This window comes from Suncus etruscus, chromosome 3 (assembly GCF_024139225.1).
Source record: "Suncus etruscus isolate mSunEtr1 chromosome 3, mSunEtr1.pri.cur, whole genome shotgun sequence".
NCBI lineage: Eukaryota > Metazoa > Chordata > Mammalia > Eulipotyphla > Soricidae > Suncus > Suncus etruscus.
Window position 1 is genome coordinate 22,386,439 of NC_064850.1, and position 144,179 is coordinate 22,530,617.

Below are 144,179 nucleotides of genomic sequence, written 5' to 3' on the forward strand. Positions count from 1 at the left end.
ATTGACCTTTACTATGACCATCAAAGGAAATACATTGAGGATGTGATTATCATTCCCATTTTTTAGATAATTACACTGAAACTTGAGATCTCTGTAAACTAGCTGTCCCAAAATTCATGACCAGCAAATAGTGTAACTGAAATTCGATCAGATATTCTCTTTGCCCAGTCTTGGTATGTTAATCACGATGCTTCCTAATAATGGACCTGCAGGATAACTTATAACATTACTGTAATGGTCATCATGATTTTAATTTGCTTTCCCCCAAAAGAACATCATTTGACAATACATCTTTTTGAAAGGCAAAACTATTGTTCCTGTTCCAAACACAAGCACCTGGAAAGTCTGAGAAAAACTGAAGTAGTTATTGATTGATATTCTCCTACTGAACTGAATGAAGATAGCAAGCTCACAACTGAGAGAGGAAAATGGGTTCATAAGAAAACTTCCTACCCTCGAATAGCTAAAGCACTCCTAGGGAAAAGGAAAATGGGAGGCATTACTTTCCCCAACTTTAAACTGTACTACAAAGCAATAGTTATCAAAACAGCATGGTATTGGAATAAAGACAGACCCTCAGATCAGTGGAATATGCTTGAGTTCTCAGACAATGTTCCCCAGACATACAATCACCTAATTTTTGACAAAGGAGCAAGAAATTCTAAGTGGAGCAGAGAAAACCTCTTCAACAAGTGGTGCTGGCAGAACTGGTTAGCCACTTGCAAAAAAGCGAACATAGATGCCCCAGTTTACGAAGGTAAAATCCAAATGGATTAAAGACCTTGATATCAGACCTGATACCATAAGGTATATAGAACAACACGTAGGTAAAACACTCCATGACATTGAGACTAAAGGCATTTTCAAGGAGGAAACTGCACTTTCCAAACAAGTGAAAGCTGAGATCAACAGATGGGACTATATTAAGCTGAGAAGCTTCTGCACCTCAAAAGAAATAGTGCCCAGGATACAAGAGCCACCCACCATGTGGGAGAAACTATTCACCCAATACCCATCAGATAAAGGGCTAATATCCAAAATATACAGGGCACTGACAGAACTTTACAAGAAAAAGTATCTAATCCTATCAAAAAATGGGGAGAAGAAATGAACAGACACTTTGATTAAAAAAAGAAATACAAATGGCCAAAAGGCACATAAAAAATGCTCCTCATCACTGATCATCAGGGAGATGCAAATCAAAACAACGATGAGATACCATCTCACACCACAGAGATTGGCACACATCACAAAGAATGAGAACAATCAGTGCTGGCAAGGATGTGGAGAGAAAGAAACTCTTGTCCACTGCTGGTGGGAATGCCGTCTAGTCCAACCTCTATGGAAAATGATATGGAGATTCCTCCAAAATCTGGAAATTGAGCTCCCATTCGACCGAGCTATTCCACTCCTAGGGATATACCCTAGGAACACAAGAATACAATACAAAAACCCCTTCCTTACACCTATATTTATTGCAGCACTATTCACAATAGCCAGGCTCTGGAAACAGCCAACATGCCCTTCAACAGACGAATGGCTAAAGAAACTGGTACATATACACAATGGAATATTATGCAGCCATCAGGAGAGATGAAGTCATAAAATTTTCCTATACATGGATGTACATGGAATCTATCATGCTGAGTGAAATAAGTCAGAGGGAGAGAGAGACACAGAATAGTCTCACTCATCTATGGGTTTTAATAAAAATAAAAATCAGTTTTGCAAAAATCCTGAAACAATGAGAGGAGGGCTGGAACTTCCAGCTCACTTCATGAAGCTCACCACAAAGAGTGGTGAGTGCAGTTATAGAAATAACTACACTGAAAACTACCATAATCATGCGAATGAATGAGAGAACTGGAAAGCCTGTCTAGAGTACACGTAGGGGTGGGGTTGGATAGAGGGAGATTTGGGACATTGGTGGTGGGACTGTTGCACTGGTGAAGGAGGGGTGTTCTTTACATGACTGAAACCTAATCACAATCATATTTGTAACCAAGATGTTTAAATAAAGAAAAAATATTAAAAATAAATAAATAAATAAATAATGTGAAATTTCCCCCCCCCCCAAAAAAAAAAAACTTCCTAGCTCAATGGCCTTTGATTGTGGCTCTCTAGACCCTAGAAGAGCTGTGAGTAGCCAATAGCCAGCTTCCAAGGTTTTGGGATGTTCCTTTGATTCCTTCCACTGCTGACATGGCACTATCATTCACAAATGCCTGGTTTTTCATGTGTTTGCATTACACATTTGTAGCCAGACCTGTCTTTGATGTTGTCTTTTTTTTTTTTTTTTTGCTATTTTGTACGATTCACTCATAAATCTGGCATTATGGCAGGATCACTAATCATGAACTGAGTGAGTGGTAGTTAGCTAGAGTGATGTGGAAGAATGGAATAAAATGAGCCCAGAGATTTCTGATAAAAGGCAGACTAAAAGGGTACAATGAAGTAATTGAGAGATAAATAACACTTAAGAAGCCCAAGAAACTTCTCATGGAAATAAAATAATAATAGCAAGTATATTCAAAATATTCAAGGTAAAATAGGCTCCAAATCAAAAGGATGAAAAACAAGTAAATGATAGTCATTACCATGGTCCTGGAATAAGCTAAAATATTTCACTTTTAAGAAAGTGAAATGATGAAATAAAAAAAAATGTTAACCATAGGGGGCAGTCCAAAGTTAATAATACCACAAAGGGGCAAAGTCAGACCTTTTGTAAGGTACTAAGCGCTTTGGTAACTACTTCTGTGGGGTGGTGTTCTGCATACATTCCATCCCTTAATTCTTCAAGAATCCAATCAAGTTAATACAGGGATTATTTCACTATGAAATGAAGCTCTTGAGACTAAGAAAGAGCATGGAAATTATTTAGACCACATGAACTTAAGGTGACTAAATTGGAATTGGGGCTCGAAGTATATTCTAATCTCTAATTTGTCCTGCAAACTTCTAGTGAAAATTGGAGGGGGGGCTCCAATGTCCTTTCAAGGTAGATGCTTGCAAGAGAAGTCTAACAGTAGTGGACAAGTTCAGGGTAGTGAGTTATTCAGACTCTTCTTTCTTTGCATCTACTGGGCCCTTATGTGCCTTTTAGCTGCACCCAATAGTGTTCTGGATTCTCCCCACATACTATTAAATCATGGTAGTTCCCTTGTAGGAATCTAGGAGCTCCAGTGAGTCCAGTCACAGGACGCTGTAGTCACTGACCTTTTCTTTCACATTCTGAGAACAAATAAGTTGCACTGGTTTTAAAGAAGTCTTTAAACATAGGTCAAATAGAAGACATTTTATGCCTAAGGCAGTCCAGTAAAGATAGGTGAAAGGTGTCAGGTATGAATCTAACTCATTCTGGCTTGGTTTCTTGTGTGCATATTATGTGCTGAATGCCAAGGAAGTGTCGAAGATGGGGAACTCCAAAATCATGAAATTATGAACTGAAAAGTCAAAGATCAAAACAGAGGAGTGATCTTAGTCCAGGCCCAAATGACATGTTGGTCCTCTACCAATCGGTCTTCTACCAATGCAGAGATGTTTAGTACAGTAGGTAGGGTGTTTGTCTTGCGTAGATCCAACCTGAGTTCAATCTGTGATGCAGGTCCAAATATGTTCTCCCAAGCACCATCAAGAGTAATCCCTGAGTGCAGAGCCAGGAGTAAGATCCAACTACTTCAGGGTATGACCCAAATCCAAAACAAAACAAGGAAGGGTAGATTCTTTCTGTCAAGGAACCTTGACTTATTCAATGGTTTACTCTGGAAACACAGTGCCCAGTACACTCAGTACACAAGTCAAAGACTTGGATGCGGGAGCCAGAGTGGTAGCACAGCAGTAGGGCATTTATTTGCCTTGCACACAGCTGACCCAGGACAGAAACGGGTTCAATCCCTGGCATCCCATTTGGTTTCTCAAGCTAAGAGCAATTTCTGAGCACAGAGCCAGGAGTAACACCTGAGCACTGCCAGATGTGGCCCCAAACAAACAAACAAACAAACAAGAATTGGATGCATACTAGGATGACTAGAAGAATAGTCTAAATAAATAGTAAAGAGCATAAATGAGATAAGAGCATTCCAAAAAGGCGAGCAGTGTATGCTTGGGGATTAGATAGCTTGAGTTTAAATTATTTCTTGATTATTTCTAATTGTTTCACCATCAGGGTCTCTAAAACTTTGAGTTCCTTAATTATACAATGGATTTCAACTGTCAAGTGACTCTAACCTGGCCAACTAAAGGAGAATGACTATTGTGCTGGCATTGGGAAGTGCTCTTAGCTCTCAATGACTCTCCCTGCCAGTGGTGTTGGTGGAAACTGGGGAATGCCAGGCAGCTCCTTCAAAGTGGAACATGGGACCCTTTCCCTACTGTGAGCTCCCAGGGCGTGATGCTGAGCAAAACCTTGTATTTGGTGCCACCGACTGTCATTTCTTGTTGACGTTCAATGGAGGAGTTTCTTCAACAGACATAGTCTAATGTGACATAGTCTAATGTGTATTGGGCTTTGAAAGTTTTGTGGGGTACAAAGAAAATGTCTAATTCCTATGTGGAGGGGTTGAGTCACAAAAGGAAGCCACCCACCTCCGAATTCACCTTAGCTCTTGATGCCTGCCTGTCTCTCTTAGCTAGTGATTCCAGGGGACAAGCTTGACTGTGCCCCTTCTGGTTTGTGCTCCTTGGAGTAGCAAAACTTCATTTCCATGTGCCTTGCTCCTTGCTCTGTGCCTTGGCCCCTCTGCAGTTTGCAAGGCGCTTGTTGGAGGCATGACTTAGTGTCCCAGTTACAGCCCTAATCTCTACAGATGCACCCCTTTGCCCTGATTCGCAAGGAGGAGCAATGACCTGAGGGGAAACCAAGGCACGCTTCTAGGTCAGAGTTTTATCTGTTTCCACAGTGTGCAATGAAGCAGGCAGACAGGCGTGTACAAACAACACTGGGGCAGGGGCAGGGTGGACTGGAGCTGGAAATAAGCAGTCTGAATTAATTTTAGTCTCTGCTCCAGTTCCAGGAGAGAATCAAAGCACAGTTGGGGTGAGGGGAGAACTGAGCCCCCTGACCCTACCTCCTAGTTGCAGGGGTCTGCCAATGACACGTCAGGCTAATTTCTTGTCAGCTGTTTGCAAAACAGCCTGGGAAGATTTGAAGCCTGGAGACAGGCAGCCTGGCTGTCTCTTTAAATGCTGGGGTCTGTGTGGGAGAAGGAGGGGCCGGCTGTGGAGTGCGTGAAATTCCTGGGCTCCTCCGGCAGTCTCAGGCTCCGAGCTCAGCGCTACACGTCGCCTCTTGCATGCAACTCATGAGAGGGAGAGGCCAGCGTGTCCTCCCCTCTCGCAGCCACCAGCATCTCCAGCCACCCAGGACCTGCTTTTCGCACCTCCACCCCCTGCCCTTCTTCCCTGCCACTCCCTCCCAGAGAGAGGGGGGGAAAAAAAAAAAAGCAAAGGAGCGAGAAAGATTCTGGAATTTGAAACCTTCCCAAAGAGGAGAAACCTAGACCCAGCAAACTCAGTTGATTAAACCTCAAACAGACAGACAGACAGATCCCCAATCTTCTGTTCAACTGGAAAGGTAAGATGCGAGGGGGAAAGGCAGGCAGGCAGGCTGGGAAACAACTCCAGGTTCTCCTTCGCTCCGGGAAAAGGTTGCTCCTGAGAGGGTAGAAGTTTTCAGCTGGGAACCACCAACCTTAAGCTGTTTCTTCTTTTCTTTTTTCTTTTTTTTTTTTGGATGCTGGATCTCTGAGTCTCCGCTGACCACACAGGAACTGCTTTGCAAGTGCCTTTCTGTTCCTTCAATTTTCGACTGGAAGTTGGGTCTTTTTTTTGGCTGCAGATGTTGGAAAAGTCAGAATCAAATATTTTTTTTGTCTTTTTATTTTTTTTAAAGTCTTTTTTTTTTCTTCCCGATTTGCTTGGATTCTTCTTCAGCTGAAATGAATGTATGTCCATCACTTCATGGCAGGCAGAGACTTTGGGGGCTATTTTGGTAGCCACTTTCCCCTCCTCTCATTCTTTTCTTCTGGGAAACAGGCTGGTTCCAATGAGCAAGACAAGAGAGGTGCTGTGGATCACCAGAAGACAAAATTGAATCAAGACAGGGATTTCCCCAGCTGTTGAGGAAGTGTGTGTGTGTGTGTGTGTGTGTGTGTGTGTGTGTGTGTGTGTGTGTGTGTGTGTGATTTCTTTTGGAGGGGGTGTGAGGACGGAACTCTGGAGTCTGAGGTCCAGTCCTACTATCTTGTGAAGGTGGTCACACTTGAGAAGGTGACAAAAAGAGCATGTGTGCTTGAGGTTGTGTGCGAGTGTGCACTTCTGTTTGGAACGGTTACAAGGGAATCTTCTTCCTCGGCCTTCCATTTGTTTATATTAATGATTTAGTAGCAGGCTTGCCTGAAAACTTCCACTCTGTGTAAGCACTGTGGCTTTGCAAGCTCTCAGTGACCTTAAAGGCTGGCTTGATGCTTCTCCCCCCCCAAGGCATTGTGTTGTACCCAGAGTTTGGGCTCTTTCCCCCACCCCCCTCTTTTTTAACCACAAAACTTAACTGCTTAAGAAACATCATCCTGATGACAAGGGAAAAATATATGCCCCCCACCCCCATCCCTTCCTAGGCCAGTGATGTAATAGCAACCTATGGGCTTGGCCGCCTTGCAGGTGACTTGCCCTGTGATTACTTGTGAAAAATAAATAAATTCCTCCCTTCTTCCATTAAAAGCCTTTTCTTTTTTGATTTGGAGGTAAAAAAAAAAAATCTCGCCACGCAGGGAGAAAATGGCTATTTTCGTGGGGTACAGGTAAAGTAGGATTTCTTCTCCCCTGATCATTATTTGTCATTTTATCCCCCCATGCAAAGGTCAGAGATCGCCCCGTGCTAGGCTATGGTGGAGCAAGATATCAGCCACTCGACTGGAGAGAGGATAATATCTTCTTCCCGCTTCCTCTGGTCATTCCCGCTTGATGTGATAGTTTTCTCTTATCAACACAATGAACCCCAACATTCTTAATGATTTTTCTTGCCCGGGGTCCTGTGGAGGGCTCTGGGAGGGCCAGGGGCAGCCCACCTAGAGGATGGTATAGTTTCAGGGTCAGATGACCGTTTGCCTTTGTGATGAAGGTTCCAGTGGAAATTTGAACTCCCAGCGCACTGGTTGACTTGGTACCTGGGATAATCTATCTGGGGGCACCTGGAGGGTAGTTCAAAGAACTAGCCCTGTTTATGCATTTGCCATTCTGGTAGAGCCTCCCTTCACTGTTCCTGGCTTCTGCATCGCCTTTCAAGTTAAAATGGTCCCGTTGGTTATGATGGGCAAGTTTACCTAAGGGCTACTGGGTATGTGGCGGATGGATGGAGGGGAGAGAGACATAGACATAGCCAGGCTGGTATTTATTTTTATTATTACTTAATCTTCCGACTTAATCTTCGTAAGTCGTATTGGGGCAAACGATATTTCTGATGGGTGCTGGTTGTGCAGAGATATTCCTATTGTTTGATTTCTTAAACATTTTTTATTGGTTGGGGAGTGGAGAGTAAAGGCTCTTGGCCCGTTTTCTGCAGCCTGGGGTTTATCCTGCGAGCCAGTTTTCCTTCTAGAAGAGGGGGAAAAAGGGCTGGACGCTGGAAGTTCCCTATTAAAGTGAGCAACAGGGCTGGGTTAATTTTTTAAAAACAATTGGACTGTGCGAATGTCCCTTTTCTGGAGCTTTCTGGTCCTTTCTACTGGAAAAAAATAATTTAAAAAAATTGCTTCCTAGATGAGGGGTCAGAAATAAAAGAAATTCTAGATTTTTTTTTGAGGGGAAACTACACCTTTGCTTCTCTGGTAGATCCCAATTATTAATTATTGGGGACGTGATGGGGTGGGGGGTCTGGCCTCCTTTCTTGTTGATTTCTTTTGACTGCTGCGTTTCTACTGAATATGTTGATGATTCGCTGCTTATATAAGGGAAAGGATGTGTTGAGGTAGATTGATGCTTGGGGTTTTGAGATCGGCTACTGAGATTGGGTGGCGGTTGGTGTGTTTGTCGATGTGCATGGTAGGAAGGTCTTTTCTTTGGGGTGGTGGGGAACAAGGGGATGGTTGGAAAATGGTAGATGAGATGCTTCAGCGAATTGGGGACATGAGGGGAGACGGAGGTGAGGTCGGAAGTCATCGGTTTGCAGAATTTCTGTCCTGCATCCCCTTTTCTCTCGCTCCTTGGGAAAAAAATCCATTATCTCTAAAAACACATTATTCCTAAATTGGCCTTTTAGAGAGAAAAAGAGAGGGAGGGGAGGGGTTAATTTGGTGAGAGGGCTTGGTTGTAATTAGCCCACTGCTGCAAAACTGAGATACAGAAATCCATCGGCACCAGCTTGGGGGGCACAGAGGCAGCGGAGAGATGGGGGACGGGATGTTAGTCTTGGGTGAACAGTGGAGCGGTGGGGTTGGTGTGTGGGTATTGTGTGTGTTCGTGTCTCTGTTCGTGCAATTTTTCCACCCCACCACCTATGTCCCCCACTGTCCTCCTCCAGGACCGCCCTGCTCTTGCCTTCTATTTCACACAGCACCCCTTCCCTTCCATCCCCCTTTTTCCTCGCCACGAGAAAATTCTAATTCTGATGGCTCTGCGGTGCTTTTTCCCCTCTCCTCCTTTTGCTTTTTCGTTCTTTCTTCCTTTTCTTTTTTTCTTTTCTTTCTTTCTTTCTTTCTTTTTTTTTTTTGCAACACCACAGTGGTGCGATGGCCTTTCCTACATGCCACACGGATGCAGCCTTCTGATAGGAGGGCCAAGTCGGCACATCCACACACGCACTTGCACACGCTCACACACATTTTCTCCCATGGACACGAGCCACCATGGGCTGGATTTTGCTTGGTTTCCTTCCTTGTCCCACTCCACCCACCCTCCCTCCACCATGGCTCCTTCCACTCATCCTCATACGGGGAATGCAGCAACCTTAGCCACGGCTGCTCCCCATATCGCTCCCCCGCTTTCTGCTCGCCATTATCCCTTCCCAAAAGCTGTAGCGTGTCGCAGTTCATGCGCTTAGCATGGGAGAGACTCTTTGTAGGGAAAGGGACCTCCGGATAAGGGGGTGGTCTTGGGGGTAGATGGTAGATGACAGTGATGTTCTTTTTTTTCTCTCCAAATAAGCACAGATTGATAATGATCCAATTTAACCATCCGTGTAATCTATGTTTGCAGCACATGAGGGGAAGGTGACCGGGGAGGGCAGCCTGCACTGGGTTACCTTGGGGAGATCTGATGCCTGGGGAGATGACACAGACCCCCTCATTCCCCACATGTGTGCTCTCACACATGCCAACACACACACAGAGCCCTGCTCAATGGGCTGTGTCAAGCCAGAGGGCACTGCAGAATCTCCTAGACTTGTCGTGGTGCGTTGGGAGGATGGAGCGGTGTTGATGTCTTTGTCCCGCTGAGCTCTCATGCTGTGGATGCTGTCTGGACATGGAATTCTTGGTGGCCTTTGTGTGGTCTTTGGGCTGAGGGCTAGAAGGGTGTCTGTATTTTGTCAAATGCTGGGGGATCCTTACAATAAGATATGATGGGATTGTCGATACTGAGCATGAGGTGCGAGCAGGGGCTGTCTGTCTGCTGTGCAGTGCTATGGGAATATGTTTTCTGGGCACAGTGTGGTTTAAGAGTGGGATGGTGGCCCTGGGGTAGGAAGCTGAGCTTCCCTCCCTTGGGAAGAAAGGCCAATAGCAGAGGAGTGGGAGATAGAGGGCAGTGGAGTGTTCAAGGCAGTAGAGAAGTGGGTGGCGGGGGAGAAGCCGATGGTCCCCAGCAGGGAAAGCTCATCAGAGATCCCTGTCCCCCAAGCCTGCCTGTGGGCGGGTGTGCTCAGGGATGACGGGTGGGCGGATGCAGACAGAAGGGGGAGAAATGATGGGGTGGGTGAAATTGAGGGTTTTCCCTGGCATCGCAGAAACCCTGGGCAAAGCATCGGGGGGGATGGCTCTGCTGCCCCTGACATCTATTTCTGGCATCAGCCTTGCAGGAGCTGCAGCCCCCAGGCGCTGCCCTGGCCTTGGTCTGGAGAGAAACTGGCGATGTCCTCAATGTCCTGCGTCCTTAACACCCGACGCCATTTTCCCTGTCTGTGGGCTAAAGGTGTATCTGTCTTGATTAGCAATTATCAGTGAAAGGGGGGAATTTTTGGCCTAAAAAGAAATCCTCAGAGCAAAATGTGGATCATCCTATGGTTCTATGGTCCCTCTCTCTGGCTAGGCTGACCTTGAGGACTAAGGGAGAAAAGGTTACGTCATTCATTGCCAGGGAAAGGGAAGGAGAGGAGAATCAGAGACTGGTGTAGGGGTGGGGTGGTGCATTACTGTGCCAAGCACAGAGACGAGAGTATCCCCGGGTCCCTCCCAATAGGACCCTGGTGTATGCATGAGAGACACAGAAGGAAATCATGCCTCTGAAAGTTCACTGTCTTCTAGTGGGTCTGTCTGGAGACTCCTCCCTGCTGCAGTGGTCAGAGATGCCTCTTACCCCACCCCCAGCACACATCTGCTGGGGATCAGCTCCCAGCTTCAGTGCAGCTGAAGACCCTGGAGACCTCACACTCTGGCTGTTCTGCAGATGACAGAGTGTAGCGGGGCTAGCCACAGGTGGCAGTCCTGGGCCAGGCAAGACAGGTCTGCACCGGTGCTCCTTAGAGGGGCCCATTCCTGCTTTGATTATTAAAATCTCCCCAGTGACCTCAATCTATGGTCATTCTCCAGCCAAATTTCTGTCTTGAGCTTAAATCAGCTGATTGCTACCTCATAGGAATAAGTGCGGAATGATGAGGTGAGCTTGTCTGTCTCCTCTTCTGACATACAAACTCCTATGATCACAATGTTATTCTTGTTTTCTGCAGTATTGCTCTGCCCAGGACATTATCTGACACATAGTAGGTGAGCTCCAACTAATTATTAATTAGAGGAGAAAGCCATATGGATTTAATGTTTTCTTTATTTTCTTGTGCTTTGGGGTTCATCTGAAAGCTAACCCTTTTCTCTACAGAGTCTCTCATGTCTGTTGGAGGAATTGCCAATTGGTAACTTTCTGAGTTAAGCACAAGGGTCTTCTGTATTCTAGCTCTGAGGGACCATGTCTGTAGGATCCCTCTTCTATTCTTTGTTGCCATTGTCACCATCATGACCCTCAGCACAGTAGTAGAAGTAATATGACGAGATAGCTCCCCTTTTCTCAGGTCTTTAATCTGTATCAAGTTCTTTTTTCATTTACATTCAATATTAACTGAATTCCCCAAACAACTCAATGTAATATACTATTATTACCTACTTTTTACAGAGGAGAATGAGGATCAGATAAAGTTACCCAATAGAATATATGATCAAGGGTCTGAACACAGATATGACTTATTCTAGAGTCTAGAATGTGATATTATTAAGGGTTGGGGACCACACCCAGAAGTACTGAGAACTAACTTTTGACTCTGTGTTTAGGGGCCACTCTTAGCAGTGCTTGGAGAATTTTTTGTGTTGCTGAGTTTAAATTAGAGTCAAACACATGTAAGGCAAGTGCCTTACACATATACTATCTCTCTGATAGTATATATCTTTCTCAGATATGACTTTACATTTTTAAAGTAAAAGGGAGCCATCACTTTGTTCAGGGCTCTGAAATGCAGGGGAGGAAATGGATTGCAGAGACTCATCCAAAGTCATAGGCCAAGTTGGACCTGGAGATAGAGATGGAATGTTGTTTCCTCACCACCAGAGAGTGAGTGTTCTTTCTATAACAACACACTGACTTTGGGGTGTGTGGACTATCTCAAAGGAGATTATGCTGCTGGCTGACTCGGATACTTTCTTGGTTTCCCTTTACCACTGTAGAACGGACTGAGTATAATAAAATGGATTCTGCCTCTGTACAAGCACTGTGACTCCTAAAGAACTTTAGGGAGACTGGAGGAGAAGGGTGAGCTCTTCCAAGGTCACTGGAGCCACTGAGTGCTGGCCAAGGTCATCCTCTTAATGTGAAGAGACCCAAGGTGGCTGCCTCAGGTTCTCCATCTCCTATAGCCCAATGCATCATCTGCAGAAGGGACTCCATCTGAGGAACCAAACCACTGGTATCTGGATCCTGAGATTTGGGAACTTGCATACTTCTTTTGGTCTGGATGAGTCCTTGTTTCTCCAGAAAGAGAATCATGAGATTCTAGCCTAAGTACATTTGAGTTCTAGTTCTAGAGGTTGTTTGAGAAATATAGTGTCATAAAATATGGATGAAGGGTAATTTCAGACCCTCTTTTCCATCTTTAAGATAGTCTATGACTTTAACTTGAGGGGAATAGAGAGGGAGAAAAAGAGAGGGAGGGAGAGAGAGGAAGAGAAAAGGAGGGAAAAAGAAGAGAGATCAGGTGTGAGAGAGAACTTCAAAGTAAAGTGATTTCTGGGAGCCAGGAAGCCTTACATTTTTTCCATGACTATTTTGAGTTTGGGTATGAAGCCATTTCTGTGTGATCCTAAGATGAGTGGCAAAATATTCTGGTCTGTAGATGGTTATGGTATAGCTACTTTTTATTATATAAATATTAAACCCCAAAGTATTCTGATTTTGTTATTTTTGGGGTGTACCTGATGGTGCTCAGCCTTAATCCTGGCTAGGGTTCACTCCTGCCTGTGCTAATGGTGCCAGGTGACACAGATGCCAGCTGTGTTTAGAGGCAAGTGCCTTAATCCCTGTACTATCACTCTAGCCCAAAATGTCCTGATTATAATAAAATATATGGCCATCCTTTATTTGACATGCTGTTTCCCACTTAAAGAGGCAGGCCAGAGTCTTTTTCCAGAGATATTTATACTGTCCCTCATTTAAATTAAATTTATTTTGGAGGCTTTCTAAGTGCCCAGGAGGTTCATGGGCACCTCTGGGCAATAGTCTGCCAACTGGACCAGCAGTTCAAAATGAAGACCTAGTCACCCTACAATATGAGGATGTGATGCTGCTCAGGTCTTGTGGTTCCAGGGATTATCTGAGCCATCCTAGTGGTGTGTAGAGATATCTTGGCTATATCCTGCTATGCTCTGGGCCCTCAGTGCCTTGGGTGCCTTTAGGACTTTACCTGATGACACTCACAGGACCATGTGGTGCCAGAATCCAGCTAATGTCAGTCATATGCTGGGACTGTGCCTTAAATTGTTCTATATCTCCAGTCCCCAGATACCCTTTCTAGAGGATTAAGACCCCAACCTGTTGACCAGTCCTCCTGAAATGTGACTGCACCCACTAATCTAGCAAATTTACTAGTGAGTCCTTGCCAAACTCTGAGACCCTCTGTGTTCCTGTGTGAGGAATTCTATGCTAAGTTCTTTACATGTTCTTTCATGAACAATGTGGTGCCATTGTCTTCCATATAGGACAAAGAGGGTTTAGGGGGTGGTGTTTAAAGAGGTTAAGTAGATTTTGGATTACAGTGGGACCTGTGGAGAGGTAATGATTTAAATCCCTGAGCCTGACTTTGGCATCTCTGTCATACCATGACCATGTCATGATTCCCAAGTCTGGGCATGTGATTTTGAATGATAACCAAATGGGCACACTGGGTCATAGATACTGCTGTAACCAAAGGCACATTAGGCTCCAAGGGAGAGGAAACTGTTCTTCTCTCATAGGGCACACATGCCTGAATGGCATTTGAAAAGTGTGTCTCAGGCCATCTTAGTCACCTCCTTTCCTGCTTTAGATACCCTGTTTGAAGGGGAGTATAGGTTGGGATGGTGGTGGGTGGACAGAGACCCAGAGCTAGAAACCTCTTCCAGCTTAGTTCCATAGCCCTGCTCATGCTGACCCCACAGCCCTTTAGTATCAGCCAGGCCTAATACTGCATGAAGCCAGCAGTGCCCCCCAGAGTAAACTGCTATCTGAGTAACCTCATACACTCTATTTCCCTACTGTGAGCTATTTCCATTTGTGGTCTGAGTTATTAGTTTGCTTGTTTGTTTGGTTTTGACCATGCCTGTTGTTACTCAGGGATTACTTCCCTGGCTCTACACTCAGGCATTACTCCTGGCAGGGTATGGGGATCATATGGGGTGCAGAAATCACACCTGGGTTTGCTTCATGTAAGGTTCTGCAGCTACAGAGTTTGTGAGCACACACAGTGAGAGAGGGCAGCAGTCTAATGCCAGCTGTTGATGAGGCCTTGCACTACTTTGTACTTTTAACCCTAACGTAGAGAGATGGGAGTTGGAGGCTCAAAAAAATAAAAAATAAAAAAGGACCTGGTGAAGGCCAGGACTCCCCACCCCAGGGTCTCCTTCCCTCCTCTAGCCTGCCCAAAACAGTGGCTGATTCCTCTTAGCTGATATGGGCCCTGCATTGGGGCAAAAGAAGGGGTGTGCCCATCCACAGACTAGTAGAGACTGATAGAGACTGGGGTGTCCTGAAGAGGCAGCCTCTCTCCATGTAAGAATAGAGGGTGACCTCTTCCTGGAGACAGGGAGGGAGGAGGCCCTGATCTCCAATCTGTATGAGTCCAGTGGGAAAAGGCAAACTTTTCCATGGCCAAGTGGCAGGAGGAAGACATTTTTCCCTTGTTGAGGGGATGGGCTGCAGCCCTCAAGCTGAGCTGCATTAGCTTCATTGCAGTCCCATTGAAGACTGTGTTTATTTTTCCAATAATGTGTTAATTAAACATCGATTTCTGGGTAGAGGAGAGGGAATTGGATTGCCAGAGCTAAATGGAGTGAGGAGGATGGGGAGCTGGTAAAAGGGGCCCCCAGCTGGAGTCAGCATTCTCTAGTGTGGCCACACGAGGGGCAGCGAGGAGCTGTGGGGTTGCATCTTCCCCTGGCTCCCCATTTGGAACTGCCAGCCCCCAAGTAAACCTTTAGGGGGTATCTTTTCTGCTGCTGGGCTGCCAAGGTGGAAGAAAAGGGCTCTGCTGAATGCCAGTTCCCGGGAGACAACAAGCTCCCCATCCCTTTCCCACATCTTGGGTTTATGAGTGACCTGTATAATGCTTGCCTAGACTAGTTACTGATTTTTACTACAAACATGGAAGGTACTTTTGTACACCCCACCACCACTTACACACTGTGGAGATGAGGAAACTGAACCACAAACAAATTAAGTAGCAAGTACAAGAGCAAAGCCTGGGGCAAGGCAAAGGGAGGATATAAGATTGTGGTCAGCAGAGGCACTGCCCAAGACCCAAGATCCTCTAAGAAGGAAGAGAATGGATCATCCACAAGGTAGCCAAGGCTCCCTGATTATTCGCTTTGTGGCCCGGGCAGGCTGAGCTGTGGCCATGCCAGCTACTGTGAGTTGATGCTTTGCACAACTCTGGCCATCAGTTTAGGGCTGGGGATGTTAGTCTGCATGAGAGCATAAATTTGGGCAGGAATGGAGCTTGTAGAAACATCAGTCAAGGAACTTTGAGTCTGTCAACAGTGGTGCTCTTTCATCTGACACAACATCTCAGTCTGCTGCTAGCTCAGGATCCGCCAGTAACTTCTTGAAGGTACAGATGTGAGCCTTGTAGAATGTACCCTCTGACTTTGCACTGTTCCAAGGAAACTCCATGGTCTTGCTTTATGCATTGGTCTTTCCTTTCTTGGTCTCTGGCAGCTCAGCTAGGCCTTTGGTTGGAGAAAGGCTGTTCTGGAATTCTTGGGGTGGGTGGAGCCTATGCAAGAGCTCTGTAATTTGGGTGGCGAGGGTTTGTTGGGATGGCACGTCTTAAACTTCACTGCACAAGTGAACCACCATATTAAAATATGAGTCCCCTGCTGCATCTCAAACACATTAAATCTTAATCTTTGTGGGTGAGAGACCCTTACTTCGGTGTATTTTAAGTTGCCCCAAGTGATTCCAGTAGACTTGCACACTGATGGGGCTGAAGAACCACACTATGAAGCAGGAGTCAGCTGTAGCTCAGCTTCTGTTTCTGGGATAAGGTTCAAAATACGCAGGTAACTCCTTATTCTCAGCCAATATTCAGGCAGCTGGGATGTTTCTAGTCATTTGTTTTCTTCTTATTAGAAGAGCAGAGATTTTTTGTTGTTGTTGGTTAGTTTTGTGTGAGGGCCATCATCTCTCTGTTCAGGGATCATTCCAGCAAGGCTAGAGGACCAGATGTGGTGTCTGGGATTGAATACACATTAGTGACATGTAAGGCAAATGTCCTGCCCACTATTTCTCATCCCAGAACTGCCATTTTTTTAGGCTTAGGGCAGCATCCAGATGTCTATGGAACTTTTATAAAAGGCACAACTGCACAAAACTACTACAGATCTAATTTGGGGGATGGACTTGGGAATCTGGTCTGACAGCAGCACACTCTGTGGTTAAGGGAGGCTGGGGACCCAGGGTCAACCCCAGAGTCTTTCTTTCATTGCATGTCAGGTGATAGTCTCCTTTTAGAAATACCACTTTGTCTCCTGTTGTCCCAGGGATCTGGGTCCTTTTCTGCTCAGGACTGGCTGTGCTTTGTTGTCAGGGGTGAGTTAGAGATTGTGAGATTGGTCTGGAGGGTCCCCACATTCCCCTGCAGTCTTGTATCATGCCAGTGTGCAGGAAGCATGGAGAGAGGCTGGGAAACTCCCACCTGGAGGCCTGGCCAGCACTGCTTTCTGGTTTGAATACATCAGAGTAAATCTCTGCACAACTTGAGTGTTGGGAAGTCTGTCAGCTGCAACCTTCCTGCTTTCCCAGGGGACCAGGGAGACAGCTTCTCCGGGGCTTGTTTTGCAAAGCTGTCAAAATAGTGACTAGTCATTGGCTTGAGTAGCTGAAGGGACCTCAGTGATCCTCTAGGCAAAGGTTCATCTTTTTATTTTATTCTTGTATCTATTGATTGCCTGGCTCTTTATTAGGCACCTATTATATACAGACATGACATAGGGTATGGTTCATTGCAGTCAAGACATTCTCTTGGTTTAGCCATGATGAATCTTCAGCTCCATTCAGTGCCTCACAGAGCACTTGTTTGTACCTGAGCATGAGTGCTCAGAGGAAAAAGTAGATGGGGCCCTAATTATTGGGACACCCCATTTAGGAGGGAAGGAACTGTGAGAGCTCACCACAGGCCACTCTCTATGTGTCCACATTCTCACTGTAAGTCTTGGAGGCAGGTGTGACTGATTCTTTGTGCCCTGGGACAGAGGTGTGGCCTGCTCTGACATTCTCATGCAGAGTGTGAAGGCAACTCTGCATCCTGGTACTTGCTTCCAGAACTACATCATGTGGCAAGAACAAGAATTGGGTAAGTTAAGACAAGTGAATAAATTTGACCATGGAGAGAGAATTCTCTGAAGTCAAGTACTGTGAAAAATACTCCACTGAAATATCTCACAGATTCTGCATTGGTGAAGAAAAGCAGAGCCATTCCTTCTTCCTGCAGGCAAGGAAGCTAAGGCTGGGGCAGTTCAGACCATGCATGGACCCTTGGAGCCCTGCCTTGCTGGGCTGCTGGATTCTCACTGGCTGAACAAAAGTGTATAACCACAGGGTTCCCCAGCACCCTCAGACTGGTTTGTTTTGTGCCAGGGAGAACTCAGGAGGCATGTGGGGGTGTGGTTACTCTTTGTGCTGGGAACCATCTCTTTCGCTCATCCCTCTGCCAGATCCTGAATCTAGCCTTCCTCAGCTGGAAAAGCTTGCTCCTCAGGCTTTCCTCTTGGGTGCCTCCACCATCTCTTCCTGTTCATCCAAGATTCCCCTGTGTTCCTCTATGTCTTTCCACCTGTCCTGAACTTATCTGCAGGGAGCAGATATGTATGGAAGTGGTCCCAGATCATGGAAGTGAGTCAGAGGAAAAAGAGAAGAAAGGGGCTGTGGAGAAAGGAGATATCTGTATGGGCCCTTGATAAAATAGCAAGTTCCTGGTAAGCATCTTAGGATGCAGGATTCACTTATTTACCAGCCTTCCTGACATACTGGTGAGCAAATTTGCACACTGAGGCAGGTGACCCCAGAAGTGGAGGGATGGAGGCTTCTCTGTGTCCTGTGAGATGCTCTTCCAAGTTTGGTAGAAGGTTCTGGTAGAGACAGGGGAGGTAACTGAGGTGAGCCACTCATCTTTGTGAGATTTTTCTATGAATCTCAGGGTAAAGAGGACTTCCTGTCCCCTGTGCTGTGACTCAGATGAGCCTGGCAGGGGAAACAACACCCCACTTTACTAGATGGAGAATCAAGAAAGGGAATCAGGGCAGCATGGGAGCTGAGAAGGGTTGAACACAACTTTGAATGTGTTTGCTTTATTTTTATTTTTTGGTATGTGTCTTTTTTATATACTGGACTGAATTCCTTTTTATAGTGGGGATGATTTTCTCCTTCTAAAATAATGTTTTTCGTAGAATATTTAGAAAGTGCTGAAGTGCTGAAGAGAAGCCCCTTCAGAAATCATCCACAGATAATTGTTGATGTCTGTCCTGCTGGTTGTATGGAAAGCCAGGTAGGCACCTTTGAGCCAAGCACTCACTCTGCCAGGCACAGAGAGCACTGTGCAGAATCTCTGACTCGCTTGGTTTTTACTCTGAAGATGTATCTTGGGTGCTTTTTCATAACAGTCACTCATACAGGTGAGTTTCTGGATTTAGATGTTGTCTAGAATGAGGCCATTCACAAATTGTGGATCTTAGGCCTGTAGTCTTAAAGAAGAGAGACTCCTGAAGTGACTCTCTCCTGGGTCCTAAAATCAGATGCTATATTAGATTTTTTTTTGTTGGAAATGGGTTAACTCTTTTACCAACGAAATGATAAAAGGACAGACAAAGGTTTTCGAGGGTGGGAAAAGCCTCTAACTCTATATAATGTTGAAGTCTGGGAGTTCTCCATATGAGAGCTTTGGAGAAGAAAATCCCATTCTTCTTTTTAGAATGCTGATACCTTAGAAAGTGGATATCAAGTTCCAGTTCCTCAAGGCAATCATGTTCAAAGACTTACCCAAGAACACACAAGTGGTTGAAAGCAAAGTTGAAATGAGAACTTGGGGAGCTCAGCTAGAGAGTCGAATGAGAAGAGCCAGAAAAAATTTGTACCAAGAGAGTCTTTGTGGATCGATTGAGGGACACCAGAGGCCCAAATTGAGTTTTGATAGTGTTTAAAGAGGAATTCAGACCTGATTTGTTGATTCCTAACTGAGGCGCTGTTCCATTTGCTATCCACAGTGTACCCCAACTTTTGACTTCATTATCAACAGTTGCCCTATGGAATCCTGTGGTAGAGAGAATAGATGCTTTTTGGGAAGTCAACACTCTTCTCTGACTAAATTAGTCTGAGTGGGCTCCCATAAATTCAATTTTGCAAATACCTACTAGGTATTTCCTTTACCCAGGCTACTGAGTTTAGTGCTAGGGATATTATCAAGAATAATGGTTGCTGTTCACTAGTATAGGTCATAATAAATGCTATGATCACAGTGGGAGGCCTACCTGCTGGAGAAAAGAGACCATATCAAGGGGCTGATGGCAGGAGGAGGCATAAGGAAGACTTGCTGGGGCAAAAGGACTAAAGATGACAAGTTTTAGAAAAAGAACAAAGGAAGAAGAGAAAAACAATTTGTCCAGATAAGTACATTTGAACTTGATATTACCTGGGTGCAGGCTTAATGAGAGATGGAGCAGGAGGGATCTCTTCAGATTCTAGAGAACCTAGAGTAAAAGATGTTAAATTGGGATTCATAAGAGTCCCATATTTTTTGACATATGGATTCTTTAACTGAATCACCGTGAGATATACATTTACAAAGTTGATCATGATTGAGTTTCAATGAATGATTGAGTGTACCTTCCTTCATCATTATGTATTTTTTTGGCCATACTCAGGGGTACTCAAGGTTTACTCCTGGCTCTGTGCTCAGAAATAGCTCCTGGCAGGCTCGGGAACCTTATGGGTTTAAGGAATCAAACTCAGGTCTTGTCCCGGGTCACCACGTACAAGGCAAACTCTCTACCGCTGTACTATAGTCCCAGCCCCAACATTATGTATTTCTTACCACCAATGTTCTTAGTTCCCTCTCGCCCTCCCCAGAGCCATGCCTCTGTGACAGGCTCTTTCTTTCTTTCTTTCTTTCTTTCTTTCTTTCTTTCTTTCTTTCTTTCTTTCTTTCTTTCTTTCTTTCTTTCTTTCTTTCTTTCTTTCTTTCTTTCTTTCTTTCTTTCTTTCTTTCTTTCTTTCTTTCTTTCTTTCTTTCTTTCTTTCTTTCTTTCTTTCTCTCTCTCTCTCTCTTTCTTTCCTTCCTTCCTCCCTCCCTCCCTCCCTTCCTTCCTTCCCTCCCTCCCTCTTTCTTTCTTTCTTTCTTTCTTTCTTTCTTTCTTTCTTTCTTTCTTTCTTTCTTTCTTTCTTTCTTTCTTCTTTCTTTCTTTCTTTCTTTCTTTCTTTTCTTTCTTTCTTTCTTTCTTTCTTTCTTTCTTTCTTTCTTTCTTTCTTTCTTTCTTTCTTCTTTCTTTCTTTCTTTCTTTCTTTCTTTCTTTCTTTCTTTCTTCTTTCTTTCTTTCTTCTTCTTTCTTTTCTTTCTTTCTTTCTTTCTTTCTTTCTTTCTTTCTTCTTCTTTTTCTTTCTTTCTTTCTTCTTTCTTTCTTTCTTTCTTTCTTCTTTCTTTCTTCCTTCTCTCTCTCCTTCTTTCTCTCTCTTTCTCTTTTCTTCTTTCTTTTCTTTCTTTCTTTCTTTCTTTCTTTCTTTCTTCTTTCTTTCTTTCTTTTCTTTTCTTTCTTTCCTTTCTTTCTTTCTTTCTTTCTTTCTTTCTTTCTTTCTTTCTTTCTTTCTTTCTTTCTTTCTTTCTTTCCTTCCTTCCTTCCTTCCTTCCTTCCTTCCTTCCTTCCCTCCCTCCCTCCCTCCCTCCCTCCCTCCTTCTTTCTTCTTTCTTCTTTTTTTTTCTTTTTCATTTCTTTCTTTCTTTCTTTCTTTCTTTCTTTTCTTTTCTTTCTTTCTTTCTTTCTTTTCTTTCTTTCTTTCTTTCTTTCTTTCTTTCTTTCTTTCTTTCTTTCTTTCTTTCTCTCTTTCTTTCTTTCTCTCTTTATTTCTTATTTTGGTTTGTCCATAGTGAGGATGTGACCTCAGAGAGAGGTTTTGTTCTCCCAGACCTTGAAATAGCTTGGCCTTTATTTTGGCTGGATATATTGAGGTCACATTTTTCCTTTGAATCAACAATAGCAAGATGGTATTGGTACTAAAGAGAATGTAATACCTGAATTATTTCCTCCAATGGCAGCTTCACCATGTGTGGTGTAGGAGTGGATGCTAATAGTGTTCAGGATAGGAAGCAATACCATTTGGACTTCAGCCTATCTTGGGGAATATAAACTGCATTATAGTGATGTGGTAACTCATTCACTATTGTTCCAGGAGTAGAATGAAAACACTGGTAAAATTAGGGAAAAACAGACACTTCTTGGGTGAAATTATGGCTTGACTTTTTCAAAAGAACCCAAATCTGGGCCACTAAACCAAACAGAGCAGGGTCTGCATAATGATGGTGTTGGTGTGGGGTAGGAAGGAGGAAAGAACTAGAATAAGGGTACCTTAGAGAGCAAAGGTCTTTAATGTCAGTATTGTTCTCCTGTTGCTCTTGTCATTTTTCAGTGAAGGAAAGAGAATATCAGAATCTTTTAGGGATGCTGGAGGGCTGATTCTAAGGATTGGTGGGTGTCTGGGGAGACAGAGATTGAGCTGCAGGAAACTGGTTTAGCCTTTCTGATTCTGAAACTTTTTATTCTTCTTGCAGCATGAACACCAGGCTTTGCTTTGATTGATAGGCTCCTTTGTATCATCACCATATCCGTAGGGATCCAATAGTTTCAGAATTTCTGTGCTGGTTTCCTTTTGCATCTAGTGGGTTTGTGTGTGACCCTTATGTACTCTGGACTGTATTTGGCGAATTTATTTGCCTTATGCCTCAAAGTCAACGTAGTTACCACTCCTTTTCCTGAAACAAATCTAGAAACCTTTTTAACTTAGGGATCCATCCTGAGCTGAAGGGATCCTCGGTTCAGTTGAGGTAATTGGTGTAGAAGACAGGCCATGGTGGGGGCTTTATGTTCTAACTACTCTTGGTGGGTAGTTGAAATGTTCTAAGTCCTAATTGTAGGGCTGTGTTTGTGTATTCTCTTTGCTTTGCATAGCCAGATGGCTCAGGGTGCTTAGCTTTTATATGTCAGAGAGCAGGTATGGAGGACTCTGCAACAGGCTGGACTTGGGTACACCAAGGAGCTCATATGGGGTATGCTAAGAGAGCACCACATCTTTGAGGGACTTCTGCTTGAGCCTCTTCTATGCTGACTAAAATCTCCTGTTAGTGGGGACAGCAGATACAGTGTCTGCTGCTAACATGATAGATGTGACGAATGCAAGTTCAGGGATGTGAAGCACTTTGCCCAAGCAAGTTTGTAAAACATGAATTTGGTAGCTTATTACTTTAAAGGTTACTGAGGGGGTCAAATGTGACAGAAAGCACATGTCTGTTGGGGTTACAAAGCCACAACAAGATTATATCCCTGCTTGTTATTTATCATTTGAGGGGCTACTTCTTTTCCCAAATTCAGTGACATTATCTGCCAGTCCAAGGTAATCCCTAATCTTTGTAGTTGAAGGTGACTCAGAATGAAGAGACTTGTCTAATAGTTGATAATGACAGGCTTTGAACTTTTGGGCTCACAACCACAATCTCAACATGTTTCTTCCTGGAATATATGGAGGCAGGTCACAGTAGTAATTACAGTGCTAAAGAGATTTTATTTTTATCTTCCCTTTCTTATTTCGTGACTTGGGTTTTCTTGGGAAAAACTGAAGGAAGGAGTGTAGGGATAAGTGGAAAGGTGAGTTGGTAAGACCTCTAGATGTGAGCAAGTGGATATGTTGAGGCAGAGGTGAGAGAAATCATCAAAAGACAGAGTAGAGCTGAAATTGTGTGTGTTTGGGAGGAAAGAAGCTCCTGTAATGGAGTTGAGGAACCTAAGTTCATTGGTGCTCTTGATCCTTTCTAAAATGAATACTGAGGCAGTTAGTGGCTCTTCCATTATAGAATATCTATATTTAGAAAATATGCATAACGCCAGCACCATAATACAGCTGATAAGATCTTTGCCTTGCATGCAGCTGACCCCAGTTCGATTTCTGGTCCCCATATGACCAGGAGTAATTCCTAAGTGTAGATCCAGGAATAACCACTGAGCTGAGCACCACCTGGAATGGTGTAAAAGTAAAAAAAAAAGATAAAAAAAATGCTCTTTCTATGATGAAAAAATTAAGAGTCTAATTCATTCCCAGCCTCAGACAAATGCAGAAAATCCTTTAGTGGCTGCATGATTTGACCAAGAATCATCTCATTGAGCTATCTGGTTAAAGAAGGTCAAGGCTTTCCAAGCTCATGGTTCCCACTTGAAGTAGAGCAGACATCTGGCTGACCACACACCTAGGGAATGATAGGAACTCCTGGGGCATGAGGACTTTGGTACTAGAGACTGGTGTTTAGATCCTCACTCCAGACCCCATGGAAGATTGGAGACAAACGAGGAAACCAAAGCAGAGCCCATATATAAGACTGAGACACCCAGGAGTCTAGATGCAATAGATGTTCAGACAGCAAGAATGGTGGCAGACCTCGGAAGGGTGTAGGATCAGTTTCTGGAATAGGGAAGGCACAGGATGCTATGTTTGCTGTGTTACTGGTTGTGCTTATTTTTTATGATCTTGCTTTCTGAAGGCTGAGCTGTGGGCTCTGAAAGGCTCATTATGGAAATGGAGTGAGTTTTTCCTCTGAGTCCAAAGCAGACTTTGGACAAGTTGCTTCCCCTTTCAGAGTTTCAAATGTCATTTATAAAATAAGAATAAAGCTGCTCAACCCCCACAGATTGGCTGGGAATATTATATGAGGCATTTAAGCAAACTACCTAGTTTAGTGCTTTCAGAATTACAGATCTGCCCTGGACCTCTCACTTGGACTGAAATATGTATATCCAACTGCTGGATCATAATTCTTGCTATTGTTGTTTTTGGGTAATATCCAGGAGTGCTCAGTGGCTAATTCCTTGTTCAGTAATCAGGGGTTACATGATAGTGCTCGGAGGATTTGTAGTTCTGGGATTCAAACCCAGTTCTCCTGCATGCAAAACATTCACTCTATGCATGTTATTAACTCTTCAGCCTTGTCTCACCATCTTCACCTGTTTAATTAGAATAATTTTATATTTAATTTCTTTTTATTTATCCCAGGCACAGACCTACTCCTCCTAGTCATCCTTATTCTAGAAGCAAGAGTTTCATCCTCTTAGCTGCTTACACTTTACAGACTGAAAATAATTTTTGACTTCTTTATTGCTCTCCCATCCTATTCAGTCTGTGAGCAATGCCTTTATAGTTGCCCTAACAAACTGGACCCAGAATATAACCATGGCCCTCATTACTGTGGTCCAAGCCACTAATACCATCTGGATCATTGTAGTAACTTCTACTGAACTTGGGTTTACATCCTAGACTCCATCCATTATTGGTCTCTGCACAGTAGGCAGGAATGATCTTTTAAAATGCAACTTTAGGGTTTGGGAATATGACTTAAAGTGCTTTTCATGCAGGAGTTCTACCAATCTTGGTCACTGTTGGGCATAGCTCTGTAGTCTTTAAATACCAGCTAAATATCCACAACTAGAAATTAAAAAGTTGCTTGAAACTCTAGTGTGAACTCTAGTGGAGTGGGGGAATGCCTGTGCAAGATCCTGAGTTTGATCTCTGGCCCCACATAACCTCTCCCCCTGCAACACTGGATGTGGTCATTGTGGCCTGTAGCTTAAGATTTTACCTAAGAATTGATCTGCCCTGAATGAGTGCCCCTGCCCCTATACTCAGTTTGAACACCATTAAAAACTTTCTAGTAGCTTCTGGCCCTCCCCACCCCCTTTTTATTCCTGTCCTTTTTTTCTCCTGGCTTTCTTTCCTCTTTTGCCTTCTTTATTGTTCTGTTTCTCTGGCTGCCTCTCAGTACCTTGAACCCTGTGTCCCCCATCTCAGCACAGATGAAACTCATTGCGTGAACAGTTGCCAGCTCCCCTTTCTTGGCCAGAACAGCACCTCCCTTCTCAGCTCTCTCACCCTCTTCCCTTACTTAATTTTTGCAGCACCTCACACCATCTGACGTGTTACGTAGGTGTTTATTTTGCTTATTGTCTGCCTTTGGGAATAGGACCTTATCTCACCCAGAGGCTAGCAGGGCCTTTGCCTGCTTCCCTAGCCACATTTCTAGATAGGAAGGTTCTGTACCAGATCACCTCTTGCTCTTAAGAGTACAGAAAGAATCTACATTCATTGTCTCCTTTTCTTAAACTACCTATGTGAAATAAGACCTGGATTATTATTTTACCTTTTAGTTAGTTTGTTTCTATGGGAAAGACAGAGGTAAGGGCCAGAGCAGTGGCGCAAGTGATAAGGGGTCTGCCTTACCCACACTAACCTAGGACAGACTGCGGTTAGATCTCCTGGCATCCCATATGGTCCTCCAAGCCAGGAGTGATTTCTGAATGCATAGCCAGGAGTAACTACTGAGTGTTACTGGGTGAGGCTCAAAAACAAACAAACAAAAACAAACAAACAAAAAGAGGATAGGTGGTATAACTCAGGGGTTGCTACTGGCTCTCTGCTCTGTGGTCAGGCCTGGTGGTGACAGAAACCTTTTTACAAGTAAAACATGTATTCAGTCCATTAGAATCACTCTTCAGTACTTTCCTTTCTTTATTTGAAAACAATTATACATATGGGATTGGAGATATTGTACATAGAGTAGTGCATATGATTTTCATAGTCAAGGTCCAGATTTAAGTTTAGTCCTAGCACTGCTTGATCTTAGGACTAAGCCAGAAGTAGCCCCTGAATATGGCATGTGTGACAGCAAAACATAATGGCAAATAACAACAACAAACAACATGAAAGCCTCAGTACAGAGAGCAGCATCAGGAATAAAATGAGGACCAGTAAATTCTCCAGTTCTATAGAGAACTACTGGAATCATCTAGTTGTCCAGATTTCAGGATTCCTCTATGTCATAGGCTGTCTATTTGGAAGAGAGGGATAAATTGGAAGAAGCAATCTATAGATGTAGGTATTATTAAGGAAACTGAAGATTAAACTAGCAGTGACTGCCACAGTTGTCTGCTGAAAAGCAGTGTGACTGGGAATTGGAAGAATTTGGCCTCTATTGGGACTCTGGTAATAACACATTACTTTGCTTTTCACAAGATCTGGGTCTCTTCCTTCACAGGAAAAAGAAAGTGACACCCAGGAAAGAAAGGCATAAGGGAAAATGCATTTCATTTTTATTTTGCTTAATTTTCAAAGTACCACTTTGGGTGGAGCCTTCTTTGAAGCCACCAGAACTATATATTTCAATGCCAGCAAGCACATTAAGAGCAGGGTATCTGGGGCTGGCTGCGCAGATGGAACAAGCAGTAGTTCTAAGACTGCTTACTCTGCTGGGAACTTAATGTGTAGCAGGTAACTAGTTTAATCCTAGTGCCAATCCTCTGTCATGGGCTCTGGGAATTGCTTCACAGATGCCAGCATGGAGGATGAGAGAGGGTGTGTGGCTTGCCCAGATGTACTCTGCGAAAGTGCAGATTTGAACCCCAGTGGTGTAATTGTAGTACTAAGTTCATCACCATGATAACGCATGCTTCCAGAGCAGTCAGTACTGAGGGCTGAAAGTAGGAAGGTACTATTTTTGGGGAGAAGTTTGGGAGTCATTCTTGGCAGTGTTCAGGGACCACTCCTTGACACAGATAGAAATGTGGTTGACTTGTGTGAAAAATAAGAATCCTACAGCCCCAGTAAGTATTTCTGATAAAGTTAAAAGGAGGACCTTTTATAGGAGTCCCCAATACTCAAACTTGCCATATTCTAAGGTTATATGTACTGGGAGATACTGATTCTGTTTTCTGATGCCTCCCAAACATATTCTATGCTGTTGAACCTTTGGATCTAGGGCCAATGGTGTGAAATGAGGAGGAAAATCATGATAGGGACACAAGACACCGCAGTTCAGTACTTGAGTGTCAATGAATTCCCTGAGTGTGGAGTGGCATTGCAGAAATGGCAAAGGGAGGGCTACTATTCATTCATTCTATTTCCTCTACTACATGTGGGAAAACCTTACAGATATGATCCTAGTTGAGGGCTGAGTTTGTATGTGTATGCGTGCACTTTATTTAGATATTATTACATTGCTAAGGGTAGGAGAAGGCTCCTAGGCATTATTCCTTCTCAGGTGTTAAATTGATACTTACATTTGATCTTATCCATAGAGTGGGGAATGCCTGTGGTTTCATTGTCTTGAGACATGAGTAGGGAGGAGGGAGAAAAGATTCTTAACTCAGGCAGTGATGTGGTGTTTGAGGTAGAGTATTTACTTATGTATCAGTCAATGAGAAATATTGTACTCACTCTAGACCTGCAAAAGAACCTCTCTCAATTCAGTGTCTCAGAGAGATAGTCCATGTACATACTGTTCATTTGACATATATTATTCTTAAGTATTTGCTGGTCTGGACATGGGGCTAGGCTCCTGATATTGAGTAATGACATCTAGTGGATGACCACTGACAGTGTTGAGCCACATTTTGGAGAGGCCCTACTTGAGGATGAACCAGACATTGGATGATAAAGACCAATGTGAAGAACATTGCTGTGAGTGGCCCTCAGATGTTTGGCCCCAGAACTCTAGGTTCCCGGGGACAGATTTTAGGAACTGACTAAAAGGGAGCATTGGAGAGGCCATAGAATGTACCAGCCACAGAGCATCAGAGTGTACAATCTTCTCTTCCAGTTCATGTTCAGGTTCTGTGGCTGACAGGAAGTTGCCATTTGCCAGTTTTCCTGAATCTCCTCAGTGTGTTCAATGTCTCCTTCTTTCCTGATCTCCACCTGTGCAGAGACAATAGGAAGGACTTCTAGAAAGCTTACCAGACTGAGGGAAATGTCAGGAACTCTGTCCAGCTGGGAATGAAGAAGACAAATACATCCAATCTAAAGTCAGCATCATAGGTCATCCTTCACCAATATTAGTGTTAAAATGAGTTTGGAGCTTTTTAAAAAGAAGTCTTCATTAAAAGAGTCACATACTGAGGTTCAAAAGGTTAAACACTGCTTGAAGTCACATATCAAGTTGGACATAAGGACACAACAGAGCATATATAACATAAAGGAGGTAGAAAAAGAGTATTGAAAAACCCTAAATGATGGACTCCTCAAGAGTTAGGGCAGTACTAGTCCAATGGTTCCCTGGAGTTGAGTATCAAGAGTCCTATCCTGGAAACACAACTGTCTTTTTCATTAAGAAACTTGTAAATCCATTGCAAATGAAACTCAAGGGGCCAAAGTTTAAGCTTGCCTGGATGGAAATCAGAGTTCAAGGTCACTGTTAGTCCCTGTCCTTAGAAAGCCTCTTTCTAGAGGTATGTCATGAAGAGGTGTGGTGGGTTGAGGTCCAATGTCTCTGTTGGCCTTGCCTTATCAGCTTGCTGGGCATGGCAGGGACATAGGTATTTTTTTCTCATTTTCTATAAATGCCCATCAAGCTGATTCTCCCACTTACCAATCCTGCTTCTTAATTTGATCAATGAAGATAGGGAGAACACTCTGACCAGGCTCAAGTCCAGGGGAGAGGATTATATTGAATATGGGATGGCACATGACCTGTAACTATACCATTGCCTTCCTTAATTTTGATACATAATGGTGTCTTAGATTCAGTGGTACAGTGTAGTTGACATAACCCACACACTTGATTCTATGGTGACTGCTTTGCCAGTTGGTGGGTGATTTGGTGTTGAAAACTAGAAGCTTTTTTTGGTGTTTTGGATGGAGGTTCACAGCTAGCATTCCTTAGGTACTACCTGTCCCTAGTGTTGAGAGAGGGTCGAGTCTATGAGCCCTGGTTGGAATTTAGAGTTAAGGCTCAGCCTGTAGGAAGAGAGACAACTGAGCCCTTACCTGCAAACACTCTTGCCCTCTCTTCTGTTGGGTCATTGAACAAAGGAACTAAACAGTTCAGAATGTGCAATAAGGCAGACTAGTGTTGCCTTTGCTCTTTCAGCTGATCAATACCTGGTCTAGAAAATTCTGGTTGCATCTGGCAAAACTCAATAAAAGTGTTGTAATGGGACCTTGGACAGAGTAGGCAGCCACCCAAGTTGAGTGCTTAGAGGGAGATGTGCAGAAGGTTTTAGAAATGGATGGTTCCAGGAAGGGGAAAGAGAGAACAGATCTCTCCAGCATCTTGGAATGAATATGCCAGGCCTCATTATGCTTGGTGTTGTCTTGGGTCCTTGTATTTCATTTTTGAGCCCTCTATACCCAGACGGTGCTGACCCATTGGCATTGGTTTGAGCACCATTTGTCTTTGTGTCTTATGTGCTTCATGTGCAGATGTAAGAGTGGCACAATTGATTACCTGTCTTTCAGACAACTGGGAGGATCCTGTGTGGTATGCTCAGCCATCTCAGAGGTGTTAATGGTGGATGCCAGGGTGGGGAGGTTAATTATGACTGTCCCCTCCCCATCTCTCTTCTTCTCTCTTTCATTTTTCCTCCTGTCTCCTCCCTCCTCCCATCTGCTAACCTCCACTTAGTTTAAGTAAGTTTTAAATCTCAAGCTGAGATAATGTTTAAGGACTATGGTTCTTGAAAATTAGTTCCTAGGCAAAGTAAGGAGAATTAACAGTAAGAACAGTAAGGGACTGCTAGAGAAAGTCCTAGTGTTTGGCACTTGTATCTTCATTAACCATTTGCTTTCTTACATTGATTCTGGATCACAGTGATCCTAGAGGGTCTTTTCATTCATTCATGTCCCCCCCATGGTTCTGGTAATCAAACAAGTTTCATGCATTCAAGGCATATACATTACTATTGATCCACATAACTAGTCTAATTTATACATTCTTTCTTCATAGTTTCTGCCCCACCCACCAGAAGATGTAGAAGTGTTATGATTGTGCTTATTTCAGATGTCTGCTATTCAGCTCTTTCCTTTGAACTCTGCCCACAGATTTGTGAATGCCAATGCCAGCATATAAATTATCCTGTAGGCTTGTCCACTCAGTGGCCTGTATGCATAATCAATACAGGAGGTTGACCCTGCTTTTAGCTGGGATACTGAAGAAGATATTACACTGAAGAGATCAGGGCAAACCAGCATTTGTTATCCATGTCCTCATCATCTTCTCCTTCCTTATTTTCTTCCATCTAATTCTAGAAGGCTATGTGAAAGAATTTTGCAAGTAAAACACAGTTCTTGTGACTGTCCGAAAATCCTTCTGTTTGATTACCAGAACCCTGGGAGGTGTGAATGAATGAAAATACCCTTTAGGATCACTGTGATTCAGGATTAATGTAAGAAAGAAAATGGTTAATGAAGATAATTGGGAAGGAACTTAGTGATGCCTCAACCTAGAGCATACTTGGCTATCAGCAAGGCTCTACTTTTGCTGTTCTTAACACAAGGTGAAGGTTAAGGTGATTGGCCACTTTCAAAGTATTCATTACTTGGTGGGAAAACTGGAAGATAGGAAGTAATTGTACTTTTCCTCTTCTGGTTGGATAAAGTTAACTTCTCTTTTTTGGTTAGAGGAGCTATATTGACTCAGACATACTTATCTTTGGGGGATATCCATGACCTAACATGATTCCTTTGGGACATTTTTGGAGGTCATTTTCTTCCACTTACTCTCCCTTTCCTACTCAGACCTGGATGGTTCTGAGAATACCACCACTATGTTGGAAATGTGGCTATTTTATCTGAGATCTCCCACTTCAATCCTTCAAAAACATAATTTGAATACCTTCTATGTATTTAAGAAAAATACAAAGTGCTTTGTAGTTCTGACCCAGAGCAAAGGACATTTGAGAATGTTTTCAGTCAAGGAATGAGTATAACTCAAGTGGATTCTCTGAGCCCTGCCACAAGGCACTTCTTTCACATTTCTTCTATTGTTCTGTTCTCCCTGAATCTAAGGCCTGGGTCCAGTTCTGGGAATGTTCTGCTGGGCTGGATTCTGTCTAGTATGTAAGTTTGGTTTCTGATTTTTTTGGTTCTTTTCCCTGTTCAGACTTATCTTCTGAGAGAGGATCTTCATACCATCATCCCTGCTGTCAGACACTCTTTTTGTCTTATTCCTGGCTTATTGTGCCAGGAATGGGAATCACAACAATATAGTCCCATCCTGACCAGAAAACTTTGAGTTTAGATAAAATGAATCAGCCTCATAGTTCTATTTCCAAGGGATTTGGAAAACTCAGCTGGTGGTAGAAGTTCCTGATCTCTGATTTCTCTGTAAAAAAAGTTAGGAAATGGTGACCAAAATATGCATAAATAAGTATTTCTATGAATAAAGGCTAAAAAATAAAAAGTTCTAACCTATCTGCTTCTCATTGGAAGATCCCAGTAATCTCTTATCCTCACCATACTTAGAGGATCCTGGTACTTTCTGTAAATCTAGGGTTGAATAAATAGTACCAAGAGAATTTTTTCAAATAGATGACTAGGAGTAGACTTTATTGAAGGCACTCTCTAGTCAAGTTTCAGACTTCAGATAATTTATTGTAGAATGAAAAAAATTGCTGGAAGACCCATTAGCATGCTATATAGTTGACAAATAACAGTCAGGATCAAGTGATTGGCATATCTTGGTCATAAGAGGCAAAGAAAAAGAGCCTCCTACTCATCCCTGGCTGTGGGACAGGGCTTCTGTCTCCAGAGAAAGTTCTCGTGATGCCAGAAATTGGAAAAGCATTGAGGTCAGCAGAATCTTGTTGTCAGAACCTGCTTTGGGGCTTAAAATGGATGTTGACACAAGGCCAACATGAACTATCTAGAAACCAGTAAGAGAGGCTTTGAGTAAAAAGAATGAGTGCAGCCAGCAGAAAGCCCAGGCCAGAGATGCTGAACCTGTAGAAGGAGTATGTGGAGAATGAGTATCTGTGGACTTTCACAGAACTATGCACTAAACTTTTCACAGGTGTATTGAAAAGTCAGATTTCCCACCTTTATGAAGCCATTGGAAGCAGTGGTAGCTTGAACCATGCAGGGTCTTCTATATTTCTATGGATTTCTTTAGATTTTCTTAATTGTAAAAACAGCAAGAGTAGCTAACATATATGGGTCCATGTCTGCACTGAGCATTTTTACAGGTATCATTGTTATTTACTTCCTTTGAACAGCATTATCTTTTATACTACTAATGAAGTAATAGGTTGAGAAAGTGCTTCCTGAGACAACACAACTAGTCACAGAAGATTGTGCTTGGCCTTGGCCCTTCTGACCACCTATGTTCTGAGGCATTCTTCATTATTGTGCACCCTCAGAGGGGGCCTGTATCCTCATGATGGCTCTGTCCTTTGACTGACCCAGTTTCCCAGGAAATTTCCTTGGGGGACTGCTGTGTTGGGAAACAGCTATTGGTATGAGCAGCTGCATCTTCAAATGGAGGTGAGCCAACCTGTTCTGAGCCAGAAGGGACATTATTATGTCGAAGTGACTTGCCCCTGGAATGGAAGGCAGAGGCGTTTGTACCTGTAACATGATGATGCCAGCTGCTCTGGAAATGAAGCAAAATATAGAGAATTGGAAATGAAGAGAGGAGGCTGCTTGATTAGTGCATGCTGCTTGGGTGGCAGGTCTTCATCCAGTTTATGACAGCTCTTGAGGCTCAGCCATCCCTACTGAATATGGTGTGATGGGGAAGTACTTCAGGTTTGCTCCTAGTATAGTGGGTGGAAACTGCTCATTGGTTTATCTGCTCTGTCTGGATTGAGGGAACTTGGTATAGTACTTTAGCAGGCATTTGTGGGAAAAGGGCTAGCTTTCAGCCTTCTGTGAATGGGACTATAAATTATGTGGGAGTGAGTCACCTTAATCAGACAGAATCATTAGATAGGCTGTAGTCATGGCAGGAGATGTAACAAGTCTCTCTTGGTTTTATATTTATTAGTGAAACACAAGTGAAAAATTGTCAAAGTGAGTTTCTTTGTCACCAAGACACTCTCAGTCTTTACCCTAAACTTTCAGTACCTGGCATTTTGGGGAGGGGACCTAAAATACGGTAAAATATTTTCTTTCTTTCTACTTTATACTGTGGTATGAGAGCCACATCTTGGGATCAGGGTTTAATATTGGCTCTGCACTCAGGTATAAATTCTAGAAGTACTCAGGGAACCAGAAATAGTGCTGAGATGCCACCTGAGTGGCTGTATGCAAGTCAAGCATCTTACCTGCTATACTATCTCTCTGGCCCTAGAAAATTGTATTATAAAAGCCTTAGATCCCAGTCATGTCAACGAATACATCAACAGAGGGAAAGAAAGGAAGTGTCAGTAAAAATAATTGTCTTCCTTGTAACTTAGTTGTATCCTCAGGGTGGAGAACTATAGCAATCAACAAGGGTAAGTGGAAATGCAGTGATCTGGGCAGTTTCTAAGATCTCAGATGAATAAACACACCGGACTTGCTGGTTTCATACTTTGAAATGAAAAAACACGCTTAGAGTTTCCTTCTGAATTTAATATGATGAACAACTACAGCTACTTTAGCAATCCAGGCAGCCTTCTGTAGGGCCTGCCTACCTTCGTCATGAAAAGGCACTTTGTTGAACCTGAGTGGTAAGGTACAGTTTGAATAGGAAGTTGAGTTTCTGTCTCCTGGAAGTTCAATGTCAAATGAAACTTTGGTCCGAGGTGCAGACCTTCTTCCCATGTATCACTTTGATGGTCAACAGCCTTCTGCTGGCTTCTAGAGTCTGAGTCTTTTTCCTTGAAATGAGGTTGGGTTGATCTGGAGCTCTCCAAGGTTCTGATCGTGATACTTCATAATTCTCAGAGATGTCCCAAGGAAAGTCCATGGTGACGTCATGTTGGAAACAGAAGTGTTGATGCTGCCGCATTTGAAGCATTAATATTGCAGGCAACAGCCTGGTGACCATCTGGAAGTATCTCCCAGAGCACCAAGGGCCCTGAACCCTGATTTGAGAACTGAGTTTTAGGACAGGTGCCTCATTAATAGAAATGACTTCCCGAGAATGTAGCCAAATAGGCTCCCTGACTTTGCATCAGTCTAAACACTCTACACTGCCCAGACTTAAGCAAAATGACAGTCTACATCAAGTCCTAAGGTCTTTTCTTCAGATCTCTCTGTCAGTAGATAGCTCTGCAACTCTCTCATGCTGGGTGACTTGAACTGTTAAAGCATGAGGGGCTTTGGATGAAGACAGTGGAGAAACACCCCGCCTGAGAGCATTCTGTCCTTGCTTGGCTGAAGGCATCGTTCAGACTTGGGGAGGGTAGTGAAGCAGTGAGAAGCTGGGGGTGGGAGCAAGGGAGCCTGCCTTGGGGACTGCTTGTACTCCCTTTGCTTCCATGGGACTTTGGCATCAGAGGCAGGGAACACGTACAAATCTGCTGCAATTGACCTTTTAAGCCAAACCAACTTGTATGTTCACTTTGAAAGGGGCTGCTGACAAGTTTCAGGCTGCAGGCAGAAGGTGGAAGAGAAGGGAGAAATATTGCCTTAGGAAGGGAGCTCATGGCAGTGACATTGTCAAACATGTTTGACATTCTGTACTTCCATCTTCTCAGAGGACATGCTTCTGAAGTGTGCCAATAGAGAGTGCACATTCACACTTCGGTCTGAGCCAGGCCTCCAGAAAGGAGACAGGTTCGGATGATTGAAGCTAATGAATATAAATTCATTTTAAGCTAGAATCTCAGTGGGGAGGGGTTTTTTTTTGGGGGGGGGGGGTTCTGGTTGAACTCTGGACGGAAGCAGTGAACATATTCTCATCCATTTCAACCACTTACTCTGGAAGTGTCATGCTTGCTTTCATAAGGGAGAGTTTTGTGGCTACAAACTCTTAAGTTAGAGAGTTGAGAATGTCCTATGGGAAGCACAAGGAAATCAAAAGCAGGGTGACTTGAGCGCAGCATGACTCCATTAGTCTGGCTGAAAATGAAGTGACCACCTGTTCTTGTCAACAGCCATAGAGGACCTGAAAGAAATTTTAAATTAAAAATATTAATGACATGAAAGAAATTTCAATCAACCTCTGCAGAAGGGCATTGGGTACTGTGCTGGCTAAAGATACTCCTGCATGATCATTTCTGGGGATGTTTAGAGTGAAGTAATAGGAACCAGATGCATGCTGGGAACCTTCTCAGGAAGGTCCTATTAGGGTGTGATGTTGAATAGGAGTGGTGAGAGAGGACAGTCTTGTCTTGTACCAGAATTTAGAGGGAAGGCTTTTAGATAAGGGGATAATATCCAAAATATACAAGGCACAGAACTTTACAAGAAAAAACATCTAATTCCATCAAAAAATGGGGAGAAGAAATGGACAATTTGACAAAGAAATACAAAAGGCCAAAAGGCACATGAAAATGCTCCACATCACTAATCATCAGGGAGATGCAAATCCAAACAACTATGAGGTACCACCTCACACCACAGAGATTGGCACACATCACAAAGAATAAGAACAAGCAGTGTTGGCAGGGATGTGAAAGAAAGGAACTCTTATCTACTGCTGGTAGGTATGCCGTCTAGTCTAATCTTTATAGAAAGCGATATGGAGATTCCTCAGCTCCCAAAAAATCCAGTTATACCACTCCTAGGCATATACTCTAGAAACAAAAAGATACAATACAAGAATCCCTTCCTTACACCTATATTCATTGCAGCACTATTTACCATAGCAAGACTCTGGAAACAACCAAGAAGCCTTTCAGCAGATGAATGGCTAAAGAACCAGTGGTACATATATACAATAAAATATAATGCAGCAATCAGGAGAGAGAGAGAGAGAGAGAGAGAGAGAGAGAGGTCTCACTCATCTATAGGTTTTAAGAAAAAAGAAAGACATTCTTGCAATAATTTTCAGAGACAAAAGAGAGGAGGGCTGGAAGTTCCAGCTCACTTCATGAAGCTCACCACAAAGAGTGATGAGTTTAGTTAGAGAAATAACTTCACTGAGAACTATCATAATAATGTGAATGAATGAGGGAAGTAAGAAGCCTGTCTAGAGTACAGGCAGTGGTGGGGTTGGGAGGAGGGATGTTTGGGACATTGGTGATAGGAATGTTGCATTGGTGATGTGGGGTGTTCTCTACATGACTGAAACCCAACCAAAATCATGTTCTTAATTAAGGTGTTTAAATAAAATAGTAAAAAAAAGAAAAGCTTGAAAGAATTCGTTAGTGAATCCATCTGGGCCTGGGCTTTTGTTTTTGGGAGAACTTTTGATTACTTTTTTAATTTAGTCAGTAATGATGGATCTGCTTAGATATGATAGATTATCCTAGTTTAATCTTGGAAGATTATAGAGTTTAAGAATTAACCCATTTCTTCTAAGTTCCATGTTTTGTAGCATAGAGTTTTTCAAAGTAGTCTCTGATTACCCATTGGATCTCTGCTGTATCTGTCGTGATTTTCCCTTTTCATTTTTAATCCAGTTTATTAAGTTTCTCTCCATTTCCTTGAGTTTTGCTAGTGGCTTATCTATCTTGTTTAGTTTTTCAAAGAACCAACTTTTGCTTTTGTTATTCTTTCAAATTTATTTTTAATTTCTGCTTCATTGATTTCTGCTCTAATCTGTATTATTTCCTTTATCTACCTATTTTTGGTTTCTTTTGTTGATCATTTTCTAATTTTGAAGGCTATGTCATTAAGCTTTTTATTTAGGCTCATTTATTTATTTATTTATTTATTTATTTATTTATTTATTTATTTATTTATTGTTTTTTTTTTATTTAAACACCTTGATTACATACATGATTGTGTTTGGGTTTCAGTCATAAAAGGAACACCACCCATCACCAGTGCAACATTCCCATCACCCAAGTCCCAAATCTCCCTCCTCCCCACCCAACCCCCGCCTGTACCCTAAACAGGCTCTACATTTCCCTCATACATTCTCAATATTAGGACAGTTCAAAATGTAGTTATTTCTCTAACTAAACTCATCACTCTTTGTGGTGAGCTTCCTGAGGTGAGCTGTAACTTCCAGCTCTTTTCTCTTTTGTGTCTGAAAATTATTATTACAAGGGTGTCTTTCATTTTTCTTAAAACCCATAGATGAGTGAGACCATTCTGCGTTTTTCTCTCTCTCTCTGACTTATTTCACTCAGCATAATAGATTCCATGTACATCCATGTATAGGAAAATTTCATGACTTCATCTCTCCTGACAGCTGCATAATATTCCATTGTGTATATGTACCACAGTTTCTTTAGCCATTCGTCTGTTGAAGGGCATCTTGGTTGTTTCCAGAGTCTTGCTATGGTAAATAGAGCTGCAATGAATATGGGTGTAAGGAAGGGGTTTTTGTATTGTATTTTTGTGTTCCTAGGGTATATTCCTAGGAGTGGTATAGCTGGATCGTATGGGAGCTCGATTTCCAGTTTTTGGAGGAATCTCCATATCGCTTTCCATAAGGGTTGAACTAGACAGCATTCCCACCAGCAGTGGATAAGAGTTCCTTTCTCTCCACATCCCCGCCAACACTGTTTATTCTCATTCTTTGTGATGTGTGCCATTCTCTGGGGTGTGAGGTGGTATCTCATCGTTGTTTTGATTTGCATCTCCCTGATGATTAGTGATGTGGAACATTTTTTCATGTGTCTTTTGGCCATGCGTATTTCTTCTTTGTCAAAGTGTCTGTTCATTTCTTCTCCCCATTTTTTGATGGGGTTAGATGTTTTTTTCTTGTAAAGTTCTGTCAGTGCCTTGTATATTTTGGAGATTAGCCCCTTATCTGATGGGTATTGGGTGAATAGTTTCTCCCACTCAGTGGGTGGCTCTTGTATCCTGGGCACTATTTCCTTTGAGGTGCAGAAGCTTCTCAGCTTAATATATTCCCATCTGTTAATCTCTGCTTTCACTTGCTTGGAGAGTGCAGTTTCCTCCTTGAAGATGCCTGTAATGTCCTGTAGTGTTTTGCCTATGTGCTGTTCTATATATCTTATGGTTTTGGGGCTGATATCGAGGTCTTTAATCCATTTGGATTTTACCTTTGTACATGATGTTAGCTGGGGGTCTAAGTTTAATTTTTTGCAAGTGGCTATCCAATTGTGCCAACACCACTTGTTGAAGAGGCTTTCCCTGCTCCATTTAGGATTTCCTGCTCCTTTATCAAAAATTAGATGGTTGTATCTCTGGGGAACATTTTCTGAGTATTCAAGCCTATTCCACTGATCTGAGGACCTATCCTTATTCCAATACCATGCTGTTTTGATAACTGTTGCTTTGTAGTACAGTTTAAAGTTGGGAAAAGTAATTCCTCCCATATTCTTTTTCCCAATGATTGCTTTAGCTATTCGAGGGTGTTTATTGTTCCAAATGAATTTCAAAAGTGTCTGATCCACTTCTTTGAAGAATGTCATGGGTATCTTTAGAGGGATGGCATTAAATCTGTATAATGCCTTGGGGAGTATTGACATTTTGATGATGTTAATCCTGCCAATCCATGAGCAGGGTATGTGTTTCCATTTCCGTGTGTCCTCTCTTATTTCTTGGAGCAGAGTTTTATAGTTTTCTTTGTATAGGTCCTTCACATATTTAGTCAAGTTGATTCCAAGATATTTGAGTTTGTGTGGTACTATTGTGAATGGGGTTGTTTTCTTAATGTCCATTTCATCCTTATTACTATTGGTATATAGAAAGGCCATTGATTTTTGTGTGTTAATTTTGTAGCCTGCCACCTTGCTATATGAGTCTATTGTTTCTAGAAGCTTTTTGATAGAGTCTTTAGGGTTTTCTAAGTAGAGTATCATGTCATCTGCAAATAGTGAGAGCTTGACTTCTTCCTTTCCTATCTGGATTCCCTTGATATCCTTTTCTTGCCTAATCGCTATAGCAAGTACTTCCAGTGCTATGTTGAATAGGAGTGGTGAGAGAGGACAGCCTTGTCTTGTGCCAGAATTTAGAGGGAAGGCTTTCAGTTTTTCTCCATTGAGGATAATATTTGCCACTGGCTTGTGGTAGATGGCCTTCACTATATTGAGAAAGGTTCCCTCCATTCCCATCTTGCTGAGAGTTTTGATCAAGAATGGGTGTTGGACCTTATCAAATGCTTTCTCTGCATCTGTTGATATGATCATGTGGTTTTTATTTTTCTTGTTATTGATGTTGTGTATTATGTTGATAGATTTACGGATGTTAAACCAGCCTTGCATTCCTGGGATGAAACCTACTTGATCGTAGTGGATGATCTTCTTAACGAGGCATTGAATCCTATTTGCCAGGATTTTGTTGAGGATCTTTGCATCTGCATTCATCAGTGATATTGGTCTGTAATTTTCTTTTTTGGTAGCGTCTCTGTCTGGTTTAGGTATCAAGGTGATGTTGGCTTCATAAAAGCTATTTGGAAGTGTTTCTGTTTGTTCAATTTCATGAAAGAGTCTTGCCAAGATTGGCAGTAGTTCCTCTTGGAAAGTTTGATAGAATTCATTAGTGAATCCATCTGGACCTGGGCTTTTGTTTTTCGGCAGACATTTGATTACTGTTTTAATTTCATCAATGGTGATGGGGGTGTTTAGATATGCTACATCCTCTTCCTTCAACCGTGGAAGATTATAAGAGTCCAAGAATTTATCCATTTCTTCCAGGTTCTCATTTTTAGTGGCGTAGAGTTTTTCAAAGTAGTTTCTGATTACCCTTTGAATCTCTGTCATATCAGTAGTGATCTCTCCTTTTTCATTCCTGATACGAGTTATCAAGTTTCTCTCTCTCTCTTTCTTTGTTAGGTTTGCCAGTGGTCTATCAATCTTGTTTATTTTTTCAAAGAACCAACTTCTGCTTTCGTTGATCTTTCGGATTGTTTTTTGAGTTTCCACTTCGTTGATTTCTGCTCTCAGCTTTGTTATTTCCTTCTGTCTTCCTGTTCTTGGGTCCTTTTGTTGAGCATTTTCTAGTTCTATTAGCTGTGTCATTAAGCTACTCAGGTAAGCTCCTTCTTCCTTCCTGATGTGTGCTTGCAAAGCTATAAATTTTCCTCTCAGTACTGCTTTTGCTGTGTCCCATAAGTTCTGAGAGTTTGTGTCTTTATTGTCATTTGTTTCCAGGAACCTTTTTATTTCCTCCTTGATTTCATCTCGGACCCACTGGTTATTGAGCATGAGGCTGTTTAACTTCCAGGTGTTAAAGTGTTTCTTCTGAGTCCCTTTGGAGTTCACAAATAATTTCAGAGCCTTGTGGTCAGCGAAGGTAGTCTGCAAAATTTCTATCCTCTTGATCTTATGGAGGTATGTTTTATGTGCCAGCATGTAGTCTATCCTGGAGAATGTCCCATGTACATTGGAGAAGAATGTGTATCCAGGTTTCTGGGGATGGAGTGTCCTATATATATCCACTAGGCCTCTTTCTTCCATTTCTCTCCTCAGGTCTAGTATATTCTTGTTGGGTTTCAGTCTGGTTGACCTGTCCAGTATTGACAAAGCCGTGTTAAGGTCCCCCACAATTATTGTGTTGTTGTTGATATTATTTTTCAGATTTGTCAACAGTTGTATTAAATATTTTGCTGGCCCCTCATTCGGTGCATATATGTTTAGGAGAGTGAATTCTTCCTGCTCTACGTACCCCTTGATTAATATAAAATGTCCGTCTTTGTCCCTTACAACCTTCCTGAGTATAAAGTTTGCATTATCTGATATTAGTATGGCCACTCCAGCTTTTTTATGGGTGTTGTTTGCTTGGATAACTTTTCTCCAGCCTTTTATTTTGAGTCTATGTTTGTTCTGACTATTCAGGTGCGTTTCTTGTAGGCAGCAGAAGGTTGGATTGAGTTTTTTGATCCATTTAGCCACTCTGTGTCTCTTATCTGGTGCATTTAGTCCATTGACGTTGAGAGAAAGAATTGTCCTGGGATTTAATGCCATCTTTATTTCAAAATTTGGTGTGTCTTTTGGGTAGTCTTGTCTTAGATTAGGTCTTTCAGTTTTTCTCTTAAGACTGGTTTTGTGTCTGTGAAGTTTCTGAGCTGTTTTTTGTCTGTGAAACCATGTATTCTTCCATCAAACCGGAAAGTGAGTTTTGCTGGGTATAGTATTCTGGGTGAAGCATTCATTTCATTCAGTCTTGTCACAATATCCCACCACTGCTTTCTGGCATTGAGCGTTTCTGGTGACAGGTCTGCTGTAAATCTCAGGGAAGCTTGCTTGAACGTGATTTCCCCTTTTGATCTTGCTGTTTTCAGAATTCTGTCTCTATCTGTGGGATTTGTCATTGTGACTAGGATGTGTCTTGGGGTGGTTTTTCTGGGGTCTCTTTTGGTTGGTACTCTTCGGGCATGTAGGATTTGATCACATATATTCTTTAGCTCTGGAAGTTTCTCTTTAATAATGTTCTTGACCATTGATTCTTCCTGGAACTTTTCTTCCTGGGTCTCTGGGACTCCAATGATTCTTAAGTTGTTTCTGTTGATCTTATCATAGACTTCTATTTTCGTCTGTTCCCATTCTTTGACTAATTTTTCCATTGTCTGCTCATTTGCTTTAAGTTTTTTGTCCAATCTCTCCTGCTGTATGGAATTGTTATGTATCTCATCTTCCACAGCACCAAGTCTATTCTCAGCTTCTGATACCCTGTCCCAGAGCTTATCCATTTTGTCATTCACTTCGTTTACTGACTTTTTCAGTCCTGTTAGTTGACATGTTATTTCAGTTTGGAGTTTTGTCATTTCTGCCTTCATATTTTCTTGGTTCTTATTAGTGTTCTGTTCAACTCGATCCATGGTTTCTTGGAGTCTGTTGAGCACCTTCCATATTGCTAGTCTAAAGTCCTTATCTGAGAGGTTGATTAGTTGTTCAGTCATTATCTGGTCCTCAGAATTGTCATCTTCATTCTCTATGTCTGATGCTGGCCTGCGTTGTTTCCCCATTGTCACACTTGTATTGTGGGTTTTTCTACGTGTTGTGGTGGTATTCATTGTCTATATGATGTAGGCAGCACACTCCTCTGGCTCCTCCCTTTCTGGATGGGCTGACTTGCCTCTAAGGGAGGAGAGTCCTCCGTGGATGAGGCCTCACACTGGGTCAAATCTTAGGCCCGAGCATGCAACAGAGAAGACAGTCCAGAGAGAAATGTTTGCTTCTGTGATATAGCGCCGTTCTTAGTGTGATTTTTCCTTCTTGTTGCAATGGAGTTCTTTCCTTAGAAAGAGTGCACGGCCGCGTAGCGAAGCGGAGCGGCCGTGCTCCTCTGAGCCTCTTTTTGCCCCACTCGCAAGAGTTTCACGCAAGAGGACAGTAGACAGACATAGACAGGTCACACTCACAGTCTTTCACAGCTGAGCCCCACTGGGCCGGTGTACTTTCGCGGATTTTCCCCGCCTGGTGTCACACACAGGGAGCCAGCTTTTGCAAAGGTTAGCCGGTTTTTATGCTCTGAAGTCCCTCCCTGAAAATGGCGTCTGGGCAAGCGAGGTTTCTGGAGGCTCTTTTTGCCCCACTCGCAAGAGTTTCACGCAAGAGGACAGTAGACAGACATAGACAGGTCACACTCACAGTCTTTCACAGCTGAGCCCCCGGAGACCCAGGTTTGATCCCTGACACAACAGATAGATTCCCTGAACACTGCCTGGAGTGACCTCCGAGAACAGAGCCAGGACTAATTACTGTACACGACTGGATGTGGCTCCAAAAATAAACAAACAAACAAAAAAAAAACGAAGCAGAATTACATATGTTGCAAATCAGCCCCTGAAGAGGTTGACTGATGGAGGGATGGAGGATGAGGTCTTTTCCCTCCAGCTCGGAGCACGCGTCTGCCACCCTGTCCAGCCGACGGTTCTGAGGTGAAGCGGCGGGTAAACCTATTTATTGTTTTTTAAAAATATGGAATGCTTCATGAATTTGCATGTCATCCTTGTGCAGGGGCCATGCTAATCTTCTCTGTATTGTTCCAATTTTAATATATGTGCTGCTGAAGTGAGCACACCTTCTTTTTTTCTTATGTGTGTTTGCAAAGCTATAAATTTTCCTCATAGTACCACTTTTGCTGTGTACCCTAAAATCTGATAATTTGTATCTTTTTTGTCATTTGTTTCTAGGAATGTTTTGATTTCATCTTTTATTTCATCTCTGATCCACTGAGCTGTTTAATTTTTAAGTGTTAAAGTTTTTCTTATGTATCACTTTATATTTCCCTTTTAATTTTAGTGCTTTGTGATCTGAGAATGTAGTCTGTACAGTATCTAGATTTTTAACTTTATGGACATATCTTTTATGGGCCAGCATGTGGTCTATCCCGGAGAAGATTGAAATGCATTGGAGAAGAATGTGTATTCAGGTTTTGGGGATGGAGTGTCTTCTATATATATATATACTAGTCCACTTTATTCCATTTCTATTTTTAGAGTTTTAGTTGGTTGTTTTTATTTAAAACTAATTTTTCCTCCTTTGATTTTATTCCTTTGCTAACATAACACAAAAACAACAGATATGTACCCTAAAGAAAGAGGTACATGTAAATACATTTTAAAGTAGATTTGTCACTATTGTAAAAGAAAAAAAAGTTGAAATAAACTAAGTTCTTATAATGAGAAATCGGTTAATACTAATAAAATATCATGCAATAATTAATGTAATTGAATAGCAGAGAAAAAGATTAATACTAAAATAATGTGTACATTATTATCTCAAATAATGTGTATTAAAAAGATATAAATTTTATTGCTAATCATATATAAATGGTATAATTATACTCTCCCTTCTTTTAAAAAGTCGCTAATTGGTGCTTTCATTTTTTGTTGTGATTTTATACAAATTGCTGTTTCATCGAACTTTATTTCTAAAAGACTGAGTAACTGAGTTTTGGGTAAGAGAGAATATCTCAAGAACTCTGGATTATTGAGGTTTTAAAACATTAATTAGGTTTACTAGGGCTCTTGGAAAGTTTAGAGATCATTTTATGATAGGGATTTCCAATAAAGGTAGAGACCATGTAAGATCAAGAATGCTTTAATGGATTCTTCCAGTCTTTATGTAGACTTGGGGTATAGGCAGTAGTGCAGGAAATCTTCCCTGTACCTAAGTTACCCAAAGCACTAATTATTTTTGTTTTTTGTTTTTGTTTTTGGGTCACACCCAGCAACTCTCAGGGGTTACTCCTGGCTCTATGCTCAGAAATTGCTCCTGGCAGGCTCGGGGGGAGAAACTATTCACCCAATACCGAACCACCGTCCTTCAGCATCTAAGGCAAATGCCCTACCGCTTCACTATCTCTCCGGCCCCCTCAAGGCACTAACCTTCACTATCTCTCTGGCCCCCTCAAGGCATGAATTGATCCTTAAGGCCACTGGGTGTTGTTTTGAAACTGAAAGGCAGGAATGCAAAAGTCGTGAATGTTCCATGTTATTGAGTACTGACTTATCATTATATTTGCATATTTCTGTGGATGACAAGTATGCTAGGGGCAGAATTCTATGCCACCCATTTTACTCACTAATGAGGAAATGGAGGTATAGAGGGATTAAAATAGATTTTTTAGTGTCGACTCTGAATTGGAACAATGTATCACGAGTACTTGGAGTACTCAAATAGGGAGTGGTAATCATTGGTAGCCTTTTATTAATAGATTTTGATAATTAGCAGATGATACTCAGAATGCAAAATATGAAACATTTTAATAAGGAGAAGTGAATTAACGTGACTGATAGAAAATGAATCAGTTTAGAATGGACTTATTCTACTCAAACATAGATTTTCATATGAAGAGATTTTATTTTCTGAGTTTTTGGTGTTCAATGTCTTGCATTGTTTTCCTGAATGTCTTTGTTCTTGGATAAAGTTAAGAGATCTTTGAGAATAGAAAATTTTAATTTCTATTTATAATTATAAATTATAATTATTATTTTTATTTATAATTCAAATCTCTTCACTGTGCCACCTTATTTGACTTTGGGTATTGTTGCCCTGAAGTCTTAGATATTGAGTTCACTTGGGTATAACTCTGTAAGTGAGATTCTGTCAAGAATGGACATTGGTGAAAGTGGGAGAGGGCTGAAATTTAAGGTTAGAGGATCTCTTACAACAAATGAATATTATAGAAGGAAAGGTAACTGAGAGAATGATCAGAGTATGACAGCTGCCTTAAAATTTCTGAGGGACTGTCACAAGAAATAATGAATAAGCTTGTTTTGTGTGTCTTCTGAGAGCATAGTTATGATCGATGAAGGGAAGTTTAGGGGGAGACTCAACTCAGCTTAATGTAGGAAGGAACTTTCTAGAAATAGAGCCTCCTAAAGGTGGTAAATAAACCAATTAAAAATGTTTTCAGTGTCTCCAGTTGTTTGTCAGGAGAATACTTGTTCCTCTGGGTAAGAGATTTTTCTAGGTGACTACAGAGAACCATTTCAGATAATCTGTTTTTGTGATTTCATACTATTTACCCATTATTTATTAAGCCTTTATTGTGCTTGACATATATTATACTAGATGGCAAAGATGTAATAGTGACCAAAAGAAAATTCTTTGTACTTACAATCAATTGAAGGAAAGAATATATTTCTTTTACATGGTAGATAAAGGATTACAAAATAGATGTTTGTGTTAGTATTGTTTATGACACTATGTATTAACATAGGAAGGGCATCAAGCAGATCTTAATGTGAGTCATAGAGTCTCTCTGGAAAAAATTGAAGTGAAAGTGAAAAAAGTAAGTGAGAGACCTAAAACATGATCACAACATGGTCAGGCTAAGTAAAGAGAGTAAGGGTATAAAGAATATTTCAAGTATATAGAATAGCCTATAACATGTTAAGAGACATACAAAGTGCATTACAGACTCCAACTGCTTAGAAAATGATAACTGATAAGAAGGATGAGAATGATTAAGGAGGAAGAAAGATAATGAAAAGCTATTTTTTGAAAGGTCTGTTAGGTCTTCATTTTGAGGATTCTTTGAAGGACTTTAGGGAAAGAAATTATGATATGTCCCTAAACTTTAGGACTGAATGGGACCAAAACTAATTTTAAAGAAATTAGTGTCCATTTCAAGAATTCATAAGAGATAATGGTGGAGTGAACCCATAGTGGCAGTGAGATGAGAGACAAATGGGTAAGTAAGAGGGAAGAGTCTACATTAAGCAATTGTGAGAGTGAAGGTGAAGCCTAAGGTGGAGTAATTTGGCCCTATGGCAGATTTGGGGGCAGATGTGATGCTGGTGGGTCCAGTTTGGTTCATGTTGTGTTGAGCTTTCTGGATTGTAGAAGTGGAGATGCCTTTTATTCCTTTTTGTGGTTGTTCACACTTGATGGTGATCAGGGTTTATGTATTGCTCTTTGAACTGGAACCACTTTTCACAGTACTCAGGGAACTATATGTGGTTTTGGGGATAGAACCAGAGTCAGCTGCATGCAAGACATGCCACTATCCACTTATAGCATCTCGCTATATCAGGAATTTCTATTTTATAAACCATCTAAGGGCGACTCATTCCTGTTTCCTGATTCTATGGAGTTCCCCTGTATACAGTGGTACTTTTCTTTGAAAACACTTTCATGTCTGCTTCTCACAGATTTTTCACACCAATACTGTGAAGTGGAATTGGGGGATTTCTCTTAAAGCACAGAATTTAGACTCAATATGCATGAAATTGCATTTGTGTATTCTTAGAGTACGGAGCTTCTGTGGTTCCAATCTCTTTGGTCAGGTCACTAGTAGACCAGGGAATGCCATGACTTTCTTTCTTGATATGACTAAAGAAGAATGACTAGGATGAAGGAGAAACTACAAGTTGTACCTTGTGAATAATGATTCTTTTTTGTAAGTACAGAGGAACTTGGACTCAGGGAGGATAACTAAAATAGTAAGCAGAGCATGGGTGAAAGGCCAAGATGGGCTGTTTGCTTCTCCCACTGGTCACTTTTATTGACTGGGCACAACTTCTTTTAGGTTTCTTTTATTGAAGTTCCCATATTAATTCAGTACACCCCACTTGGAAGCCACATTATAATCAGTTACTGCTGACTTGCTAATAACTACAAGAATCTTGAAGATAATGGAGTCAAAATTGTAGCTCAAAGGGACTTATCATAAGTTTTCCAAGGTTATAAATGATTTGGCTTGAATTATTTTTTCTATTTCACCACTTAAAATAAAAACTTAGTTATAAGCCAAGTACAGGATTTAAGGAAATTATTACATATGTATCCGGCCCTAGTTGGATCCCTAGAATCTCATATGGTGCTCTGAATACCACCTGCTATGAATGCAGAGCGGAGAGAGAGAAATAAGCCTTGAACAAAGATGCAAACAAAAATCAACAACTAAAAGACCCCACAGATACACACAGAAACATAACATGGTCATATGCAAAGACCTGATGCTTGCCAAGACCTGGTGCTGTAAGGCTTGCAGGTGCCCGTGGGGCCTGGTACTGGGAGGGGCCTTGTGCCCACCCAAGGAGTCCAGCACGTAGCCAACCTACCTGATTCTGAGAGCGAGAGAAGAGAGAAGGGAAACCAAATATATATTTATTACTCCTGGAGTCTGAGGCCTGCCTCTGCCACCCGAGGATTTCTGAGAGAGAGGAGAGAAAGATGGAAATTTATTGGCCAGAGGTGGCAGGGGGAGGCCCTGATGTAAGAAAGAAAGATAAAGAGATAGATCGATATAAAGTAGGTAGCATCTCACTGATGCTTTATCTCTGCCCTTCCTCCTCGAGAGCCGGCAGGTACTGCTCTGGTCACTACCCTGGGCCCCCTTGCAAAGGTCCACATTTTTCCTTTTGTACCTAGCATGACAAGGGGGCATGTCCAGGTTTGACTGTCATTATGTGGGATTATTCAAGGGGCATGTCCAAGTCCAACTGCCACACGTCAACAGTCATAGACTTACAAAGAGGTGTTTGGTTTCTGTCCTTTTTTTTTATTCAGTTATTTGTGACCCCTAAATGTCTACATTCTCTAGCAGGGGTCTTCAAACTACGGCCCAAGGGCCACATATTGTATTTATTCCCATTTTGTTTCTTCACTTCTAAATAAGATATATGCAGTGTGCATAGAAATTTGTTCATAATTTTTGTTTTTACTATAATCTGGCCCTCCAACAGTCTGAAGGACAGTGAACTGGCCTCCTGTTTAAAAAGTTTGAGGACCCCTGCGTCTAGAGTATTGCTATTTACCATCTTTCCTTCTACCCATATTTTCTTTTCTATTATCTTAATCCTATGATTCCTGCTGCTATTCAACTGTGAATGATTTCCCAATGATTACTGTCTTAGCCACCACCTAGTCTTAGATCCTTCACACATTTGGTTCTTTCCTCTAATGGGCACGGCAAAATAGACAGATATAAAACAAAGTCTTCAGACCCACTTACAAAAAACTCTCTACTGTTCTCTTAATGAGAATTAATAGTAAATTAAGAACAAGATAGTTTTTTAATCACTTACTGCATATATGAGTAGGTAGCATACATATTTATCCACAGATCTTAGCAGGAAAGGTTGGAGCCAGCTTCATCATCTCTCTCCCTTATCCCTTTAGTGACCACTACCTTTTAATTATACCTTTTAAATAGCTGTGGCCACCTTTGATTTTCTGTTTTTGTTGCAGAGAGACCATCCCAGCATTCAATTAGAGCAGTTTGGTGCCTTCTCAGGTGGTCTTTTTATTATCCATACTCCTTGCATCCTCTCTTCTTTTCCCATATGCAATAGAAGGGATCTTAAGGAAATAACAACAAACTTACACCCCTGCTTTTATAAAATATTGCCTCCATGTAAAATATTGTTAGAATACTCTAGGTTGTAGCTAAAATCTTGGACAATGGAGTCAGACTGTCTATCTTGGGTAGATTGTGTAACCAATGGATGACAATGATACCCATTTTTGATGTTATCATATTAACTGTAAAATATTTAAAATATACTTAGCAATAAGACCTTCTAGTGCTTGATAAAATAACGCATAGCTCCTTAGTTTGATATATAGGTCTTCTAAAATTGAGTCTCTGTTGTCTTTTTTAAGTTTATTTTCAACTCTCAGTGTAGTTTATCTGTGTTTCCAGTAAACTCAGAAATTTTATATTTTTCATAACACTATGATTTCTTTTGTATTTCTGCTTGTTGCTAGATTTTTCTGGTTTGGAAGGGTTGGGTGTCTCCCAAGCAGTGCATAGGAGGGTTGAAATTCACTCTCACTACTCCTCAGCTCAGTATTACTTAAAGCCAGAGTTCTGGTGGCCACCAGGATCACCTGGGTTATGACTTTGTTGCTGAGAATTAAACTTAGGGGTACACTATGCCAGTTTCCCTATTCCCAGCTTCTAGAGTCTTATTTTATTTTTAAATTTTTCTTTATTCTTATGAATCTACAAATCAATTTCTTACCTTTTGAACTTAGATAAAGCAGTGAACATAGACAAAACTTCTTCATGTGAGCTACTTTTGGCCTGGACATGATAACATATTTCTTAGTGTAGAGGCCTTGAAGTGGGGTAGACATGATTCCAATTATTTTTTGACACATTTGGGCTGTACTCAGAGCTTACTCCTGGTTTTGAACTTAGGAGTCCCACCTGGTAGTACTTGGGGATCCATATGGAGTGCCAAGGGTTGAACCTAGATCTGCTATGTGCAAGACAACTGCCTTCCCACTAAACATTTCTTCAGATCACATGGTTCCAATTATTTTTAAAACATTTTTTTAGTTAAACACTGTGATTCACAAAATTCATAATACAGTTGTATCTGGCATTCAATGTCCCAACACCAATCCCTCTAGCAATATTTTATTCCATTGACCCAGTACCCCCAACCCCTTAGGGGGCCGGCATAAAATAATTTATTTTATATTGCTTGTTACAACTAAATGTCTAATGGAACTGTCAAAAAATACTTCAGTAAAAGAAAACTTGTAAAAATGGTTACACAAAGTGGTCATTAAGTCATTGTTTAAGGATTTACTAAGCAATTTGTTGCTAGCCAAGCATTCCATATTGTTTTTTTATTTGAGAATAGTTGGTTTCTATGCTATTTTCCCATCTAATTTGATGTACTCCTACTGGGGTGTCAGTATTGAGGAATTTTGAGGTGCTCAAATACACAACAGTGCTCCAGGAACTCCAGGATCTGTGGAGCTGGGCCAGTGAGCCTACCTGGTGGCAACTCTGGTTTCAATTCTTAGTCCACCATTGGTAAACTGACCGTAAGAATGCTGAGTTGTAAAGTGGAAGTCATGTCACTGACCTCATAAGTCTATTGTGAGAATTATATAGCACTATACCTACTGAGGGTTGAATCTAATTCCCAGTTTGTGGCAAGCTAGCAGCAAGTACTGTACTGTTAGAATGTGCTGTCATCAATTCAACTGTAATACATTATGTAATTTGTAGTTAACATATATATCCACATGAAGGGGAATATTCAACTTTATTATACCCATATTTTCCCTGGTAGTTTATTACTAATACTGAGGGTTCCTTAGGCACTGGCCTTCTCATTTAGGATGGAGTTGGTGTCCTGGCCATGCAAGTGTCCTAAGCCTTGCCCCCAGGAGTTTGGTTGTGTTTACTTGAAAGATTCTGTCTCCAGAAGGTGAGTCTACACCTGGGAGAGGTGCAAGATGTTCTAAACCGAGCAGGTGGTGTGAAATAAGGTGTGAAGGTTTGCCTAGGAGGGGTGTGTGTGTGTGTGTGTGTGTGTGTGTGTGTGTGTGTGTGTGTGTGTGTGTATAGGGGTATAGAGAACATGAGAAAGGTATGAACTTGTACTTGGAATATTTCCTGAAAGACAATGCACATTTAGTAAATATTTATTGAATTAATGTGTCTCATTGCACAAGAAGGCCTTGGTATGTCTATAGGAAGAAAATTCATGTAGGCAGGGAAGCCTGTAGCCTGTAGTCAAGGAGGCAGCAGCCAAGTATATATGTGCTCAGGAGGCATGTTTGGGATGGAGGCCTGTGGAAAAGGGCTGAACTGGGATGTCAAAATGTCTGATCTTGTGGAAGCCCTGGTTATCTCATACACTTTCTTCTCTGCCCAAATACTGAGAAAGGGGTCTTTGTTGACCCTTTTATTTTAAAATGCAACCCCCTTCTTTGCAGTCCTACTTCTCCCTTCTCTAATTTTCTTGCAGCATCTTTAGCACCATTGGGCACAATATTTGTGATATGTGTGTACTTGCTTGTTATCTATCTCTCCCAAAAGAATTTATGATCTGCCCAGGCAAGTTTCTTAATCTGTTTACAATGATATGTCACCTGTACTTGGGACATTTACTGACACTGAATAAGTACTTAATAAATATTTGCTGAATGAATGAAACCCACCACACAAGGATAACTACCGATCATATTTCTATACTCAGCCATGAAGCAAGAGGTTTTATTTTAAATTTGGGGATATAAATTACATACAATAAGCTGAAATCTTTTTAAAAATATACTTTGAGAAATATTGGCAAAGATATGCACTTGTGTAGCTAACTAACTCTGCAATTAAGTTATAGAGCATTTCCATAATATACCAAAAGTTTTCTTATTCTTCTTTGTGGTCAAATCTTGTTCATGGTTAATCCCTGCAGCTAGGTTCCTGGTAACAACTGATGTAGTTTTAAAATTACTTAATGGCTTTGATTTTTCTAGAATTTTATATCAGTGGATGATGCATACTTATATCTAGCTTTGCACCATGTAACTTTTTAAGATTTATCCATGTTTCATGTGGTAGTGGTTCATTCAATTTTCTTGCCAAGCAACAGAAATTAATTTCTTATTTTGCTTTGTGATATTCTGTGACTGTAAGTGAGTTGGATTTTGGATCCAGGCTGCTGGGGTTAGAATTCTGGCTCTTTCAGCTGTGTGACTTAGGGTAAGCTTATCTTCCCTGTGCCTCACTCAGGCTTTTCTCATCTATTAAATTGGATAGAGGGCAAGAATTTTAGAAACACGATAGATTGTTGGAGATGATTAAATAAAATAAACAAAACATGTAAAATTTATGCATAAAACTTCATAATTGTTCTCTGTGAGTGAGGATTTATTTAGGGGTGGGGAATAGTAAGAGATAAAAATAAAATACCCAGTGTTGGATCCTGGAAAGGATTGGAACTTAAGACCATCTGATTTAGCCCCAGTATTATAAACTTTGGAGATTTTGGACCATATTATGGGCTGGAATCCAGTGTGTGGCATTTATGTCGGAGGTATATGAAAGGGAAAAGTTGGTGGTCTTGGGAGCCATCTTACTTCCTAACATCACTGTTCCCCAAGGTAATTATTGATATTAGTTTCCCAGACCATTATAGTCATTTCACTATCTCTGTCCTTTGGAGGACAGTTTCACCTCTTAGAGGAGAATTTCACCTCTCTGACCTACAAAGTGAGTGAGTGAGATTAGGTCTTCTTGTCCTTCACTCTTCTTCTGGGCCCATTCCAGCAGTTGAGCTTTGCATCAGGCATTCCTCTTGCAATCATACCCTATCAGTTCTGTGAGAAGCTAATTTGATAAACCCTACTCCAATGCTCATTGAACCTGTCTATAACGATGCTTAATTAAAGTGCAGAAACTTTGAAGAGATAGCAAGTTACTGTTTAATGCAATACTGGAGTGCCACTATTCTACCATCTGCCTCCCTCCCTGTAGTAATTGCTTCCTGACATTTGTTTATTTTAATTAGAGAACCGTCTTGATCAGAAGTAAAGGCAGGCAGGGTCAGAATGTTTGAGGAGGGGGATAAAAGTGAAAAGGAGGGAGTATAATAGGGTGGTCCTGACCTGAAGGAAAAATACTCTGATCTTTATGATATAAGTGACTATATAGATGCATTTTTCTCTCTGTATTAAAAGAGTAAGACTGACTCTTTGACCATATGATCAGGTTCCATAGCTGTCCTTTACAGAGTATGGGAGTTGGGATTATTGGTTAGATAATAGACTATCACTAGGAATACTGTAGGCAGGGATGGTTAGATTCCAGGATAATAGGCCAAATGGAATTAGCTAGATTACTTTGACCCAATGGACATTCATTCTTCTAGTCCCTACAGGACTCAGAGCTGAAGGAAAGAGAACCTTTTTCTTGTCTATTTTATTCTGGGTCTCAATCATGATTTTATAGTCTGCCTAATTATCTTTGATTAAGTGTTTATTATTATACATGCAAAATTTTTAGTCAGTAGGACTGAGATGAAGAAGTTATGTTCTTTAGAGATTCTTGTTTGTTTGCTTTCCTGGCAGGACATCCTCTATCCAAAACATTATGAAAAGCCTGTAGTTTCCTCAACAGTATTGACGATTCAAAACCATAGTCTACAGATACTCTGCAGCACCAGTTGATTTCTGGTTCCTCTTCACTCCTAGGATCCCAGATTGTTGGGATAATGGTCTCCTTTAGGTTTCTTCATCTTTTGCAGGTGTTGGACTTTTTTTTTTTTAATTTCTGTTTCTTTTACTTTGCTGGACTATCTAATTAAAGCTGAATTTTCCAGACACAGAAAATGCCTTTGGAACAAATGTGATGCCCATATGTCTCTGGGTTCTTCTTTCCCTTCATAATGTGAACATGTCAAGTGTTGAAGTGGTTTTTCTTAGTATTTGGTCAGCATTTTGATTATTTTAAAATGATGCATTACATATTCCCTCAGACTTTGAGTTTTTTTTTTAAAGATAATAGTCTGCTATTACCAGAGAAAGTCCATGATAATGGTTTTAAAATTGCACATATATTTACTTGGAGTAGCAGAGGTTTTATTCCACCAAATGAAATCTTACCTGGGAGCTCAATATCAAGAGAAAAGTAAAAAGTAGGGAGCTTGCCTTACATGTGGGATGACCCAAATTTGATCCCCAGTACTACTCATGGTCCCCTGAGTTCACCAGGAATGATGTCTGAGTGCAGAGCTAGGAGTGACTCCTGAGTACCACTAGGTATAGCCCCAAAACAAACAAAAATGTCAAAATAAAAAAAAAAGGGTCAGGGCCGGAGAGGTGGCCCTAGAGGTAAGGTGTCTGCCTTGCAAGCGCTAGCCAAGGAAGGACCGCGGTTCGATCCCCCGGCATCCCATATGGTCCCCCCAAGCCAGGGGCAATTTCTGAGTGCTTAGCTAGGAGTAACCCCTGAGCATCAAACGGCCCAAAAAACCAAAAAAAAAAAAAAAAAAAAGGGGGTAAAAGTAGATTAATCATTTTGATTTAATGAATTTAAATCATTTAGTGGATTTAATTATTTTGACTAAAATGAGTCTCATTATGCCTAAGCTGGCCAGCCAGGCTTCCCCACTTATTGTAAAAATGAATAGAAGGTAATTAAATAGGTTTGCTTAAAAATGGTTTCTTCTTTAAGGAACCTCTTGGTATGACTGACTTTGAGGAATCACAGCATTGGCAAAGCTCTTCTCGTGATTTCCCTGGAAACAAATGGTTCTTGACATTTTGGGATGGCTGGAAGCCTAGATATTGGGCACAGTGCTATAAGAAATGACAGTGTGTGCTGCTTGTTCAAGAAAGTCCCTATGAAAATAGAACCAATATAGGTATAGTGATATCTTCTCAGTTTCCTCAGGTCTAATTTGAGAATGATGAAAGGGGACAAAAGGATATCACTTTAGGTCTGCCAAGGTACAAATCTCAAAGCAGCATGAAGCATGCAAGAATCTTTTTTTGGGGATGTCTGTGCTCTTGAAAGATAAAGGGAAAGAATTACTGGAGAATAGGCAAGGAGAGGGGTTGAATTGTGATGCAAAACTGCCATGTAGGAAGACAGTGAGTTAGGAAGGAATTGGGAGAATGAGGTTCATTTTCCCAGAAGGTCTCAAGCAAGTGGAGCAGAGTTTATGTAAGAAGAATTTCACATTGCCCAAGAACTGCCTGTTCTCATGTGTGTGGCCTTTGGTTGGGAGAATGCCTTGGTTAGAGTATATTTTCAATATGAGTATTATGATAGACCCAAAGGGGCTATATGCCAATACTGTTCATCAAAGCAAGAGTTCTTGAAGGAGACTGAGTAGTGTACTTCTAGGACCACATTAATGGGAAAGAGAGATCCTAGAGATCAGTGACACATTTGTTGAAACAAGGTGTGGGATGAGATAATAGACCATGCATCTCCAGATCATAGGTATGGAACTAGGCCCTTTTTTCCCCACTAGCTATAGCAAGTAATTCCAGTACTATGTTGAATAGGAGTGGTGAGAGAGAACAGCCTTGTCTTGTACCAGATTATAGAGGAAAGGCTTTTAGATTTTCTCCATTGAGGATAATATTTGCCATTGGCTTGTGGTAGATGGCTCTAACTATACTGAGAAAAGGTCCTTCTATTCCCATCTTCATAAGAGTTTTTTTTTTTTAACAAGAATTGGTGTTTGGACCTTATCAAATGCTTTCTCTGCATCTATTGATATGATCATATAGTTTTTATTTTTCTTGTTGTTGATATTGTATATTATGTTGATTGACTTATGGATGTTAAACCATCCTGCATTCCTGGGACGAAACCTACTTGGTCATGGTGAATGACCTTCTTGATGAGGCACTGGATCCCATTTGTCAGAATTTCGTTGAGGATCTTTGTATCGGTGTTCATCAGGGTCTGTAGATTTCTTTCTTTCTTTCTTTCTTTTCTTTCTTTTTCTTTCTTTCTTTCTTTCTTTCTTTCTTTCTTTTTCTTTCTTTCTTTCTTTCTTTCTTTCTTTCTTTCTTTCTTTCTTTTCTTTCTTTCTTTCTTTCTTTCTTTCTTTCTTTCTTTCTTTCTTTCTTCTTTCTTTCTTTCTTTCTTTCTTTCTTTCTTTCTTTCTTTCTTTCTTTTCTTTTTTTTTTTGCAGCATCTCTGTCTGGTTTTGGTATCAAGGTGATGTTGGCTTCAAAAACTATTTGGAAGTGTTCCTGTTTTTTTTTTTTTTTAATTTTATGGAAGAGCCTGGTGAGGATTGGTAGTCATACCTCTTGAAAAGTTTGAAAGAATTCATTAGTGAATCCATCTGGGCCTGGGTTTTTGTTTTTGAGCAGTTTTGTGTGTCTGTTGGTCTGTCTTGTATAAAAGTAGACCTTTCAGTTTTTCTGTTAAGGCTGGTTTTTCATCTGTAAAGTTTCTGAGCTCTTGCTTATCTGTAAAGCTATGTATACTTCCTTTAAATCTGAACTTAAGTCAGGTTGGGTGCAGTATTCTAGGCAAAGCATCTATTTCATTCAGTTTTGTCACAATATTCCATCACTGTCTTCTGGCCTTGAGGGTTTCTTGTGACATGTCTGCTGTAAATCTTAAGGATGCTCCTTTGAATGTAAGTTTCCTTTTTGATCTTGCTGCTTTCAGTATTCCATCTCTATCTGTGGGATTCACCACTGTGACTAGGATGTGTCCTGGGTGCTTTGCTTTGGGTCTCATTTAGCTGGTACTATTCTGGCAGGCAGGATTTGGTTGAATGCAGTCTTTAACTCTGGGAGTTTCTCTGTGATGATGTCTTTGACTGTTGATTCTTCCTGAGTCTCTCCTTCCTGGGCCTCTGGGACTCTAATGATTCTTATGTTGTTTCTATTGAGCTTATCAAAGACCTCTGTTTTCATCTGTTCACATTCCTTGAGTACTTTTTCCATTGTTGAACATTTGCCTTAAGGTTCTTTTCAATCTGTTCTGCATTTCATCTTCCATGAATGTTTTGATTTCCTTTTTGATTTCATCTCTGACCCACTTGTTGTTGAATAGTAAACTATTCAGTTTCCAGGTGTTAACATTTTTCTTTTGTGTTTCTTTGTAGTTCACATCTAATTTCAGTGCCTTGTGGTCAGTGAAGGTAGTTTGTACAATTTCTATCCTCTTGATTTTTATGGAGATATGTTTTATTGGCCAGAGGTTGTCTATCCTGGAGAATGACCCATGTGCATTTGAGAAGAATGTGCATCTTGTTTTCTGGGAATAGACTGCTATATATATATGCTATATATATGCATACATACTAGAAATGGAATCTAGTATATATATATATATATATATATATATATATATATATATTAGTCAACTTTCTTCCATTTCTCTTTTCAGAGCTAATATATTCTTGTTGCGTTTAAACCTGGTTGACCTATCAAGGGTTGATAGGGCAGTGCTGAGATCTCCCACTTTTATTGTGTTGGTATTGATATCTTCTTTCAGGTTTGTCAAGAGTTATATTTAATATTTTTAGGTCCATGATTGGGTGCATATATGTTTAGGAGTGTGATTTTTTCTTGTTGTACATATCCTTTGATTAGTGCAAAATGACTATCTTTGTCCCTTATAACTTTTCTGAGTCTAAAGCTCATTTCATATAATACTAATATGGCCAGTCTGGCTTTTTTAAGAGTGTTGTTTGCTTGCATGATTTTCCTCCAGTCTTTGATTTTGAGTTTTTGCTGTTTTGATTATTCAGACGTGTTTCTTGTAGGCAGCAAAATGTTGGATTCAGCTTTCTGATCCATTTTGCCACTCTATGTCTCTTAACAGCTGAATTTAGTCCATTGATATTGAGATAATTGTCATGGGATTTAGTGTCATTTTTGTGTAGAAGTTTGGTGTATCTGTTGGTCTTTCTTTCCTTAAAGTAGTGCTTTCAGCTTTTCTTTTAGGGCTGGTTTTGAATCTGTAAAGTTTCTGAGCTGTTTATTTATTTATTTATTTATTTATTTTTTTATCCGTGAAGCCATGTATACTTCCGTCAAACCTGAAAGTGAGTCTGGCTGGGTACAGTATTCTAGGCGAATCATTCATTTCATTGAGTTTTGTCACTATATCCCACCATTGCCTTCTGGTCTTTAGGGTTTCTTATGACATATCTGCTGCAAATAGTAAGGATGCTCCTTTGAATGTAATTTCCTTTTTTGATCTTGCTGCTTTCAGTATTCTATCCCTATCTGTGGGATTCATCATTGTGACTAGCATGTATCTTGGGGTGCTTTGCTTTGAGTCTCTTTTAGCTGGTACTCTTCTGGCAGGCAGGATTTGGTTGCATGCAATCTTTAGTTCTGGGAATTTCTCTGTAATGATGTTCTTGACTGTTGACTTCCTGGGGATTTTCTTCCTGAGTTTCTGGAATTCCAATGATTCTTATGTTGTTTCTGTTGAATTTATTGAACATTTCTGTTTTCCTTCCTTCCTTCCTTCCTTCCTTCCTTCCTTCCTTCCTTCCTTCCTTCCTTCCTTCCTTCCTTCCTTCCTTCCTTCCTTCCTTCCTTCCTTCCTTCCTTCCTTCCTTCCTTCCTTCCTTCCTTCCTTCCTTCCTTCCTTCCTTCCTTCCTTCCTTCCTTCCTTCCTTCCTTCCTTCCTTCCTTCCTTCCTTCTGCCACACCGTTTGATGCTCAGGGGTTACTCCTGGCTAAGCACTCAGAAATTGCCCCTGGCTTGGTGGGAGGATATGGGACACCAGGGGATTGAACCGCCGTCCTTCCTTGGCTAGTGCTTGCAAGGCAGACACCTTACCTCTAGTGCCACCTTACTGGCCCCGAACATTTCTATTTTCATCTGTTCACAATCTTTGAGTATTTCTTCCATTGTCTGATCATTTGCTTTAAGTTTCTTTTCCAATCTCTTCTATGCCCTATGGAGTTATTATGCATCTCATCTTCCAGCTCACTAATTCTGTCTTCCGCTGCTGTTACTCTATTGAAGAGGCTTTCCATAGAGTTTTTAATTTTCTCTATTGTGTTTTTCAGTCTCGTTATTTCAGTTTGGAGTTTTCTGATTTTTATATTTGTGGTCTGTTCAGGTTGATCTATGCTTTCTTTGAGTTCTGTGAACATCCTCCTTATTTCTATTCTAAACTCCTTATCTGAGATGTTAGTTAGGTGGTTAGTATTTTTTGGGTCATTAGAGCTCCCATCTTCATTCTCTATGTATGCTGTTGTCTGGTGTTGTTTTCCCATTTCCACACTTGAAGTGGATTCTTACTCCATGTTGTAGTGGGGTCCATTTTCTATAAGAAGTGCACGGCTGAGTAGCAATCCAGAGCACCCCGCTGTTTTTCCTTTTTCTTTTCTTTCTTTATTTTTCTGTGTTCTTCTTTGTCACCAGGGATCAGGAAGTAGTTCTGCGTGTCACTTTTTAAAAAGTTCCCATTAGCCCAACGACAGGCAGAAATTAGCCCCCATTCTTGTTGGTGGAGGCATGCCTACCTGAGGTTAGGCACTTGAGCTCAATGGGTCTTTCTTGGCCACAAGAAGACAGAAGAGCAAATGGGTGGAGGCAGCGAGAGATTTTTTTCAGACTTTCTCCTTGTGGCTCAGCACACAGCAGGGGTCAGACACCCTTCCCTTTCAGAGAAAGAGAGAGAATATTTATTTGAGTTTTTTAAGTGTATTGAGTGTAGACATATATAATAAACACTTCATTACCTTGATATAGTTACTTTTGTCATTCTCTTATCACTACCTCTTCTAATAGAATATTCATTCTCCTAACTTAAAACCATATACTTTATCATGTCCTACTTGGTCTGATCTAAGTCCTAACTATTCTTCCTTTCTTATTGCATGCCACACCCATTCATGTTCCAGTTTTAGCCTCATTGGTTTTTACCACCTTGTCCCTGCCTTGCCAATTTCCACTTGAGAGTCCTACCTAGTTCATGATGTTTTCTTGTCTGCGATGCTCTCCTCTCCCTGACATCTCTCTGTTTCTCTGTCTCTCTGTTTCTTTCTCTCTCCTAATACCTTGGCTCAAGGCTAACTTCCTAATGAAGGGCTACCCTATCATAGGGCTCACAGTATCATCCTTTCCTCATTACCATTTGTCACAGGCTGTTTTAACCTCTTTCCTGGCCAATTTTTAATTCAATTCCCAGCTCTTATATTAGTCTAGATTCCTCAGGGCAGACTATATGTGATTTTGCTGATCATGGACCTTCCTGCTTGGCTCTAGATGCTATCACACTTTTTTCTAGTAAATAATCCACAAAGGGAATATTGGGGGTGAATATCAAATAAATAATAAATGTCAATAAACATCAAATAAATCTTGATATAAAATTAAAAAACAAAATAGTCATAGAAACAAAGAGAGGGCAGGGTGTGAGATACAGTTCCAGAACTAGGAGTAAGTTACAAGGTTTTTTTTTCTTTCTGTCCTAGGTTGGAAAGATGGAACCTAGGCATGTTCCTGTGACTAAAGGGTGCCAGGACTGGGACTCATATCTTAGTTCTCAAGTCCCAAACTAGTGTTCTTCCAAACTAGTGTTCTTTGGATTCACTCTGGGACTTAACCCTGTTCATCTGATCTTGAGTTCATTAGAAATCTATTTGTTTCTGCTTCCCCACTTATAAAGTGAGTATGATAATATGTCTCTAAAATGTAAATTTGAAAATTAAAAACTAGATAATATGAGAAAGCACATTTGAAAAGTTATCATCACAGACTTATGCTTTTGTACAATCAAGATCAGAAGTTCTTATTGCCAACTTGGAAAGGCACTAATTTTTGGTTTGTTTTTGGGACACATCCAGTGTCTGTGTGCTCAGGGTCTTACTTCTGCTATGTTCTCAGGGCTTACCTCTTATTCTGTACTTCCCAAGGATCTCGCCCCTGGGATATTGCCTCAGATGGCCATAAGTGGTGCTGTAAATGAATCCAATGTCTCTGCATGTCGAGGAAAGCACCTTTATCCTCTTGTACGTGCCTTGGTCCCTGGAAAGGTTTTACTTTGATGCTTCAAATTAGTTCATAGGAACGTTCCCACATATGATGTCACTAATGCAATGAGAGAGCAGGGGAGGGGTTAGAAAAGAAGATAGTAGAGAAACAACTCTGAGGCCTGGGGAGTTTCTTCCTGGTCCTTTTAAAGGTGACATGGGTCTCTTCTCATCCAGTAGCTCTTGGTGGTCTTCCCTAAAAAAAGGAAAAGGACCACAGATACAGAGTTCAGAAGAGATCATAAATATGATCCAATTTGATGGCCAAATTTATAACCTATGTCTAAGATGTTATTTCAGGGACACCCATTAACTTGATCTTGGGTGGAGTCTCTCACTCAGCCAAATCTTTCTGTGTCTGTGCTTGACTTTTAGATGTCCACTTATATTGGTAACAGAAGCCATGTTTTTGGTGCCACTTCTGCATAAGTGGAGTACTGCTCCGTCTCATGGTTTCCATCTATTTATCATCTAGAGAGTTGCTATCTTTTAATAACTCCCATCATGATAATGTTAATAAACATAATTGTTAAAACTTTTAGGAGGTATATTAGCATACATAACAGTTGCATTACTATTTGGTAAGAACCTAATGTCCTTGATGATAGGGATATGTGGGGAAATCATCCAGGCCTTATTGTATTATGCTACAATCTGTGTGTCTCTTATTCCATGAGTACTCTTATATTTTCTTCAAAGGACTTATAAAAGTTTTATTTTTAACAGTTGGCTCTATGAAGGAAACAGGAAATGTCAAAGATGGTTTTGTCTCTCTGAGACTGGGTCCCTTCATTAGCAATACAGGGGCCACCATCATTGCTGATAACTAGACGGTTCCTTTAATCATATTCTTTATCCTTTAATCCTTAAATGTTTTTATATATTTTATTTAAACACCTTGATTACATACATGATTGTGTTTGGGTTTCAGTCATTTAAAGAACACCACCCATCACCAGTGCAACATTCCCATCACCAATGTCCCAAATCTATGGATACAATTTCAACTGGCTAAGAAAAGGCTATTACCAAATCTGACTCCCAAACATAGAGTTAAGAGGAGAGGGGTATAATAATGGCCTCTAGTTTGAGAAACTTATTAGGTCTAGAAAACATTCTGAAAACTGAATTAATTAAGTGTTTTGAAGTATAGAAGACTGCACATTGCATGGAAGTTGCTTTCTAGAGTCTTTGCAATGAGAAGCAGCACCCCCACTATAGTTCTGGAATCCAAATTGGAAGAATAAACTAGAAAACACTTGAGGTGATTTTGCTTGACAGATTTGTGAAGTTTTCCAGGTGGAGATAGTTCTCCCTGTCCTATTATACACACACTTACTTCCTGTCACTATGTTGGTGCTCAGGGCTTATGCATCTGGATAAATGCTATTCTGTGGCCTCCTACCTTTGTTGTGTATTTGGAACTTGGTCCCACATTTTCAAGTAAGTACCTCATTCCAAAGGAATGATAACTGCTTTTAGTTTAAATATGATAGGTGATTTATTTTTTTCTAATTGTCTTTTAGTTAATGATATGGTTACTGATAGGGTTTCATGCATAACACATTCCAGTAGTACATTCTCTATCAAAATGTTCACTTCCCTTTACTGTTGTTCTAGTTCTTCTCAAACACTCATATCTACCCTTTTCTCCTGTGGTGGCTTCCTCCTAAAGACCAGTTCTCAGTTGGGAATATTTTAATATTACAACTTTGTTTCATGAGGAAGATCACTTTGTGTTTGTCTCCTTCATTTTGGGGGCAATATTTTTGGGTCACATTCAGTGGTACTCAAGGATTACTCCTGGCTTTGTGTTCAAAATTCATTACTTGAGGGATCATATGGGGTGCCCCCTGATTGAACCCTGCTTTTTCTACAGACAAAAGCCCCACCTACCTGTTGTATTACTATTCTATCCTTATCCCTTTCACATCACTTAGTATGATACTTTTCAAATCCATTCTACATAAAAAGCAAAGTACATGTTTTCATCTTTTTTTTATAGCCAAGTAGTATTGTGTATATTTTAGAAACATGGTATACATCGATAAACAAAGCATAGTTTCTTTATCCAGTTATTTATTATTTGACACTTGGATGCTTCCAGATTTTGGCTACTGTGAATATTGTTATAATGAACCTAAAGTAAAATTTTCTTTTTATAATTTGAGTGTTTGAGCCCTGCTGTAGCGAAGTTAAGTAGAAGGATCACAAGTCAGAGAAATAATATAAAGAGTAAGAAACTTGCCTTGCATGTGGCCAACCTGGGTTTTTTCCCTGAGGTGTGATCTCTGAGTGCAGAGCCAGGAATAACCAATGGTTACCACCAACTGTGACCCTAAAATAGGAAAAAAAATAAGATTGATTGTTGTGTCATGTGAGAACTTGATTTCTAGTTTTGTGAGAAGTGTTCATTTGGTTTTCTGAAGGGGCTAGACCAGCTGATATTCCCACTGGCAGTGAATGAAACATTCTTTTTCCCCACATCTGGGTTTTACCCTTTTGTGTGTTGTGTGTTTTGTTCTGGGTGTGAAGTGATATCTCATTATTCATTTGATTTGCATTTCTCTGATGATTGGTGATGCAGAACTATTTTTTTCATACAATGTTTTTGGCCATCTGAATGTCTTCCATGTAGAAGTTTTTATTCATCTCTTCCATATCTTTTGATGAAATTGGTTTTTGGGTTTTCTTTTCTTTTCTTTTGTTTTTTTGTAAACTTCTACTACTACTTTTATATTAACCCACTTTCAAATGATGTGTGGGCAAATATTCTCAGTCTGTGATGGTGTCTTTTTTATTCTTATCATTGTTTCTTTTGCAGCAATGAAATCTTCTAAGTTTGATGTTAGTCCCATTTGTTTACCTTTGCTGCCAGTTGATTAGCCAAAATGCACAATTTTTCTTGTCTAATGAGAAAGCAAGGAGAAAGTTTGACAAACTTTTTAAGGTGAGGCATAACATCATTTAAAAAATTAGGTTTTATATTTTATTCCATTTCATTTTTTAAAATGTTGGCTACTTCCAGTAGCACTCAGGTTACTACTGACTTCTGTGCTCAGAAATCACTCCTAGTAGGCTTGGGGGACCATATGGGATGCTGGAAATCAAAAATTGGGTCTGTCCTGGGTCCTGCAAGGCAAATGCCTTATTGTTGTACTATCTCTCCAGTCCTTAATTCCATTTCAGTGTGTTTATGTCTTCCTTTTCTCATTTTTAATCCACTTGAAACTAGATAGAGCATTCTCAATAAATTTAAAAATAATTTTAATCAAAGACAGAGGCTTTTTTAAAAATAAAGGTATTAAATTAACTGTGTTTCCCCATTGTCAAGTATGAATGACTGCTTGCTTTTTTTTTTTTACTATTTTTTTATTTTTTATTGATTTAATTTCCTCAATAATGCTGGATTAGGAGGTGTATTTATTTCTATTTCCCAAGGTAAATAAACCAAGTCCCAATTTGGTGAGGTTCACAGAATTCATGTTTACTTTAATATATGCCTTTCCCCCAACATTAAATATAATATGCTGACACCTTGACAAGAGGGAGAAAGGTATCAGGCCCCCTTTATCTCTAGTCAACCTGACCCTGAGAAATCCATAATCACTATAAAGGCAAATCTGGAAAAAGTTTTTACTGGCTGTGGGAGGAAGGTCCTCCAGGAAAGCTGGTGAGTATGAAAAGTTCAAGAGCTTTCCTTATGCATTAATTTCCTAGGGATGTACTAATGTACTAATGTGCTAGTGGGTCTAGGGGATAGAGAAGCTCCTTTTCCTGGAATTCTTGATGTCAGAAATACATAATACAGTGCTATCTGGGCTGTACTCTTTGTAGAGAAAGAGAAAAGAATACATCTGACTAGCTCTTGTTACTTCTAGTAACTGGTGTCCTTGGCTCATAGCCTCATCAGTCTGTTCTCTGCCTTTATCATCATGTAGCTCTCTTTACAGTTCTCCAAATTTCATTCTATAAATAAACTAGCCATTGGACTTAGGACCCATCTGCTCCATTATGGTCTCATTCTGGTTTAATTACATCTCTAAAGACCCATTTCCAAAAACAGTCACATTCACAGTTACAAGAGATTATATTATCAATTGATTTTTTTGAGGTTCATAATTCAATTGATTGATGCTTGTTCTAACCTTTCTTCTTGTTGGATGTTTAATGTCATTTTTAGGTGAAATTATATTTTTATCATAGGTGTTACTTTTTATTTTATAAATTTATAAGATTAATAAAAAGCTTTACATATCATATTATACCTCATTCCTATCATTTAAACAATAATTGATATGCATTTAAATACAATATTTTGAAAATTATTACAAATATAGACTTTTAAAAATCATCTTAGCTTTTCCTCTGTGACATTCCTATTGATTTCTCTTTTCTCTTGAGCACTGCTTCTCATATAAAGAAATTCTAGGGATGCTAGTATAGAGACTAGAAATGGTATATTAAGCTTTCTACCATGCATAGGACAGTCTTCTCCCCTCACTCAAGGATGATCTGGCTTTAAATTTAAAAAGTTTCCAGATTGATAAACACTTTTATAGAAAAATACTCCCATGATATTGACGCATATCCTTCTGGAAATGTTTTTCATACTTGTGCATACATTTACAAATCTGAATAAACAATATGGGGTTTAGTGTTTTGCATGAATATTATTCAAGGGTATATAAATAGCATTGTAATCTACTCTGCATCTCATTTTGTTTTTTTTTCACTTGCATACTTTTTTGATCTGCCTACATTGATATATATATAATATATATATATATACTGACACATATATTTGTAACATATGTATACATGTATATATAATTTCTTTTAACTTATCTGCAGTTTATGATTTAAAAATCTCTTTCTATGATGAAATAACAGATGGCAGAGTATATTTCTTATGTTAGACTTGCTATTTCTTTGTAAGGTTGAAATTTTCTTTTCCATGACATTTATAAGGAAATCTAAGACCAGATATCCCAATGCAGGTTGGAAATCAGGCCCATTTTTTATGATTTTAATTTTCTTTAAGAACATAATCATTCTAAAATATATAAAGTCAAAAGCCCAGGGACCCTCCAGCAACTATAGAAAGAATTAATTGTCCTCAAAACTTTAATCTAATGTTGGTAGGGTCAGAAAATTCTGATTAAAGTGAGAGCCATACAAATTTTGAGTTTGGGTTTCAGAAGAAATAGAAGAAAATGACACATTTGGAAAAGAAAGGCCACTTTAGAGGAAGTTCATTAGCTATACACAGGGTATCAGAAAACTAAATTCCAAATTATTCATCTTATCATGAAAGGACATAATAGAAAACTCATGAGTTGAAGTTTAGTCTTAGCTATTTTCTGTTTTCATGAACTTGAACACATGGTTTTTCTTTCAAGAATCTACTTTTTCCATTTCTCAAATGGCATGATAAGACATCAATTATTTTCTATAGGGATAAAATGAGAACAGTACTTGATATTTGGTAATTTTTTAAAAATATGAGTTGATCCTGACTCTGCTTGTAAGAATATTGGACTCTTTCCTTTTGGCAACAAGATAATCTCTGGAGTTTCTGTAGATGCATGGGAGTGATATGTTTAAATGTGAGTTTAGAAAGTTAATTTTGACTTGGAAGCAGTGTTGAAAGCAGGAAGAATTTGGAAGTACAGAGTTCATTTATAAGACTTGAAGTGAGAGAGACTTGCCTAAATTGAATGATAGAGTAGGTGGAAGGGAAGAGAAAAGAAGAATGGAGAAAGAGGAGAGTGTGGAAAAGAGGGATATTTAGGAGATGACATGAGAACATGTGAAGATTGGCTCCTGAGTGAGTGTTGAAGATAATAATACCCAGTTTGCTAACTGGGTTTATTGAATTCCTGATGTTATTAAAAAGTATAACACATCAGAAGGAGTAGGTTAGAGATGTTGTGGATGAGGAAAACAATGAATTTAGTCTTAGTCAAAATATGTCTGACTTTCCTGGAACATAATGAGGGCAGGGGGATTTCTAGTGTGGAGAAACCAGGCTCTGGAACCCAGTGAATGCTGGCATCCAAAGGGCAGGGCAGAAAAAATGACTACTGAGGGGGTAATTTCAAAACTTTGAAATAATGGTTTTCAAATTAAGAACAGGGAAATCATTGACATCAGCAACAGGGCCAAAGCAGCAGGAAGACTTGGAAGTGGGATATAAAGACATTTTGGTCCAAGGTATTTTGAAAGTCACTGATAACCTTGGGGAGAGTAACTGTGAACCAGAGATAGGGTAGGAGTGGGTAGAGGCTGGAATGTAGAGGATAAAAGATAGATTGGGGTTCTGAAGGAAAAAAGAACCACAAACTCAGAGTTGAGAAAAAGAGGCAAGATTTCGGTTTCCTTTTAAGGTTACTAGGATGTTACTGAGTGGTGGGCAAAGAAATAAAATGAGAACAATATTTGACATTTGCTAGGTTTTTAAAAATGTGAGTTGATCCTGATCTGAATGTAGGAATATTGGACTATTTTCTTTTGGCAACAAGAAAATCTCTGAGTTGCTGTAGAAGAATGGGAGTGATATATTTAAATGTGAGTTTAGAAAGTTAATTTTGACTTGGTTGATCCCAAGTCTGAAATCCAAGGAGAGAGTGTAAAGGGTCTAAAGAGAAATTAGAAAGTATTAGTAGATAAAGTCTTAGGAAGATGAGAGAACTTGGAAAACAATCTGAGAGTACTCCATCCTTAAAGGAATCCATTCTTTTGTTTGATGGCCATACTTTGTGATGCGTAGGGCTTACTTCTATCTGCACCAGAGATCACTACTGGTAGGACTTAGGGGACTACCTGTGGTGCCAGGAATTGAACTCAGGTTGGCTGCATGTAAGGCAAGTACCTTACCCACTATTCTCTCTCTTTGGCTCCAAATGGACAAATGTTATGATTACATTTACTTTTTACTTTTAGTTTGACTATCATGATTAATAATATTGATAATTGTAGGGGGTTATGTGTTAAATATTCTAACACCATAGTCTCCATTAGAGTGTTAGTTTCCCTCTCTATTGTCCCAGTGTATTCTCCCATCTTTCCTCTTTTACACCTCCCATATGATGATGTGCAAGGAACCATTTTATTTTAGAAAAGAAAGGCTCAGAGAAAAATAAGATGAAGGGGAAAGCACAGACTTTTATGCCAAAGGACCTCATATTTTTTCCAATAATATATGAGCCCCTATAATATCTGCTGTGTGGAGATGGTATAAAGGAATTAAGCGTTAAAGAGAGTAGATTGTAAGAAAGGCTGGAGAGACAATCTAGTGGATAAGGCTATTACTTTGCCAGGTGGGTCCCAAGCCCTGAAAATTAAAAAAATAAAAGACTCACCAAGATATTAAGATTGAGGGGTCACACTAATTCATATGGTTTATGCAATTGATATTGACTTGTTGCCAGGAAACATGGCAATCATACGCAGATTTCTGCCAAGAGTGTTTGTAATAGGAAGCCAGAGATGATTAACCAAAATATTCTACCTAGGTAAGAAAAGAAGGGGGTAGAAGGAATGCTATATTCTATAAGTGAAGATATTGGGGTATTAGGATAAAGAAGTGGATTAGGAAGAAATGAGAAATAGTTTTCTGAGAAGGCACTTGGTGGAAAATTTATTCCTCAATATCTAAGTAGGAATGATAAAAGTAAGGAAGCAGGTGAAGGTTGCTGCAGTGAAGAAGAGCAAGGAACTGTGAAACTAGACTATGCATAGGCAATGTGCAGAGCTGGCAAGAATGGAGTTGTGAGTCATTTAGGTGTCATAGAGAATGGGACAGAGTCATCTGAGAATGATGTATTGGTCGACTCTTACTGCATAACAATCATATAAATCTCAGGGACAAGAGTAGTAATCATTGATTTAGCTTCCACATTTGTGACAGTCCATCTAGGCCAGACTCAACAGGTAATTCCTTGTTGATTGCTAAGAGAAATCATTGCTCTTGCCTCCACAGATTGGAGGGATTTGGCTGATTTAGGTTGGTCTTGGTTGGAGTGGCCAACTGGAATTGCTCTGGCCATTCATCTCTGATTGCTGGAAGGCTAGTCCAGACTTTTCTTATCTTATTAGAAGATGTTCTCAAGTGAAAATATTTTTCAAAGTTTTGATTATACAGTACTCACTAGAAGGGGTTAGGGAACACATGGCTCCCAAGGAGATAATTGTGAGTGAAGAAATATTGTGCAATAGCCAAGTGAACACAAGTGGCAGAACAACAGGATGAGAATGGAGAAGGGATTGGGTTGTAGATGATAAAGAATCCTTAATGACAGAAGAGTAAGGGTGGGAAGAGAGGATGCTTTCAGCTCTGTTCACTTCCTGAGATACAAGTGGCTCCAATGGATACAATGGCCCCCATGTGTTTGCCTTGTACACAGCTGATCCAGGAAGGATCACAGTTCCATCCCCGGCGTCCCATAGGGTCCCCAAGCCAGGAACAATTTCTGAGAGCATAGCCAGGAGTAACCCCTGATTGTCACTGGGTGTGGCCCCCCAAAACCAAACCAAATCAAACAAAGCAAATAAGGCACAGGGAGACAGTTGGCTATTCAGTTTGGCTATTCAGCAGGGTGGAAACAACAAACACAGATACACTCACACACTGACAGACAACAGACACATCTGGGTTAGAAGAACTTGGGCTGATTCAAGATAAACATTTTGGGAACATCATGATAAGGTGAAGATGCTGCAAAGCACATTGCCTTGAATGGGGCTTTGCTGGCTCTTTCTGACTTGCTGAAGAAGGCAGGAAGAAGTTTCCTGGGAGAGGTGCTCACAGCTTTATACTATACTTGGGATTTCACAATTGCTTTTACTCTGACAGGGTGTTGGGACTTTTTTCCTTTTTGCACTACAAATAAGGAAGCATGAGGGTGGGTGTGGGAAGGAAACTTTTAATAGAGATACAGTAATAGAAATAACATCCATCCTTGGAAAGAGAGTCTCTAAGGAGAAAGATGGATGGGGGTGGAACACCTCAAACCTAGACTTTATCTTTTCGCAGAGCTTCTACCTTTTGAATGTTTTTGATTGTTACTCCCTCATGGAGCTAGTAATATATTAAGAATAAAGCAGCAAAGTTTGAGTCTGTCCTAATCAGTGCTCTGTCTCCATTGCTGGACATACACAACCAACATAATAAATATTTTTAGTGGATAAGTGAATGAATAGCTGAATAAATTATATAAAATAATTTTTGTGTGTATTTACCCTCCTTTCAAAAAGATTTCCAAATAGTTTTGTTCATATCAATCAATACATAAGTTGAGAGCTTCTTGAATGTTATGCAGGTATACAAGTGTCCAAAGCTTTTATAAATGTGTGGGACATAGTTCTTGCCAGATGTGTGTTGTAGGGAATAGTAGCTAACAATGCAAAAAGATGTGTAAAAATTGTTAAAGCCTCAGTTTACCCAACTACAAAAGTGGGGGGGGGGGAACTCAACCAGAATTAGATTCAGCACAGATCTAGTAAAAGGAGAGAACACTTTGATGTCTGTATTTGTCAGCCCTGGCTGCTGTGCAAACACATGATTGGCTTAAACAATCATCTCTTTCTAGTTTGGGAGGCTGGTAAGCCTCACTTAGAGAGACCTGAAGATTTGGTCTTTGGTGAGGACCCGATTCCTCACTGGCTGATGGTTATATTTGTTTCATGAGAAAGGTTGAGAGCAGAAAGAGGAAAAACAAATATCTGTGATGTCTTTACCTACAAGGCACTAATCACAAATGTGAGGGTTTTCTTGTATGTCATAATCCTTGCAGGGATCCTGTTCCTCAAACCAATATTGGGAGTTAGAATTCCACATAGAAATGTTAACATTGGAACTTAATCAGTAGTAATGTCTCTAATATTTGAACATGAAGGACTTTAATTTTTTGGGAGGGGAATTTCCAAGTGGTGTTCAGTGGACCTAGAGTTTATGACTCCCAATATTCAGTTAACAAGACTTGTGGTCAGTGCTAGGAACTGAGAATATGATGCGTCTAAAGTCTTGCAGTGCCAAGGACCACTCAGACCACCCCAGTGAAGTTCAGAGATCTCCAAAGCTGGTGATGCTTAGGAGAGTATCTAGAACTGGGTATTGAACCCAGGCTAGGCATGTACCTCGAATGCATCCTACCTATTACATTCAATTTCATTTTCATGATGGCTTTCCCCCCTTCTTTATTGCTGTTTTGGGAACATATTCTTGAATGAATTTACAAAGGAGCACACAAGGGGTAATGTGGGTTTAAACTAAATTTAATAAACCAGAATTGATAGTAAAGCATCTTCTGGAGGTTATTCTCATCCTATTTTCATAGGCACACTGGCACACTTGCATTTGGTGTTGTTGATGTGCTCATATGGTTATGTGTTCATGATGGTTATGTATGCTTTTCAAATCACCCAATGGATATTTATCCTCTGTCCGGGTGATATTGGAAGTAGGTGCTCAGGTTTAAGGATTGGCCAGACCTGTTAGTTTCTACTTTGCTTGATTATTGCCTGTCCAAGCTTTGTCCTAGCCCTATGTATGGTACTTTTAATAGCAAAGTGGATTTGAGACATCTAGGATAATCTTCTAAAAACATAAATTGTGTACATATATGGTCTGAGTTCAGAAGGGCCAGATATAATAATAAAATATGGAAATGGGAATTCTGAAAATCAAGCAGTTCTATCAAGACAATAAAGATGGAGTTCATCAGATTATCTCCCTGGATAGGATATGGTCACATGTTTTGGGTCAGTCTATTTTTTCAGGTGCAGGGGGAAATGATTATGGGTGGTCAAGAAATAAGCATATATAGTTACCAAGTTTAGGCTTCTCTTATGTCACTCCTTACTTGTTGCTATAAAGAAAAGCATATTTTTATAGACTTTGAAGTACTTTATGTATTAGTGACTTATAAGTTAATTTTTTCATGTGTCTTGTTTGCTCCATGCATGTTATAAATGATGGTTTCCATGCTGCCTACTTTACATTCTCAGCTCACAGTGCAAGGAAGCTATGCTGATTCACTGACTTGGCAAATTACGTAGCACAGGGCTCTACCGATTTTGTTTCTTTCTGATGAATAGATAGTTGTACTAAAAGCAGGTATTTTGGATTATATTATGGGGTTCATAGAATTCCTATGAGGTTCTTTGTTAAATGCTCATAATAAATTAGGTGTTAAGAACTTGAACTTTCCCTACCTGTTTTAGGATTTGAATTATAGAACTTTATAGAACTTAAGCTTTGGTGAGAATAATGGGAAACAATTCATCCTCTGCTATGGTGTCTCATCCAGGAGGTGGTCTGGCTTATGTTCTCATGGCAATGGAGCAAAATATGGAAGAAAAGATGAAACCACTTTGCAGCTTTTACTTGTAGAATGTTTGCTGATGTCTTATTCAGCCAAAGCAATCCTTGAGTATGCTAACAAGATTTGGACACAGTAGCATTATTAGGTGGAAATGTCTGGGTAAGGATATAGAAATAGGGAAGGTTGAGAATTTGGGATATTAGTACCAAAATACTGAACATTATGAGAAGCATGAAAATCTTGATGCGAATAGTATTTATCCACATAAATAAAAGCAGTGTGATGACAAGAAATAGCAGTGTGATGACAGGACTAGCTAACATGTATAAGATACTGACTATAGCTAATCTCTCTCTGCCTAGAGCTTTGCTTACCTTTTCCCACTAAATCCTTACAACAGTCTAAATCTGAAGGTCTAGTCCAGGTGAATTTTAATAACATAGGCCCTCTTATGAACTTTCTTCTTCTTCTTCTTCTTCTTCTTCTTCTTCTTCTTCTTCTTCTTCTTCTTCTTCTTCTTCTTCTTCTTCTTCTTCTTCTTCTTCTTCTTCTTCTTCTTTCTTCTTCTTCTTCTTCTTCTTCTTCTTCTTCTTCTTCTTCTTCTTCTTCTTCTTCTTCTTCTTCTTCTTCTTCTTCCTTCTTCTTCCTCTTCCTTCTTCTTCTCTTCTTCTTCTTCTTTCTTCTTCTTCTTCTTTCTTCTTCTTCTTCTTCTTCTTCTTCTTCTTCTTCTTCTTCTTCTTCTTCTTCTTCTTCTTCTTCTTTCTTCTTCTTCTTCTTCTTCTTCTTCTTCTTCTTCTTCTTCTTCTTCTTCTTCTTCTTCTTCTTTCTTCTTCTTCTTTCTTCTTCTTCTTCTACTTCTACTTCTTTTTCTTCTTCTCTTACTTCTTCTACTTCTTCTTCTCCTCCTCCTCCTCCTTCTTCTCCTCCACCTCCTCCTTCTTCTTTTTCTCTTCTTCTCTTCTTCATCTTCTCCTTCTCCTCCTCCTTCTTCTTTTACTTCTTCTCCTTCTCCTCCTCCTCTTTCTTCTTCTTCTTCTTCTTCTTCTTCTTCTTCTTCTTCTCCTCCTCCTTCTCCTCCTCCTCCTCCTCCTTACTCCTCCTCCTCCTCCTCCTCCATCCTGGGTCAGCCGCATGCAAGGCAAATGCCCTACTTCTGTGCCACTGCTCTGGCCCCCACATATGAACTTTTTTTGCAATTCAGTGATTGGAGTTGTTGGAGGAAATATCTGGCTAAAAGACCAACAAGTAGGTATAGACTTTTTATACTGGAGTACTGTAACCCCTAATTCTTCTGTCATTCAAGGATCAATATATTGCTTATCCTATTTTACAGATAGGAATGCAGAGGTCCAGAGAGATTAGTTGCCAAGGGTTGCATAACTTCCAAGCAGTGTAGATAGGATAAAAATCTAGTTCTGTCTCCAAAATCTAGCTGGAGCTGCCCTTTGCGTGTCTTAGATGCCCAACCCAACATTTAACCCCTTTATAATAATTCCTGGTAATGGCACAGCCAGACATACCTGGTCCCCCATTTTTGCTTTTCTTTGCCCTACTCTCTGCCTCAAACTCTGCTGCAGAAAGCATGGCCTGCACCTCACACCTGCTTGTTATACCTCACCCAAGGGACAATTCAGGCTAGAATTTGCCTGTGTAAAGGCGAGAACTGCCAGGTCTCAGTCCACACAGCTCAAGCCTGTTCAGTCTGCCAGTCCTTTCTGTTACTTGCCAGTTCTGGCATCACTTGCTTCGTTAATGGAGACTTTGTCTAGTAATGGGAATAATTAGCACAGTGGGGGCCTTACTGTGTCCTGGAAAGAGAACAGAAAGAGCCATCTCTGCACCCCAGACGTGATTGCTGGGCAGGCTTATTTTCACTTGTCTGCCTCTCTCTCCCCATCTCTTATATGTGTTTGATTTTTTTTCTCTCTTTGTGTAGAGAGAGTTGGTTAGTAGAAAAGACCCATAAATTGCACTCTTGCTGGGCTGGTACTGTGCAGGCTGGATAAGATTGTCTCCTTGGACTGAATAATTTCCCTCTCCCTATCTCTTTTAGGGGGAAGATTGGAAAGGCACCTACTTGATTTCCCCCCTCCCTTTTTACTCCTATTTCTTCTTTACCCCCTCTCTCCTGTAGCCCTTCTCTCCCTCCCTCCTTTCTGTCCTCTCTTGTAAAGAACTCACTGGCTCTCAATTGAATCCCTTTTAATGGTCCCATGAGGCGACGATCTTGAAGGGTGATTATCTTCATTATAAATTATTAACTCTCCCAGCAGCCAGATGGTTTCCCAACCCATAGCTTGGAACTCTGGACTGTGGAGGCCCGCTGGCTGGGAGAAGGCAGGAGGCTGAATGGTGAATATTCATATATGCTTAGGTCCTGGGCTTTCTCCAGGGATGTTGGGGAGCTGGTCAGCATCTTGCAAAATCTGAGCACTGTGGATGTGGCTAAAAGTTTGTTGTTGGCTTTTACCCCATGAGAAGATTCAGGGATTCCTTGGGAATGGAGTAGATATAGTAGGTTGGGAACATCATGATTTACTTTAGGACAATGGCATTGTTCCTTATAATGTAGATTTATTTTGTTGTTGTTGTTCACAAATTCCCAGAAAATATATTCACTGCTCTCTTGAGTTTACAATAGAAAAACTAAGAATTGTATATATCATAGCATTTACCACCAGGTTATTTAGCTAGTGATAAAAATCAAAATGTGTTTTGACTCATAGTTCAGTAGGTTGCTCTATTCTATTGTCCTACTCTATTCTACTTTCCCTATAAGTTTCTTGAAAGTCCTCCCTGACCATCTCTAAAATTAGAGTTATGTCCTATTTCTTTGGACTCTATTGATCTCAATATATGGACATACAATTCCAGAGAGATTACATATCTTCTGGGGTATCTTCAGTGACAGGTTACCTAATGTCACTTGAAGGTTTGTCTGAAAAATCAGACATAATTTTTTTCCCTCAGAACCTTCATTCTCTAGACAGAATTCTCCCTGTAAAAGTTATAGAAGCTCATAGGTTCCTATCCACTGTTGGAATGCACCTTTGGTGCGTCATGTTGCCTCTGTAAGTCCAAACACCCTGGTGTTTCCCAAGCTTTCCTGAATAAAGAACTCATCTTTTATCTGTTGTATTATGATGAAGTTTAAAAAATGTCCATCTATTCTGCTTATTCTCTCCCCACCCCACTATGCTAAGTGATATACCCCTATCAGTTATGCTACCAGGATGAATATTGCTACCTGGAAATATTTACTATTGGTTGCCATTAATAATATGGTTATTATTAATCATAGAAATAGCAATGTGACTAATATTTACTTTGTGTTTATCTGAGCTAAGATCTTACTTTGAATTTAGTGTCCTAAAGTGGTAATTCATTATTGCTAACTTCACTTGATAAATGAGGCAAGGAGACACAGAAAGGGTAAGTAACATATCTAACATCACCCAAGGAGCAAATGATGGGTCTGGAATTTAAGCTCAGGAGGTCTGACTCCAAAGGTTTAATCTCTGTGAAAGAGGCACCTTAACATCAGTGTTCTTTGATATCTGACCATTAGCACCATGTGCACACACTGAGCAGTGCCTGCTTCTCATCTTTGTCTTCTTATATATATAGGCGATATCTTTCCTCTTTACTGCACAGAAATACATGCAGGGTTTGAGCAAATATTTTTTCTTAATATCTGTGGCATAAATGCTCCAGAGTTTTCAAAATGTTAACAAAAACATTAATTTTAATTTATCACCCTTAAACTCTTTCAAAGGCCAGGGACAATAATAAAAATCCAGTCATGGAGGGGCCGGCGAGATAGCATGGAGGTAAGGCGTTTGCCTTCCATGCAGGAGGACGGTGGTTCGAATCCAGGCATCCCATATGGTCCCCCATGCCTGCCAGGGGCAATTTCTGAGCATAGAGCCAGAGCGCTTCGGGGTGTGACCCAAAATCCAAGAAAAAAAAAAAAGAGTTTGGTACTGGCGAGGTGGCGCTAGAGGTAAGGTGTTTGCTTTGCAAGCTCTAGCCAAGGAAAGATCGCGACCCCGGTTCTATCCCCAGGCGTCCCATATGGTCCCCCCAAGCCAGGGGCAATTTCTGAGCGCTTAGCCAGGAGTAACCCCTGAGCATCAAATGGGTGTGGCCTGAAAAACCAAAAAAAAATCCATTCATAAAATATAAATGGCATTGACAAAAAATTATCTCTTTTATTTTTATTTTTATTTATTTATTTAGATTTTGGGTCACACCCGGCAGCGCTCAGGGGTTATTTCTGGCTCTAGGCTCAGAAATTGTGGATGTCAGGATTTGAACCACCGACCTTCTGCATGCAAGGCAAACACACCTTACCTCCATGCTATCTCTCCAGCTCCTATATATAGTTTTGGTTTTTTTTTTGTTTGTTTGTTTTTTTGTGCTTTTTGTGTTTTTTTGGGGGGGGTTTTGTTTTGTTTTGTTTTGGGTCACACTTGGCAGCACTCAGGGATTACTCCTGGTTCTACGCTCAGAAATCGCCCCTGGGGTGCCGGGATTTGAACCACTGTTTTTCTGCATGCAAGGCAAACACCTTACTGCTATGCTAAATCTCCGACCCTGCCAGCTCCTATATTTTTATTAATACAATCTAATTGTATTTTGTAGCCACAAAACATATACTCTACATGAACTTGCTAACATACCTATGTGTATCTATAGCAATCTTCAATGCTGTTTTATTATGACATTGAGGAGAAATAAGAATTCCAGTCAATGCTGAATGAGGCCACTTTATTTCAAAATCTGATTTTATTACCTGCCACTTAAAATCAGTTTCTAAAAATCTATCACGATGTTAAGTGAGGACTTATTGTTTGTGTGCATGTGTGTGTGTGCATATATACAATGGACTCATTACTGAGTGCTCTTCTTTAGTCAGTGACAAGTTGTCTCAGTTCTAGTCACTTTACATTTCTTTTACACTGAGAAATTTTCTTCAAAGATAGACATCAGTTTCTAAATACTTTAAATCCTGTATATCTCTGTACAGATAGCTTGGTATTCTTCACAGAAAAGGAATGAAAACTTAGCTTAAAAGCAAAAAGGGGCCCGGAGAGATAGCACAGCGGCGTTTGCCTTGCAAGCAGCCGATCCAGGACCAAAGGTGGTTGGTTCGAATCCTGGTGTCCCATATGGTCCCCCATGCCTGCCAGGAGCTATTTCTGAGCAGACAGCCAGAAGTAACCCCTGAGCACCGCCGGGTGTGATCCAAAAAGCAAAAAGCAAAAAGAAAGACATTATAGTTTAAGATAAAAAAATTTCCTCTTTCTTTTGTTTATCACCATTCCCCTTTTAATACAATATACATTTGAAATATACTTTTCTAAACACCCACTTGAAAGATTAAGTTCTTGGAGTCTGTTTTCATGAAAAGAGTGTGAGGCAGGAAAGCATAACATGAGAAGCAGTGTAGCAAGTTTTAGCATTGGAAGAGGTGGCGGGATGGTTAGTATTCTTATATATAAAAAGGTTGTGAAAGAAAGTATACTGAGATAATCTGAAAAGAGAAGGATGTGAGAGACTTGTTGATATCCATGCCTTCCTGAGTGAGAGATGAGTTTTGACTTGGGAATTTTAAGTTGGGGGTTCTGACCTATTAGCATAAATCAATAATAATTCCCTAAAATATGCTTAGATTATCTGAAAACAATAGATTTATAGTATTATATTCTAGGAAGTAGGAGCTTAGTTTTTACTGAAACATAAGAGACAGGGAAAATATGTACATTACATAAACCTAATCAATACATATTCACAAACCCAGCACACTACTGTAGCACTGGGATGAAGAAACAACTCTTCAAGTTTCCTTGATAGAATAAACTCTATCAAAGTGATAAAGCACATACTACTCATGGATGAGACTTTGATTTGATTCCTGGTACTGCTTTTCACTCTGGGCACTGCTAGTATAGTCTTAAACCATCTAATTCACTGGGACATTTAATTTTTAATAGATTCCTATTTAGAGAAAATAAAGAACCAAACTATTTTTTTGCTATCTTCCAGTCATTAACTCCCCAAAGGGTAACGTCTACTCCATATTTAATAGCAAAGAATTATTTTGCTATTTTTGTATCTGATGTAATGGAACACATAAATAAATGGTATCTTGGATACTCATTCAGATTTCTGTCTTGAGATGAAGATCAGTCATTCTCAATGCTCTATGGCATTTTACATACATAGAATACAGTTTATTTACCCACTCTATTAAGGTTATCTAATAATGTTTCCGTGAAAATTCTCTTGCTGGACGCATTTCTGCGTTTCTGTTGCTATAAACCTAGGAGGGGAATTGTGGCTTTACAAGGCAAAAAGGCTATCACCTTGAGTAGAAATTATCATGCAATTTCCCAAGAGCAATTTTGTCTCCAAATACTTTCAAACTTAAAGTGAAAAACTCTCTATGAAAAAAAGGTAATATTCCCAGGTGGGTTTATATATATATATATATATATATATATATATATATATATATATATATAAACAAAAAAAAATATATATATAAACAAAGGCTCAGAGAATGGTCTAAATAGCTACAGAAATGAGTCTGGATCTGTTTCACATCTGCCTGATGGCCATGGCCTTAGGCACCACATGAAACTCCTTTCATATTCCAGAGAGAATTCACTGACTTTCCTCATTGCCTGAGTTGAGCTTTTGCTATTGATGAAGGTATCTGAGTACCTGAGGTGTGGAAAGGGGTAGTGTCAGGTTGGGTAGATTTTCCTGAGAGAAATATCAGAGCCTATTTTTGGAATAAACCTTTCCCTTCAAAGCATGCAAAAAAAGAATCATGCCTACCTTTTGTGCCTTTACCTAAGGGCATGGTTCTGTACCTGGGAATATGGTGTTGGTGGAAGATTGAGCCAGATGGCCCTCCTGTATTTTAGTTCTCAGGGCGTTTTGCCAGGTATGAATGTCTATATGAAATGGGAATTTCTGTAGATCTTTGGTGGACAATGGCTTTAAAAATCTTTTAGTAAGAATCAAGAGTCTTTGTCACAAAACAGCTCAACTCAAATCTATTGTTGTTTTATCATCAAAGTCCCAGAGATCAGGAAAGTTGAACTTAATGGATCAGCTGCTTATACTTCTCTGAGAATCTCTCTTTACTTATCTCTCAGCTCCATGGGTTTGTTGTCTAAGTTTTTAGATGGTATTACCTCAAATGGTGACAACAGTGCTTGTCATCAACTCTGGACTTCGTCATAATAGCTTAAACCATATGCTAAGAAGAGAGGGTTCTCTCCTTAGGAATTCTAGCAATACTTTCAGACTTGTTAGACCAGATTTTGGTGATCAAGCACATGGAATCACTGTGATAGGAGATTGGAATATCCCAATTAAAGTGGATCTTAGAATCTGAGATGAGGATGAACCCTACAGAAGGATTCGAACTCAGAGTTAGTGCTGAGAATAATTTTCCTTTTAAGGAGATTAAGGGATAATGTGAAAGAAGAAGGCAAGTAAAACTTAGTAGAACCTTTAGAGGAATGTTCTGGTCTAGATGATGGGTAACAGGGATACAGGGAATGTTCCAGAGGAGAAGTTGGCAACACGGTCTGGGAACTGTGACATATTAGCAAAGGCAGGGTATACAGAGAGTCACCATTTCACCTTCCCACATCCCTTTTGGTTCTAAACTCATATATGGAGGCCCTGACAATTTTAGGGAAATAGAGGAATTATGGGGAGTAGGTAGAGATCTTAAGACTGTCAGCTCTTATGATCCAAATAACCAGCCTATGCCAGAGAATGTATAGCACCCCTGCCTCCTAGGCAGCCAGATTATGAGACATTTGCAAGGATGTTAACCCCACATAAAAATTGTGCCTTTCAACAATTATGCAAATTAGCTGGCAATTAGATAATGTCACTCAGTTTCCCCTGGATTCCCACACAACAGATAAGCAGTGTTTAGAGCTGCCCTGGATCTCCTAGCGGGCTCAGGAGCAAACTATTGACACTGGGCTTGATGCCTCAGAAGGTAGAAGTTAGCTGGCCTGGGGGTGAGTGGAGGGTCCCCTGGCTTTCATTTATTCCATCATAAAGTCCCACTAGAGGGCTGAAGAGGGCTCAGGCAGTAATGCCTGAAGATATGGGCTGGAAACCTGAGATAAAGTAAGGTCATCCATAGTTCGGGCATATGTTGACGGTTTTTTAGATACCTCAAGAATGTGGACGTTCTCAGAAAGAAATGGAAGAGCTTTATGTGAGATTGTGAGCTGACTGAAGGGTGTTAAGTCTAAATAAACCCAATTCTGATGTCGTTAATCCTGAAATGAGATTCTGCCCAGCACCAGTGAGAAAGAAGGTTTTCTCCATCAGCTTTTTCCATCTCCAAGTCTGCAGTTAGGGGAACATTGCTCTCTTCAATGCCAGACTGTACTGTGGGGCAGGTCTGCAAATATAGCAGGAGATGTTCATCAGGAAGTATAGAGTAAAACGGTATAAGTAGGCTGGGTAAATTCTCATGATCCTCTTACAGGGAGACTTTCTGGGCAGCTTAGTTCTGAACTTATGAATTTTCCTTGGTGCGGTTTTGCAAACTCTTTGGGATCATCCAAGGTTGGCATCCTGAGAAATTTAGTGGCTCAAAGTTGCTTTCATTGAGTAAATCAGGGTAGCAGAGAGGCTACTTATGGAATAGTTAGTGACTTTTTGTTTTTATTTTGGTTCCCAATCCCTTTGGGTCTAAATACTTGGGTCTAAATTCACAGTTTCTATGGTCCAGCAATGTGGGATTACTAGGCCACATCTAAAGTTCCCAGGAGTTACCACATCTGGTGTTTGGGGAGGCCATGTGGTGCCAGGGGTCAAACTCACAGCCTCCACATGAAAGGCGTGTGCAGCTGGTCTCTGAGCTCTCTCTGACCCTGTTTTGATATTGTCATCTGTGATTTTTGCATCTCTACTCAATGCTAAGGTCCTGTGGGACAGCTATCCTGGTAAAGTAGCAAAGATACCTCAAAGAATTTCCAGAGCCTGGAGTTTCCTCACAGAGACTGATGTCTGTAAAATATAATTTTTTTTATCAAGGTCACCTTTAGTGTAGCACCCAGAGACTCAGGGTGCCAGAGATGCTCCACTAAGTATCATGGGACTATGATTTTAGAGCCTGGAATCAGTGAAGTATGGGAGTCTCTGGAACCATCCTGACAGTGCTTAGAGGACATACATGCCATGGATTGAACTCAGAGTCTTGCATATGCCAGGCCTTGGGATTTCTAAAGTCCATCTGTCTCCTATTAGTGATGGTCTTGGAGGCAAAAACAGTGACTTATTCTACTGCGACCCAACACTGGCTGGAATGAATTGGAGTTCAATGAACAGGTTGAATTGAACAAGTAGCCTCATTTAGTTAATCCCGTAAATGATGTTCAGAGTCCCAAATGTCTAAATCAGCATGAATATTTCTGGACTGCCCATGTAGCAACTGTCAGAAATTGATCTCTGAAGAAAAATAATCTCCCCTTTCCTCATTCATTCATAATACCAGGCCCTCTTTCCCAGTGTTCATTCCTCCCATTAAATGAGGAACTCATGGGGCATTAGCCACCTAAGGCAGTCCATCACTGGACTCTTTGGTCTAAACTTGCAATTCTAGAATTGGAGAGATTTACAATAAGGCACCAATATGTGTCATTTGATTTTTACATTTTTAGCTCATCAATCATTCCAAGTTTGGGATCCCTCCTTTAAAGATTATTTCTTCTCCTCACACCATATTTTTCTCCATGCTTCTAAATAAGATCCATCACTAAATGGAAGGGACCAAGAAACCATTATCCTTTGAGCATATTTCACCAAAGTAACTCCTCTATAGCAATCTGAATTATGTAAATATATAAGCATGGTGATTGTTCGGTGTGAAGGAGCTCCCATTTCTGGACAAGGTGCCTGAATGTAGCCTTTTGACTTGGTTAGCATAGCCTTGCTGCATGTAGTGGTCATATTCTTAGGATGGTCTCTTTGGTCTAAACTTAGAATTCCAGAATTAGAGAGATAATCTCTTTGGATGCTCCTTTACTCAGAGGCCAGGATAGTGTCCCTGAGAAATCAGTTTCTCAAACCTCTTGGGCTTACAATATGGCACCAATATGTGTCATTTGATTTTTACATTTTTAGCTTATCAATCATTTCAAGTTTAGGAACCCTCCTTTTTTAATATAATTTTTATTTTAATCATAATGGCTTACATATCATTGATAATAATATTTTAGGTACATATTAACATAAAATCAGGGGAATTCCCATCACCGAATTGTCCTCCCTCCACCTCCGTTTCCGTCCTACTTCCCATATCCTCTTCCCTCACCCCCGGGGCTGCTATAATGAGTGGTCCCCTCTGTGCCTAGCTTACTACTTAGTGGTCTTACATCTGTTTGGTCTTGGTGCCTTCCTTAGTTCCCCCTCTAATTGGGAGGTGGGACTAGATAGTTCAAGTTATGTGGTTTTGTTTGAAGAAGAGAAAAGTAATAAACCGGGGAAAACAATCAAATACTCCAAAAATGGGTGGAGTCCTTCTAGAGGCTCTCATCCTAGGTTTGAGAGATGAAGGGAAAAAGAAGGTGAAACACCACAACAGTACAAAAAGAAGTGTCAAATAAAATATCCAGTGAGAACTCCAAAAAAAATAAAACCTCCTTTAAAGGTTATTTCTTCTCCTCACACCATATTTTTCTCCATGCTTCTAAATAAGATCCAAGGGACCAAAAAACCATTATCCTTTGAGCATATTTGACCAAAGTAACTCCTTTATAGCAATATGAATTTTGTAAATATATAACCATGGTGATTGTTAGGCTTGAGGGAGCTCCCATTTCTGGACAAGGTGCCTGAATGTAGCCTTTTGACTTGGTTAGCATAGCCTTGCTGCATGCAGTGGTCATATTCTTAGAGATGGGTCAAGTCTCAGCACTTGGCTTCTGATTGTTCCTTTCTGTCTTCCTGTCTTATTCCTATATTCTGACAGCATTGAACTGCATATTGTTCTCCAAATATATAAGAATTATCTGGCCTCAAGGTCTTTGCAATGACTAGTGCTTCTAGAATACTTTTCTCATATATTTGCTGAGCTAATATTCTCATCCTCTTTCCAGACTTTTCTAAAATCTTATTCCCAAAGAGTCTGATTTATGATGTCTGCCCATTTTCAGCTGTGTTTCTAGCATAGATTATTTCAAGCTATCAAGATGGTAGCAATCCAGTTAAATTTTTTTATATGCTGCCACCCTTCAACAGACATGCAGACACTAAGACGTGCAAAGTCAGGGGTCAAAACAATAGTACAGTAGATGGAGCACTTGTTTTGTACTCAGCTCAGTTTCCATCCTTGGAACCCCATCTGGTTCTCTCAACCCTGTCAAGAGTGATTACTGAGCACAGAGTCAGAAGTAAACCTTGAGCACCACAGAGGGTGATTCAAAAACAATCAAGATAAAAACAAAAATATATAGATACACAATATCTTTTCCTTTCCTATTTGGGAAGAAGGGATGAAGGGATGAAGAAACCTAGTGTTTATTGATCACCTACTGTGTGTATATGTATATGCATGTATGTACTGGACTAGTTCCATACATGATCTCATTTAATATTTTCTTTCTCCATAGGGAGAGAGATTATTTGCTCAAGTTTATAAATCAGGTAGCAGAAGATCAAAACAATTAAGAAATTTGCTCAAACTTCTCTATTATAAGAAATGAGTAAAACTTTTTAATATATATTTTTTTGTTTTTTGGGTGGGCCACACCCAACTGCGCTCAGGGGTTACTTCTGGTTGTGTGTTCAGAAATCACTCCTGGCAACTAGGGGCCCATATGGGATGCCAGAAATTGAACCCGGTTCTGTCCTTGATCGGCCACATGAAAAGGCAAATACTTGCTATGCTTCTGCTGTGCTATATCTCTGGGCCCTTTTTAATATAATTTATATAAGTACTTTAAGCACTATGGTTATAAAATTAATGATTGAGTTTCATAGAATGTATATCACCCATCACTAGTGCACATTTTCTGCCACCAGTGTTCCCATTTTTTCACCCACCCCCACTTTTACCTGCCTCTTTTTTTTCTTAAAGTCTCAACTTTTGGAGAGCACACCTGGCAGTGTTCAGAACTTACTCCTGATTCTGTATTCAGAGATCACTCCTGATGGGTTCATGGTATCACATAGTGCATTGTTGCATGAAATAATTAACGATGGGGCTGGATGGCGATGGATGGAGGCCTTTGTGCTTAGGCCCCAGCCACGTGGCTTCATCCCCCATCCAGCTGGCGCGTTCCAGGCCCAGGTGATCGGCGTAATCAAGACTCACTCACAGGCAGGCTTCAGGAAGCATTAACTTTATTCATGCCCTATTCACCACATGTGTGTGGCCTATCTCATAACCTTTTAAGCACTAGTTATTCTTGGCCCTGCATCTAAACTCCTTTCAGCCATCTTCCCTTTGGGCTCCATGCTGGTCAAAGACCAGAACACAGAAACCCAAAAGCCAGAGCGCCCAGCAGCGCAGAACGGGCAAAGAGCCAAAAGGGGCAAAAAGCCAAAAGGCAAAAAGCCAAAAGGGCCGAATTCCCTTGGTCCAAGCCTTATATAACATTTCCCAGACCCCTCCCAGGAATGGGAGGGTCTAGCAGGTAAGGTTACACCTACTATCCGGTTCCCAAGACCCCTCCCAGAAGTGGGTGGGTCTAGGGTCTTAAATAGGTACACCCACATTTCCCAGACCCCTCCCAGAAGTGGGTGGGTCTAGGGTCTTAAATAGGTACACCCACAGTGCATAGGGGATCAAACCCAGGTCAGCTACGTGCAAGGCAAGCACCCTACCTGATGTACTATTGTTCTGGTCCTTTAAGAACATTTTTATCTAGAAAACATTTCTCCTAATATGACAAATTTTGTTATTATTTATCTTCTATTATTTGCTGATTGAAAAACTATTTTTCAAAAATTTAAAGGTGAGACTTAGGCTACTCATATCCAAGTATTGGATTGTTATTGACAAAAGTTGGAGAGGAAAATAAACCCAAGTTCCATGTCTTTTCCTTCGTAAATAAGTAAAAATTATTATTTTGATTATTTCATAGTACTTTTAAATTTTTTAAGTCACTGTGATCAAAAAGCCTTTGATAATAGTTTTAGGGATACATTATAGTACTAATCCCACCACCTACATCAACTTCCTTCCACCAATATTCCTAACTTGCATTTCTGATGGGCACAATTTTAAGTTTGGTTATTATTATTTGAGTCTCATGCCTGCAGTGTTTGTAACTTTGTGATTTATAAATACATATACATATATATATATCACCTCTATACTAGTATTCCAGAGACCCAGTCCCCAGCCTCAGTTACCTCATTTGCCTCTTTTTATTTACTCCTTTTTATTTACCCCTTCAAGTTCAATAGGTAAAATTTATATGCATGAGTATATAAAACATTAGCAGTTAACATAAAAATAAACTGTTTTTCTCTGTAACCCTGTCATATAATTATAAAAAATGGTGCTGATAGGATGTATGAGGGCATTCAAATTTGGGGTGAATGAGTGCTCAGGGACCTGGGACAGCTCTTGGTAATAACAAACAATGCTCAGGGCAGTGTGTGTGTGTGTGTGTGTGTGTGTGTGTATGTGTGTGTATGTGTGTGTGTGTGATGCCAGGGGTCAAACTGGAGTCCTTAATCCTTATCCTATCTCCCCAGCTTCATCATTCAACTTTTGCCTATAGAACAAATGAGTGAATCTAGGACTTCTATGAGGGCTCAAGAAGAATCTTGGTGTCTCCTCCTTATTGGGAGTCTCAAAGGCTGTGGGGATTATGAGGACAGTCTGGTTCACCCTTAGCTCCTTATCACTAGTTGGGAATCAATGACACAACCCTAATCTTCTCTTTTTTGTTCTCCCCATTTCTTTTAGCAGAACTTCTCTTTGGAGTCCTTGGAGGCAGGTTATGGGCAGGACTGTCTCTGGCCCACACCATGAAGCCTGAATCAGCTTTTGTTCTGCCCTGGAGCCTTCTCCGTCTGAGCACTCAGTTCTTGGCTGCCCCCCTTTCTTCTGTGCCTGGCTGCTAGGAGAAAGACCTTCAGGACCAGCCCTTGGCCTGCTGCTACCTTTCACCTGGCTCTCCTCACCGCTCCTTCTCTTGAGGCATTGTCCTCTCAGTCCCCTCCCTAGCCTTCCTGGCTGGGGACTGGGGGGACCTGACAGGCAAAGTGCATTGCCGAAGGCTTCTATCCTGCACCTTCTCCTCCTTGAATCAAGGCCTCCGGATCCGCATGGATAGCTGAGATCTTTTTCTTGGAGACAGACCCCTCTGCTCCCCTCCTGCGTGTTCTCTATCTCCCTTCTGCCCCCACCCCCTGCCTCTGGGTTGAATTCCTTCTAATCCCATCTTGTTCATCTCCCCATCCTCAGCCTCTTAAGGATTTGTGCCTGCCTCTTTCCTCTCTGCCCCTGTCCCCTCCACCACTCTCCTCCTCCTCACTGCTCCTTGTCACTGCCCAGTGGGGAATCCTATTCTCTCACCCATCCCAGCTGTTGGCTGTTCCTTGCTGTTCCTTGTTTGGGCTGCCATGATGAGTTTCACCGCCCCCTCGATGTTCTTCACCTTGAAGGTGAGCTTTCTGCTGGGGTCCCTACTGGGGCTATGCCTGGGCCTCGAGTTCATGGGCCTCCCCAACCAGTGGGCCCGTTATCTCCGCTGGGATGCGAGCACACGGAGTGATCTGAGCTTCCAGTTCAAGACCAACGTCTCCACGGGCCTGCTCCTCTATCTGGATGATGGTGGCGTCTGCGACTTCCTCTGCCTGTCCCTGGTGGATGGCCGTGTGCAGCTCCGTTTCAGCATGGACTGTGCTGAGACGGCTGTGATGTCCAACAAACAGGTGAATGACAGCAGCTGGCACTTCCTCATGGTGAGCCGTGACCGCCTGCAGACAATGCTGATGCTGGATGGTGAGGGCCAGTCTGGGGAGCTGAAGCTCCAGCGGCCCTACATGGATGTGGTCAGTGACTTGTTCCTCGGTGGAGTCCCTGCAGACATCCGACCTTCGGCTCTGACCCTAGATGGAGTACAGGCCATGCCCGGCTTCAAGGGATTAATCCTGGATCTCAAGTATGGCAACACGGAGCCTCGGCTTCTGGGGAGCCAGGGTGTCCAGCTGGATGCAGAGGGACCCTGTGGTGACCGTCCCTGTGAAAATGGGGGGATCTGCTTTCTCCTGGATGGCCACCCTACCTGTGACTGCTCCACCACTGGCTATGGTGGCAAGCTCTGCTCAGAAGGTAAGGCAGTGCTTTCCCATTCCCCCCTCTTGCTAGAGGCACCCCTGGGTTAGGAGAGTACCAAAGCCCCACTGGAAAACAGTTGGACTATGGCTTTAGCTGCAATTCAGACTATCAGGTCCCTGTCTTGGAAATCCTTTCATCTCAGTGGAGAATCCAGCAGGAAGAGAATCCTGGCTGTTCAACCAGGGGCTTCCTATTCAAATATCTGACTGTACTCCAAGGGTTAGAGGAAACAGAATATGAAGGAATTTGTTGACAATCTCCCCAAACAGATCTTGGCCTAGTAAGGCCAACTTAAGACAAGGAATAGACTAAAAGGAACAAAGTGGCTGTCTTGTTACTCCTGAGCAACTGGGTCTAAAACCCTAGGAGATGGATAGGGGAACCCCTCATCTTATCCTTTTTACCCCAGCATAATAGATATAAAGTGTTAAGCATTATGAATAACCTGCAGCTGTGTCCCTTCTCCCATAATCTTCCCAGAAAAGAGGGGGAATTTGTGCCCAAGTGTTTAAGTATTCCCTGTCCCCCATTAGTTCACCCAATTCTGAAAAATTTGGGATTTGATCTGAGAGAAAGTATCCTGAGCTTCCACTTAACAAGTATTTACAATTATGAGTCTGGACTAATGAATGACCTAGATTTCTGGATGAGAAACTCCTGAAGTGACAAATTGTGTGAGACTTAACCATGCAATATGTGAGTGAAAAGGTTGGAAAGAGAGAGAGGTAAGAAAGTTCCATTTACTCCCTCCCTTTTGGAGTTGAGCCCTGAATTCTTCTAGAGATTCTTGTGCCAGCATCCTGTGCTGAGCTTTTCATGAAGGACATTGGGACAGTTTTGGACATAATAGTAGTTTTCAGTCTTTGATGTACATTGGGATCACCTGGCAGAGTTAAAACACTCCCAGGTTCTTAAGTTAGGGGTCAGAAAGATAGTATAGAGGTTGAGTCCTTATTTTGCATGCAGTCAACCTCAATTTAATCCACAGCACCACACATAGTACCCTGAGTCAGAAGTGACTCCTGACACAGACAAGAGTAAGTCCTGAACACTTCCAAGTGGCCCTCCCAAACCAAATAATAATAATAATAATAACAACAACAACAAAAAATATATTTATTTCTCAGGTTACAGTGCAGACTAATGTAGTCCAAAGTCCCTGAGGAGAACAACCTACCCTGAATATATATAGATATTTATAGCTGTTAAGTGATTCCAATGTCTGACCAATATTGAAAACCAACTGGTACTGGACTGAGGGAGCGCAAATGGGTAGAGGCAGAGAAATATTTTAGCACTGGATTCCATCTATCAGGATTGCCCTGGGATTTGTCATTTAAAATAATGTCAACAGGTATTCCTTAAATTTTCCAAGAATAGTCTCATGATCCGAAAGTATCAACAAGCAGTTGATATGAAATTGAACTACTAGAAACTATTGAAAACAAAAATTAATCAAAACAGTTTATTTCACAGGTGATTTGTGCTGGAGACTAGGAGCCTTCAGGGGCTCTTGCTGGAGATGATCTGTAAGTTGTATCTGGGCAGGATGCTCCTTGGACTCTGTTGCTACTTTTCTTTACTGTGTGGGGCATTGTGTCTGCATTGTGTGGATGGACTGCAGGAAAGAAATCCCTGAGTACATGTCCTCTTTTCCTGGCTTCTGTCTTTTCTCCTCACTGAACCCAGGGGAAATGGGGTGAGAAAGAGGAGCCAAGGCCACTAAGTCATTGTGGAATGTGGTTACTGAAGCATTTCTCACAAGCAGGTGCCTTCTGGAGCTGACTGTTTACAGAGCTTCTTGGCTTAGGAGAAAGTTCTGCCTGAAGACGCTGACATGATTATTTGTTTTCTCTTTTGCCCAGAGGATCAGTTCTGTTCGCAGAACTTACATTGAAAGCTGGCATTCTTCCTTTTTAGGGACCAGGGTGTTTGCAAGTGTTGCTAACTTGCTGATTATTCATGATTGCATTTTTTTGTGTGTTTAAAAAGAACTCATTTCCTCTGGGCAGGTTTGGATCAGCATTTTCCTGCAGGAAGAGTCTCTATACTGTAGATGTATACAATTTGTCTTTGCGCGTGCGCATGCATGTGTCTCTTTATGTGTGTAGGGGTGGGGGTGGTCTCCTGAAGAATTTCTCCTGAGTAGATTGTAAGCAATTTGTAATGTTTCTCTCAATATGGGGCAAACCATCTCTTGGCTTTGGATTGATCTCTCTACTTGTAGAAGGCAAATATACAAAGTGCATTTTATGCTCCTTACATAGAGGAAGTAACCTCTCGAATAACTATAAATCTGTTTGATTTAGAGTAGAGTCATGCAAATGTTGAAATCAAGGCAAGATAATGTTGTTGATAACTTGGAACCTGTTGATCTTTATAATTATCATCATGTCCAATCAATCATTAAAAAGCATTGCAGGCTATTAGGAAATAACCATAGTTGGGTACTGGAGATAAAATAGAGCAGGTAGGGCACTTGCCTTGCATGGGGCCCACCTGACATTCCATATGGTCCCCCAAGCCTGCCAGAAGTGATTCCTGAGTAAAAAGCCAGAAGTATTCCCTGAGAAACTCTGAGTGTGGCCCCCCCAAACAACAACTATAACAACAACAAAAGAACATATTCATAGTTAATTTTGAGAGTAAGTAGAAAATCTCACCTATAAATAAATATTAAGGGAGGGGGATCACAGCAGCTGCAAAGTGTCAAGCAAATCTGCATAAAACAAGATAAATAGTCTCAACAAATGTCTACCCATTCTCCTAAAGATAATTTCACGAATCCAATAGCAACAATACATCCATTCCCTCCCCTCTCCCACTTTAAATTGCACACTTCACAGATCTGAAGCCAGGGGGATAATTCACAGCCATTAGTCTGTGAGCTAGGCATTTGATTGTCCCAATTTGCAGAATGGACCCTGCCATTTGATTGTGTGAGGACGTGTTCCCATATAGCATATCCATTGTGTAGTTCATGTTTTAGCAGACTAAAAGCAGGAATAGATGGTAGGGGGTGGGGCAACTACTGCAGCTTCAGATGCACATGGCTAGGACCTGTCTCAGGGGTTTTGTGTGACCCACTAACTCCTAACACACAAACAGCATCAGAATTTGCTTGACCAGTTCAGTGTCCTGTGCCTTGATAGCTTCAAGATCTCTCTCTTTTTTCTCCTCTCTCTTCTCTCTTGTTCTGTCTCTCCTCCAGGACAAATGTATAGAGAGATTATCTACTTTATGTGCTAGGTGATATCCAGTAGGCACTAACATTGTTGCAGTGGAAGAGTTGAAACTAGGGGATAAAAGACAATGGACATAGCTCTTTCAAGGTTTGAAAAGTCATTAGTTCTGGCTACAGACACTGAAAAGCCTGCATGGAAAATCCTCTCTCTAAGATTCTCAACCTAATGGAGAGAGAAGGATACATGGTTTTGTTCTTAGTTTATATATGAAGTCTTATGTTTTGCATATGGTTTGGGGGCTCACCTTTAAACTTGATGTCTAAATGTTAACATTTAATTTTTTCTTTTTCAGCAATGGTCTTGAAGAACCAAGTTAATGCAAGAACAGTTAATGCAAAATGCTTCTCAAATTATGAATAGCTGGTTTGGAATATAGTCAAGTTAAAGCACAGTACATTAATTTGGCTTGTTGTGTAGAGTCTTGTTGTATAAAAGTCTTCTTTTAATCCCAGAACTTCTTTTATGTGATTTGGGTACATAAAGTAGGTACACAAATCAAACATTTACTGATAATAAATCATAACATTTATTTTAAAATTAATTTCTGTGATACTCCACATTCAGTTATACAAACCCATCTTGGATAATAACCCAGAAGAAGCTACTAGTGTAGACTAGTTCATCTCCTATGATAAGCATCCTTAAGGTTCACTGGGCAGCAGAGAAGTAATTTATGCTTCCTTCAAAGCAATACCTCATGGTGGGTCTTTGAGAGTCTGTCATGAACTAAAATGAGTTTAGACTTGGCTTCTTTTAAAACCATTCTTATTAATGCAACCTTCCTGCCACCTTCCTGCACTGGTGAAGGAGATTGCACTTTTTATGACTAAAACTCAACTACAAACATGTTTGTAATCATGGTGCTTAAATAAATATATTATTATTAAAAATAAAAGAAATAAAACCATTCTTAGTTATACATGTGAATGCATTGAACTTCTGAACAATCTTCTGCTCACAAAGACTTGATTGTCTTATAAGGTTCACACATTTCAGGATCCAATGCCATAAATTGCATTTAGCATGGAGTCAGTCAGTTGCAGGAGTGAGAGTGGGGGGTAAGGGAATGAGAGATTTGGTAAGGGAGTGGGGATATTTCTCCTCAACTTGCAGTGCATTGGTCTACTTACCACAGGTGTTGCTTGTATATCCATGTTTTTAAATTATAGATGAGATAGGTATAATTTTTTGGGAATAACAAATTAAAAAAAAAAAAGACTGGGATCATTGTTCTTTTCTTGCTCACTTGGGTCAGTTGTCTCGGATGTCTTGAATGTCAGCTACTAAATTTTTGGGCATTGGAAAACCAATGAGGTATAGTGGCATGAACACAATTGTAGTGTACCCAATAGTCAGTCTCCTGTCCCCATCTTTCCTCCTTTGTGAAACTGACATCCTACTCAGCCTACTCTAATTTTTCGCTTAAACACCAGTATGTGGTCTGGATATGCCCCTCAAAAAGTGAATTGCAATTTTTATCAGAAAATTTGTGGGGCCGGGAAGGTGGCGCTAGAGGTAAGGTCTTCCTTACAAGCGCTAGCCAAGGAACGAACCACGGTTCGATCCCCCGGCGTCCCATATGGTCCCCCCAAGCCACGGGCGATTTCTGAGCACTTTGCCAGGAGTAACCCCTGAGCGTCAAACGGCTGTGGCCCAAAAACAAAAACAAAAACAAAAAACAAAAAAAATTTTGGGACTCCATTACTAAATATCAGAAGACAAAAATGTGATTTCAAGAGGATCTGCTTATTCCTGAACATTCCCCAAGATGCTGACATTAAAGTGTCCTCAGTTGCACTGCAGGAATCTTCTGTTAAGGCCCTTGTGTTCACACAATCATGTCCCCACCCCCTCTACAGTGCACACTCACCCAGAATTGTAGCCTGGCTTTGTTCGAATTTCCTGTTAACCCAGAAAAATCTCGTCAGAGTTGGGATGGGGTAGGAGCTTGTGGGGAAGTTGTGAGTGTTCAGAGAGTAGAGGCTTCCCCTTCCAAATCCTCCTCCTTGGGGTGGAAAAGCACTATACACAAAGGAGAGCAGCTGCTTCTGAGTCTTGATTCCCCACAGGGCATGGCATAGGCTTTCGGTGGGACCAGCCTGGGCTTTCCACCAACCCAGCCAGCCAGCAGGGGCTGTTGCTAAACGGAGCCTGAATAGGGGTCTGATTGCTCCTTTTTTCCTCCTCTCCTCCTGATTATCAAGTGAGATTTCCTGGGTATGCAGGATGCTAAATGACAGTGCAGCCGCCTGCCACTTGCGCCAATTATCCCTCTTTTAACTGCTGAGGGAAGAGCAAATTTTTTTTTTTTACAAGCCCCCTACCTCAGCCCCAGCCTCTATGCCTCCTCTAAAGAAATAAAACCCTCTTCCTTATTTCCCCTGCAGTGGGGGTGAGAACAGCCATTCTCCTTTCTCAAAGCCTGTATGCCAGCTGCAGGATACAAAGCGGGTGGGCAGTTGGGTAATGCTCTGGTCCAAATTCAGCTGGGTGGAGAGTCAGACAGGCACTTTGCCAGGAGCCTTGGAGAGGGGCACATGAACTTGCATTTGCATTTGGTAACGAGATACCACAGGCTCAGGGCTGGGGGCTAATTATCTTCAAGGTCCTATCTCTCTTTGCAGGCTGCCCTAAGATTGGTTTCCAGTTCTGGGCAGCTGCCTATCAGTTGGGTTTTTCCCCCTCCTTCCCCAAGGGACTGGACAAAAAAGGTGGGGTGTGGGCGGTGGTTGGGGGAGGGGGCCAGTACTCAGACAAGATTAGTCTTGAGTCACTAGAGCAGGGAGTCCTTTTGTGAGAGACACTTTGGGGCAAGATCTTGAAAATCCAATACCCTTCTTTGGACAAAAATAATAAAGTTATTATTGCTGTTATTGATCAATACATCTTTTATGTATTGCCATATCACTCCTATAATGTTGGAACTATAAAGTCGTCCTATTTTCTCAAGGAGGAAACTGAAGAGCAGAGAAATGTCAAAGCTGGACTAAGTTTAGGGTAGTGGTTAAGAGCATGGTTTTTGGAATAGAAAAATATGTGGACTTAAATCTGGACATATCCACTTAAAAGTCATGAGTTTGATAAAGGTGTTGAAGTTGCAAAATCTCCAAAAGGATTATGGTGATGATAATGATAGTCACAACACCTACCAGCATCCTTCACACTTGCATGGTGTTGCCATCTACTTTGCACCCTAAACCTCTTGTGACCCCTACAACCACCCAACATCCATAGACTAAGAGTCTCATTTTATAGCTAAAGAAGCTGAGAGAGGTTAGACAGCTTATCCAAGGTCACAAAATAGCAAGAGGCAAAACTGGGGTTACAGTCTAGGCAGTCAGGCTTCTGAGCCCTTCCACTCAACCACTATGTTATCCTGCCCCGCCACAAAGCAGGGACAATAAGAAATCATATGCCATGGGGTTCTCAAGAGTGTGAAATGAGGCAAAAATGTCTAGCTATCAGCATTGCCTTTGGTAAAGAGCAATTTCTGACTCTTAGCATGTTGATCCCCTGATGTGTGTAAGATCAAAATGAGCAATTTGCTTTCATAAAAGATTGGAAAATTCCCTTTGAACTAGCCCCTCTTCCAGCATTTTCTTTTATCCCAATTTCTAAGGAGGCAAGATAAAAGGAGGGGAATTTTAGAAAGTTCTATGTCCAACCTCATTGCCATTGGCCCCTATTGAAGGGCACAATGGCTGGGTCTCTAGGACACTAGAGCTTTTTGCCAGCAAATACATTGTGTTCTGGCTTTCCCAGTAACACAATGAGGAGGGTAGAACATGGTTTACTGAATAGATGCAAACCACACCCCAGGACGCCATTAAACTTGTGGATGGAGTGTGTGAGACAAGTTTGGATGCTGCTTGTTTGTCAGGTAACTCTGGGGCCCAAGGGCACCCAGACCTCAACATGGCATTTCCTATCCCTTCCTTCCCTCTCTTTATTGATGCAGATGACCTGTGTCTCCATTGATAAATGGAGCATTACCTCTCAGTAATGCTCTGGATTAAGCAAATGTCAGACTCCTGGTGTAAGAGGTTATCAGTTTGACTGGTCTCAGGAGACTAAGGGGATGTGGAGGAGAATGAGTGTATATAGAATGAATGAATCTGAGGATTCAGTTACTCTGCTCATCACCAGGTTTCCACAACTCCACCAGGACACCAGCAGCTTGGCTAATTTTTTGATTTCCCAAGTACCAAAAAGGGCTTTGAACCCAAGCCCTGCTGGTGAAAGACGGGACTCCTGGATGACTTTTAAGTTCCATTAAGCTCTCTCTCTACCTTCTCTTTTTAAAAATAAAGAAAATTGTCTATTACTTTGTTTCTTCTCTTCTCGTGTGTGTGTGTGTGTGTGTGTGTGTGTGTGTGTGTGTGTGTGTGTGTGTGTGTGTGTGGCTGATGGGGGAAGGGGATGTGGCTCACAGAGGCAAACCTTTAACATAGCCTCACTGGTCTGGACCATCTCAAGGGTCCACATCTGATCTGATATCACCCTTGTTTTCTCAAGCATCTCCCAGGTCTTAAGCTTCTGCCCCACTTCTGTGGCTCTACCTCTCTTTTGATTTGCTGCTCTCCTGGGACAATGTTGCTATTCTGAATGTCTGAAGGATTTACCCATAAACCAGAACCTTCATCACAGACAAATTTCACAACCAATGGGGGTCCTATATCTCCATGGGGCATGAGTATAGAGGAATGATCTATGGAAATAGTATTTGGGGAGCTAGTGAGAGGAGAAACTAGCAAGGGGGGGTAGTGAGAGTAGGAGTCTCCAATAGGGGTCTCTGGTAGGTAAAGAGGAAGTTTTTGGAAATGTTTGCTATGACTTTAGAGACATAGGCTGGCATTGACACAGAGGGAGCAACCCGGTCCCCCTCTTGGGAGTTTCTAGGAGATGCTGCTCAACTCACCAGGGGAACTGTATACAGGTGACAGGCTGGAGCTGACAGAGGTGATGGACAAACTCCAACTCTGCAGGCTTCTCCGTGATCTAGTTGGAAACTGACAGACAGTGCCAGTAGGTTGTCATTACTGCTGTTGTTCCCCCCAAATTGATGTCTGTACGTGACCTGTTTCGAAGCAATACGGGCCCCCCCTTTAAATGTGTCATCATCTCTATCTGCTTTCAAATCTCCACTTGCCATCCACAATGTTCCCAAATAAAGTATTTTCCAGTAAAATAAAACATTTTATTTATCCAAGAGCCAGTACTAGCAGCTTTTAAAACAAATTGATCTCATCTTTTGACAAAAACACTCGGCTCCACTCTGTGAAGAAACTTGCTTTGCATGTAGTCCTAGAAATTGTGAATATTTTCAGCACTCTCTTGGGGGAATATGCTGTACTCTGGGAGGACTTGAAGAACCCAGAGAGAGTAGGGATAGAAGCAGGGCTGAGACCTGAGCTGTGGGCATGAAAAGTGCCTGGTGGAAGCTGTGAAATGAATTTAGGATTCTTTTGGTTGGACTGAGGGTTTTCTTTAAGTGTGGTATTTTTGTAGCTAAGAAAATGTCTCTGGAAAGCTTTTCCTTCAAGTTTCTCCATGAGATTAGGCATCTGTTCTTCACCTGATAATTTTTGCCTTTCTCCTGCCACTTTAGTTCTCCTGAAGTTATTGTGTTTGCTGGTTCAACGGCCTCAGTGGACAGGTTCTCATTAGTTTGGGTTGAAGTCTCCAATCCAAGCAGGATGTGCCTTCTAGGCAATTCCATAACTCCACCTCTAGGTTTGATTGGAAATGTGTATCCCATAGCCCTTGGAGAATAAAGTGTGAGGAGAGGGTGTAGAGCTTATTTACTTAATAAGCTGCTTTTAAATAAAATGGAGCTCTGTCTTCCTCTCCATAGTTCATTGAGAGAGAATGACACTGAATTTTCTTCTCTGTGATCCAGACAATGGGAAAAGGGCCAGGCAGATATGATTTCTCCCCACATCACCCTAGACTCACTCCAGAAGGATCTTATCTCTTATATGATTAATCTGGGATGGCTAAGGGAATGGAAAAAAGTGGGCTCAAAACTTCTCACCCATGGGAACCTTGAAAGACTAATGATCCTGTGGTATATTTGCTTAGTCTATTCAGAAAAAGACAAGCCTGGAGTTGAGACTGAGATAATGTGCTGTGAATTCTCTTTTGGTTTACAAGAAGCCCACTTAAATTTGGAGAAATAGTGCTACTCAGAAAGAAATATCTATAGAAACAATATAGAATAATGAATTGTACCTGTGCCCTATTCAGTATTATGGAAACCAAAGAACATGATCAAGAATCAAGAGAAAAAAATTTTGAGGGTATATCAAGGTCATTGGGCCTAACTCATCATTTCCCACTCTTTTTCCACTAATAAGATATTTCTCCCTCTCCTTTCCCCCATCCCACAAACCCTAAACTATTACAGTGATGGGGCTCTGCTTTCCAAGACAGCTGTTATATCTCTTATAATCATGGGAGTTTGACCAGCTCAGGTCAAACTCTTCATCTCAGTCTCCTCTGTACTGGCCTATCTTCTCTGTAGAAATTTGACCTTTGCAATGCCCTTCTGGTTGGACATAGCATTTTTGGATGATGCTTTGTAGAAATAAATTTTTAAGTCAAGGTCAAATATATAAAGAATTCTCAAATATGGCCCCAGCAGTTACACACTCCACTGAGTTATTTAGAATCATCTGCTTGTGATTAATCTTAAACAATGTGGGAGGGATTGATGTGGGAAGAGGCTCTGATGTTAGTAGGTGATTCATGCTCCAGTCATTTTGTTCTTGGGGAGAATGCACTCAAAAAGCTATATGGTTATCCCATCACTAGCTGTATTATCTGTGCTTTATTTCACACCCCCTAAGATGTCCCATTTTCTTCTGTGTCCAGGTAGCACATCAGCATCTCTGAATTTCTGAGGAATTCTTTGGAAATCTTGAATGGTTCAGCAATAAAATGAGGAGTTCTAGAATTCTATGAAGTAGAGGAAAATGGAATTGTATTGGACTTATTTGACAAGCTTAAGCTGGCAGCCAGAGCCAGACATTAAGATTTTGCTAACAGGTCTAATAGAAAGCTTTAAAGAAAGATAAAGGAGTGAAATGAGGCAGTATTGAGTAGTTGCTTGAAAATGGTTTTGAAAGCCTCTGTCTAATCTGAAAATACTTTCTACTATGCCAAATTACCTTGGGTATCCCATGTTTTGGGTGTTATTGGGCAGAAGTCTCTTGGGAGGAGAGATTAGGTGGGGCTAGAAGTTATTAAGCCCATATCAGTAAAAATCAGAAACATGCCAAGCAAAATTTCTCCTTTACCCCAAGGGGGATGGGGCTCATCTTGGCTCTCAGCCACCTTCCCATTTACACTATCCTACTAATGCCTTGGCAAAGAAAGAGAACTCTTAAAATTTTGTAGTTGAAAATAGTTGGTTTCTTGACAGATGCGTGAATAAAAGATATGGTTAGTACACATAATAAAATTCTATTCAGCTCTAAGATGAAATATTTCCTTTTGCAGCATGAATAAAATGGAAGTGTGTCATACTAAGTGAAATAAGACAAAAGACAAATAGTGGGTGATCTTAGTCATATTAGGCATATAGAGAAGCAAAGCAAGAAAACAGACTAAGTTAAATGAAAGCAAACCTTTGGTCTTTCAGTTCAGAACTCAGATTATCAAAAAGGTACCAAGAGATATATTAAAAGGTAGGAAATGAAATACATGAGTGATTCATGTCTGTGATAACATATTTTGAAAAGTCTTGGGATATTGTTCCTAAAGCATATATGGTATTTAAAGGAACATTGCCTAAATAAAATAGATACATCAACAATATTTGATATTCAAAAGCAGTGTTCACAGACATCATGTTAGTCCAGGTCCTGCAATTGTGCCTTAGGTATCACCCACTTATAGCTTGTGGTCAAAACATTTAGTTAAATTCAAGGGAAACACATGCATGTGCTGGGAAATGTATATGACCTCTTAACATCATATTTGCTTTGGTATTTGTTTTGTGGGAAGAAATTGGTTGTCTTTTATTTGTTATTGAAACTTGCTATCTGTTCCTCCAGAGGCTGAGTTTTCAGCCCTGTGTTAATACTATTGGGGCTATCTTTTTCCCTTTGTAGAATAACTAGTGGCTACATTTTAATGTGTCTCTTGGCTCTCTTTGACTTTCACATCTCTAATGCAAGCTGCAATTGCTTAGCCGGTTCCTTTTGCAGGGGTGCACATGAGGTGGCACTCTCATGCTACAAGAAACCAAGGAGGAGGCTTTGTTAATTAGTGCACCAACCGACTAGTACCACACCTATGATATCTGATGCAAAGCAAGCAGATATTTAATAAATGTTTCTTTATGAACATAAGGTATGTGTGAATGGGGGAGGTGTTGAGGGGCATTCATGTCTTATTGTCACATTTATGTGTTTATCCATTTTTTCTGTACATGTGCACATGTGCTGATAGTGTGTGATCAATACATGTAGGCTTCCAAGGATGAGCCTAGTAATGGCTTTTTAATCATTTTATCAATGAAGTCAGAAATGGCATGGCCACTCTGGCATGGGCCATAGTGGAAAATGCCTTGCCTCTTTTAATGGGAAAAGTGGTGTGTTTACTGTGCAATTGCTTTTGTTGAATCTGTGTGGAGCACATACTCATTCCACTGGGTTTGATCTAGTTGAGGACAGGGTAGAAAGACTTCTTGTTTGTTTACAAACCAATGGTTTTCAATATAACCATTATAGGCAGCCAGCAGCCTGGGACCATGTAAGTGCTTGTGAAATGGCTGTATGAGGCAGGCATATTGTTGTCACTGGAGATGAAGAGGCCCCATTAACTCATGTGGATTCCCTAGAGAAGACAAGGCTCACTGGGATGAGATAATTGTCCTCAGATATTGAAAGAGTTGCAGTGTTGAGGAGGGAGTAGATATTGGCTAAGAGAGTGGAATGGATCAGAGCAGCAACAGTAGAATACTGGTGTTTAAAGTTGTTGGACTATTGAACACATTATGTTGACAATTTCCATCCCTAAAAGGACTACAGCAGGTGCTTGGTGACATCTGTCAGGAGTTGGTGCTAGTATGCATGTGTTTCATCCATGGACTCCATGGTTCTGGGGTTTCAGCAGAGCCAGACTCATGACCCTTGGCTTATAGTCTAGATATTTTGTTGATTTATTCAGTCCTGATTTTATTCTATTCTTTTTTTGTTTTTTTGTTTTTTTTTCATTATTTTCTCTTTTATTCCTATTGATTTATATTTTTAATTTTTTGGCATCAAAAAATGAAAAAATGAACAGACACTTCCTCAAAGAAGAAATACATATGGCCAAAAGACACATGAAAAAATGCTCCACATTACTTATCATCGAGAAAATTCTCATTGCCCAGTGCTGGGAAGGGGTCGAGGAGCGGAGGGTGTCACCTGAGAGAGTCCCCGTGCTGTGGGATTTTGGAGCGTCTCTTCTGGGTGACGCTGAGATGGGGGTGTGCTTATAATAATTGATCACCTCTGCCCCATGTGGCTCTAGGGTAGAAGTGATTTTTCAAAGGTCCCCACAATTTTTCTTTATTTGATCTATATAGTGTGTAGGCACAATTCTGCATGTGAATGGTGCTACTTTTGAAAGCCTGCTGCTTCCTGGAGCACCTTCAGAGTCCTTACCAAGGGTGCAGAGACATGCGGAGAAAGGGTAAAGCCATGCCAATAATCACCACCCGCTGTGTCTTCTTGGTGTCCCTATAGAGGTCTTAGGGAAGCATGAAGGTTCTCCCTTTATCCTTAAAAACTAGTGATGTGGCCAGGATGATAGCATAGAGGGTAGGGCATTTGCCTTAAGTTTAATTTTGTCTGTCTTCTGCCTTTCAGAAGAATGAAGATTTTTCTGTAGAACAGAGCTTCTTAAACTTTTCCCACTCACAAATGCCTTTTGCCCAAAAAATGCAACATGAAAAGAAGCACTGCCAGAAACACCTTGGCTTCATACTGCATTTGATTTTGAATTAATTTTTAGTCAGTGCACAGCAGAAACCTTTTAGTGTTGCCAAGTTCTTGCCCTCCCCACATTTGGTATGTGACCCCCATCTGGGATTGCAGCCTCTCTGGTTTAAGCAGCTCAGCATTTCAGATCAGTGGACTTCACATGTTTACAAAATGTAATTATGTCACTGAGAGTCATCTTTTGGGATAAGGAGGGGAAGTAAAATTGGATGGTTAACATGTATGTGCGTTGCTTTTTAAAGAAATCTATATCTACTGAGTGGACATAGTCTGATTCTTTGCTCCCATGAGGAGCTTATCAAAGTTTTGGAGACCAGTGATCAAAAATTAAGTCTATAATAAGTCTCTTTAATTGGTGATGATTCCCCTCTGTTTCCTGTAATAACTTTCATTCTTATTCTTGGACCATTCAGTGGGAGGCTGGTACCTTAAGAATTACTGATGCCCAGGCTGTGTGTGTGTGTGTGTGTGTGTGTGTGTATGTGTGTGTGTGTGTGTGTGTGTGTGTGTGTATTGCTGCTCTTCAGCTCTGTGTATGGTAGTTTTGGTTTGTCTAACCAAGTAGTTTTGCAGCCTGTACTTAGAGAAGATTCCTAGGTAATTCCTCTACCAGGAATTACAAACACTATCACAGTTTCTTTCAACATAAAAACCATGATGTTTTCTGCAATGACTTGGGGTTGTGTGAGAGGATAAACTCTTGAAAGTTTCCTCCAGCATTTGCAAGACTGCCCCTGATGTACACTTGCCTCTTTGTTGGACTAGACTATCTGTGTGTAGAATATATTCATTTCTTTGACTGAGTGCTTGGAGGTATTAGTATCAGCTGTCCTTGAGGAGCTGCTGATCTAGTCAGGAAGCTTGTCAGGCAAAGAGATACAACATACATATTGGGCTCATAATAGACCTGATCTACCTCTTGCCATGAAGTCATGGAGTGGTGGAAATTTCTCAATGGAAATTTTTGGGCAAGACTTAGGAGTTTTGTTTGGGAGTCGAGGACATTTAGGAGCAGGAGGAACAGGATGATCGTATTTCTCTAGCTGAGTTTGATTAGTGAGGCTAATTTGAAGAATTGAGGCTTAAGTGGAGGTAGTATTAGGACAAGCTAGGTAAGGTTGGACTTAAATGCTTTGTAAAGACAATGATTTTTTTTTTCAAGAATGAAGAATCATTAGAAGTATCTAGGTCTACAGGTGACTTTTATATTTGAAGTTTTGCATTTTTCACATCTCTGCCTGGGATGTATGCTTTCTTACTTGAGAGCTTCTTCCCATTCTTGCAAATCTCCCACATCTTCCCGAGATATATGCATTTTTGCTATATGTCATATATACTCCATCTTAGGAAGTCCCTGAGGATATATTTGGGATGTATAACTTAGGTTTTCCTTCACTCTGGAGGAAGATGTGTTCTTTCTTAAACATGTATCTCTAGACTCTCTCTTTCCCTCACTTTATTTCCCAAGTAAATCTATTTATTTGGAAAAAGAAACAAAAACATATTTAAATTTTATAAAGATGGTTCTATGGTAGTTTGCATGAATTGGCAGGAGATTAGTAGTCAGGGAGGCCTATTTTGTGGTTTTGGTAGAAGAAAAGTCTATACTAAGAGTATAGTGGTGGCAAGGCTGTAACTTTAAGGAGAGGAACTTAAATGAAAAGTTGGTGGCCTTTACTGCTGTTGAATTAAAAAAAAACAGATTGCCTGATTCTGCCATGTGCTAGCTGAGAAAATTTGGATAAAGGGCTTAACGTCTCAGTGTGTCAATTTCACCATTTGTGAAATGGGAACAGTGACAAAGTGTATTGTGTAGGGTTGCGAAGTGGCTTAAATTGAGATTGTGTTTGGCAGACTCTTCTACTTGGAGTATTTGGTGCATTTACAAATAAGAGAATGAAGTGGGGACTGGAGAGATAGCATGGAGGTAAGCTGTTTGCCTTCCATGCAGAAGGACAGTGGTTCGAATCCTGGCATCCCATATGGTTCCCCGAGCCTGCCAGGAGCAATTTCTCTACCTGGAGCCAGGAGTAACCCCTGAGCACTGCCGGATGTGACCCCCCACAAAAAAAAAAGCAAAGCAAAACAAAAAAAAGAATGAAGTGGGACAAAAAAGAAAAAAAGAATGCATTGCATGATCATATGTCTCCATACCAAGCACTTATTTATTATAAGCGACTGTTACTGATGATTTACTAATACTTGCTATTGTTATTCAAAACCTTAAGGGCACCTGTGTGGAGATATGCAGAGGCAGGCAAGGTGATGATTATGTGAAAAGGAGGCTGGACCTAAAATGAGGGCTTATTTAATAGTGAGGAAAGTGTACTAATAGCTGAAGTTGTTTAGTTTCTGTCTTCTTAAAATCTAGGTCAGGGGGTCAGAGCTGTAGTACAGTGGGTACTTGCCAGTGGCTGACCCAGGTTCAATCCCTGCCATTTTATGTGCCCACCAGGATTAAGCCCTGAGCACCACTGGGTGTGGCCCCCAAACAAACAAACAAAAAACCCCCAAATAATCCCTATGGGTTGTGACCCCTCATGGAGTTGCATAACTAAATATGGAGAATTGTGAAATTTTGCCTTAAAATTAACTTATGTTTTATTAAGAATAATGGCTTGATATGTCTATGTATTTTATATGTCTAGGGTCATGTAAAAATTTTTGAGGGCAAAAATAGGTTACAAGTGGAAAAGGTTTAAGTGGCTGTAGTTTAGGTAAGCAGTGAGAGGCAAAGAGAGAGAAAACAAAACCCTTGAGGAACTTCCCATTCAGAAAAATAAAGGAAAAGGGGTCCGTGAGATCAAGAATAATCAGAAACAGAAGGAAAGAATGAATAAAGGAACAGTTTTTCAAACTTTTTACTGATCGTCAAATACATTTCTACACTACCTTAATCTGGTTGAAGTGGGGGCTGCCTGTGAAAGGAATAGAATAGCAGCAGAAATTGTCATGTAGTTGAAAACTCTAGTCACTTTGGTCTTTCTCCTGCCTTTAATTCAGCGAGGTCTATTCGGAGGAGACAATTTCTACAAATAGAAACTTGTGTCTCCTATCTGGATGCTCACCTAAGGGGTTTAAACATTCTGCTTATGATGAGCTTCTTGTACCATCAGAACTCATGAGAATTGAAATCTGAGGCAAAAAAAAATATCCAGAGATATAAGGTGATTTGAACAGAATAGGTAAATTGCCATTCTGATTTGTGCTTTGCATTTCTTTGTCACTGTGTTAAATGTGAAGTGTGAAATGCTGTAGGTACATTATTCATGCCCTCTTACAGTGTACTCTCAGACATCTCAGCACTGAGATTCAGCTTAAAGCTACCTGTCTTCTCCTGGAACTATGTGAGACAGACCCTTTACTTTGGTCCCTATGAACTACAAGAACATGCACCACTTTGGAAGTAATGGAGGACCCTAGTTGAATAGCTAGTGATAAGTCAGTGCTGATAATTTATTTACTCTTGCTTTCTTGGTCTCTGTCTGTGGGTGCTTAGTCTCTGTCCCAATTCAAGTTCAGGACTTTCTCAAAGAATCTGAAGTTTGATTCTGGTCACTGACTTGCTGCCTTCTTCTTTTCCAAGCCTCTGCCAGCCTGTAGATGGGGTGGTGGGTGGTGCGCTGTGGCCGTGCTCAGAAAGCTTGCTGCACAGCGCAGTTTTCCAGGAATTTCAGGACACAAGAATGTTCACCCAGCTGTGTTGTGTGTTGCTATTCAGCAATCTGAAGTTGCTTATCCAGCATAAGTCAAGAATGGGAAGCCTAGGGAGGAGGGGGAAAGGCCTTCAAATCATTTTTCTAAGCAAAAGAAATTGAGGTGTTAGGGGCCCAGCTGGTGTGTGATGGGAAGCAAGAAAGGGAATCTATGTGACTGTGCATGATTTCATCAAATCTCTCACTAAAACCAATGATGTGATTCAGAAAGCCCTTCTCTTCCTTCCTGGAAATAAGGATCAGATATTGTAGGCCCACTGTGCATCAGGAGACACACTTGGGGCAGAGACTGTATTGTTTTACCCTGCTAAGTTGATGAGCAATTGCCATGTGATGGATTCTCTGAAGGGAAAAGCTAAGTATTACTATTGGAATCCCTCTTCCTGCCTTGAAAGGATAGAATCAATGAAACTTGAGGGTGTGGTAAAAACACTCGAATACAGGAAGTCCAGGAATTTGTGTAGCCTCCATTCTCTGGTGGTTCTACTAACCTTGGTCTGCTGGCCAAGGTTTGCTGACAAAAGAATGCATTTTTAGCCCTTCTTTCGATTGACTGAACATAATCATTATCACAATGGCTCCTTCTCAAGAAATGCTTTCTAAGGACAGAGACTGAGGCAAGTGCTCGCCTATGTAACTCCCTTTCCTTTTCCCAACCACCCTGGAAGAGGCCTTACTAGTTTCTTGATCCAGTGATGTAGGTACTGGGGTTGAAGAGAAGATATAATCTCTCTGCCTTAGAAGCAAGTCTGGGCAGTTGATCTGGAGTTGGAGCTTGGCTTCAGTCTACTTTCTCTGGTAGTCTTTGTTTGCATGTGCTCTTTGGCTACAACCCAACTTGGGTCTCTCTGTTCACTTGGGTCTCTCTGTTCACTTGGGTCTCTCTTTTTTCTTTCTTTTTTTTTTTTTTTTTGGACCACACTCGGTGATGCTCAGAAGTTACTCCTGGCTATGTGCTCAGAAATTGCTCCTGACTTGGGAGACCATATGGGATGCTGGGGATCAAACCACAGTCCATCCTAGGTCAGCTGCATGCAAAGCGAAGTTTGCCCTACCACTTGTACCACTGTTCTGGCTCTATCACTTGGGCCTCTTTAGCTTATAGGGCACCATTCTTAGCTGATATTACCTCTGTTTTTTCTATCCTGATATGTTTCTGATATGGGCATGTGTTCTGAAAAAAAATTCACAGAAGTAACATCCCTACTCACTCCCTGTTTTTAACACAAAGGCCATATTTGATACCTTGAAGTAAAATGGTTATATCTGAAATGACTTTAGAACCATTTAAGGGCTTTGGGGCTGTTTAAACTGGAATTCTATGTTTTGTCTTTTAAACCAGTTATCCCCAAGTTAATTTTGTAGTTTTTGTTGGTCTGTTGTCTGTATAGTTTCACTATTCTTTACCTTCATGTGGATAGTGGTTATAATAATGCTCAGAGGTCCAGGGCACTCCTAGTGATATCCAACCAATAAGACTTGATGGTTCAATCTTTGAACGTATTGATATGGTGCCACTTACATTGCAGGGGATCACTATTTCCAGTGGTGCTTGGCCTCCAGAGCTCTATTCTGAGGGGCCATCCAGTACCTAAGGTTGACCATATTTTGCACAAGCAAAGTCTGTATTCTAGCAATTTGAACTTTATACTTGACCCTTAGTCCCAATATTCAGGAATCTTTTGGGGTAAGTTTTTGTGTAAACTTTTTCTTTTAATAAAATGTAAAATAAAGGTCAGGGAATTGTACAGTGGTAAGACTTGTATGCAGTCTACATGAGTTTGATTTCAAGTATCACATCTAGTCCCCTGAGTACCACTATGCATGATCCCTAAGCACAGAGCCAGGAGTAAGCTCTGAGCACAGCCTAGTATGGTCTCTCCCATAAATAAAATATAATATTAATGTCTGTAATTTATTAATCTAACCTAAATATAGACATTTTATTTTTTTATCATTCTTCGCCTCTCTTGAGCATTATAATCAAAACAACTCTATTTTAGGAAAAAGGACAAAGTAATTTATAGTGTACTACTTGGCTAAAAAGTGGCTGGGGGACTGTGAGAAGGCCCAAATTCTTCATAATTTGGCACCTTCACATAAACTAAGGAAAGATATGTGAACTAAAGAATGGATTGAGGGGTATGGCAGGGTGCTTGCCTTGCATGTAATTGGCCCCAGTTCAATCACCAGATTCATAGATGGTCCCTTGAGCCTTGCCAGTATTGATTCCTAAATTCAGAGCCAGGAGTAAGCATTGAATACTGCCAGGTTTGGCCCAACCCTACTTTTCCCCTTTTCAAAGAAAAAAAATAACAATAAATACACTCGAAAGATCACTGTTTGCCAAACAAGTCCCTGGTGCCTATCTTTATTTTGGTGGGGGGAGGTCATATCTGGCAGTACTCAGGGGTTACCTCTGGCTCTGCCACTCAGAAATCACTCCCAGGATGCTGGGAATTGAACCTGGGTCAGCTGTGTGCAAGACAAATGCCCTATCCGCTGTGCTGTTGTTCCACTCTCCCTGGTGCTCATCTTTAAAGAGCTTACCAGTGAAAAGAGAAAGTAATTTTGCAAAACATAAACAGACATGTAAACTTCAATTGTAATAGACAGAACAGGGTGGGGGACATAATGAAAATGAGGGTGGTCAGGGAGGCTTTTCTTTGTCTGGGGGAGATGTTAAGAAAGAACAGCAAAGGCTGTTGAAAGAGCTGCATATGATATTAGTTATTTGCTGCACTAAAATACAAATTTACTATTATACTATCCCTAGCAGGGAGACTATCCTTTAATTTTATGTATTTGTTTTGAATATAGTAATACCAGATGGGGGAATAGATGATGAGTAGAAGGAAGATGGATCAGTGTGGGTAGGGTGTGTGTGAATAGGATGGATGGATGGATGAATGGATGGATGGATGGATAGAAGCATGGTGGATAGATGGATGGGTGGGTGGCTAGGTGAGTGGGTAGATAAATGGATGAGTATATATATATATATATATATATATATATATGTCTGAGGATAAGAGAAAACACACTAGACTGAAATTGTTAGAACTATTGATCTTTGTCTTATAGATGGGTACATGTACAGAATTTTCCCTCCAAAGTTCAAAATAGTAGATTTTGTAATTCTCAGGAACTGGGTGGGTAAGGCATATAGGCTAACTGTGGCAAGCTTTCTTGAGGAGAGGAAGCTAAAATGTTGCTGAGACTAGAAAGCCATCCTGATTATCATTTGCTGCCAACCTAAAGAAACATGTTTCCTCAAATAGTCCCACAGCGTGAGTCCCACCCACAGCCCAGAAATCGTCATGAGCTTGTCTTCTTAGCTTTTATATTGTCCGTCCTACCCTCCCACCTGGTACTGTGTGTGTGTTCTTTAATGGCATGTACAAAAGGAGTAGAGGACTGCCCAGATCAATCCACACTCATCAACTCTTTACTGGGGATATATATATATATATATATATATATATATATATATATATATATATATTCTAAAATAGCTCAAGTATTCTCGGTTTGGAGAAGTAGGGCTGTAGTCTAAGGCTGAGATTAACTTAAATGGTCTCTGCTTCCTAGATTTTAGTCTGACATATATTGCATGCTTACTATGTTTTAGGCACTCTGACATGTTTGGCTTTTTATTCACATTTAAACATGGAGATTAAAGTGCATAGAAGCTATCCAGTTTACCCTCCACACAATAGTAGACTCACAAAGTGGATAGAATGAAGTCTCACTATTTTTCAAGAAAACTATATAAACATAATATAGAAATTTTATTGTAAATAAACTTGTAAAAAGACTTTACAGTCAGCTTTTTAAATTCTGAGATTATGATCTATTTGGGGGATGCCTTTTCTCTTAAAGAAAATATGGTAAGACTAAGTGTCAGTTCTCTAAAATTGCTTTAAATTGCTTAAAATGTGTTACAGGTAAATAAAACCTATTAGCTAAGAACCATTTACAGGCAAAAGCTGCTTCCCATGCTATCATTTTCCTGGGAGTAAAGTATTTGTGTAATTTTATTCACTTTCCATTCTGATCTTTTACCAGAAGAAAACATTGCAACTGGGCAGGACCTCTGAGACCATATAGTTTCTCTTTTCTCCAGCATTTTCCAAGCTTTTTTGATTGAACAGTTGGAACTTGAGAACTTTATTATTTTTATAGATAAATTATTTAATTGAATCACCATGAGATACACAATTACAAAGTTGTTCATGATTGAGTTTCATTCATACAAAGTACAACACCCTTCACCAACGCACATTTCCTGCCACCAACCCCCAGTTTTCCTCCTGTCATCCTCCCTCATGCCATCTTCCCTGCCTATGTATGACATTTATTCTACTCTTTTCCTCTATCTGGGTCTCTTTTGAAGGGCGTCACACCCGGTGACACTCAGGGATACTCCTGGTCATGTGCTCAGAAATCGCTGCTGGATTGGGGGACCATATGGGATGCCGGGGGATGTGGTCCGTCCTAGGCTACCACATGCAAGGCAGATGCCTTATGGCTTGTGCAACCACTCCGGCCCATATATATACATATATATGTATATATATGTATATATATACATATACACACACACACACACACACTCTCTGGTTTTTTTTTGGGGGGGGTCACACCAGGCAGCGCTCAGGGGTTACTTCTGGCTCTCTGCCCAGAAATCACTCCTGGCAGGCTTGGGGGACCACGTGGGATGCCAGGATTCGAACACCGACCTTCTGCGTGCAAGCCAAATACCTTCTTCATGCTATCTCTCTGGCCCCAATATATACTCTGTTTTTATGCATATCACTTTATCGTCTTTCAATACCCAATTTTTGTCCAGAGTGATCACTTTCAACTTTCATTGTCGTAGAGATTCATTCTCTGCCCTAACTGCACTCACTTCTTATTTGTACCAAGTTTCATACCATAGATTGATCCTTGTGACCTTTTGTCTCTATTGTCTTTGGATATTAATACCATAATATCTTTCTTATATCCCACAAATGAGTGCATTCATTCTGTGTCTACCCCTCTACTTCTGACTCATTTAACTCAGCATAATAATCTCATATCCATCCATGCATAAACAAATTTTATGACTTCATTTTTTTCTAACAACTTCATAGTATTCCATTGTGTATCAGGGGTCCTCAAACTTTTTAAACAGGGGGCCAGTTCACTGTCCTTCAGACTGTTGGAGGGCCAGATTATAGTAAAAACAAAAATGATGAACAAATTTCTATGCACACTGCATATATTTTATTTAGAAGTGAAGAAACAAAATGGGAATAAATACAATATGTGGCCCGTGGGCCGTAATTTGAGGACCATTGGTGTAGATGTACCACCATATTTTTTTTATCCACTCATATGTTCTCAGTCACTTGGGTTGTTTCCAGATTTGAGCTATTATGAATAGTGCTGCACTGAGCATAGGAGTGCAGAGAGCTTTTCTACATTGTGTTTTTTGGGCTCTTAGGATATATTCCTAGAAGTGGTATTGTTGGGTTGGTTATATGGAAGCTCAGATTCTAGTTTATTAAGAAAACAATATTCATATTATTTCCCCCAAAATCTGGACTAGTTGACATTCACATTATCAGTGCATCTGTGCGAGCACTGGTTGTTCTTGTTATTTTTGATGTGTGCTTATCTCTGTGGTGTGAGATGATAACTGGCCCTGAGACCTTTTTTAACTCTGTATTGGTATAATGGAGATTATACAAACACTGAAACATTTTTATCAAGAGAGTATGCTTTAGAAGCAAATTATGTGGGTCTCATGGCTCCTATCATTCAACTCAGCATCTCTTCGGTATAGTTAAACCATTTCTTATTTTAAAAATTCATTTTTTTCTTACTGAATCATTTTAACAAGATCAATTCTGTTCCATGTATCTTCTACAATGAAGATTTGATTCGCTGATGAGTTACTTTGTGTATGAGTGTGCCTATCACATTTTGCCTAAGTAGTTTCTATCATTGTGAACATGTATATGTGGCCATTATTTCAACTATACCCACTTTTCTTGCATCAGATTTTTTGATTTAAGTTTTTGTCAAGAATGTTTGATTCTTCCCCAGTTTTTTAGTGTATAATACATTTCACCATGTGCATTTCTTCCATCATCTGTGTGTGTATGACAGTTCTAACTTTTTTTTCCAGGCCAATTTTTGCATTTCAAAGAACCACATCTACTTCCAACAATAAAAATCAGTCTCTTTTCTGACTTTTTTTTTTAAAGCAGGTATAAACATACTCAAAGGGGTCAAAAATAGCAGTGTCAAATAGCTTATGCTTTTCATAGAGACCAGTGGTCCCTAAGGATTAAGAACCGAACCCCGCTCAGGGTTGTAATAGAGTTAGAGGTAGAGTTCTAAGAGGTCAGCTTAAAATATATGGTTTCTCTAGTTCAGAGGAGGGTGTAATAAGGGTGAGAAATTGGAATTATCTTAAAAGTATGCTTTCTTCTTTCTACTCTCTACCTTCCAATTCTTTCAAACCTTATAGCATATTCAATGACCTGGCCTTGCTAATAAATGACAGCTGGCTTCTCCATTCACAGCCTCTTGGTTTCACCTCATGTCCTAGCCAGTCTAGCCCTAAGCTGCTTGTGCACTGGGCTGGAATAATTTACAAACAACTTGGATGGAAAAGGAAAAAAAAATCCCTCCTTCCTAGAGAACTAGGTCAGTGGTAGATTTGGAAAAGGAGGGAATCCAGGCCTTCTTCATCCTTCATTTCACCCTGCTTGCCTGAAGTAACCAGAGCAGAAGGCAATGGTACTATTGACAGCAGAACCTGGGCGAGGATTGAGGACAGTGTCCATGGCCATGTATGCACACATACATGGAAACATGAACATAATATTTTCTACTAAATCCAGTGATGGGTCTACCCCCACCAGTGCATTTGTCTGGATTATTCTAAGGGTGCTGTTTAGTAATGCCCTCAGATTTATCAGAGGATTTGTGTGATTAATTCCCTAGCAAATAAAGCAGATACATCAGAGCTCAATTCATGGGTTGGGCCTATATTCCCCTTCATTTGACCTTTCTGACTGCTTTTAGAGCTCTTGTCTTGTCTTCATTACCCTGCCTATTGAAGACTTTAGCATTTTATCCCCAGCCCTAGGGTTTTTGAAACTACTTTATATTGATGAAGAGCATTGGGGTGAGGTAAGAGCTAGAGAAATCTCCAGGTTTGTACTCTTGTTCCTTTGTAAAAGTTATGAAGATGATGGGGCTGCAAGTATTTTTCTCCTGGTGCTACTGGACTCAGTGTCTTCTTTAGGCCCCCATGTCTAGGGGTCTAATGCCACTGATGCCACACTAGAATATTGTTCAGCTAGGCATATGTGTCAGTTTCCTGGCTTTGGGTCATATCTGTTCATGACATGTTCCCCCCCAAGGGATCTTGTACAAAATTAGAGCACTGGTTCCCATGATCATCAAATAATAAGGCATCTGTGCGTTTATTTGGCTAGATTTTAAGCTTCAAACGTACCGCACCTATATTTGTCTTATTCATCTGCCTTTAGCCCAGTGCCCAGCATGTTCACTTGACCATGATTTTGTGCCCTGAGTGTTATCAGTGGAATAAAACTGTAAAACAAAAGGGATGGATCTGCTTGACCTGTTGGAACTCTTTCCACTACTAAAATTCTCTGCACTTCCTATTCTCTCTGAGATAATCAGCTAAATACACCCTCATTTATGGTTTTTAATGTTTTTTTTAACAGAAGCTATGCGATAAAAATGTGAATTAATTATAATTATAACTCAAGCATATTATTGATTTGCAAAATGTTAATTTCTTTCTAAGAAAGATGCCACTCCTCACACATACTCATACCTTGCTGGTTTTCTGAGTTCCCTCTGGAAAGGGCTTCAGAGACCTTTGAAGTCTTTCCAAAGTGGTACAAGTTGACAAGTTACATGTTAGGGCCTCAGATGCAAACAAAGATTCTTTAAAGGATGGTGCATATTTCTCATCACTGCTCATGCTTGCTTTGCGAGAGGGAAGAAATCAGCCTTTCTCAAATTTGAAAATAAGAGGTTATAAGGGGCTGTAGATACATGGACTGTGGAGGCATTGCAATGGCAGAGCTTCTTTTCTAGTTCCTTCCTTTCCACCTAGTGGCTCCATGGTACAAGGGGCAAGGAGTCAATTCCTTTTCTGGAGACACATTCAGCTGCAAAAATATCCCAATGAAAGACCCTCAAGACTGAATGTGGCTATGACTACCTTCTTTCTCATGTTCCTTCAAAACATAGCTGAAGAGTCACAAACCCCTTTCCTTTAAGCCACTCAAGAAAATGGAACTTAAGCTTCATCTTTTTGTTTTGTTTTGTTTTGTTTTGGGGTCACACCTGGCAGCGCTCAGGAGTTGCTCCTGGCTCTGTGCTCAGAGGTGACAGGCAGGTACAGGGGACCATATAGGATGCGGGATTCAAACTGGGGTCCATCCTGTATTGGCCGCATGCAAGGCAAACACCTTACTGCTGTGCTATTGTTCCGACCCCTAAGCTCCATCTTAATGTGAGCCAAACCAGACAGTCACAAGGTCTTTTATATCATTTGTCTTTTCTTTTCTCTAAGGTTGCTCTAATGGTCCCATTTTACAGATTAATTTTAGGTTACATATCCAAGGTCATATAAGAAATGGCAAATTGGTGTTAGAGCTCAAAGTTTCTAGCACACACTACCAGTCTCCTGGGAGCACAGCCCTCAAGTTCACTTCTGAGCACTGACTGTTTATGGTAAAGTGTTTTTGTAAGATTTTTTTCCCACTTAATTGTCGTTCATCCTCTGGGGCACACTTCAAGGTCTCTCCTATAAGACTGAAACATTCTGTATCCCTGAAACCTCCATTAGTGCTAACTGCAATAACAGATGGTTATAGAAGGCATTCTATTCTCTTCACATGCTCACCTGGCTTGTTAGATTCACTACTAGCTGTTGCCCTAAAGTTATCTCAAATCTCCAGTGCCTTAAGTTAGTGTCTGGCACGTAGTAAGTGATAAATGTTCACTATTTCTAACTGAACTAGTCACAAAGGGAACAAAAGAGTTAAGACAAAAGCTTATGACAAATGGAAAGGCTTTCCAGCTGTTCCAAGAATCTCAAAGCCAGCTTTACTCAGAATGTTTTCTTGGAGATGTTACTGTACATTTTAGGAAGGAAAGTGTTCAGTGTTCAAAAAAACTTCTTTCATGTTCCCTTTGGATTCAGTATCTCTTAGCACAGGTAATATCACCTTAAATCTTGACAAAGAGCTACTTTTGTCTAACATGGTGCTTTCTGAATTTATTTGAGCGCAAAATTATTTTTTGATAAGGAAGCCAGTAATACTTATTCCCTTCTTCCTGGATGTTGCATGTGGAAGGATGTTGTTTGCTACATTGGCCTAACTTAGATTCCTTCCTCTAAAATTAATATCCAAAAATCCCATCAAGTAGCAGATGCTAAAGACACTAAATATTCCAGAACTGTTAATTCTTTCAATCACTTTTTCATTGGCCTTGCAAACTCTCAACAATTTCTTTAAATTTATTCTTTTATTCAAAAGATTAGATCATGGAGATGAGAAATAATCAGGGACATATAGGTGGTAATGTGGCAAGGAAAAAAAAGACTTTATATTAATATAATTTTGAGATCAAGATCTAGATGCAATTTTCAAGTTGAATGAACATAGATGGATTAGTTTCCTTGTCTGGTAGGGGAAGATAACATCAGGATCAAATGGGAAGATAAATGTATTTATAATATCTAATATTGTTATAACCTGAATAATATGTAATGTGACTATCAGGACCTGACACATAGAAGATCTTCAATAGGCAACAAATACTGTAATGACAATGATCCTCACATATGTGTTCTGGATTATATTTAATATCATTCCTCTATTTTTATATTGGTCTAGCATAGTGGCTGATAAGGAACTGCTACTTGTCAACAAATGAATGGAAACATTCATTTTTGTTTGGAAAGTGCTCTTATGTTTATAGTCTTACTTAAACCAACCCCTAAAGCGATTATATAATTACTGTTATTAATTCAAGTAATGGATGAGCCAAAACTGGGGCTCAGAGAGGCTGAGTGAATTGCTTATATTACCACACAGAATTTCTGTGTTCATAGCTAAATCTTATGTAAAGCAAAATGCTGCATTTGCCTTTGATGGAACATTATTCAGCCTTACAAAAGGAGAAAATGCCATGAATGGATGAAAATATTTTTTTTTGTCTTATTAGATTACACAAGAAGTACTTGGGGAGTAACTCCCATCTCTGCACTCAGGAATTACTCTTGGTAGTGCTTGGGGAAATATATGCTTTGGGGTTTGAACCCGGGTCAGCTGTGGGTGCCCTACTACTATATCATCTCTTGGGCCCAATTTACTGGATGAACTTTGAGAACATTATGCTAAATGAAATAAAAAGGACAAATCTACAAATCTACAAAAGGCATCTACAAAAGGACAAATACTCTTTGATTCTACTTACAGGAGTTTTCTAAAAACTAGTTTCTAGTTTCTTAAAACTAGAAAGTTGAACGGTTTGTTTTCAAGGTCTGGCTTAGGAGGTATGGGGGTTTCTCTTGAATGGCCACAGTTTATGATTTTCCAGAGGAAGAGTTCTGAGATGTATTATGATGTAGCTAATACAACAGTGTTTGTGTGAACGTTACGCCACTGACCTGTCCCCTAAAGATGACCAAGTTTTAAGTTCAATATACTTTTCTATAAAAATAAAATGAGAATAAACAAAATGACCAGTGCTTCTAATTCCAACTCAGAACTCTTTCTGGTCTTCTGTACCAGTACCCCCTACAGAGGTTTTGTTGTCCATTTCCTGGAAGTTGTATTGAATTCAAGACTTTCAGAACTTACCCAAATGGACAGCTACTTGCTTCTCCCAGACCATCCTCCAATAAACAGACTCCATGAGGAATTAGTCATTCAGTGAGCAAGGGATTCTTGGAAGTGGGTAGAACATCTGCCTCAAGAAAATCTCTTGAACTCTGAGGACTTCAAGGGAAACTTCTCCTACCTGTCCTGCCTGCCTGTGTTTCTGAATCCCTGAAGATTTCCTCAGAGACCTAGGGAGCGCACCCCCAAAAAACTGCATTTTGAGGCTGCCCAGTAATTCCATTCTGGCTGAGGGGGTCGCTGTCCAATAAGCTGAGGTCTCTGGTCAGTGGAGGCTCCGCCCTGCTGGCCTTTGTTCACTCTGAAGAAAATCTCTTGGTTTCAGTATGAAATAATTATGATGGTCATAATACATTGATTAGTACTTCTGTGCTAGCTGACCTTTCAATGCCATTGCATGTTTCTTAGAACCTTTTTATAACTCTAAAAGACAAGTACATTGTCCTTATTTTACTGATAGGGCATTTGGGACTCTATCTAACTAAACTCATGCATAGTCTGTGGAAGAGCCAGAATTTCTGCCCATCTCCTTGATTCTAGAACTAGATTTGCCAGCCTTAGACTCTCTGAAGTTGTGGGGAAGTTGATGTTGTTTGCATTTTTACAACATCAGGACTGACAGAGCTCTTTCTCCTTTTATGATGCACACCCCTGTCTCTTGTCATTATTTTGGGAGGGGGCACACCCATCGGTGCTCAGGGGTTATTCCTGGCTCTGTGTGCAGAAATTAAAAGTGATTGGGGGACTATATGGGTTGCTGGATACCTAAGCTGGGTCAGTTGCATGCAAGGCAAATACCCTACCTGCAAATACACCAGCCCCTTTCAGTCATCTTGATCAACTTTCTTTTAGATTTCTTGGCGTTCTCTGAGTGCTAATGTACTTCTCTCCTGGATCCTGTTAGAGGCAGGTAGAATTTACCCTGTGGACCCTGAACCTTGAGAATGCCCATCTAAAGCCTACTTACTCTGGTGGGGCAGGTTGGAGTGGTCTAGAACTGAACAGTACCAGTCAGCTGGAGATATCATGTATTTTCTAGGCTCAGTAGAAGCTTATTTTGACACTTTCAGTTATGCCAACAAGTTGGGTGAAACATTAGTGATGCTGCTTTCAGAAAGCATTTATAGAACGTCCATTCTGTGCCTGGCCTTGTGCTAAGTTCTCTATCTGACTCATCTCATTGGAGCCCCACAATGGTCTTGTAAATTAGGTACAGTCAGTCCTGCCATCATGCTTGCTTGGAAATGCCACACTTGTTCTAAAGCAATTGATACATTAAGGGCCAATTTGAGCATCATTTGGATTTTGATTATGTGGGTTTCACCATATTAGGTAAAGGAGGAAAACTGCAGCTGCAAGGAAAAGCACAGAATGACACACCTAAACACATACCGTGTCAGGTGACATGTACCACCTACATGATGTGTCCAAACTTTCTCCTTCCAATCCACAGGCCATTTCTTTCACTCCAATGTCACACTCAGGGTCTTAACCCTTCACAAGCAAAACTTCTAAGTATTAGTCCCCCTAGTCATCAGTAATCAGTGGTGACAAGTACATATCCCACTCTGAGAGAATATTGTTCTGGTGCTGCTCTGTGGTTACATGTCTCAGACTCTACTTTTCCCTATTTTCTCTTGTTGCCAGTGTTTGCCAGCCTGGTGATTTTCACTATTTACCAAGCACATTGACTTAGGGAAAGGCAAAGGAGCCTGTAGCAGAATGAACTGTATGGCTATTATTTTACTGAAGCCCCCTAAGGGGAATAAAAAGAAGGAAAAGTTGAAAAAAATTTTATATATTGAAATCAATGAAGAAATTTATTAATAGTGTAAAGTATTTTTATAGCAAGTGTTGAATGATAAATAGCTCAAGCTTCCTACTATCAACTGGTCCTCCTGTCTTTCATCATTATTATCTCTGGATATCATCACCATACTACCTTTTATTTTTCTTACATCCCTCAAATGAGTGAGACTATTTTATGTCTATTCCTCTTCCTCTGACTCATTTCACTCAGCATAATAATAATCTCCTGGTCCAACCATGTATAAGTAAACTTCATTACTTCATTTTTTTCTAATGACTGTGTTATTCCATTTTGTAGATGTACCATAGTTTCTTTAGCTATTCATCTGTTGTCAGGCACCTGAATTGTTTCCTGGACAAGAATTGGGGGCTGAAAGGGGATAAATAACATGCATGGTATCCTTTAATTTTTTTTTTTTTGGTTTTTGGGCCACACCCTGTGACGCTCAGGGGTCACTCCTGGCTATGCGCTCAGAAGTTGCTCCTGGCTTCTTGGGGGACCATATGGGATGCCGGGGGATCGAACCGCGGTCCGTCCTAGGCTAGCGCAGGCAAGGCAGGCACCTTACCTCCAGCGCCACCGCCCGGCCCCGGTATCCTTTAATTAATGATAGTGCAAACCACAATGTCAAAAGGAGAGAGAGAGAGAGAGAGAGAGAGAGAGAGAGAGAGAGAGAGAGAGAGAGAGAGAGAGAGAGAGAGAGAGAGAGAGAGAGGAGAGAGAGAGAATGCTTGTCCCAGGGATAGGTGGGAGGAGAGTGGATGTCAGGAAAACCAAGGACACTGGTGACAGGAAAAGTGCACTGGTGAAGGGTGTTGTACGTTCTATGACTGAGACTTAAGTATGAACAATTTTGTAACCATGGTGCTTAAATAAAAAATTCATATATTTAAAAAATAACCCAAATCTCACTGACCCAATGGTCTGCACTGAGCTCACCCTTACAAGCATGTCTAAGCCCCTCAGGTATTCCAATTCCCATGTCCTGGCCCACAGGAGACCGGGTCTGTTTTTTCCTGATTCTGGCCTATCTCCTCTCCCTGCTGTTGCCTTCGCAAACCTCCTGGCACCTGACACAGGCTGCCCTTCACTCCTTGCAATCTGGAGTGATTCGCATCACAGAACAAAAGCAAACAGCATCAGGGCTCAGGGCTCAGTCTTTACAAAGATGGATAAATGGGCTCTGTGTTGGGGATGAAGCCAACACCACCTGGTGTTTTGTGGAGTGACAACTCTTCCTGTGTTTGAAGAACTCAGACAACTGGAGCCGGAAAGAGCCCCTGAGTGCAGAAAAGCAGCCTTTTAGCAGCTGGAAGTTTGCTCTAGCTTTCAGTAGAAAGAATACATTCTGTGTGTTCATGAAGTAGAGGGAAGAACCTTATCTTGTTTGCAGGCACAAGAAAAACTAGTTCTTGGGGACTGGTGGTTTTGGCTTTTTTCCCCTCTCTTAATGTTATCATCATCTATAATTCTACGAGGCTTGTCTTTTTCTGTGTAAGTCTAGATAAGGATAGACAGGGTGGTCAGTGGATAGCCTCCTTCCCCCAAAATATTTCAGGGCTTTCATGTATACTGTATCTTCAGAAGGTCGAGCTTCTACAAACAGCTTCTTGTGGTGCTCCCTCAACCACATATATCAGTGAGTTGAGCTGCTTTGGGGAAAATGATAGCAGAACAAGGGATATAGGTGGATAGGAGTTACTTGTGTGTTAGAAAGTCCTAGTACTGAACTGTGTTCTGGGGAGTGGCGAAAGGCAGGAGTTATTGGTTCTTAATAAGAATATCCATTATCCCTGTGAGATTCCCCAGATCTAGGGACTGAATATGGTTGCAGAAAGATCAGAACAAAACCCTCTAAAGCAGAAAGCTGAGGCAGAGTGGTTCCAAGGATGCAAGATATATAAACTGTGTCAGGATGTAGCCAATACAACTTGTTAGATTGGTGGTAAGAAATTAGATGGTTTATATAAAGCTCTTGGTACAGTGCCTGGCATAGGAAATACTAGATACATATGAGCTTTATATGCTTAGTATTTCTTTGTCTCTGGAACCAAGAATGTGATGCCATTTAAAAATTTTAATTTGCTATATTAAATAGGTGGTTGTGCTATATTAAATTTGCTATAGTAAATAGGTGATCATGCGTCACCTAGCTGACATAGGTGATTGTGATACCTTTGTTTCCAGATAAGTAAAAGAAAAATTATTTAAAAAATGACAAGAAAGAGAAAAGGCAAGAAAGAGGAGGGGAGGGAAAGAAAAAGGACAGTGACAAGCAAATTTGTGAAAATTATTGTTTCGCCTATGAAGTCATCAAGTCATTGTCAGAAGGTCTAGTAAGATCTTGTTGCTAGCTGATCATTCTATTATTTCATTTGTTTCTGAACTTTAAGTGACTTCAGCTACACACTGGCACCTAAACTGGTATGTCCCAATGGGGATGGCAGTCTTAAATGAAGTTGTCGCATTGCCACAAATGCAGCTGTACTGTTCAGGAATTCAAACCATTATAGCTAATACTGTAGCTTTTATGGGAGTGGTTATGGCGACCAGGTTTCCAGGAAGTATGAGATGGCAGGGGGAGGGTTCCCACACTCACACCAATAAAAGTCCTGGTGATATCAACCCAAACACCAGTATAATTGGAGTTGGGGTCAGATTTGTATTTCTGCAGAGAACTGTAGAGGATTGTAAAAACACAGGACCACGACATGATGCTATTATATGACTATATATAGAGGAAGTGCTGGACTAAAACTTTGACTCTTGTTAAAGAACAGGCATTTAAATTGAGTCAAACCAATGAAAACTTTCTCAAGGAATTTTAGTAGAATTGTCAGGTGATAGGGACCTCCTTTTTCTCTAGAACTGCAAGATCCCATCTGTATTAACATATGGAGACTTCCCATGTGACAATGAGGCCAACTCAGAGGGAAAAGAGTGTTAGTTTTCCTAATTATTAAAGGGCTTAAAACAATCCTCTTTTCTGCCATACATACTGATCTTACTTTCTGGGAACCTTGGTTTTCTCTTGTGTAAATGGAGACTGACAATGTCCATCACCACGAGCCATAAACATTGAGATGGCCATTCAGCATTCAATTCATATTGCCTAGGCAGCGAATGAAACAGACCATATTATTGCTCTCATGAAGCTTGTGCTGTTACGAGGAATAGGAATGATAAAAACAGGCCTTCTGACAATATCAAAAAGGGAATAGTGCCACAAAAAAGGAAATGACAGTGTGAGTAGGCCCCTATTTTAAAGAGGTGATTAAAAAGAGAGGAAGAAGGAAGTACTACTTGAGCTCATTCCCGGAGAAAGTGAGAAAGAGCTTTACATATATCTGACCAAGATATATGTTCTTTGGTTATGAGGGACTCCACACAGTGGCCCATTTAATGTGTGTGACATTACTGCTACTCTCATGATTTAGTGGAGGTAGCTTTCTCTAACTTGGCTTCTTTCCTCTTCACTCCTCATTATTCCATCTCTCACACCATCCTCTTTGGAGACCAGGCATTAAACAAGTACTGGGAAAAGGGTTTAGGTATAGATTAGTTTTTAAATTTTTTAATTTTGATGGTTGCTTTTATTTTTTAAACTATTTTTATTTTTAATTTATCTTTTATTTTTTAAACTATTTTGAATAATCCTATGCTTTAAAATATTATAATAATGGCTTCTCATTAACGTAATTCCAACAACACACTCATCACCAGTGAATCCATTTCTCTCTGCCAAGGATTTCAGAACCCCTCCTTCTCACCTTCTCCCCAACTCAATTGTGTAGATCAGTTCTACCATTATGTCGCTTTTGAACCTTCATTGCTAGCTTGGGAAAAATGTTTATGAAAATGATTTCTAGTCCATTTTGTGGCCACTTGATTGGAACTTCTATTCTCAAATCATGCAATGTGAGTGTGTGTATATGTGTTATGTGTATGTGTTTGCATATGTGTGCCTTTTGGTGTGTTCTTGTGAGAAAATATGAAACAAATGATGGCAAAACACTGCTCTCAGTCTCTTTTTGGCCTCACAGAAATGAAAGTGAGCAGGACCTTCCAGCCTGCTTCTCAAGCCCTGCATATTCAACAGTAGGGTGAGCCACCAGAGTTCAAATACTCTGGCTGGTTATTTGAAAATTCAAAGGAAACAATTACCTCCTTGGGGAGGGGGGGGTTGGTTCTTCATACCAAGAGATTTAAAAAAAATAAAGGTGCCTCCTTCTGTTTTGATTGCATCTGCTGAGGATTGCTTAGTGGGAGAGGGCTGCTTTCTTTGCCCCTCATTTAGATTCCTCATTTAGACCATCCCAAAAAAGAAGCAGGAGTCAAGAGAATTCCCTTAACACTGCTGGAGATAGATAAGGAAGTATAGAACCGGAAGCAGAGTCAAACCTCCTGGGACCCCACCTGGTGAACTCTGCCTCTGCTCTGGCCTATTTTCCAGGAGAGAAAATAGAATATAGATTGAAGTTCAGTAGTGCTCTGGAAAAGTCCAGACCCAGTGGTGTGAGAAATCAAGTAACAAGCAGGGAGCTGAGGAGATATTGGCGCTGGTGAGGACACCACCTTACCAGTCAGTATTTGTTGCTGTCAGCTGCCTTTTCTCCCCCTGTAACTTAAACCCAAATATATTAAATATTAATTATCCCAGGCTGGGTACTACCTGCTGCATGTGGCTTGCATGTGACTGATCTGGGTTTGATCTCCAGTACTTTGAATCCTACTAGGATTGAGCCCTGAGTGCAGATTCAGGAGTAAGCCCTCAGCACTCTCAAGTGTGCTTCAATCACTGGCCCAGTTAATATATGTACATATATAGAAAGGTCTTTTTTCCCCCTCCTTAATCAGTCCTGGAACCCATACCAATTCAGGAAGCAACCTTAGGGGGAACTAGGGACTTGAAGCAAGTCCATGGATGGGGTTATCACTATGTCCTAGATGAATCTCCCTGCTGGGGTCATAAGACCTTCTATGTGTTTGAAACTGTCCTAGCTCCTCATAATAGCCCTATGATATCCCACATCTTCTATTTTGCCTCATTTCTTCATCTGGGCTGAGGTAAGAGTTTTGATCACACCCTTTTTATAGGAAAGGAAATTGAAGCCCAGAAAGCTGAGGTCATCAGCACGAGGCACAATTAGAAGATCCAGGGCCTGAGATCCAGCAATTCTGCCATGGTTTCATATTGCCTCCACCATCCACCTAAAGTACTGCCCTTATCACTATGGCGAGAGTTAGCCTGCAAACTGAATTCAAGTCTTCCTTTGCCAAACCTCATACATTAATGGTGTGGCAGGAACTTGAGAAGGGCAAGAGGAAATTATACTGAAATATAACAGGTTGCTGCTGTTGAATTTTTGACTTATTTGGTTTCCCCCATGTCCTCTCATCTTTGCCATTGTTCAACACAAAGATTCAGGCCATTCTCTGCCCCGAGGGTCAAGGGCCCACTGATATTGTGTCTCACTATTTTTCAGGTCGGTTTTAACTTTTGAATTGCTCTTAGATTGGTCCAGGACCTGGAACTGAGCTTAAATCTTGACTAAAGGGGCTTTTTCTTAGGGCTTGTGTTCCCTCTCTTTGTCAAGAAGAGATGCTGTATCAGTCCTGGGGAGATAGTTCAGAGTGTCAGAGTGCATGCTTTGCATGTGGGAGTCCAAAGTTTGATCCCCAGAACAGCACTTCAGATACCCCAAACCAGAGTATCTCCTGAGCACAGCAGGGTGTAGCCCAAAACTAAAATAAAATTAATTAAATATAGAAAGATGCTATATTTTTTTACGTGCAGCTTTAGGAAAAATAAAGGTGTGATAAATGAAGCTTTTAGGAAGGAAAACATAAAGCATATAAATAGAATTTGTTTTGATTCCTACTTCTGTACTCCAGACACTCTTACTGAGTTTTTGTCACTGAGGAATGGGGGCAGAGAGAATGTATAGAAGGAAAAACCCCTGGAATGGAGACTGGAGAAAGTATACTTTAAGTCATATCACCAAAAAAAAAAAAAATGTGGCTTGATGTCTATGGTCTCTTGGCATTTCCAGGGAGCCATCTGGTCAACATTTTTTTTTTTTGCGCCTGGTAATTCAAATGATAATAATCAGAGCAGCCAACATTTATGCAGTGTTTGCCTTGTACCAAGTGGAGTGCTTTACAAGTATTTAATCTCATCTGATTTCTCCTAACATTGCCACAAGGGAGACTCTGTTATCCTCCCAGTTGGTAAATCAGGAAAATGACTCAGAGCTTTTATGCCTGTCTCAAGTTGATGCAGCAACCCCTCCTTTGAGCCCAGATCTGTCCATTTTCAAGCCTTTAACTAATAACCAGCATCTCAGGAGTTGCTTGAGTGTTTCCCTTTGATCTTGGTGGCCCCCAAAAGTGTTTCTATGAACAACTGATGTTGATATGCACAGCACTGAAATCTGCCACTTGTAAATAGTTTGGTATCCTGCTTAATGAAAGGTTTTTTAAACGACCACTATTCTAGGCAATCCATCCGTCATGGTTAATGGTGCTGCCTAGTTATTTATGCCACTTGTTTTGTCTTCCCACATTTTCTATTTTGCCTCATTTCTTCCTCTTGGTTGCCAGTCTACCCCTATATCTAACAACTTGCCAGGAAACTGAAAAGAGGGTGTACCTAAAGAATGAGTCAGCGCTCCCTAGAAATCTATTTGGGCAGACCCAGCTTCTATAGAATGTAAGTTGTAGGCTGGAGCAGTGCTCAGTTGTCATAGTAGAAGGTAGAACACAACTCAGTCCTCTGTTCGGGTATTACTGGGGCAAGACAATGAAGAAACTTTCTGGGGTTTCATAAATCTGATTGCAGTACTTTATTGACATAAGGAATAACCTAGGCTCTGAGAGTACCTGTTTTAACCTGCAAATGGAATATAGGTCCCATAATAAATACTTGGGGTACTGGGTTTTGGATGAATGCTACGGAAGCTTGGGATCATTTAAGCTTTGACCTAGCTCTATGACTGTGGGTAAGTCTCTTGATTCTCTCATCCCCAATCCTGACAAAAGAGAATGAAATTCAATAATATCCATGAATAGGCCAGCCACACCCACCTTAAATGATTTTAATTGAGTCAGCCAGGACACTGTTGGGTGTCAATGGTTTCCTAAAGCAGCCTCAGTTTATTTTCCCCCTCTGTAGCATGTCCTGTCTGTTTGGGTTCAGGAGCTTGAACAGCCCTCAGAGAGCTGACTCTTGGTTTAGCTCCTCCAGCACAATTTTATTATTTCACATTTCAGGGGAGGAGAAGATTGTTCATGGAGATTACGGGAGTGAACCATTCTTCATTTTTTGCAAAGTTCATTGGCTTAATTTAAATGTCAACCTTTGCAGGGCTGGGTGTTTATTTGTGGTTGTCAAATGTGATTTCATATGGCTATTCTTGTCATTAATGATGAGGTGAAGAGAAGGAGAACAATGAAAGGGGGAGGCAGGAGTTTCATCTGTGTGGCAAATGATCTACTCACATACAATCTCATGCACACACACGGCTGTCTGTGATGAAGAATGGTTACCGCGAATCCTGGGGAGGGGAAAATTATAAATGTTTTGTGTTCCACTATCCTTCATTCCTATGCAGTGACTAATACTACCACTTGCTCTTAATTCGTTCGTCTGATTTTCTTTCTTCTTCTAGGGAGTGGTTCTTCCAACTTTTTCTCTCTACTGACAAAACTTGCTTGATTTCATGTCCAGAATTCTGGATCTGGAGAAGAGGGGGATTTACTTGGGTGTTGGTGTGAAGAAATCAACCAGAATATTTTAACCAATATTCTTGCAGGATTCCCATCTGCTTGGCTCTTTGGAGTCCTATCTGATTCCAGGATGATGTCGTTCCGGACAGATATGTAATGCATCTCTCTTTCTCTCTCTCCATGCACAGTGAAAAGGGAGCTCACCCTTGGACTTGCATGGGTGGTTTTCTGGGTGAAGAAAGTGCACCTAAGTGCTCTGAACATGAGCACTTTTGGGTTGTTGCATGAATTTGATGATCATGCAAGGGCACGATGCATAGTGTGTGTACTCCTAACGCTCTTCTTCCTTTTTTTCTCTCCCTTTCTCTCCTCTTCTTTTCCCTCCCTTTGAAAATGCTGCCACAGATGTCAGTCAAGTTCCAGGTGAGTCTTTGTGTTTGCACAGCTGCTGTGGAAATGTTCCCTCTGCTAGATTGTGCATGCTTTGACTCTGAGTGGCACCTCTTTCTAGGAACTTAAAACAGAAAATAAAAAAAAAAGTCATTTGTATTTTCATTGATTTATATTTAGAAGAAATTCTTGAATTTATGGATACATAAATGTATTGACTTTGAAGAATCATTTTAAAACCAAAGGAAGATGGTTGCCATTCTTATTACAATCACTTTCCGCTGATTAATGATTCCCAGTGAACTAAAGAAGTGGAAAATGAGCACTGTCCGAAAATATATTTTTAATGTTAAGATATATGTTCTCCAATTTAATGACTGTCTTCCATTAATTACTTATCTGGTATACTTCATGTGGTTGAAAGTTGAAGACATACTTAACATGGAAAATATGATGTGGGTGAAAGGTTTCTTTTTATTCTAAAAAGTGACTTTTTTACTATGAATTTTCCAATGGTTTTTCCTCTGGTTATGCAATTAATACATGCTCACTGGAAAGAAAAGAAATCATTTTTGTCAGTAAACCACCCTTATGAAAATTGTGGGTTTGTTTTATATGCAGGACCAGAGTGATGGCTCAAATGACTGAAGCATATGCCTGGCATGTGCTAGGCTTTAAGTGAATACCTGAGCTTGTTTGGCTTTCTCAGCTCCCTCAGGGGTCCCTGTTGGACCTTAGTAATACTGGGCCCAAGTAGTGGTAGCATATCCTTGGGTAAGAGCACTGAACTGTTGGGCCTGCATAGGTCTCCTGACCACTACTTGGTATAAATATAATAAATAAATAAAAATAAATAAAATGCATAGACTCTCAGATTTTAATGCATAGTCCCCCAAATTTAAGCAGTGTGTGTATATGGAAATTTAGCTACACTCTTTAAAAAATTACTTTCTTCAAGCACCATGGTTTACAAGATTGTTCATAATATAGTTGATTTTTTTCCCCCTACACTTTCAAAGTTGTCCATGAGCACCAGCCAGGAACAGACCTTGAAAACTGTCAGGTGTGATACAAAAAAGAATCAAGGAAAAAGAAGACTAAGTTTTATCAGATTGCAAAGAAGAAGACATTTTCAATATGTTTTCTTGTATAATCCATTAAATATTCATTATATTATTGCAGCAACATAGTGTAATTATTGTTTTTCCCATTATATTGTGATGGAAATTTAAGGTCCAACAGGTTTGTCAAAGTCATAGGACTCATCTCTGAGCTTTGAATTTAGGCTTTCTAAAGCCAAGCATACTCCCATTAGAACAAGTGGGATGCCATCACATAACAAGTGATGACCTTGTAAATATTACCTATTGGACCTATTGGTTAGTTTTGTTTTAAAGTAAGGTGACATTTTCTTCCTTTATTTCAGTGAAGTAAAATAACTTTCTTTAGGGAGTATGAGAGAAAGGAAAAAGAGAAGAGGGGGTGAGAGAAGAGGGAATCTTGGAAAGTAAAAGAAAAGAATTGTATACCTCAAATCGGCATGCAGATGATTCTAAACTTTGTCTTTATTAAGAGCTTTCTTCCCAAATGGAGAATTTTAGAGCATTTTCTACCTGGGATATTTCACAACATAATAGAACAATAAAATTTTGACTGGATAATACAAATAATTCCTATCTTCTATTTTCTTTTATTCACTCCCACTTTTGTAAATGTTGTTTGAACCAAAGCACAGCATCTCTGAGGAAGATACTATTAGAGCCATCCTTTCTACATTGCAATCTTTTAGTTAAGTCACCCACTCAGCAAATACGAGGACCTACTATGTACCAAATAGTAACCTATGTAGACCAAGGTACAGTGTAATCCTGGAATAACCTTATAGTGGAGTGACAGTGGGCCCCTAGGCAGGATGTGACTATTTTTGAGATGATAATAACTACAGAATCTACACAGCATCATTCCAGAGTCATGACACACACTTCTCTTAAAAATAGGGGCTGGAGCAGTGGTGCAAGCAGTAGGGCATCTGCCCTGCACACACTAATCTATGACTGTAGTTTGATCCCCCCAGTGTCCCATATGGTCCCCCAAACCAGGACGATTTCTGAGTGCATAGCCAAGAAATAAACTCTGAGCATCACCGGGTGTGGCCCCCAAACCAAACAACAACAACACAACAACAAACAAAAAACAAAAAACCCAACAAAAAAATCTGCTAGGTGTGTCACCTGGGCTCGTGATTTTGGAAGGGAGTTTTTCAGGAGTTGGATTTGTTGAGCTTCCCTAGCCAGGGAACTGTTGAGCCAAGGCAAGCTGAATTCCAAATATTTCTAAATATTTGAAGACAAGACTAGCTGAAATCCAAATATTTCCCCCCCCCTTTTTTTTGTCCTAAGTCTCATGAACTGACTGAATCCTGTCTTTTACCTTTCAGTCCCCTTCCTCCAACTCCTTGCTGTTTTGTTGTTTATGAGTTTGAAGTCAATGGCTAGTTCAGTAACTTCCCTTGTGGTCCTGGTTGGACAGGAGGCTGTCTGGCCCTGGCTGTGATCAGCAAGAAGACAAAAGAGCAGCTTTGTTGCTCCAGAGCAAGAAACTGACCACGGGTCTCTGATATTGTGTCTCTCTTATTCCTCCAGAAGACTAATTTGGATTTTAGGAGCTAATATACCTATTTACTTAGGGCCCCTGGAAGACGGCTGATTGGTCAGATACTTTAGGGAGATAAGAGGGCAGTACTCCTATGTAGAAGATGGGGTCTGGCTTCCCCAAACCTCAGAATTCCTAAGATGCAGGAATCAATGTGTTGACTCAGAGTGTTCTGGCCCCAGGAGAAAAGGGCAGTTGTTATTTCAGTGGACTCTGTGGATTCATGACACAATCCTAGTTTTTAGAAAAATGGCTCCTGACAATGAAAACACAGTGGGAGTTTATGCTGGGCTAAGAGAAATGAGGGTCACTCAATTCTGATTTCATACTGCTCATCAATGATTCTGGCAGGTGTTGTCACCCCTACAAGAAAAGAGACCTCAGAGAAATTCAGCAGCTGCCCATAGTTGCCTGTGGCCAGGATAAGATTAAGGTCTCACCAAATTGTGGATTCTTTTCTCTGGAACCCCCTGGCATATTTAATGCAGATCAGAGGCCAGAATTGGGGCATCCATCTTTTATGTGTCTGCATTTGCAACTCTTTACATCAGGTGTGTCATAGGGTAGGGACTCAGAAGTATTTTCTAAATACAATATGTGGCCCAAAGTGTCAGGAACAACTTGAGGCTCTAGCTTCCTGGGTTTTGCTGGGTTTCAAAAAAAATCTTATCCAAAGAGGGTAACCCTATATGTAAAGAAAGAAACAGAGGCAGGCAGATAATGCCACCATTTGTGACTGGAAAGAAATGACTGTACAGGCTTCTCCCCATGCTTCTGTTCCACTGGGATTTGTCACTGTCCCCTGGGTCTGCCTGTAGGCAGATGTGGGCAGTCCTAGGCTTACTGACATCAGCTGTGCCCTAGCCTGCCTCTGTCCCCAGAACTCTTTGTTAAGGGGAGAAGAATCCTGTTCCAGGTAAGCAGAAGGCAGGATAGAGAAAGCATCTGGGAAGCAGGGGTCTGTGCGTAAGTCCCTCCTTCCCTTCCCCCTAAGCTTCCCTCTAACCATGTGGGGCTGTTTATGATGCTCCAATGACAGCCTGTCTCCTCAAAATGGATAATTTCTCAGGCTCTGCCTGCTGATTAGAGCTGGAATTTAAATGAATAACTGTGACCTTGTGGAAGTGCCCTAGTTATCCAGAGGCCCGATGAGGAAATAGGCCTATGCTTTAGTCCATCAGAGCCCTGGCAGGTGTGGGAGGAGGGGCTCCTGTCTGGGCAGAGGGGGGCCCAAGGAGGCCTTGTTCTGCTATCGCCTGCAGCAAGTGCCGGCCTTTGCTGGAGTATCTCTGCCAGTTTCAATCCCTGCCCTTCCTTTCTGCCCTTGCAGTCTATGTCCTCACAGGACCATAGTGGGGGTGGGAGGGTTGTCCTCAGCTCTGTCCTTCCAGGGATTCCAGCTGAAGGGCACTGTTCTGAACTGAAAGTCAGGAGGTCACACCAGCTGTGCCAACTTGTATTCACAGATACAAAGGGTTTTCCCAGGATGCTCACAACTCCAAGGGGGTAACCCATTACATCAGCATCATTAGACACTGGTCCAAAAGCAACTTCTCCTGCAGAATCTCACACCTTCATAGGAGGCAAACTTGTGTTTTATCAAGACCTGCAGGGATATACACTGACCTAAAGTGTTCCATCTCTCCTCTGTGGGGCCTTGATGAATAAGTGTGAACAAGGAACCATTTCCCAGCCTGCTTCATTTTTGTCTACCGCAAGAAAATGGCCATCTGGACCATAGTGGCTTTTTCTGACTTGCCTTAATGTCCCCTCCTTTAATGTTATGGTAGGACCTACTCACAGGGGGCTAAAATAGTTCTAGTTTGTCTCTCAGTTCCAGAAAGTAGCATCAGAGTTAGAGCAAGAAAGAAATCACTAAGAAATAATTTGTAGTCCCAGTGGAGTAGCAAGCCCCAGACCCCTCCAACTGTGTGGTGTTTTGCTCCAAGGATGAGGGGTCAATGGAACTACTTAGCAGGAAAGGGCAATGAGTTCTCAATAAACCAGAGTGTTTGGAAGCATCTCATGCAAAATAGCATGGGTGGGTATGACCTTAGAGAAATTAAGGTAGACCAACTCCTTTCCTGTGCAAGAAGGGAAACTGAGGTTAGTAGGTCTGAACTAAGTTACAGAGCTTACTTACAACAACAGCCTGGATACCCCAAACCCCTGCCATTTTTATCAGTTGCTGGGTTCTGGGACAAGTTAGTGACTTTTCAGGGCTACCTCAGGAAAGGTAAGGATATGCCATTCAACAGAGACTCAAAGCTAGGGAAATCTTCTGTGGGGAAACTTAGCTGATGTCAGGTAGACATACAAGAGAGTTTGCTTGAGTTGCCAGTTTAACAGAGAAATGCTGTTGTCAAGAGACAAAGGTAGGCGCTCCACAGATGTGGCTTAGAGAACGAAAGTATGTCTGGTACACACAAGGCCTTGAGTTCAATTCTTGGCATTGTCAAAGAAACATGTTATCATGAAGAGGTGGAGGCAGAGTCAATGCCAGTCTTAGATATATGAAGCCCTGAAATAATAGTAACAATACCTACATACTTTCAAACCTTTCCTGAGTTCTATGAACAGTGCAAGGTGGTTTATCTATATGGCTGTCTGTGGTTGTCTTAGTGTTCCTGAGATGATATTTTGCAAGGGAGAAGCATGTATTTTACAGGAAAGAGGCAATAAAAAATTAACCCCTTCAAAGTTAGAGCCGAGAGTTGGTTGAAATTAGAATTTGGTTTATTGAGACCAGTATTTGCTAATTGAGTTCTAGGTTTACCAGAGATTTTTTTGTTTTGTTTTGTTTTTTGTTTGTTTGTTTGTTTGTTTTTATGGCCACACCCTGTGATGCTCAGCTGTTACTCCTGGCTCTGTACTCAGAAATCACTCCTGACTTGGAGAACCATATAGGACACCGGGGATTGAACCCAGGTCCATGTACAAGGCAAACGCCCTACCACTGTACTATTGCTCCAGCCACCAGAGATTTTTCATTTAGGTGACTTTGTTATAATGGAAGTTTGAGAACCTTTGTTTTAAAGGAAAGTGGTTTTTAAAAAGTAGAAAGGCCTTTGGAAGCTATTGTATTGACTATTATTTCATACTATGCATATGTTTAGGGGTGGTGGGAAGTTAGTGGCCAGGAAAGGGAGAGGGTAATGAGATAAATTATTCTCCTTCGAATTCCAGGCTATGAGGCTAGCAGAGTAGTGTCATCATCATGTACATATAAATTTATCTGTAGGCTGTCCCTTAATGTTGGAGTCTGGACATTTGAATAGCAGAGTATGTAAGAATAAGAACATAAACATAGAGTAAGATACTCCACAGGATGAGAGACATGCATCCCAGCTATCTGCTACATAGTCTACTCTAAACTCATACAATGTGGTTAATAGATTCTACATTTCAGTGCTGAGAAAAACCCAAGGGATAGTCAAATTTCTCTCTGCACCTAAATTTTGAATCTCTTCTCTAAGACTTTATTCAGACTTGGCTTGAACTCCTCCAGGAATGAGAAACCCATTGTCCCTTTAGCCTTTCTGTTCCATTCAAGAACCCTGTAGTATTCAAAAGCTCATGTTTATACTGAGTCACTATAGCTTTCACCACCTGTATTGCTTCTAGCCCTTCGAGACACACAGAATAGATCTAATTACACTCTCTGTGTTTGAAGACAGGCTTTTGTCTTTAGGATTTTCTTTTCTAAAGGCGAAAACATCTCCAGTTTCCTTGAGCAGTCTCAAACAAGTGTGTTAAGTTCTTTCATTCAAGTCATTGTTTTTCAAAAAATGAACAATTTTTGGCATCCTTTTCAAGAAGGATGCCTATGCCTTCTTGAAACATTATATTTTTGACATGTTCCAATCAATTGAATATAGTGATCCCAGTCTTCCATTTTTCTGCCACATCTAATGGTGTGCTTAGGGCTTACTCCTGGCAGACTCAGGGTACCATATGTACCATATGTGGTGCTGAAGACCAATCTCAGGTTAGCTACATGCAAGGAAAGTACCTTACCTGCTACATTATTTTTTCCACTTGCCTCCCACCACTTTTTTAATTGAATCACTATGATTCACAATTAAAATGTTGTTGTTGTTTGAGTTTCATACAATATTTCAACACCTATCCCTTCACTAGCATTCATTTCCAACCACCAATATCTCTATTTTCCTTCCTGTTCCCCTTCTACCACAGGCTGCCTCTATAACAAACTTTTCTTCCTCTCTCTCCCTTCACCTTTTTCATATTAGGTACCACCATGATTTGCAGTTACTGAGAGGGTCTCATGCCCACCCCCTTTTTTAAAATCTCTAATCTATCAACTGTGATTCACACACATTAGTTTTTGTTTAACAACTGTAAATTTACATTTAAAGACACAGAAAAAAATACAATTATTAAGTTGCTAAGTCATTTCTCTCTGATTCCTGTCTTGGAGCAATTTAGTTTTATCTATGTTTGGGGCTGTTTTTTGACTTTGTTAAACTCAGCCCTGGATCTTTTCTTCCATCTAGTTCCCATGATCTATTTGGGTAAAGTTCTTTCATCTAGTGCATCAGTTCTTTCTTCCAATTTCATTTCATTTATGTTCAGCAGGCTTAAACTTTGCTGTAAGTCATGGACTAGTATAGGGATGAAAACTGAAGACCATAGTTGAGCTCAGGAATTGTGCCACAGATTGTCTACAGCACAATTGTGCAGGCAGGCAGATGTATTCCCAACCTCTTTGAGCATTCTTCTCCCTGCTCTCACCCTATTACCTGTGGCTACCTGCTTTTGTCCTTGTCTTCATATATTCCTTGACAGCCTGTCTTTGTGGGAAAGATCTGTAGCTGTGTGTTTGGTGTTCTCACACACAGTATGTTGAAAAAGAAAGAGGAGGCTGGAGCAGTGGCACAAGCGGTAGGGCATTTGCCTTGAATGTGGCTGACCTAGGACAGATTGCAGTTTGATCCCCTGGTGTCTCATATGGTCCCCAAAGACAGGAGAGATTTTTGCATGCATAGCCAGAAGTAACCCCTGAGTGTGGCCCAAAAACAAAAACAAAAGACAGAGGGTCTTATTCAGAATGGCATTTTAAATAATCTCGGGAAAATAAAAGTTCCATGGTTGAGTAGAATATTTTGATGAGGAGTGAGGAAAAGGAGGTGAAAGCTATTTGAAAAGGCTCCCCTGAGATCTCTTAAATCATGCTGGACCAGGGTCATAAATGAAGTTTCATTTCACTTCAGGCACTATTTTCTGCCTGTGAATTTTGCAAGAAAGTCTTCTTTCTCCACTAATGTGGAGTTAGCGTCATGGTTACCAGCACAGTCTGGAGAGTCCATCTGCTGGGCAGGAATCCTCACATCACCCCTTAGTGAGAAGTGTAACTTTGGTTGCTGAGCTTGGTTTTCTTTCTTGTAAAATTGAAATCATAGTGACATCTTTCCCATAGAGTCACACTGTTTGCAATGATAGCTGAAGGTGCCTTGTCTATGGTGAACATCAACAAATAGCTAGCTTTAGAATTCTTTTTACCAAGTTAATTAAATTTCCTTTCCCTATAGTGTTTATAATGCTCAGATGCATTTTTCTTCTCTCTCCTCTTCCTCTTCCCAAATGTCCTTTCAGTTTACAAAACGTACCATCAGTGTTGGCTTATCTCTTTGCGGGATTCACTCCCTACCACCTTCACTAGCTCCTAAGTGCCGAGAAACACAGGGCAAATGTTTCTATTGCCTTCTGAATCTAAAATCACTTTTTAGAAAGACCCATAGCTATATAAGAATTCTAATATTGGCACTTGCAACAATTAGTGACATTTAATTTTTTTACTTCAATATAAAAAAATATGATAATATGGATTTTACACCAGGATTCAGGATTTTACCCTGAAAGTGAATGAAGTAAAAGTCTTGGCAGAAATAGCATGCTTTTCTTTCCTTGAATTTTTTTTTACCAATAACTTCCTTCCTTCTCTAAAGTACTTTTTAAATTACCTAGTGAGAGAGAAGGAAGGAAGGAAGGAAGGAAGGAAGGAAGGAAGGAAGGAAGGAAGGAAGGAAGGAAGGAAGGAAGGAGGAAGGAAGAATTAAATACCACTTAAAATGGGTAGGATATCCTAGGTTTGAGGGAGAGAGGGTATTAATGAATAGAGAACTTTAACTTCTGCCTAGTTCCTGAAGATTACGTCTTCCTTCTATCCATTTCAGAAAGTACTTTCCATTCTCTATATCATTCATTTTCAGGACAGGCTTCATGATGGCCATAACAACTTACAAATGACTTTGCTTTCCAAACTGCTTCATTTTCTTGGGTCACAAGAGCAGTGATCTCCATGAGAATTCCCCCAAAGACTGTGATATAGAGGCCATAAAAAATAGTCTTTACAATTTACCTGTTCTTAGGTAATCTTAACTTTATGTCATCTACTGGTGGTGATCTTTTTCTCCTCTTGTTACTGAATCAAACAGAGTCTAGGCACTACAAGAGGAATGAACTATATCTCTAAAAAGAGTGAGAGGAATGCTTATTATCATATATCACATATAGAAAAAGGGTTTTTATAAGACAGCTTGTTTATCTGTTGGCAGGGTTTGCTTTTTGAGATTATCCCAGCAGTGTTCAAAGTTACTTCTGGTTCTGCTCTTGGGGGTGATACTAAGCAGTGTTCAAGGGAGAATATGATGCTGAGGATCAAACCTGAGCCTCTTCTGTACAAAGCATGCTTTCCAGCACTTTGAGCTCTCTTTCAAATCTTATTAGTAGGCATCTTGTTAGGATCTAGAATAGTTCCTGAATTTAGTCAGAATAGTACTTTGTCAAAATAGGACGTTTAGATAAATGACACTAGTTACTTTCTATTGGTAATTATTTTTTAAATATTATAGTTTTATAAGAGATTTTATTGGCAATTTTCAATAATCTATCAATTAGAGGGTTATCCAAGCCCACTTTCTGTTCATTATTCACCAGTAGGTGAATTTCTATGGTGCTGGTTTTTGAGTACTGGTTAAGGATTTGTTCAAATCATGGTTCATGATGAGATTGTTTCAAAAAGAGCATTTATACAATTCTCTATGTATTCCTGAGTCCCCATTCTAGCCTGTGCCTTATCTTTTATCAATCCCTGAAATAAGATATAGAGCATCATATATAGAACAAATATAAACTCTAACCCTATCTAGGGTGCTGGATCCTAGAGTAGCATTGTGGTCTCAGCAGTTTTAGATACAGACTAGCCTAACCTTTGTTTTCCTTCTTTACCAATATATGGCACATAACCAGAAAAGATTCTCTTTTCTTTTCTGCTAATTATAGTTTTTTAAACTAAGAATTTTGTTTGTTTTTGCTTGGGGGGGTCACACTCAGCTCTACTTAGACATGGCACTCAGGGGTCACTCCTAACAGGGGATCATATATGGTACTGGAGATCTAACCTGGGTCAGCTGCCTGCAGAGCAAGTGACCTACTTGCCACACTATCTTTCCTGCCTCCTAGTATATTTGTGAGCATTATATTGTGTGTCTATATTTGAAGCTATGTCCTTTCTTTTCCATTTTTGAAAGAAAAATTTTATTTTAATCTTGAGTGTTCTGGAAAAAAATGAATATCCAGGATATATTATATCCCACCCTTCCCTAGGGTAGGATTCAGTACTCCAAACCCTTTTTCTTCGAGGATTCATTTACTTATACAAAGACCTTCTCTTGCATGAAGGGGATGTGCTACTTTTATATTTATCTTGACTTTTCCATAGACCTTAGTCCTACACTGATAAATTTACACCAGGCATTTTTTTGAGTGATTCCTCTGTTTCTTTAACTCATCATGCCTAAAACTGGACTCGTTATTGCTCTCACTCCATAATGATCTCCCAATCCCATCTCACCTTTTTATTTCTGACCATCTTTCACTCAGTTTTCCATCCTCTCTTACCTAAAGTATCCCATCACTCACCAAAGCCCATTGAATCATCTTTTCTCTTTTTTTTCCTCCTTGCCATGATACTAATTTAGGTCCTCTGCCTATGACTAATATTTCTGCATTAGTGTCTTTTTCTCTTAGTCCATCCTTCTACATCATTGCCAAAGTAATCTTCCTCAACATAATTTTTCTTGGGTAATTCTCCTTCACATGAATCTTCAGTGTTTCCCATCAACTGTACTATCAAGACTGTTTTTTCTAGTCTTGAAACTCAATTCCTTCCTACATACAGTGGTTTCAGACTCTGATTTTTAAAACCATATTTTACTTATTTTTTATCTGAACTACTTATCTGAATTTATTATTACTAGTATAGCCTACACTACATATCTGCCAAATGTCTGACACTGTCCTACATGCTCCTGGAAAGTTTATAGGAAGTTGCTTACCATTTTATTCTGTGGTCATTGGGACTTGTATGCCCTCTATATCTCTAGGTCCTAAAATATTCTCTAAGAGCCATTAAAGATCTTATTTTTCTCCATAATCCTTTTGTATGTATCCCTAATTTTTATCATTGGCCCATTTTCTATGTTGTATGAGTTCATACTTTGTCACCAAGTAGTTATATAGTTATTTAGCTTTTCATTATCAAATAAGTCAAGGCACTCTACTAAGTGATGGCTTAATATATAAAGGTATTTTTATAGCATGATAAAAACAATACTCCCTATAAAGCCTTACCATACACAGGCACAATGTATTCTTCTATTAATTCCTCCAGACATTACTATTCCCCAAATTTTACAGAGAAAAATAAAAAAGAACAAATACTTAACTTTTCTAATGTTATAAGAAAATAAGTATAGATCTGGCTGGCCATTAGCTATCAAGTACCAGTAAGTTTCCATGCAGTATTTATGCACTTTTGATTAAATATAAACATACACACAACTTGACTACTAACCTAAACTCTTAGAGATCAGACACCACAATTGTCTGCTATGCCTTATTTAGTTTTTAATTTAATAAATACTTGGGTAGGGGTAGTTGGATGGGAAAAATAAATAAATAAATAAATAAATACTTGGGTCATTTGACAGAGAAAATTATTGGTTTTGTCATTCACTTAGAGTGAATTTATTAGGAGTTCCAAGTAGCACTCAGGAGGCCTGGTGACTTTTAGCCAATTGGGTTAGTGTTCAATGCAAGGGCCCAAGGATGTGACAGTGCTGAGGTCTGGTGATAACCTGGACAACCCTAGCAGTTCTGGAGACCCCCAGAACTATATATATTATACTACTCCAAGACCTCCAAGGCTGTACCAGCATTGCTTAGGGATCTCTATATCCCTGGGAATTTTACTCAGGTTGGTACATGTTAGGCATGTGCCCTAGCTGGCTGAATTGTCTCCTGGTAGTGAGTCTAATTTTTTTTAACAGAAAGTTAAAGTGCTTTGAGGGTGGGAGGGGAGACAAATTCAGAATATAAATGAACTCTCTGGAATTCATAGTTTATAATTCTACACTGGGCATGCTAGAAGATAGCTTTACAGAAGAGAAGATACTGATATAAAAGCTCTTGAATGTGAAAAAATATCCCCTTCTCTAAAAGCAAAATAAATTCAAACCATATTATGATTATGTCTATTATCCTCTCCCTCATTCAATTTTCTTATTTGTATCTATTACTTGTTCAGGTCTACTTGCTCATGTCCATTTTGCTTTATTACTTGCAAAAAATGAGAGTTTGACACCAGTATCCCAGATCACTATTACTGGCCAACTATTTCTATTTTCGTTTGAAAGTTGAAGGTTATGTACATTTTATTTGAGTGGTAATACTGCAACTACATATGTAGCTTAATAAAACCTGATAAGTATATATTTGACTCTTTAAGACACAGGTGGTGGGTTATTTGCATTTTAAAAGGATTCTTCCTTTTACAAAAAAGCAAGGCTCCATTAAATATCCAATTTCATTTCTTGCATTTGTGATCAATTTAATTTACCAAAACATGATTTATATACACTCTAAGTAGGTAGAACTCACATTCTCACGAACTTGGTTATCACATGGGAAACTTATTTTAAAATTTAAATCAGTTATCAAGAATGATCCTTGCCAAGAAAGATGTCTAGGATTTTCATTATTAACAAATATCCACAATTGGTTGGCATAAAAGATCAGGAAAATACACTTTGGGAAATAGTGCTTAAAGAAACACAGGTAGAGGGGCCAGAACAATAGAACAGGGGTAGGGTGTTTGCCTTGCATGCAGACGACCCATGTTTCATCCCCAGCATTTCATATATCCCCTGAGCCTTCAGGAGTGACTCCTGAGCACAGAGCCAGAGTAACTCTGAGCACAAAGTAACCCCTGAACTCCACCCAGCGTGCCCCCCCCAAAAAAAACCCAACAACAGATAGAATATAGATGAATCCACCTATAGATTCCTGTACAGATCTGTACATCTGTAGATACCTCACAGGACATCACATTGTATAACTTTCATGTCTCCATTTTAAGATTTTAAATATTTATATGTAATTTTATTAAAATACCATGAATTAAAAATTATTTATAGTTGAGTTTCAAGCATACTATGTTCCAGCAACACTGTCATCTTCTCTTTCAGGATTACCAGGTTCTTTTCTCCACCTTTCACCTTGTTGGGCAATTTTAATTCTTGTTAAAGTCTGTATCTCATGTTTTCTGTGTTGTGAGGTTTATCTAGCTATACCACTGCATTGTATGTGAATTGTATGTGAATCTCACCAACATACATAAATCTCCTTGATGCATTGTTTCCCAATTATCTCTTCTTCCCCCTTTATTGTTTTCCCTTCTGTCCTTATTCTCCATATCTTCTGTGACCAAGGGTGATCTAGGCATTCCTATCTTTAAAACATTGCATTTCCTTGTCCAATTGTTCTATAATCTATATAGATTATGTTTGTCCTTCTGACTAACTTCATTTAAGATTTATTCCTGTTCCATTCATGGTGCAGACTTTTCTACCTGTCTTTTACTCATCCAAGTCCAGATGTCAAACATTTTTCACCATTGGTATGAAATGTCTCTCCTTTCAATATTTTTTTAACTTTTCATTTTCCTCATATATTTATTATTGGGCACAACACACTGATTTACTACACTTAAGTACTAGGAAATAATTAACAGTATATTAAGCTAACACATCTATTTGATCTCATAACTCTGGTGTGTGTGTGTGTGTGTGTGTGTGTATTTGTGTGTATGGTTATGATGCCTAAAATGCTCTTAGAGACTTTCTTTTTCAACTACATATTATACTCTTAGGTATCTCCTTGATTTTTCTTTTTTATTTATTAACCATGATCACCCTCATACTGAGAGCACTACTCTTTTTTTTAAATACTATTTTATTTAAACACCTTGGTCACAACAGGCTGTGTTCTTTACACTGACTGTATAGAAAGAGGAGGTACAGTAAATGCACCCCATATACACCTCAGTACATGCCCTTTGCCTGGTCAGTATTGTGAGTTGGGGGACAAAAAAAGAAATAAATACCTTGTTTACAAACATGATTGTGGTTGGGTCTCAGTCATATAAGAGGACACCCCCCCCCATCCCCAGTGCAACACACCTACCACCAATGTCCCAAATGTCCTTCCTCTCACTCCACTCCCACCTGTACTCTAGAAAGGCTTCCTATTTCCCTCATACATTCTCATTGTTAGGATAGTTTGTTATGCAGTTATTTCTCTAACTAAACTCATCACTCTTTGTGGTGAGGTTCATGAAGTGTGCTGTAACTTCCAGCCCTCCTCTCTTTTGTCTCTGAAAATTATTGCAAGAATGTCTTTCATTTTTATTAAAACCCATAATGAGTGAGACCATTCTGCATCTTTCTCTCTCTCTCTCTCTGACTTATTTCACTCAGCATAATAGATTCCATGTACATCCATGTATACGAAAATTTCATGACTTCATCTCTCCTGGTGGCTGCATAATATTCCATTGTGTACATGTACCACAGTTTCTTTAGCATTAATCTGTTGAAGGGTATCTTGTTTCCAGAGTCTTGCTATGGTAAATAGTGCTGCAATGAATATAGGTGTAAGGAAGGGATTTTTGTATTGTATTTTTGTGTTCCTAGGGTATATTCCTAGAAGTGGTATAACTGGATTGTATGGGAGCTCAATTTCTAGTTTTTGGAGGAATCTCCATATCGCTTTCCAGAAAGGTTGAACTAGATGGCATTCCCACCAGCAGTGGATAAGAGTTCCTTTCTCTCCACATCTAGAACACTACTCTTCTTATCTTCTTCACCTTTCTATAAACCTCATCAATTGTTTCCTCATTGATTCTCTGGCTATCATTTGGAGACATCAAGCTTTTTAGGAATAAAACAATTCTGCAAAATTTTCTTTTAGCCAAATATATATTATTATATTATACATTGTATATATTGATTTTTATGCCACACCCGGTGATACTCAGGATTATACCTGGCTACATGCTCAGAAATTGCTCCTGGTTCAGGGACCATATGGGATGCTGGGAATCAAACCCAGGTCTGTCCTGGGTCAGCTGTGTGCAAGGCAAACATCCTACCACTGCTCTCTCGCTTCAGCCCCAAGGGTTGTTAATATTTTTAAACAAAACAAAATATGAAAACAATTTTCCTTGGGCATGATTCTATTCCTATACTCTCCATGAGTATTAATAGTAGACCATGATAAATGCCAGAACTGTGTATTTAATATATGACAATATTTTAATAAAATTTGTTTAAGAAGTAGGTTCCACATCTTGATATGCATTTAATATACAGTTGATCTTTGAAAAGTCAGTTTACTCATGTCTCTCCTTTGATTACTTATTCAAATATCTAGTAATCTATAAAAACATTTATATATTTTCATCCTATATATTTTTTAAATTAATTCCTCATATCCCTAAATTTCACTCTGAGTAAAGTCTGTCTAGGTGCTCTAGGTTATATCAATCAAACACTATAGGAGCAAACAACAGGTACTATTGTTTACTGCCTGGAAATATTTTCAATTGATAGAATATCAGACCATATTCTCCACTCAAAATAATTTGCTCTTAAAGCTTTGCTTGGCTTCATATTATACAACTAGAGTTTTTATTTATTTACGGGGGCATTGTGTAGAGTTTTAAACCTTTCAATGCAAAAGTAGAGAACCCTAATTAAAAGAAGACATTTCTAGAAAAAGTTGGTGATGCAGTGAAGGGTAGAGATGTAACGATCACTGGGCTAAGGTACAGGTGGAGAGGAAGCAGTTTCAGATTTTCTAGGTGATTCTTATAGGTAAAAATTCACCTGGAGTGTTCAATGATTAGATATTGGTTGAAAATACTATGGTATCTTGGAAACAAAAGTTCAATGGTCATCTCTGGTGTGTGTATGTGGGGAATTTTCTTTCTTGAAATTTTAGCTTTTCACCAATGACCAGGTATTTTTATGAAAAACCATTAAAAAGAAAGAAACCTATTTTACCTGCACCCTATTTCATCCCCAAGGGATCTAGCCCTTCCATGGAAGTACCTCAATCAAACTGCATAGACCAGTGGTGAATGGAAGGCTCTCAGGATGAGATCTTAGAGATCTTTGCCTTTTAGCAAACGGAAGATTGTCCCTCCAACAGATTCTAATCTCTGCCCTGTCAGTAGACAGGCAGTGCATGTTGCATGCTTCTTAGTACTTGTGTGCCCCTACTAATCAATCCACACAAGAATTAAAACAAGATTGTTGCATTCCGTGTGGCATTCTAACTTTGTCTTCTTTCTTTTTCTCTTCTCCTTCCCTCCCCTCTCTCCCTTCTCCCCTCTTTTTCTTCCTCAAGGCCTCTCCCATCTCATGATGAGTGAACAAGGTAGGTGTTACGTGCCTGTGGTATTGCAGCTGCCTGAAATTGCTTGCCTTCATGCCTCTGGCTGGTCGATCAGAGCCTCATGGTCACTGGCAGGCCATTTGCTGCCTGTCCCTCCTGCTGGGGCCAGTCTGGCTGTCGGACCACCCGACGGTGAAGAGGGAGGGCATTTTCCCTGATGCATCATGGTTGCTCACCCCTCACCCCATCACTTTGGCTTCTTCATTCTGCACTACCATTTGTCATTCCGGGCTGTGGCCCTGCTGGGCTGCCTCCGAGAGAGAAGCATGAAACAAGGCATGACGCCGTCGATAATGGGGGTGAATGAAGCTAATTTCAGAGCAACCAAGCGGTTAACTTCCTCCTGCTCCTCCCCAGGCCCCATGCTGGGGCCCCAGGTGGGGGATAGACACTGGACTTCTTGAATGTCACTATGAGTAAAGGTTTGCATTCCCTCATCCCTCCATCCCACTGCCCCTTGCAACTTTTAGTCCCACCAGTCAAAGGAAGCCTTGGGGCTAGGGGCTCCCTGTGTGCAGTTTGATATAAAGCATAAACCACTGCAAGAACATGCTAATATCCTCATGGTAGGATTCTCACTCCTTATATGCCCTAAAGAAAACTGCATATAAAGATCTGTAAATTCAGCATCTGCAAACTAAAATATTCAAATATGCGGAGAATGAGCTGTGCAGGAAATTCAGCTCAGCTAAGCACAGGGTGGGCTGTGAAGGAAGCCTTTTTCTCCTAAATAAAAATTTTCCACATTATCAGCCTAAATCAGGATTTGAGAACTGAGCCTATTTAAAATTGTCTTTTCCTTCACTGTTCAATTGCTACTATTATGTTTCTTTTGAGGCTTGGGAAGATTGCAAAATTGGCCTACCTGCCTTGCCCTCACACAAAAAGACTGTCCTCTAATTTCTCTTGTCTTTTTTCCTTTCAAAATACACAAGGGGTTCAGTGCCTTTTTTTAGAGGACTGAAGGAAAGGAGGGGGCAGGCACTTCTACATTCTCCTGCTTTTCTTAACCCTTTGATGAGGCTGGGGGCAACATTGAAGGACCTTCCCCTTCAGTGTTCTAAGGGTATCATTTAAATGGCATCCATCAGATCATGTTGCCCTAAAGGGAAGAACAATTAGATCAAGGCTCAGCCTAGAGCTAAGAGTTCTTGGTGCCTGGGTAGCAAGAGAGATAGGCATTTGAAGGTCCAGTTTAGATCAGATAAGTAAGGAAGAAGCATGTTCTTCTAGTTTATTCTCCTGGGCCTCAGTCAAGATCCACAATGTAGACTCAGAAAATTTCAATTAAAATATATTCCAGTATGAAAAAAAATGGTTAAAAACTATGCTGGAGGTCAGAAATTAGAGTCATGATAAAGCTTTGGAAGATACCATATGACTCATGTCCTCGCTCAGTGTCCAAGTTTATTGGATAAACTGGTGGGGAGTTCTTTAGTTTTGACTTGTGTATTTCAGACCAATAAATACAGCATAGGTAATTTGGGGACTTAAATTCTATCATCTATTTTGAAAGGATGACCTATGAGGTACCCATTTCTTACATCCTCTCTTAGTTTTTCTTGGGCATCCAGCATTGACATGTACATGAGTCACATTAAGATACACCCACATATATTTGTACTAGATCTGGGAGAGTTACATATATTCTAGAAAAGGGGTCTTTGAATAATGGAAGAATGACATACATATGTCTTTCAAATTCTTGAAAGTCAAGGATTTACTCTAGAAACATTTCAAGAAAAGATGCACAATTCTTCTGGATGATCAGAACTAAGATTATGTTACAATATACAGTTGAGTCTGTTCTTTAGATGGGCCTTTGACTTTATTCCTCCTCTCATTCTTTTCCATTTCCTACCTTCCTGTCTGTGTTTAGCCATGTTATTACTTACTAAACAGTTCTCTGTCCCCCATCAATAAATATTTCTTTTCTGATTTCTTCCTTCAACATAAAGAAAATATTGTTTGGTTACCACTGAATTTCCAGGATGTTTTTATGCCTGTAAATATGTGTGGAAGTACCTGTATATGTTGTGTGTCTTTATCACTCTTACATGAGTTAATCCCTTGGGCCTACTGGCTCTAATACTGGGGAAATATAAGAGAAATAAACTTCTCTCAGACTTTCCCTGATCTACTCCAGCCTGGGTAAGTGCCTGCAACTTTACCTATATGTGGTTATGCAGTGCTTTTGCATGCAGAAGTCATGTTTCAAAGGATGGAACTGAGACAAATAAATGAATGAGGGGGAGCTTAAATATAAGCTGATGCAAACAGCCTCATTGCTCATGTTGTTGATCATGTGTTTAATGTAATATGTGCATTTGTTTTGTGCTGCCTTCTCAAGCTATTGCCTTTACTTGTAGGTTTTGTTATTTGTGTTATATTTCTTTGTGTGTCTGTAATGTGCTGATGTTATGTTTTCCCTGCTCTCTCTTTCTCTCTCACCACTTCCACGGTGGACACCATGCTTCCTTCACTTAACTGGACCTTCCTCTTCATTTCTGTAGGTAGAAGTAAAGGTAGAGATCCTTTTTTGTTATCTATTGTCTATGATTCTGCTTCTTGAAACATTCATGTATCCAAAGCAAATTGTTGATTTTGGTGACTAAATTA

General features: G+C 40.4%; 2 protein-coding genes and 2 non-coding genes across 12 annotated transcripts in view; 3 read left to right on the forward strand and 1 right to left on the reverse strand.

Moving 5' to 3' along the window:
- The first annotated feature begins 7,172 nt into the window (after positions 1-7,172).
- LOC126004072 (neurexin-3-like) lies at positions 7,173-87,324 on the forward strand. 4 transcript variants are annotated; one of them, XM_049770484.1, is made up of 2 exons: positions 7,173-7,333; positions 85,878-87,324. In XM_049770484.1, exon 2 carries the CDS (start codon positions 86,537-86,539, stop codon positions 87,299-87,301), a length of 765 nt encoding a protein of 254 aa, XP_049626441.1. In that variant the 5' UTR covers positions 7,173-7,333; positions 85,878-86,536; the 3' UTR covers positions 87,302-87,324. The 4 variants fall into 4 exon arrangements, with proteins under 4 accessions (XP_049626441.1, XP_049626439.1, XP_049626442.1 ...); XM_049770482.1 differs by having other exon boundaries at positions 85,881-87,324; XM_049770485.1 differs by lacking the exon at positions 7,173-7,333 and adding an exon at positions 8,011-8,037.
- Positions 42,816-42,922, reverse strand: LOC126005541 (U6 spliceosomal RNA). The gene has a single exon (XR_007494591.1). It is a non-coding gene; the product is annotated as a U6 spliceosomal RNA (small nuclear RNA).
- A 51,737-nt stretch (positions 87,325-139,061) lies between the features above and the next one.
- Positions 139,062-139,192, forward strand: LOC126005246 (small nucleolar RNA SNORA51). Its single transcript, XR_007494414.1, has one exon. It is a non-coding gene; the product is annotated as a small nucleolar RNA SNORA51 (small nucleolar RNA).
- A 2,321-nt stretch (positions 139,193-141,513) lies between these two features.
- The window catches only part of LOC126003964 (neurexin-3-beta), a 1,607,127-nt gene continuing 1,604,461 nt past the window's right edge, over positions 141,514-144,179 (forward strand). For all 6 annotated transcript variants that reach the window (XM_049770305.1, XM_049770308.1, XM_049770307.1 and 3 more), the window contains exon 1: positions 141,514-141,562. In XM_049770305.1, the coding sequence (XP_049626262.1) occupies positions 141,527-141,562 (36 nt within the window). In that variant the 5' untranslated portion in view covers positions 141,514-141,526. The remainder of the gene's footprint in view (positions 141,563-144,179) is intronic.

Coding starts and splice junctions, on each gene's coding strand:
- LOC126004072 (XM_049770484.1), top strand. CDS start 86,537: ATGATGAGTTTCACCGCCCCCTCGATGTTCTTCACCTTGAAGGTGAGC.